The sequence below is a fragment of the Rhopalosiphum maidis genome, chromosome 4 (genome assembly GCF_003676215.2).
Source record: "Rhopalosiphum maidis isolate BTI-1 chromosome 4, ASM367621v3, whole genome shotgun sequence".
Taxonomy (NCBI): Eukaryota; Metazoa; Arthropoda; class Insecta; order Hemiptera; family Aphididae; genus Rhopalosiphum; species Rhopalosiphum maidis.
In genome coordinates, this window is record NC_040880.1 from 55299361 (window position 1) to 55417727 (window position 118367).

Genomic DNA, 118367 nt, shown 5'->3' on the forward strand with positions numbered 1-118367 from the left:
TCATATACCTATTCTAATAGGTTTAACACATCAATAGTTTATGTAATCAGATGTATGCATAATCTAAAATGTATGTACCTATATTATAGTCGTGTATTCAAATTTTTTTTGGGTAACTCTACGTACATCAATGAATAAACAACATTATGTCATATGTTCATATTTCGTATTGTTTATCACCTTAACACGTATAATATGAACAACTAATAAGTACGTATGTAAATATCTTAATATATATATTTGTATTAATTAATGAAGACTAAAATAGGTATAGGTATTAATAGTGGCATAGTCAAAATAACGAAAAGGGGAAAGCTCATAAAAAAGTTTATACACTAGAGATAACTTTTGTACTTATTATATGAACAAATATATATTATTAAATATATCATACTGAAATAAAATAAATAATATTTTTAACAAATTTTTATTTAAATTAATTTATTACAAAAGAATTACATCTTTATAAAGTACCTACTTATAATAAGTCCAATGTAAAACTTTCATCTTTCTACACAATTTTTTTTATAAAAGCAGTCAATATTTATTTACTACATTGTCATAATCAAAAAAAATACGTCCGGTATGGGAGGCATGGTCCATATCCCCCCCCGACTATGAAACTAGTTGCCATACAATATCATATTGTCAGACATTTCGCTTTGATTCGAGTTTGTGATACGTAGTTATCGATGCCTACAATACAGCAAAGCGAGCTTTTTTTTGTTCAGCTATTGAAATTCTTAGAAAAATATTCTATTGTATTTCTATTGTTAGACATAGTTTGACATTTAAGTATAATGGCCAAATATTTAATCCTACAGGAAATAAGCTATGTATACGCCAATGTTCTCAAATAGAAATAAAAGTAAAATTCGTTCAGAAAAAGTTGTCTTCTTCTGAGTTATTATGATATAATACTAATGAAACGAACCAATATAAACTATAAAGTATGTTATAATTGTTGTAAGAGATAATTTTATTAAAAAATAATTAATGTAAAATTATAATTGGTTCGCATTGTAGGTACCATAAATTAAATTTATTATTAGTATTCATCACGTACTTTGCTGAGTATCAAACTATGTTTTGTTATAGATACTTTTCAGACAATTAATTTTATTAGTTATAAAATATTTTTTCTTTTGAGAAACCATAATAGTGTCTATTGTAGCAATAATTGATATTTATATTGTATGAATTCAATTTAATTTTAAAGTGTCTTTTCTGTGAGACTGTTATTAGATAGATACAAAGTTTGGTTTTTTTTTCTTTCACTAAACGAAAAAATAATATGTCAACAATTGATAGAATTCAATTATTGACAAATTTTGAAGTCATAAGCTAGTTTTAGGGTGAAATACGCTTTTCATTTATATTCAAGCTTTTCAAATATTATACTATATAATTTTATATAGTAATGAAATTATGCAATGCTATGTGAACAAATCAACAATGTCAATCAAAAATGTTAATTATCGACTTGTATGTTAATCTAATAAAATTAAATTACTAAAAATAAAATACAGTGTTAAATATGTAAAAAAAGTAATACATTCAAATATTTTTTTAATATCGTTTATATTATACTATTTAGTTTAAATTTATAATCAATGTTTGGTGCAACAAAAATATGTAGGTAACTTTATTCTTTTTTGGCTTGAAAAATCTATTGTGCACAATTGTGTGTACGAAGTTATTAACATAATAATAATTGAGCACTGATCCATTTTTACCCAATGAGATCATAATTTATAGCTTGATTTTGCACCAAAATATATAGTATACACTATACATATATATATATATATATATACAATATTACAAATTAATATATTATACTAAACGCATTGTATAATACATACGTGATGATCATAATATATCCAATATAATAAATTAATTGCATTCATAATATTTTTAATACAATATGCATTTAAGAACTAACCATTTATTATTACTATTTTAATTCTCAATTATTCACTTAGAACTTAAATAAAATAAAAATTGTTGATTTGATTAAAATCTTTTTGTTAACATAATTTTTTTTTTTTTTTTTTGAAATTTAAATATATAGGGTAATTATTTTATCATCAAACACTTATTACCAAGGTATTTCTTGAAATTTTTTTTTTCAATTTTTTTTGTTTCTTGTTTTTCTTAACTGTATAAAATTTGTATTCTCTTCATCCTTCTATTTAATAGTGAAACGATTATCAACTTTTGATTTTCAAATGATAATCTATATTAAAAATGTACCCAATTAATATGGCTATTTTTCTATGAATTTTAACGTTCAAATTATTATTTTTCGTCAATTTGTTTATTGTTAGCGATATATAGCTTTTTAAATTTAGATGCTTATCGGTTTTTATAATACTTCATGTTTTTGAAGACCAGTAGTCACATAGGGAATAAATAATAACAATAGATACATATTTATTGTTTTCACATCTAATAAACTCATTATCAACTATTATTCGACGCAGTAATGAACTTTATCCCTTTAGTTACTACGTCCGACCTGTAATAACGTATTATGATACCTATCTAATTTAGATAATAACCCCCCTGGTTATCCCAGTAGTTTTGATAAGAAATTTAAACTTTGTAAATAATAATTGTGTTTTTATTACTTGTGAAACGAATACCTGTAGACCTCAAACCACCCAGCTTTGAGCGGGCGCGTCTCTTTTCGTCCAAAAATGACCTTTGGCTTTTTGCCCACGTCTCTTTTCACCCAAATATTTTAAAATGTCTTTACTTTTTCACCCGAGAATATTAAAACATTTTAACCACATCCTTATAATACACATTTAGTGGTTTGCTTTATTATTTATTTGTGTAAATTAGTTGTATAAAGACATTAAGTATTACCCAGAGAGTATTACGAGGAGGTGGCTTTTATTATTCTCCAAAAATATATTGTGTATTTGTACATTTGTGACTATTTATCATTTATTAATTATTTGTTTATACAGATTTGTGTTAAAAATAATATAAATTAAAAAAAAAATATAAAAATGTTGTCAGAAAGTAGTATAATATTCTTGGGCGAAAAGGTAAAATAGTTTTAAAATATTCGGACGAAAAGAGACGTGGGTGAAAGCGAAAGATAATTTATTTGGGTGAACAACAGAGTTTTGCCCTTTTGAGTAGCTTTAACTCGTTAACAGTTAAATGAAAAATAATAATTTTAATGTTGAAATTTATAAAAAAATAGTCCTATTATTTTATAACATTTTTAACATAGATTGCCATTTGAAAATCAAAAGTTAATAGTAATTTCATTATTAAATATAATAGTGAAAAAAATAAAAATGTTATAATATAGTTTTTGAAAAGCATAAAACTAAAAATGTAAAAAAAGTCAACACTTTTCTAAATAAGGAGTGTTTAATGATAGTGTGTATAATAATATTTTTTTTCTATAATAATTTTTAGTAGACTTCGTGTCATAATAATTGTACTTATATTGTTATTATGTAAGTACCTCTAGGTACTATATTTAATACTATCAGTGCTCCCCCCCCCCCGAAATTATCTTCTATATACGCCACTGAATACTATGTAATATAAATAATTATGATTAAAAATAATAAATGTAAACATTCAATATTTAGCTAAACCTTTAACTATAGCATATTTGTTCACCAGTTTTAAATTTGTAATTAGAAAAAGGAATGATTGTGAATTAATAATTAGTTCTTGAATACTCATAGAATTTAATATAAAAAAAATATATTATGAATATGAATAGTTTTTAAATTTTTAAATTGTATAACTTGGGTATATAATATTATTATAATGTTTATATAATTTTGTACTTTATGCATAATAATATATATGTAATTTGATGCACAATCATATTATTATGATTTTATCAAGTTAAAAAGGAAAAGTACACAATCATACAGTAGGTACCTTCAATTTTTTTGATTAGAAAATTAAATTGGATATTCCTATTTTTTTCACATTTTACTTTTTTTTTTTTTAAAAACTTGAAAAATAATATTACATTCATGTGTACCTACATATCAATAAAATTCATGATTTATATTTTATGTTATTTATGTCTATTATATTTCTGAGGATTATTTTTTTTATTACTTTGGTGTTTTATTATTTAATATTTCAATATATAAAGTCAATCACATTTTCAAAACACATTCCTTACGTGTTCTGCACAATCTAAGATAGTGAATAGTGAATATCGGTTATGTACTCCTATATGGCTATATTCTATATTTCACGATTTACATAAAATGAACGAGTTAAACTGAAAATACTTGTATAAAAGTGTATAAGCAGTATTATATATTTGTGTGACAATCATTTGCACCATACATAGTGTATATTCCTATTTATTAGCTCACAGCTTGGGACACCACCTTGACCGTATTTTTATCATATATATATATATTTTTTTTTTTGATACATTTAACTGACATTGTTAAATTATCACCTATACATTTTTTATTCTAAAAATAAGTAAAATTTATTTTTGACATTGGACTGTCAAGAACAATGAGGTGACAAGTTACATGATGAGTATATCTTGACAGTTTATAGAAATTTATTATCAAGCGCTTATAAAATACAAATATTATAAAAATACAATTATTAAAATTGTATGATCTAAATCAAAAGTTTTATAGTTATTTGATAAGATTTTGTTTTTTTGGTATAAATTAAAAAAAAAATAGGTGGTTATTATAGCGGTTTTTTTACAAAAATTGCTTGTTTAAATAAAACGTAATCATTGTTCATTATTATAACAATTCTCATCTTATTTATTTGAATTTTTTTTGTTTATATTATCCAAATTAAGAAACAAATTATACTTAGAATGTACTTAAAAAATATTTTCTGATTCGTTTGGTTTATAACTTTTTTTTTTACTGTCCATTTATTTTTCTTATTTATTTCTCTTTTATTCTTTAATTTTATTAGTATTCTAAAAATGTCGTCACATTAAAATTATATCATTACATGGATAATCTATTGATGTATTGCATTATAATATTATTTTTAATATTTTACGTTATTTTCTGAATTATATGTTTATCGATAAATACTATATATATTATATATTATCTATTTATACTCATAATGTAATAATTTTAGGATAATTTTAGAATAATATTAATAATTTATAATTGATTCGTAATACAATTGTATAATTATTATGTACCAGTTATAAATTAATAGTTGCTACTATTATTGTAACATATTTTTCAGTATTGTGTTCCTACATAAATATTGCAATTTTATGGTACCGCTCAAAGCATAGTATAAAACAATAATAACCATAAATATCTATTATAAGACTATAGTAGTATACAAAATATTGTTTATGATATGGTAATGATTTGTTTTCACTATAAGTTTGTCCTGGAAAATACTTATAAGACAAAATCGCTCAAAAGTTTCTTATAGAATAACTTCTTTCGTCAATGGAAAAGTAACACAGATGGTATAATTTAGACGGATATTTTTTTTAAATTATTAGTAGTTTTCTGAAAAATTTCGAATAACTTTTTTTTTCTATAGATTAGCATTTACAATATACATAAATATATAATTCAGAATCTGGAAACAGTAAATTGTGATGACATAATAACTGAAAAAACATATAATAATGTGATTTGTTGAAAAAGTTTCAAAAGGAGAACTTCAGTGACAACACACTTCAACAATTTTAAGAAAATTAAAAAAAAATATTATATATGTACTATCAGAAAAAGTTTTATTAAACCGTCACTACTATTTAGGTTAAAACTAAATACAGTTTATTATGCACTATATTATATAATATACAATGGGTACATATAGTACATTTTTAATAAAAATGATATACTTAGTAAAACTTGATAGGTAAATTACCTTATAGCAAATAAAATAGACTAGTCATAGGAATTTTGCAGATGGCTCCACCATGTAACTGACATATTCGGTTATGTACTCGAAATTCGAATGAATTGCGATGATTGTTAATATTAACAATAATAAAAAATATTTAAAGAAAGATATATTTCTACGCGGAACGTGTACCTATGTTTATTCGTAATATAATATATGATTTATTTTATCTATATTTATAAGTTAAAATAGCTAAATTATATAGAACAAAATTATATTTGCAAAATATGTATATAACTTTAATTAAAAAATAAATAAATATAGTAAAATTATTAGAATTATTATTAGTCAGTTTATTAAACTTTCTAACGATGTTATGGTTATTTTGTAACAATTTAAGAAATATTAATGGTTGAAAGTCGAAACTTGAAATATTTCATATACGTACGAATATTATTTTTGTGTACAATGCAATTTTCAAAATACATAAAATAGTTTAAGTTATTTATACCGTAAACCTATTTTATGCCATATTGCCATTATACAGTACGCTGATATTAATGTATAACCTATAGGCTATACATTATAATTTAATCATACTATTATATAATGTTTATTGATATAGTGTAATAATAAATAATAATAAAGTTTATACGATAACTGTGTCAAAAATAAATTCAAATTGAACCTCGTCATATTACCTAATAATAAGGTAGTATATATTATAATAAATTATAATGTATTTTTATAATAAACTATAGTTTATTTGTTTATTATAAAATATCATTAGAAATAATGAATATCATAGAATTGTCTCCAATCAGATCATTATTATGTACTATAATTGATCAGGAAACCAAGTACATAGGAAATAGACTATATCGCAAAGCGAGTTTTCCGTTAATCGAAAATGTTATTATCACCCATCCAAGCAGCTAGCATTTCTTGGACGTATCTATTGACTCGTTAAACATGACCTTGACTTTAACTTGGCTTTCTGTAAACGATTTTGACTTCATTCCACATTATATGAAGTTCATTAATCACCGAATTTACGAATTTTTTTTCGTTGTTGGTTTGAAATATCGCAGATGCCCCGAATAACGCTTATAGATATCGATATGATAAAAGCGAATTTTTCAGCGTATTTTGATTTCAATGATGGTTTCAATGTTACATCTTACATACTCGTACTTAGTTATGTGGTTTTGGAGAAGCAGTGGCCATAATAATTTTTGGACTTAATGTTTATAAGATCAACTTGTAACTATAAGTTGGAAGTGACTCAAAAATTGGTTTAGATACTAATCCTATTCTTGGATGCACTGTTTTTTTCTGGAATTATACACATAATTTTAAGTAAGCCATATATATTTTTTTTAATTAACTTATACAATTTGTTTTTTTTAAGGAATAAAATTAAGTTCTTAGTTTCTTAAAGGTTCGGTTTTAGAGCTTGGCTGATTTTTTCTAATACATCTCCACATAATATATGTAAGATATATTGCGGTAATATTGGAATTTTTAACAATCGATGATGATGATTTAATAACGTATTGACATTTAAATATAAAAGTAATTTCCTTCAATCGATTAAATTAAATTCCACGAATGGTTTCTATTATTAAACATTAATATTACTAGAATGACGTATTAAATAGTGAATTATTGTAAAATATTGATAAATACTAAATATGTATCTGTAACTTTTTCCGGAAAGTGTTAAAAGAATTTTGATTTTAAGTCTTAATCAATATAATATTTGGTTTATTTTACAAAAATAATAATAAATATTTCGATAATAATGCTATAATATTAAATAAATATAATGGCTTGCCGAAATAAAGTATTGATTTTATATTTTATTAAGTCTTTATCGCAAATTTGAAATTGATGTACAAAAGGATAATATTTGTATATTAACATTCGTACGCTAGGTGTCAATTTGCATTTTTAAGCAGCTTATGCGCGTTTGTATTTTATTCGAACCATGACTGTAGGCAATGACCCGTTAAGTATTATGCTGTATCTATTAATGTACTATCAACATAACAAGTAGCACATAATGTAAAGCTTATAAAATATAAAAGTAAAATATATATATAAAATAATTAATATGTTATAACCATAAATTAATATAATGTATTTTCATCTACTAATAATTATACTGTACTTAATAATTTTGAGATTTATGGATATTTTAGATAAAATATTTTTTTATAGTGACCTACAAACCATGTATCTATAACTTTTTAATCTTTTGAAGTCCGATTGATGTAAAATATATTATTTTCTTAAATGTTGTTATTTCTTCGGGTTTCCAAATACAAACATTTGGTAATGAGTAGGTTTATTTGATTCATTTGAGTTTTGGTGTATTTAAAAAACATCTTAAAATATCTAATAATATCTATAGATATATGCAATTATATAGTACCTTAATATAATACACTTATATATATTTTTGATGTGAAACATCTAATGGCGTGGTACGGTATAGTGAGACCGACTGTGGCGTGGCGACACCCCACTCGTGGCTCGTCGGCTCAATTCGCCGAAGCTCGGCAAAAATTAATAATAATAATTAAAAAAAATAATAATAATAATTATAATAATAATTTTCAACATTATTATAAAAAGAAAATTGTTGATGTTTCACATCTGCCAGGCGTCCCGCGACGGCTTAGGTTTTTTATTATTCCCTTATTTACATTTTTACAGGTTTATGAGTATTTTAAAGATGCATATTTTTTTGTAAACTTACAAAATAATCTTAACTTGTTTTGTAATTAAAATATCAATAAATGACTTCTAGATTCCCTTAAGTCTAGGGTCTAGACAATAATCTTACCTTTGCATTTTACAATAAGTCATGTAATTGAAATTTCTTGTTTAATAATAATAGCAAATAACGTTTAAACGCATATGGTTGAATATTCAATTATAATACAATAGTATTAAATGGTTACATAATAAATACGTGATAAATTTACTAGTATTACTAAATATATATTATTTAATAGTTTTTAAAAATACATTAAATTATATTTTCTAATATTAAATTACCAAAATCAATATAATGATATCGGACAATATTTACTTTTTGGCACCTAAATGTTTTCTTACCTACAACATTGGCTTAATAAAATTTATATTATATTTGACTTTAGTATATTAAATAATAGAAAATTCAATTCAATTTTACTTTATAGCACAATAATATATTATGTGCGTAATTTTATGTTTAATACAATTTATTACACATAATAGTACTACAATACATATACTAACAAAATATATTATAGACTATAGACAGGTACAGAATGTCAAGGTGATTTCTTAAACATACTTAAAATGTAATTAATAGTAAGGTGTTATAGAATAATTTATTGCTTCTTCATAAATAATGAACAAATTTAGGAATCACCCATCTCGTGTAATTATATTATGCTATACTACATTAATAATTATAACATGGATATTTTAATATAATAATATTTAAATATTTATGTAAAATCAAATAAGTTACCTGATGATTTTTTTAAAGATGATTAATGTCAGTACAAATTTAAAATAACATAATAATGTTAAAAGTACAATTTAAAGTAAAACTTTTAAATTTTAATTATTTAAATTGAAAGAGTATAATTAAAGTTTCAAATAATATGAACTTTATATTTTATATACTTTATTCACTTTTGCCAACGCTTTACAACAAAAGAAAATCATCCATAGATAATATTATATATTATGTTATAATATTATAATTTATATTATCATTGTAATTACCAGTTTTACTAAAATTTTCAAATTAGATATTATTAAAAATTGCTGTATTTAATAGGTTAAAATTATTTTATATTTTTATGTGCATTTAGAAACAAACTTTTTTTTTAGTTTATGTTTTACTTTGACATCTTGTTCAAATTTACATGTACTCATTTTTATAGCATATACCTAATTCACAATTTAACACGTTTTAATAATTTTGTATTGATATATGTTATAGCTAGGTATATAAAATAGTTAAAAATGTATTAAAAATAAAAATACTGAATTTAATAATTAAATATATATATAGTATCAAACTAATTTATGTTTTGTGAAGACATTTAACAGGTTATTATTTATTTGTTGACTGCAATATTCTCCTAACATAATTTAAAACAATTTAATCAAAACTTCAGTTCAATATTTCGAAGTGAATAATGTCAGACATGGATAACTTCTTTTATATTTTTTATATTATATCATCAGTCATCAGCCTTTATACATTATTCAAATGTCTTGCATTCCTTATAATTATTGTATACCATAGGAATATAGAATAATTACAATATACAGATTATAAGATTTACGCCATAGAAAAATCAACTAACTACAATATCTTAAACTATTTTATGTTATTATTCTTCGTATAATATAAAATGTATAAATCCGAAGTTGTAACATAATTTAAAACAGCAACGTAAAATAGCTAAACGCTAGATAACTTACAGTAAATTCAATAATTCTTATTTATATTAAAATAATTTTCATTAGTAAGCATTCTATGAATGTAGATATTAAAAGCATATTAAACTGATTGGACATTTTTCAGAAAATACATTGTTTAACATTTAACATTTAAAATATTTAAAACATGGAATAATATTTAGCTTTAAGAAAACTTAACGAACAATTTACATTTGAATAAGATTATAAATGTTAGGTAAGTAAAAGACTACCTTTTAATTTTGCCACGTGAATATATTTTATTTAGTCAAAAATAAAAAGTTTTGTGCTCAATATAGTTATTTTTTGTGTATAAGATACACTAAACAATATTTTAACCTAACCTTAAAACCTTTTTAACTTTTAACTTTTTTTTTTAAATAAAGTAATCAAAAACAAAAAATGTCAAAACGTCATTATAAATAATTATTTATTTAAGAAATGTAATCTTGTATTGCTGAATTATCTTAAGTCTCTTATAAATGTCCTGATGTATGTAATATCGAAATGGCGAATTTATTCATAGAAGACACATTTTTTTATAAAACAAATAACAATACGACAAAGGCTTACTTAAATAAAAATATATAAATATGATAACTGAAGAATCCTAATAGGTAAATTAAATTGCTATAATGCTACATCATATTTATGATTTACGCAGTGTTAAAATTCTAACAGAATGAAAATAAAAATCTGTTTCAAAATATTATAAAATAGTTGTGTATCTTATAAGCTAAAAAACTATATAAGTATTTGTAACTTGTAAGTCGTAAGCAATAAGCATATATTATTTAATGAATATTTTTTTTTTTAAATTCTCTTTTTTACTAATATATATATTTATATAATTTAGTTCCTATCACAATTTAATACGCAATTTTATATGTATATATTTTTATCTAGGGTGATTGGTAAATGGTAATACCAAACTGCGGTATGAAATATTAAAGTAATATTAAACGAAAAAAAGGATTGGGTAGTAATTATGGTATGATCATTACCCGTTAGACGTGTTATATCGTAGTTTTCTCCCAAACAACAAAACAGTGCAAGAATACCTTTATTGTACTCAAGACATAGTATTAAATAGTAAATACACGACATTATTGATTAAAATGTCAATGTGTCATTGTTATAGTGTATAGTCAATAGTGTTTATAATATTATTGAATATTTATTAAATGTATTACACCCCATAGAAATGAAAATAATTGTTTCTCTGTGTCTTTGATTTTGTACGTAAATTACTTAAATATCTTAAATATACTTACAACTGCATTTGCGTTTTATTGTTTCAAATTATAATCTTAGATAAGTTATTTACGATTGAATCGTAGGTGATGTATAATTAAGTATAGGTAGTTAAATAGTAAAAACAGTAGTATGCTTACAAACTTATTACTTATGTAAGTAATAATTAAGTTGGAGAGTTGACGAGTAAAATACATAACAAAGTAAAATACCTAGTTAAAAAAATATATAGTTTAATTTCCACCACGGTATAACAAATTATACATATTTAAGTTATTTTCACACTTAACGTTATGATGATATATATAATATTATTAATATTTATATTAATGTATATAACCTACATAAACAGAATAGCGTTGGAGCGTCAACATTTTAATTGGGGTTGCATACGCATACAAAATATTATCATTCGCACTGTATATTTTACTGATCGTGGGCTGTGGCCTATAAACTTTATACAAATATTTTGAGTATGATATGTTTGTACGACGCAGTAAAATTCAAACTAAAAATCTCTTCTCTTTAGCCCTCGCCCCCACGCACCGTCCATTCGACCGACTTTTATGATTTTAAATTTTCAGCTTTCGCCTTCGGGCTGGATAAAACTCAAACTACGTTTAACGGCAAGACTAACGGTTTGTTTGGATTCAGAAAGTATAAGTGTAATAATATAAAATGACAGTCAATGCCGTAGATTTGTTATGATCCAACGTATATATAATAATATAGTCTGTGTGGCTGAGAAAAATGAAGTCTTATAATTGCGACACGCTTTATAATGTTGTTTACATTGTATATAAAAGCGAGGAAGAAGGTGATGACACAATAATAAATATTTCCTGGAAAACATTATAATTTTTTTCAATTATATTTGCATAATTAAAATTATTGCTAAAGTGTTATAAATTTATAGTTCAAATAAATGAAAAGGGTTTTTTAATTGTTAAACACTTATTTTCTCAAATAAATTTTCCAAAACCTTCAAAACTTATGAAATTACAGTACCGTTACAGTACCTTCAATATTATCACCCTGTTTATTTACTTGGAAATATTAAATAATCTATATCTTATTTAAAGTCTAAAAATAAAAAATACGTATGATAAAAATATAAATTATTTTTGAAAAACTAGTTGTACAAAATATATTCTAGATTTATAATTCATATATTTCAATATATTTCAAAAATAAAAGTAATATAAATTATATATATTTTTAATAAAAACCAGACTTATAAATAATTATTTAAAAAACTATTTCAAATTTTTAAGTCACAAAATAAAAAAAAAATATTAATACGGGTGATGAATATGATTTAAATAAAATTAATTAGTAAAATTTGACTTGAATAATAATACTATAAACTATACCTTGTATAAAAATATTTTAGATTTGTTATTTACCTACATTACAAAAATGTGTATTATTAATATGTAATATATTTATATTATGTCGTAAAAAATCTAGATATTTTGATAACTTAATATTAATTGATGACTGAAATTGTATGATTTTATATATTATTTTATGGTTAACGTTCAAATTGCATTTATGTAAAGTATGTTAGCTGCGTAAAATTAAAATCGAAAAAAGGCTAAAATATTTTTAATTCATTATTTCATTATACATTTATGTAATTATGCTTAAAATTTAAATAATAATTATAAGAACTTAATTTCATGTAAAAGTATAAAACTGTCATTTTTTTGTGAATTTAAAATGATATTACAAATATACAATACATAAATACTACACAGGTACATAAAATCTAATTATGCATATTACATTATAAATATTAGATCAGAAAAACACTTTTTATCATATTAATTAATTATTGAACCAATGAAATAATACATTCATAAATTATACAGTGTGTTATCACTGTTATTAACCAAGAATTATTTTAATTTTTGACTGTTTATTTTTTAAAAATATTAAAAGTTTGTTAAACTCAGAATATAATTTATGGTTGCTATGTATAACAAATTGTAATGATTGTTGAAGAAATTATTGAAAAGTTACAAGCAGTCAAGTTAGGTATATATATTTATTTAAATTATGTAGTGAATGTTTGAATGTTGACAAGTCATATTTTATGTAATGACGACATGACGTTGTACTTCAATTGTTTTGTCTCAAACTATACCTAGCAAAACAGCTGCCAAATAACCTTCAGTTACAGGGACGTGAATTTTATAATTATTAGTTTGTTTGCCAAATACATAATAATGTGTGACTTTTGAAAAAATGCTTTGATCGTCAATACTAAGGGAGGTTACTGGTAGAAAATTCACGATAATCGTTACTTCAGGGTATAAAATCAAATAATTCACCATACTGTAGTATAATATTATTAATAATTGAGAAAAACTAAAAATAAATTTCGAAAAAGCTGGTTAATATTTTAAAACAACACAATTTTTGACAAAATCGATTATTTTTATTTTTTTTTTTCAATTCAAAATGAACGTCTACGTCTATAGATACCAAAATTATATAAACATTTTCTAAGCATCTAGTATCGTTTTTAAAATATACTGACTCTTTTCACTTTTGAGCTATTTATAGATATTTAAAATCATTTACTTTTTTTAGTGTTATTCTATAAATATTGATTAAAACATTTATGCTTGGTCAATTAGCTGGACAATTTAATATAAGGTTTCTCAATGGTCGTTTATACTAGAATTTAAAAAAAATAGTTGACTGTAACTCCCGTATTCGTTTTTTGAGTGTTTGAAATTAAAATTATGAAGAAATTCGATATTTACATGTAAAATAACGATTTATGTTCAGACCATTTTTGTTATTTTTTGAAGAACAAAAATAATAACCGTAGAAACTTGAAACATTCCATTACTATTTGAATCATGATTTTATATATAGGTAAACATAAAATACCGATTTTAGTTATTTTATTGTAATTAAAAATAAATTATTCATTGGGACTTGAAAATGTTTTCCATTTCAAATATTAATATTTATTATACATGATTTTAAAAATATTTTAATTTATTTTAAGTTGTTCATACCACGAACGCTATTCAGCATTCATACCTTTCACAGTTGTAATAAGATGTTAAATTTCTTTAAACGTTAATAAAATAATAACAAATAGTAGTATTATATGAAATAATAAAATAATAGGATATACACGATTTATATTTGTAACAAATTAGTTCAACCTATTAATTGTATTATATTTAATAGTAATATAAATGATATAAATAACATATACAATTTCCTTAAAAATAAAGACTGAAACAGTAACACATCATCTATAACTCTATAGAAAATTTACTTATTATTAAATTAAAATTCAATATCAACATAACAGTGGTCTATTCAAAACCTAGGTACACTCGATAATTATTATACAGCAGAACAACTTCTCGACTTTTTTATTATTATTATTATTGGTATTTAATATTCAATACATTTTAATAACTTGGACTAATGCTTAACATACCAGTTAAAAAAGTATATTTTGATAGTGAGCATGTTTGTTAAAATAATTTTATTTTCATGTACTTACACATGAGACGTCTTCATTATGAACACTTACCTATTGTGTATTTTGTGGTTTAAGTGTATCAATATGGCTATATCTTAAACATTTGCTACGTCTCATTGTTTCATTAATACATATACTATGGCTTACAGCTAAAACTACAAATATCATACCTACTCTGTATTGTACATATTAAAAATAAAATATTATTTTAATCGGCTTAGGTTTGATTCTTGTGGTTTACTGACATAACTACAGTATCATCAGTTCAGTTTTGACATAACAATTTATAACATTTTAGATCAATATACTACATGCATATCCATAAAGATAATTTTTATCATAAAACTATTACCATTGTATGCGGACATTGTAAATAATGTGCACTAACATACAGTTATAATTAGTGATTTTAATCAATAATAACAGTTTTGTGTTATTGTGGTTTTGTTGATCAAATTCGTACGTTATTTGACTTTTATACACAAAATAATAATACACAATAGATTACAATATATATACTATAAAAATTGTTTATTGGATTTTGGGAGAATAAAACCTAAAAGGTAAAGTGAGGAACTTTGACCTTCATTTTGAAAAGTTAAGTATTAAATGACTATATACTTCAGCAAATAAATTAAATTTATGGTGACCATTTTATTTCACTAAAACAATTTTTGAAATCTAAAATTCGTAGTTAAAATTATGTTTGGATAGTTAATTAAGCTTATATTTTTGTAACTGTTTTTATTTAATTATTCCATAAAAAAAATGAATAAGTTTACAATATTTATTCTGGAAAAATATATAAGACATGGCTATTTCTTAATGGGTTAAATGACTAAAAATTTAAAATTTGAATTAAAATATTATGTCTAGAGAATAAATATATTCTAAATATTCCATACTCTTAAAATGGTGACGATTACTTACTTATTCATTTAGTTTTTAGCACTTTTAAATCAAGTATAAAATATTCAATTAGTATTTTAGAACTAAAAACACTATACATATTTTTAATATTTGTAATATTAGTTAATTCGAGTAATAAACAATTAAAACATACCTTCCTTATTTCTTGAGATCTAGGGGCCAAACCAATCCAGTTAAAGAGTAATTAGTTAGCTAATGCCCATTTTCCATTAAACAAATTATGATTTTCATACCAGGTTGTCAGACTAATATGAATAAAAGTTTTTAAGTTATAATTTACATGCCCTATGAATAACCGACTTATGGATAACCTAATACAATCGAATAACATATAGCTTATGGCTAGGTTAGGTTAGGTTAGGTTATATTACATACATTTATTCAATGTATAAAATAGCTCACTATATCACCGGCTCTTGAGGGTGGTTCCTACTGAAGATCACATGATTTCACACGGAGTACGAGTTGTGCAATTAAATTTATTAGTATATGATTGTGAAAATAATCTATTATGTTATTATAACTTATTACAAATATAGTAAATCGATTTAAAATTATATGTTAAAAATTTAGAATTGGCTGTCATCTACTTTACAATCTAATCCTGACTATTTTAGATATCTAAGATCGTTGTTATAGTATTCACCGTTCCGTTAACATAAAATTCACCGAGTGTGACATAAATGGCGACAATAAACACAGTAACTTATTTTACTCCCCATTTTATTGTTATTTATGTTAATTATATTCTGATATTTTTAAGGAAACCAATTTATCAATCAATCGTTTACATTTTGTATTAGATAATATATTCACCATAAGCGGGAAATACTAGTATAATATGATTGATTTAGCAGTTTATTGATTTTTTTTTTTTTTTTTTGTGTGTGAAATTATTGCACTTTATTATCCTGATATCATTATTATTGGTTTACAGAATAATAAATACCTTTATCAATACTCATCTCTAAATAAATGTAATATGTATACTAATATTAGTGGTTAGTGATCAAATTGTACCTAAAAAAAATGCTCACTTTAAAAAATTTAATTTCACATTGAAGCTTGGTTAGTTGGGTCTCATTAAAATATGTAATTGTAACCACGTGGCTGATGTCACTTTATTTAATTTGGTTAAAAATACATTTATTTAATTATAAAACGAGTAAGTAATGCTTGTAACTATACAATAATACTTAATTTATTAATACAAAATAATAATATATTTAAAGTTATTGAGTTAATTGTTTATTATATGGATAGACATACACTTATATAATATATATATATATGTGTGTGTGTGTAGATTTAAAATCTTTATTAATTAAATAAATAGTTTGCTCGATAGAAAAAAATAATTTAGATACACTGTTACGCACAAATAGGTAGTCTCCCAAATCTAAATAGTTCAATTTATGTTTTCTATGTAGTGGGTGTATTCTAGTTGATTTTACTAAATTAATATAATATACATTTATATTTCAATATATTATACCATATTATTATCATATATGAATATTGTTTTCTAAGTACTAGAAGTAACCTTAAAAAGCATTTTATTATTTGATATATTAGGTATAATTTAAATGAAAAAATAATAAAAGAAATACCCATACAAAAGAGAATACAATTTCATTTTATAAATTAAATCGATCACTTTATATTCTTTAGTAATATTTAAATCTAAAGAAGAAGTTTAAATAATAAAATATCATATTATTCATATTATTTTTAATTAGGTAACGTATACTATTAATTCGTCTATTGATTTTAGTATCAGTCTTAAAATAGGATTATTAAAACGAATAAGATAAATGTTAATGGTAAGATAAAATGTAATAAGTAATTACTAAATAATAACAGTAAAACTATAAACAAATATGTATTCAAAAGAATATTATTACCGTATATCTTACATCGTAGATAATTATTACAAGTTACAGGTTGAAAGCACATTTTAATATAAATATATAATTCTCAACATTGCATATAACATTATATAGATACATTAATAAAATCATCGAATGTTTTAATATCCAAAAACAATATTCGAAAAATTTAAAAAAAAAAGAGTAAAAATGAGTTGATCTTTATTTTGATGTATTATTCCATAAAAAAAAATACGATGTGTGAATACCAAAATAAAAAAAAAATAGCTTAAACAAATATATTACCGATCGGATATTTTGAAGGTTACTACAGATAAAGAGATTAATCTTGATGAGAAATGCAGGACAAAAACTGTATCAACCTTTTTAGTTACACAGTTTAAAGAACCCTATGAAAAAAAGATAAATGGAAACCATAGTATTACAAGTTCACGAAAAAACTTTGTACTACAACATGAAAAATATATGTCAAATTATAACACTTTACCTACTATAAGGATAAAGTATATGGACATAATATGATTTGAATTGTAATTTAAGTTAAATAGTACAAGTGAATATTAAAAATGAACTTACAATTTGTAACAAATTTATTTTTGGTATTAAAATGAAAATAACAAGGTACCATTAATTTGAGACAAGAACTTTTATATCACAGTAGTGAAGGAGTATCCATTCAATTACATACTAATTTAAGACTGAGAACACCACAAACAAATCATATTTGAAGAAGACACTGTCTATAAATATTGTAACTAAGCGGTATACAATATAGTGTAGATATTAGAATATGTAAATATTACGTACCTACTTTTTAACATTTTACGCAGCACATTACTAATATTAAAATTAGATTATTTACAATCAACAAACTACATTCAATTTATTTCAATCGATATACTCATGTAAAGGCTATGTACTTGAAACTTTTGAAGCTTTTTATTTGCTACTAGGAAAAAAGTTGACACAATAAGAAAACGTCAATGTAAAACCAATACGCTTATTGTCTATTGATTGTCTTAAAAACTTATAGGTACATAAATAAATAAAACGTAATCTTAAGTAGTAAATGTGAAATTGAAGAACATCGAATTTTAGGATAGCTATATAGTAGTATAACTGAGCCACTGAGGTTTGCCATTCGATTTATCTAGTATACATGTACACGGTTTTATAGATATTTTGAATTATAAAATTCTAATTAAAAAATAATCTGCGTTTCAAGAAACATTAAAAATAATTAATGTTGACTTTCAATTTCAAGAAATAAACCAAAAAAATGTATGTTTGTTAGCTATCGTTAGTAGTATTTAGAAACTTTTAAAATTAGGTGTGTACACTAAATATAAAAGTTAAATATTACTAATAATACATAATTTAAAATGAATATATGTTATAAAAATTACTAACAAATAATTTAGGTTCAATATTTGTTTGTAAATGTTAAAGTCATAGACATATAATATTATTTGTCTATGGTTAAAATATAAAAATATATTACTGATAGAGTGATAGCCTTTTTTAATAGTTTTTTTTTGTTATAAATTAGGAAATAATGTGAACTATAGTAATTTATTGAATTCTTAAATATTCATTTTTTGAGATGTGATTAAATTACGTCATGTTGTTTGCATTATTCATTTTATGTTGATTTATACTATACTCGAAAACCCAAGATTGAAACTAGTAGTATTTATTAAATTAATACTTTAGGCATTATTGAAGTTTCATTTAAATTATTTATGGATATATTGTTTATTTCATGTACATAGTATTGTATTAATTATAATTAAAAATACTGTCAAAATAAATTAATGTGCATTGACAATTTTTATTTATTTTTAGGTGTACAAACTATATAAACTATACCTAATGGCTAATTATAATTTTATTATGTTTAATGTTTAAGTTATGTGAGTACTTAGAATATATCTGGCTATTCTAAGCCTTATTATTATTTCAATGAAATTGAAAATTTGTATAAAGTTGATATTCTGGGAACGTGTATAAGTACTTTATAAATAATTGGGTTAGGTCAATTAATGTCAATTTTGTGGTATGGTTCATATTGCGATATTAATAAGTTATCGTCAATTCGAGATTTATAAGATTCTAAAAATAATTTTTAAACTTAATGAAGCGAATTTTTTTTTATGAAAACAAAAAGTATGATTTATTATTAACCATGTAAAATATTATACTTATTTATGGACATACTATTTTATTGATTTTTACGGACAATGATCATTCGAGTTGGTAATTTATAAAATACCTATCAAATATATAAATATTTATACACGTCTAATCTAAATTATACTTGTAGTGATTTCTCTGAAGTTTTTTATGAGAAGTTTTATATATATATATAACAAGTATTGAAAATAAGTCAATCAAAATAATCGAACTGTACAAATAAATATCAAGAAATTTATCAAACTATCAAAGTGTTAAACAAAACGCAAGTCCATTGTCCATTCATTGTGTATTATTTTTTTCCAAATATTATAGATAATACATATCATTATATATTATTTCAAAATTTCCTGTTTTTTAAATTGAAGATCTACGAGATAGTGCAAGATAAATTGGTTTTTATTTTTTGACAAAGCCATTAGTTTTATAATAACATTATTTTATTTTGTAATGGAATAAATAACTGATCTTATAATTTATAAAGAGTAATGAGTATGATGTTTAGTAAAAACTAAATTCAATGAAATCTGTAATTTTTTACCACACTATTTTTACTTACCTATATTTTTTTTTAGTTTGTAAATTGTTATTGGCAGTAACTTCCATCTTCTATAAAATAAGCAATGCGTCTAAATTTAATTTTTAATTGCCATTCATGTGTACGTAAATTATGAATCAGTATTCGTTGCTTCTTTATAATAATAAAAAATAATTTTTTGTTAATTTAATAATATATGAATATACCTAATACCTAAATGTTTTATACACACGCTAACTTGTTTAATCAAGTTAGTTTGCTGTATAGTACTTAGTTAATATATTTTAATATTACCTACATTGAAGTTAATTACATTGCGAACATATGTTTAAAAAAAGGTAGAGTAGTTTATTTTGTTTTTTGGCAAACATTTTTCCAATACCAATAAAGTAATAAAACATAAATAGGTTGTAGCCATAGTAGCGTACACACACTGTACATATTGACATAAAATAATTTTTATATATTAATATAGATAAAATAAAATAATAATATGCAGATTTCATAAATTCATACGATCTATTACATATTTGCTCCAATGTAAGACCTTAGCCCTTCAATCGTCATTGTAAACCCATTATTACGTATACCTACCAATTGTAAAGGAGATAGCATATGTTATTATAATGGTATTTTATCGTTAAAAAATTTCAAACTAGTATTTCTTTGACTGAAAAAATTGTATAAAATAATTGTATACACGATAAATTTTCTATTATATATATATATATATAGGGGTTCAAACGATTCTTTACTATATCGTAAGTACACCTATGCGTCTCCGTGGCTATCACATAATAATATATACCAGGGATGGCGAACATACAGCACGCGTGCCAAAGGTGCACGTTGATCAAGTTCCAATGGCGCATGAAAAAATTTAAATTATTAAAAATTATGCTATTTATAAAATTTTGATCATAACTGTTATAAGAAGTTTAAAGAAACAAATTATTTACGTTTTAAAAATTATAATTACAAAAAAAATGTGTGCTTACTTAATAAAATAATATATTATAAATCAGTAACTTTATTTTTATCCTTAGAAAATTTAATTTCCTTTGGACACGTGAAAAATGTTCAAAACCTTGATTTGGGAAATTTGGCACTTGGACCCAAAAAGATTCGCCACCCCGGATATATACATTTAAAAATCATTCAGAATAAATGTTTGTGTATTATGTCGTCAGCCGTCGCATGACGGAAATATAGAGGTGTAAGTGTGTAACAATTGGTTTCGTTTCGATTAGCATTCACAAAAGTTAGGAAACCTGGTCGTAGCTCAATGCTCAATATTGACCCTATTCGTGCACAACGTTCTCGTACATTACTGATGTATAACGTGTATCTATACTGCACGGGAAACAACCCACATTTTTCGTTCGTATTATTTTGTTTTGGTCTTTGGTACAAACTATAAATTACGATTGGTGTAGTATTGCAATAATATAGGTTTATATATATATAAATGTGTATGTACATAGTATTTATACACTACGGACAATTTTCACAAATAACAATTGGACAATGTCGATAATATGAACCAATAAGTATTTGACAATTTCATTTTTAAAATAACTGCTGCAGTATATTATGTATATGCGTTTTACATGTGTTGAAATTATATAGAATTAAAAATAAATGTTTTCATTTTTTTCAAAAATTATTGTGGTTATAATCAGTAATAATATTCAAAATTTAAATACCGTTTTCGAGTCTTGGCATTAAATATCAAATTACATAATATAAAATATAACAACTATGATTTATAGCATAATTGAATATAATATGGTTACTATATTTTTTTTATTTTATAAAGAAAAGCTTGACATTAAGATCATTAGGAAATGCGATAGGTTATATTAATTTAATATCCGTTATATTATTTTATATTTTAGAGGTAATTATATAAATATTTACCAGAATCTATGGATTGTTATTTTCATGTGTTAAATTTAATATTTAAATTATAAATTAATAATGTAATAACAATTTGATTGATTTGTGACCCATTTTTACTCAAATTTGTTTCAAAACCGTAAATTATTCATTTACATAAAACAATTGATAAATGGTCTTAATGACGTTTGGTCAATAATTTTGTGCACAAGTTTATCCTGTGTTCGATACGACGCAAATATTATGTCATATTTCTATCCGGTTATAGCACATCGTTAACATCGTCTAAATGTTAACACATTGTTCTGTATTCATGATATGTACGATGTACGATATACCTCGGTATCTATATATTATACTATCTGATCCTGCACGGCGTAGCCTGTTACAAATTAAATAATGTCAGTGGATTTACCCTGTCTTAAACTCCGTTAAATGTACCTAAACTACACATGTGTGTATTTTTAACACATCCTTTTAGGTGGTTTTAATCTGCAAGCATAAAATACAACTAAAATCTTAGTCAATTATGATAAATGTTTTGTTTTATGTAAGCAATAGCAACCGGTGTGGACCAAAAAAAATATTCGTTTTTCATGAACCATTGACATATTCCCGTGTAAGCCCCTCTTTAAAATGTAAAATTAAAAAAGAAATTAGCTTCGAGTACACATTTTCGGGTATAAACGTATAGTATTACTTATTATGATACTTACGAGTGTGTACCGAATTTCAAAACCACTAGTGCGAAAGACTCGGCTATGAATCATTTACACGCACAAACATTGCCTTTTAATAATTTTTTAAATAGTATTGTATTGTATGCTTATATAAATCAGTATTCGGTGTAACGGTATAGCAGTTAAAGCGTTAAAGCGTTAAAGTGTATATTATATTATATAAAATATATAAGATTATACCTATATCACTCATATTATATTAACGATATTAACCTTAGTTAGCTACCATTATCATCTTCGTGACAAATATTTAAAATATTCGTCGTAACTATTGTATATACAAATAATTGTATAATAGCACTCGATGTGCCGAAACATTTCGAAACTACTAATAAATAATTAATATATAGTATATATATATATATAAAAAAAAATTATAACATATTATGCAAAACAACAGCTGCGTTTTTTATCTTTCAATATACTCACCCCGTACACTGGGAGACAGTGGTGCGAGTATTATAGTAGTGAGTAGTAGTCTCCTGCGGGTAGTGGCGGTTTATATTTGTTGCGTGGTGGGGGTAGGGGGTGAATGTGACGCGGTGTGGCAATAATAATTTTGAATAAGAGGACGAACGAACGAGCGAGCGACGGAACGCGCGCGAAACAAATGCGATACAGGGGGCTAGCGCGCGAACACGGGCGGCTGCGGCCAATTTACTGGAAATCCGAGGGGAGCAGCAGCGGCGGCGGCGGCGGCGGCAAAAAGCTCCACCACCACTCTGTAGCCGCCGCAATGGCACAGCTGGCTCAACAACCGTTACGTTGTGCCGGCCCGCCACCTCCGTCGCCGATGACGATCATTGCGCGTTCCTTTTCGCCATTGTAGGTATTGTATATGTATACGTATACAGTGTGTTCAACGATAAAGGTAACACTAAGTATATAAAAAACGCGTGGCCATGCATTTCATTGGGATTTTTCCCCACTGCATACAAAAAAGACTTGATATTGTTATACACTTATTTTTTTCGCACGTTTTTTCTTGCGCGATGCCCAGCAAAATAACAATTTTTTTCGCACGTTTTGAGTTGAATTAATTTTATCGAACGACTGACTTATAAAGATTTTTAAACATTTCCACATTGAGAGCAACGAATCGAGATTCCGATTTGGTATCTGTAACCATGTAACACGCGTGTTGTATTTATAGTGATTTTTTTTTTTAACAGTCCGTTTTGATACGGTATTACAAAGTAGGTGCCATATTGTATGTGATTTTGAACGATTGTTTTAAAGAAAACTCATACGCGGTGTTATAATTATTAGTAATAGAGCGAAACCTAACCTAACTAAGGAACTTTATTTCGTGGAAAAAAATTGCCTGAAACGAGTGCAATGTCCTTAGTTGATTCTGCAGTAAACAAACCTCGAACGAAATTTACGGTCACAAACGTTATTTACCTATATTATATGTATACGTTTGAACACACTATATTATTATCATAATATTATTGGCGCCGCCGTGTCTGCGTACGCGCTCGTCGTAATCGCATATATCGTACAACGTAAGCGACTCGTAATTTCGTAGTATCCACCGCACTACCACTGTGCAGGGCGAAGACACCTAAAACGCCGCCGAGTGGTGGTGCGGTTTGGTAAACAGAGGTGGCGGTCAGCGACTGCGCGCCCGACGACGGCGCGATGCATTGGTTTACGGCGGCGGCGGCGGGGTGGTGTAACAGCTTATAGTGCTTATACGTCGTCGCCGTCTGGCGTAGGTACAAATACTATGTTTTATGTATTATTATTATTATTATTATCATTATTTATAATATAACAATGTATATAGAGCTATACAGTAAGTGATGTATTTTGAGATATACGTACGTAATTGAATTATATACATTGTTTTTTTTTTAACTTGTATATTTCGTATTTTTTAAATTTTTTCAATATAACTCGTATTATTTTTAGTTTAAGTTTTTTCGGGAATGAATTGTTTAATAATTATTAATAGATGATACAAGCCATATAAATATTTATTTATTTTTTTAATTTAAACATAATTTAGTCGTATCTACAGTCCTATATTATAATATACTCGTATAATAATAATTATTGAGGAAAATGTACACTACATTATTAATATTGACAATATTGTTAATTATCTGTTAAAGACGCGAACAAATATAAACATAAAAATAGATAAGTAAATATATAAGCTATTATAGGCACTATAGCTGACATGATATTATTTCATAGTAAATATATAGACCTGCTAAGTGTGAAAGTGTAATCTAAACTTTAATTTTAATTTTAGCGTATGATCTAATAAACTTTCATGATTTACTATAATAAAGATGAAATAAACTTTTAACTAGGTATTAAATATATGATGTATCATGCGTGTTTATAAATAGCCGAATATTTTTTGATGCAATGCCAACATTATTTAATATTTTTTAAGCTATTATTTCAAGGTTAGGAGAATCGAGACGATCCATTTGTTTTTATGTTAAATATATTGTTTAGATATCTCCAAAATGCGTTCAATGGTTGAAAATACGTGAAAAAGGTATTGTCAGTTCACGGTGATTGATATGTTTGGTACATCTTATTCTTATTGTATCTAATTTGTTTATATATTCACGTCTCATGTGTGTACATATGTGATTTGAATTCCAATTTTGGCTGTTGTTATTTTCTAACAATTTCTTTTAATATATTCTCTGAAAACTATATCGTCTTTTTAAGTCCAGCGTTTTATATGAATTTTTCTGTTAATAACGATTTACGTTTTAAACAATAGTCATGTGTTCAATCAAATTATTTAAATCACTTTTAAAATATTTATCTATATCCTAGAGTAAAATTAATACATTTATAACGGTTGACGTGATTAAAACGATGACAAATTAGGTTTCGTACCTAGAAATACATACAAATTCACGCATAATATTTACACATATCGACTGTCACTTATAAGTAATAATCTTATCTAAGAAAATATCAAAATACGAAAATATTTATAATAATATGTTAGGTATTTGTAGTATCACAACCACACACCTGCTTTATAATAAATTTAAAAATACGAAAAACAAAAATATCGGTACTTAGTTAATAAATATTTTGTAACATTTGTAATATAGTCAAGTATAGGTACTGATTGTATGTTGATCAATATTATTATAAAATTATTAATTATTAATATCGATATTGCATGTTATTATACTAATACGCTTAGTAATAAGTTTATTTTTATATAATATAATGGTATGTTGAATTGCATTATACCTACATATTATAATCAAAATTTGAACGGCGTTTAATTAGTATTGTATAGAATACGCACGAATGTATAATAAATATTATAGTAGTGACCTATTCCCCAATGATAAACATTGAGCCTCTTTAATGTGTTATTCAGTAATCTATATCATAATTATTTCCAATAAGGTAACTCATATATTTTATATTACTCTAAACTAGAATTGATAATTTCAATACATTTTTAATAAGCTCGACGGTTGGATTCAATTCGGTTAACGTTGCGCATACAAAACAAAGGAAGTTTAAACAGCGGAGTTTGCCAACAGCGTTGGTAAATTCAAAATTGTATTCATTCTCAAACACCATCTGTTACCCGTATCAACTGCGATACATCGTTACAGTCTTGTAAAGCGCATTTCAGTTGTACGCGATTAAAATATTTTGTGTTTTTATAGATGGTGAAACTTCAGTTACAACATGCCTTTTATTGTCACCAAATATACGGTCAATATACTCTTTTTGGAACAGAATACGTAAACATATTGCTTATACTATAGAAAATATAATTATCAATAGTTGGCGTATAACAATAATTATTGTCTATAGGCTAAAAGTTTAATGAAAGTAAAACGAAATCATGTCAGTGATGTACTTATAATAGCCTACCCGAAACGCCGTGTGTAATTGTTTTAACATCAAAATTGAAAGAAAATAATATATTATATAATATTATGTATTGCAGTATTGGATATTATATTCAATAGAATTTCTTGTAACAAAAAGTTAAAATTTTTAAAAACATAATTAATTATTATTAACAAAAGATCCAAATCAATTATATTATGACAAACTTTTTCATTATCTTTATAAAAAAAACTTTAATTTTTCAACTTTAATCCTTAATTTATAACCAACTATTATTATATATTTTTATTATATTTGTTTAAGTAACATCAATTTCTTTGTTTGTTTATAATATGAAATACTATTGAAATATTTTCCATATCATTCACTATTCAGTAAATATTATGTATATTTGCTTGTAATTTATTTGAATTTGGGCTGTTAAAATAATGGTATTGTCGTATTGATCTTTTTTATGAATAAATTATGTTTTTAATTAGTGTTAAAATATTAATTAAATAAGTTTAAAATAAATAAGTAGATTGTATTTTTTTCATTTTATCGAATCTGTAAAAATTTACATTAATCTTATTAAAGATGCTTTAATTTTACTAAAACTTCAGTACTTCTTTATTTTTTTAATGTGCTATTTATTATGTAACTTTTTATTTATAATATGTGATGCAATTCAATATTTAACAACAAATACTATTTTAACTTTCTTAAATTATACAAACTATCTTAAAATATATTTTAAATAATGGAAACATTGTGTTTAATTTTTATTTAAATAATCCATTGATTTTAACATTAAGTCTTAACTTAATGTATTTTAACATTTTACTGATTGATTTTACATATATACTATGTACATCATTTTTTTTTTATAAATTATGGATTGGAAGATTTTTTTTTATCAAACAAGAGATTTAAAAATCAAGATGTTTATAAACAATCTTATTACCATACAATATGTATACATTTAAAGAGGTACTTAATATGTTGTATTTCATAATTAATATTTAGTACACAAACAACAATACCTACTAATACAATATTAATACAAATCATTATATAAATCAATTCATATCCTAGTTTTTTTTTTATACGAAGTTTTAATGCATTTTTCATAATATTTGTATTTTTACATTTAACGTATCAAAATCAAACAATAAATATATATTTTGGTACCTAAGTGAATAAAAAGTATAAGAGGTATAAACTGATGAAAGGTGCATCCATTGGTTATTGATGAAACTTTATTTTATATTTTCATAATTCTAATTTAAAGAATTATTTAGTGGTTTATTTATCTAAATAATTGTTAATTAAAATACTTATTTCGAGTAAATTATAATCAGTTAGAAATACTTGAAATAACCTTATATCTTATAATTGATTAAACTACTTTTATACTACATTCAATTAACATGCTGTTATATTTAATGAAATATATATGTTTTAAAATTAAACTATATAATATATTGAACTATTACTAAAATTTCACTTAAATTTGGTTGTATAGTGATCATCCTAGGTAATAAATAAATTTGAAGCTTCATTTTTTCACATAAAACTTGTTTAATTATTTACTATAAATGTTTTTATATATTTAATTGAACTTTGAAAATATACAAGCTAAGAATACATAATTTTTAAATTAAATCATAAACATATATGATTTTAGTAGAAGAAAATATATTTATTTATTTATTTGTTTGGTTATAAAGTTATTTCAATAGGCACAGTTAATCTGAGATATTATAAACTAATAATAATGATAAAAAAAAAACAAGGATTTAAAATAATAAAAAATACCAATATACACTGTCGTAAACAAAATAATTATAATAAAATAAAAATGTAAGTGTTAAGTGTATGATTTTTGCAAAACTCGAGACAAAAAAAAAAAGAAAAAATATTATAAAGATGTTTATTTACAATTATATTATATAATTGAATCATATTATCGATCTATTTTGCTTTGATTTCTTTCTTCTTTGCAACTTCATCTTTTTTTTCCTCTGGTTCCCTTAATTGTTTCTTTTCATCATCACTGTTAGCAATCTTATTGTTGATTAAATTGTGCAATGCAATAATGGTCCTAATAGTAGTTGCTAAATACACAGCAAGCATATGATCATTTACTTTAACGTGCATTGCAGCAACCAAAGTATCTTTTTCTACGTCTGGTAAGAGATTAAATATTTCTTGTAGTTGATAAATAATTTGATGATTAACCGGTAATTTTCCATCAACAACTTGTTGTAAATAATCTCTAATATCAACCATTTGTTTATACAGACCTCGAGCACCAAATATTATGTTGGCAACACGTTGGCTTAAGGAACCACTAGTCGAGTCTTTAATATCTCTAAGTAGATGTTCAACACCAACCTCTTCAGCTTCTTCTGCTCCAATTTCACTAGCAATGTGTTCCAACGTCTTTGATGGCGGTGATCCATCGTCATGAATTTGCTCCACAACACGATAGGCTTCAGTAGGTATACCAACATCCTTGGGTTTAACATCAACAATTACCATGACAGATGTATTGTTTACACAGTACTGGTGTACTAACTCATTGACAGCAATGTCATTTTGGTGGAGTTTAGGACCAGTGTGATACCAACCAACTACTTTTTCACGAGCATTTACTTTCTTGAACATACCATACATATTTTCAAGATAGTCATGATCGAGGAACCACACAGACTTGTCTTTATCATCTTCATCAAATGGAAGTGCAAAACTATTAGAAATATCAAGCACTTTGTTTTGCTGCCAAGAACCAAGTAATACACCTACTACTCGTTTTTGATTGCCGATTTTTCCAAGTCGAGTAAAATGATCAACAACACTCAGCAATACCAATGGGTGAACTACCACTTTGGATATAGGCGATTCATTAGTCGACATTGTTCTAAAAAAAAAAAATAATAAATGTACAAATGCTTACAAAAATAACAATAATGAATTCAACATTATATTATCATTATTATTTAACATAACAATATCAATACTTATATCCAAAACATAATGAAACTAACAACACATTTAAAATAATGTAGATACAATGAATAAAATATTATTATTTATATTTATCAATACATTAAAACATAACAAAATATTTATTAACAAATAACTAAAGAATAAAATGATAAATAGTGATTTTTGAAATTGAACTTACTTTTAGTGTATCCAATGTATACGCTTTTCAGAATTTATTTTCACAAAGGTAATAGATGATTATTATTAATTTAATTATATTTTATAAAAATCTCATAATAATAATCACTAAAAAGTAGAACTATAGAAATTATAAGTTCCTTTTGATAAAATGACAAGCATAATACTTTGTAAAATAACAATAACCTCAAAAATTGAAGTTGTATACGCTATCTAGTGTTTGGGATAAGATGACGTCCGAATTATGAAACCGGGTAACTCCAACAGGAGGACAAAAACTATTACAGTCACGGCTATAGATATCTTTAATCATGATGATAACACAGTCAAAAATTAAAGGTATAAAAAAATTAAGAAAAAAATATATACATAAGATAGTATTTTTTTGTACCCGACTGCTGAGAATTAAGATTTCAAATTTAATATGTTTATAATAAATTTTCATAACCACACTACAAATAATTTAGAGATATAAACTCAATTATGAAAACAAATACCCAGTTTTCACCGTAAGTACAAAATTTTATTATTATCCAGTCGGTAATTTAAGCCGTTATCACCGGTCGGAGGTTTTTACACATCATTTTTACAGCAAAATGTATAGGCAATTACAAATAGCACCTGTAGGCTGTAAGTCTTATGTAAATACAATAAGAAGTGTGCAAATTATATTATATAATAATTATGAAATATAGTATTTATAGTGAGTTATTTGTATGTATATTATATTATAATTTAATATGTATTATATACGTAATATTTTATCAAACAATATTAAATAGAAAAAATCTAAAATTAAAAATACATTTTATATTAGCAGTTAAGGGGACGCAAGTACGCTACCCCGTCATCTATCCATGTAAATGGCGTTGCACGGGATAAACTCAAGCAGACAGTATTGAGTATTCACTATTCACAGTGAGTGGTGTGCTATATCAGGATGGCTGTAAATGTATATCTCAACCTTACCAATTTTTTATCACACATTTAGAAAAATTAATTTATCTCCAAATTTTTTTTTTTTTTTTGATAATTTAATAAATATCAAAATTATTCATTCATACAGATTAATTTTTTTTGTTGTTTTTTCATTTGTTTAACATTATTTTATTAGTTATCAAAAAAATAAAAATGCTAAGGTACAGATTAAGTTTCATTTTATGTAGTGCAAACGTTTGGTAAATGCACTGCAAATAATGTACTCTTAAGTTTATCCCAAGCAAAACCGTTTTAGTTTATAATCTCATTATTACGCTAGAACCATTGTTAGTACTAACCCAGGTCTACTTTCAAAACATTAAATACTATGAATTAGTATTTAAATATATTTAAGATTAAAACATTTTAATTATTCTGTAAGTTTTAAAATTGCCTATATTAAACCCCTTAAATAGCGGTTATCTGACGTTTTCTTAACAATACCTACACAAAGAGAAAACATTTAATATTATTATTATTATTATTCTTTTAATAATGGAAAAGACTAGAGAGTATAATTTGGTTATGGTATAATGGAAACTATTACATTTTAAAACATCTAATTTTTGTACTTATTTAGACCAAATTAGATTTTTGTTTTGTTAAAAATGTGTATGATTAAGTACACGTATGTAAATTATTAATTTTGAGCTTAAAAAAAACTAATTGTCTAGATAGTTTATTAATATCTTTAAAAGTATTTAAAATATAGTTAAAATTGTATGTACTGTCATAATTTTGTCCTATGAAGTTTATATATGTAGGTAGGTATTATAAATAACGATAATATCTCGTCGGATATATTACTGTTACACATATCACTATATTTATATTCAGGAGCGAGGCACGGAACTCAAACCATTTACAAGTCGGGTAAACTCGTGTTCACGCATAAATTGTACAATTTAATATAATATTGTACGAGTGTAAAATATATTTCCGATGCCGAGCAATGTTTTTCCCTGCAGTTTTCAGAACTTTATGAGTAGGTACACATGCCAACCGTGACCAAAAACCACATACATACCATACGTCAGACCGTTATTTGTTCTTAAGAGGTACATTTTATTTTTAAATAATTTCCCAAAAATTAAATTTACACCTAATATTATATAATATATATTATGAAAAGCAAAATTATTCATCACCTCTTATAAAAAATGTTAATTTTTAATACTTTTAAAAATTAATTGTTTACATATTCATACATCTTAATGTTATATAATTCAATAAAAAAACAAATTAATCAAATAAATTTTATTATCAAGGAATATAATCGCTCATAGACACTGCAGTGATTTGTATTCCTTGTCACCGGTGATCAAAATACACGTGCATAAGAACAATATAAGTTTTAAAAAAACAAGATTACAATTTTTGTTACAACTTACAAAGAACTATAAAGAAAACATGACATTATGTTCATTACAAAAAATAATACTCTAGCTATGATCCATTGTTCTTTTATAAAAATGTCTCCACGGCTCCACCGATTACCACAATAGTGTTGCATATCAGTTATAATATCATACAATTTTGTATCTGATTTTTAGTTTTACCTACTGTGTTTACTGTGTTAGTAATTAGTAATTAGTAATTTATGCTTATTGTCAAAACTTTATTCAGTTATAATTAAAAAACGTAAATTTTTATAAAAAATACCCATTGACCACTCCCGTGGTTTACGATATTATTTTTATTTGCACGAAGTAGAGACTTAAGCTCTATATAATAAACTGCTAAAACAATTTTTTTTTTATTTAATTTTTTATATATTTAATTTTTTTATATACATTTATACTTAGTCAATTTTATGTAATCGCTTATCGAAAGGTACTGCATATTATATAAACACATTTAAAACCCAATAACACCTTTTAGGTGCATGTGTGTTAATTTCGGAGTACTATAGGATATATTTTGATGAAATAAGTATAAATAATAATATAGCTATAAATACCTTGTACAAAAATGTCGTATAGAACACAATCCTTTTTATATCTCTTGTAGGGAAAACAAAAAATAATTAAATAGAGTAGACTGAGTAGAGTAAAGTGAAGTTTTATAAATTCAAGTGTGTTAAATTCCCATTAAAAGCCTGTTATTTGCTATTTGCATTAACATATTAATCCTTTAGCTGTTTAGCTAATTTTAAATCACAAATGTTATGAGAAGAAACTTAAAAGAAATAAACCTTTGAAAAATGATTATATTTTACCGTAGTTAAACTTTAATGCTTTTCCAGTAGCTTTCGTAAATATTTTGCAAGATAATGACAGTTTTGTAGGTTAAGTTCGGGTTAAGTGTATTACCTACTTTCAACTGTTCATTTTAACGACTAAACAGTATATTTATTGAAACGTCTAATAACAAATTTTTCTTTTCCGTGATATGTATAATTTACATTTACATGTTATTCGTATTATAATTATTATGTTATATCATATGTATGTACCTACCGATATTGCTTTAAAATTCCCTACTATAGTGAAGATGTATTTTAAACTGTACGTATACATTTCACTAATATACAATAAATCGATAAATCCTCATTACCTTCAATAAGATAACGGTTTATTATAACATACAAACATGTACTTAATTTGGCATGGAGGGAGACAACATATATTTTAATAATAGTCAGGTTTTTTACAGGCGCCTCTAGGTGGTATTATGTGTGGAATCCTAACCGTTACGCGTGTACACGTAACAAACTATACACCCAGCGGCTGTTGTTGTTGTTGTTATAGTGTCGTAAAAAGTAGTGCTGACTGATGTTTGTATATATCAGTACTGTATTACTTCATTACTATATTTATAGACAATATTATCATTTTATTAGGTATTTAGGTTAGCGGGTTTTTTCTCACAAATATTTACACGGACATTTTCTTTTTATCAAATGGCTGGTCATGTGTTTGAATTACAAATATAGGTAATTGAGTGATGCGTGTTATAACGTAGTTGTTGTACACCGATATTATAATCTAATATATATTATGTACTAATACTATACATATTGTGCATCTATAATGTATAAAATTATAATATAATGTCACATATTACATCACAATACAATTATTTACCAATTATGACCGAATACTGAATTGACGAATCTGATCATCCACAGATCATCGACGTAAAGTATATCCTGTACCATAGCCTATAGGTATCTATAATCTATCTAATTTCAATAGTCATAAATATCAATACTAATGAAGTAAAGACCATTGATTAATATTTATAGTATATACATATATTTTTTTAGATTCTGAGTGGAGGGATATAAATGTAGTGGTTTTACATAAAATTATATGTGTGCGTGGGTTTTTAGTGCCTGTTATCAACTTTAAGTAATAAAAATGGTTCAATCTTAAACTTTGAGTTTGGAAATTGGATCGAATTGATACTTTTTTTTGAAGAATAAAAAGCAAAATTGTTCACTCTGAATTTAATTATATTTATGTATGTTTGCATCCCTTTATTTAATATTTATTTAAAAATATATTGTAAAAATATTTAAAAATAATTATATCAATAAAATTTAAGACATAAAATAATATTATAATTTAATTTAACCTAGCGCATGTTTTTTTTTTTTTGTATATATTTATTCTTAATGAATTAAAAAATTACCTCCTTTATATAACGGACACTACCAAATAGCAGTACGAATTTGTTTTGACTGAGAGTGTCCGCTAATCAGAGGTTTAACTATATGTTTTATAAAACTTTAATGAGAAAAATAAATGTACTTCACGTTTCACGTTCTGTTTTAAATAATAATAAGTAATGAGTAATAACTATAATATAGTTCTACAAATTTTTTCCTCGAAGTTATTTCACGAATGAACATTGTTTTAATAACAATATATTACCTACATTGATTTTTTTCATATTACACATAAAATGTTTTCAAACAAAATTATACAAATATAATTTATTAAAGTATCTTCTGAATTTATATTACTATTTTGTTTATAAATATTTATATGTCTACTTTGTTTTACATGTGTTTACATAGTTACATCAAAGGTTAAAATAGGTTTTATGTACCTATTATGTTTAAACCAGTGCCTGAGGCCTTACATTTTCAACTGGGCTGTTCGATGATTTAATAATAGTTATTGAAGCGTATCGTAGTTAAGATTCATGTCGTGCTATTATGTGTATATTATTATACAGGTATATATGTTTACTGTATACACAATATAATTATTATTTGTTACTAAAGCTTCTACAATATATATATATATTATATATGAATGCACTGCGCGGCCATCCGGTACTCTGTAGTTATGTTATGCACAACTCTCCATGCTGGAGCCAAAACCGTAATGATACGGTGAGCGGTGTCAAAAAAATATACTTATATATATGTATAATGTATATACCTACCTAGTGGTTATAAAATAATACTATAGTAATAATGTTACGGGTAAGCACGAAGAATTTTCCGCATTGTGAGGTAACATGAAAAATATATATATATTATGTCATTTATGATGATCGCAGTAGGAAAAGGCGTATTTAAATATATAGGATATGAATTGAATTGTTTTACAGACATTATATCACATACCTACGTTGGAAATAATTGATCGTCGATAGGAATAATTTCGATTGTTTCGTTGAAAGACTAGACACAGGTATGGTATGACGTATGTTTTATATTGTTATAAATTATTGGCATTAACAGAACGTAGTAAAGCGTATGACCCTATTCAGATAAGTATTATAAGATAATAGATATTATATATATATATTATATTATATATTCCCTTAATATAGTGGTATTATTGATACTTGTTCTTACCATAATATCAAGTATAAATATACATATTGTAGGTGGTACTATATAGTTTAATAAATAACTAATTAAAAATATTAATTAAATGGATATTCATAAAAATAAACCATTAAATTAATAAAAAAATATGAAAATATAATGAGATGTCAAACCTATCATAATATTTTATTGAAAAATAAGAACTGACTTAAACGATTTAACAAAAATTTAAATTATGTAATTATTAAAAATGTCACGTATAATAAATAAAATTCGGGTGTATTTTATAGTATAGATACCAAAATAATAAATTTATTGATATCATTAGTACCTACTTTTAGCTGTAGATAATAAAACAATAAATATAGTCTTATATATAATTGAATCATTTATTAAAACATTGGTGCGTTGTATAATTTGTATTATTTTTAGTCGTCTATAGGGAAAAGTGATGAATTGATTTTTATTTATTCCATATGAAAATATAATAACGCATTATTTTTGTATTTAAAACCCAAGGGAGTATCATCTTATATAGTTATAGAATAATACTTGTTGTGAGGCAACTGTCTATTGACATTATTATTGAGAAAAATAGTAAACATTGCGTATTTTACTTCTGGTCTCTGCCCTTTCTATTTTAGCTCCACCTGATGGCTGGCTTACATTAAAAAATAAATATGCAAACCGTAAGATGGCTAATACAAGCTATATAGCTTGTACTTATATACCTGACCTAGCAAAATGTTTGTTTGTGTTGTCCCAGATTGCATTAAGGCTGGTAGGAGAAGGAAAGGGTTCCATTACATTTTATAGTAGGTCATTATATCCGTATGGAAATACATGAAAAGAAGTTGTGTTATCGGTATGGTTATATAAAATATCGAAATCTTAAGTTTTGTTTCCTCGAAAAACTTAAAATGTTTCTTTAAGATAAATACGCTTTAAAAATATAAAATATGTTTTAAGAATTTTAAAACGTTTAAATATTCAAAAACATACAAAACTTTCATATTTTGATTCATAGTGTCACGAAACTGATTTTATATTTATGTATAACATATATACAACTAATCATAAAAAAAAAAAAAATGCTAATACATGAAAGACCTAAAAATGGACATTGAGGCTTATGAACGATGTGTATTTGTAATAATTAGCTTCATTGTTAATATAATTAAACTTTACATATTATTTTGTAAGTAAAGATTATGATAAATTATCTATTCCTGCCAGATAGGTACATAATTTCGACTCGTTACAATGAAATTTACAAACACAAAAAATAATTAATGAATAGTTAAACCATTTAAGTAAAATGTTAAGAAAAAAATGTCCGTTAATGTTCATAAAACATACAATTCAGGAGTTAATTGAATAATGTAATGTGCTTTACTTTATATACACTTTCAAGTTTTTCTTAACATTTCTTATAATTATATTTGGCTTCAATTAATTAATTAACTTATTATTTTTCTGTCGACAAAACGTGTTTTTTTTTCTATGTAACTGGGTCGTAAATATAAAATCGAAAATACAGCGTCGTATTCCAGGCTTTCAATACCTACACTATTTCATTTAGTTCAATATTATATAATGTTGTTGATTATTGTAGCATTGTAGGTAACCTAGATTGGCATATATGCGTATCATATAATATATGGTTACTTTATGAACCACTCATTTCATGTTTATACGTTTAAATTTCGAAAAATGGCAAGTGGCAAGTGGCAACTATATATTTTATTTAATACAGTGATAGTTGAAGATAGAACACAAGAAAACCTAGCATTTTACGTCTTATTTTTCATAAATTTATATGATAATTGTTATATTAAATTACATCATAATGTAATGTTTTATGGGCAGTTTTTTTTTATTATAATTTTGTTAGTTGATGTTTATTTATATTACAAAATATAATATAATAATATATTAATGTATCTAATATATCTATCTAGAAAATACAAAACTATAGAATAATATTTTAGTATATTATTTCCCTTGCATTTATTTAATTTGTTTTTCATTTAGTAATGAATTAAACATGAATTATGATACAACTCTTCTTTTATCATAAATAAATTATTAATTATCAAAATTATTTGTCTGTATAATCAATTTCCACCAATAAGTATGAACAATGAACATAACTTTAATCTTCTAAGCATTAGTAATTTTAAGGTATTTATGGTGGATATTATCCGATTTTGTTTTTAAATTTATGATTTGAAACAATCACAATATGCCTATATATTAATCGAGCAATTTTAAATTCATACCTAACTTTTTTTTTTAAATAAAGGATCAATTTTTGGGGGTTAAAAATTCTTATTTTCATTTTTAAAATTGTTTTCCAAACGTAAATAGTGATTAAGTATTACTTGTAGTAAGGTGGATTCCTAAATTTTAAATGTTCAAGTGTGGGTGATTTAGTTATAGTTAAACCCAAGTGCGTAGCTAGGAGGGATGTTACAGATGTAGTAACATCCCCCCCTCAGCCGTGATATACTCATAGATTTAGATTTAGATTTTTTTATTAATAATAATAATATTTAAATTTTTTCTCATAAACCATTTAAAATATTTCAACATAATATCTATTCACTTGTAATGCGTTTATACTATAAAGTAAACGTAAAATTATTAATTTTATGTGTATAATTTTGTCAATTATTTTGAATAACACCCCCTCCCCCTTTGAAATTCCTGGTTATGTGTCTGGCTTAACCTATGTGTAATAACTAATTAATATAATGGTAATTTTACAAGTATATTTGTAGTCTTATAGATTCAGTGATCAATGAATTATTATTTAACAATATTTTGTTAAGTATATTCATAATTTTTTTTTTTTTGCTATTGCACAATTGTAGATTTTTTTTGCATTGTCGCATTGGTTTAATTTCCATCAAATCGTCTTATTATCAAACTACTCAATATTGAAGAAAATTACTTAGTTTTAAATGTAATAAAGTATTGTAAAATAAAAATAGTATTATTAAAGTACCTAATATTATAATTTCTTTGTCCATGTTTCTTTGTTGTATCTACTCACAAATAATTATGCAATACATAAGCCATAATATAAAATATATAATTTGTAAATACTATGTCCTATAGGTATGATGATATTAAAATAAAAAATAATTGAAATTAACTTGGACGTGTTTAACACCAATTACACAAGTATTTTGAAATGATAATATTGTATTGGAATTATAATTTGTGATTATTGCTATTTTCATGAAGTAACCTTACTATTTAAATTTATGTTTTAGTTAATACATTTTCTAGTATTTCCTCGAAATTTAATTTTTTCCTATAGGTGTCATAAATAATAATATATCACATTTAATACGGTATTTTCCTAAAATAAAGAGAATAAAAACATTAAATAGATGACCAACTCATAACACGTTCACCTGACCCAACCCAACCGGTCCTCGACATTCGAGTCACGGTACTCCTGCACAGACGTAATCTAAACGTATGAATGCCATATAGTGGGGCAGCTGAAATGGAAAGCGATTCCGTCGTGACGCTTCAGTATCCGAATAGACATAATGTTTGATGGACAAAAGCAAATTAGATAATAATAATAAGGTACTCGTCGTAATCAGTTAACTATCCGCGTGGTTTGTTAGTTTCGTTAAATAAATTGAAACTTTTGTATGTTTGTACATTTTATAAACATAAACTTTAAACTTTTACTAAAAATTATTTATTTATCATAGCGGCGGATAAAAAAAAACGGATTATCTATGCTTAATAAATAGCTGCTTATGGTTTGTTATTGTACTAGGATGACAACGAGCCGAAAAATAAAATACTTCAAACTGTCTCAAAATATGAAATTTGGTCCTCACAATATCAGGTAAATACATTTTTAACAATATACGTTTATAAATGAATGTATATCAATAATATAGATATCTAATATAATAGTTATAAAAACACAGACTTTTGAAAAAATACTTTTTTTATTTCATTTTTTAATTTCTAAAACTATTTACATTCTATTTTTTATAATAAGTAATATCATTAAAAAAAAAAATGATATGAGGTAGTATATCCTATACGAATTACAATAAGGCAATTCAATAATACATTTTTAAAATTAATTAATTTAAAAAGAACTATTCTATGTGTGTGAAATATTTAAGTCTTTTGGATTCGAATATAATTTATATATTATGTTATTTAAATTGAATGTATTTTAAAATAAAAAGTTGAAGATATAATTTAAGAATATATAGATATGTTAAGGGTTTGTTTAGATTTTTTTATCACAGCGTTAGACTGAAAAAAAATATTCTACTGTTAAACCTATTAAAATAACGTAGATAGATATAATAAAATTTAAATTAGGTATGTATAATTTATATTATTTGGTTACATTATAAATAAATTAAATGTGATATTAGATGTATCAGTATCTATTAATACGAATATTGGGTATAGTATATCGGCTAAGTATAAATAATATATATTATTATATAATGTAAATTACAAAATGATAATTCAAAAACTAAAATTTAAAAACAAATATGAGGTAAGATTTTGCGCTAATAGAGTGAGTTTCTTTAAATTCAGTTGCAGTGATGAATCATAAATACACTTGAAAATCGAGTTTTAGCATATAACTTAGTTTACTATGTAAACATCATGGTCAACATTTTGTTAAAAATAGGCGATTGTTTATATGTATTCACCTTTATTTTTCTGATTTATTTACAACAAATTTAAAAATTCCTCCCTAAAAAGATAAGTACCAAAATATTATAATAATATATTTTTCATTTATGTAAGTATATAATTTTAACTCCGATTACAACGTAAAAACTATATCTTTTATTTTATTAATTTGTTTAATTAAGTGAATACAAATTCATGTTTTAATATGTGTAATTATTTATTTGAAGAAATAAATTTCAAAAATATAATAATATATTATACTAATATCACAGTTAAATATAAGTAACGAAAACTTCATTAATATCTGTGAGAATGATTGTTTAGAAAATATAATGAACTTGGTAGATAGCATAATTTAAGCAATAATAAATTGTAAATGAACATAGTTTGGTGGCTTTAAGTAAACATAATAAAATAGTACCTACCTACTTAAGAGTTTACTGTAAATGTTTTTTTATTAAGAAAAAAAGTTTATTTATTAGGTATTTAATATTAAATGAGTATTTATTATCTTTTTAGATAACAAAACGTATTCGAATAAATTGTTGAGTATTGGCCCATAGAAAAGAAGGTCGGACATTATGATGTAAACCATCTAAGATAAACACTAAATCTGGTTACTGATCCCCGACAACTTTTATTTCGCATATTTTCCCCTCTTCAAATACAACTGTTATATGGGTAGACACAAATGTACTCTCACTCTATGTCACCAGTTGCAGTAGCTATTGCGTAACTTAATTTTATAGAATCAAATTGAATGTCTTGCAAATTATATCCGGGCAAGAAAATCATGCACAATTTGTCTATGCATAGTTATACCATAGTACTAACTTGATTTTTGATAATCGTGTTTGTAAGAACATAGGTCATGGGCTCAAATTACAAATGTTAATTTCGATGACCCATTCGGCAATTCATAATACATTTTTGTGATGTTATAATTATTTCCATATCAATGAAAACCTTTGATAGTTTTGTTTTTATTGAAATTACCCATGCTTTGAATTTTGGTGAATACGAGTTTATACTTATAGTTAAGTTTATTTTGTTAAATCTAGAACATATATTACTATGGAAAAAGATTTAGTTACATTTTCATGATCTAACATATCATATCTTGTTAAGGGTATTAATGTTTATCATTAAAGTATTTTATAGTAGTAAATTAGTTAATCTTTAAACTACAGATACGTAAATTTTCATAAATTCATAATTTGATCATTAGCGTTGGTTGTTGGTATAATATGAACACAATCAAACTTTTAGTGATAATAGTAATAGTTTTGATACATATTTTTTATGTTTATACATAACGATAACATAATATATCATCATAAAATAATAAATTTAAAATTAAATATATTATATTTAAATGACAACATATGAGCAGTCGTAAACTTTATATGTTAATTTAATTTTAAATCATAGTTTTTTTTAAGATAAAAAAACATCATTATAATAGGCATTCTTTAAATAGACACTATAGAAATATGGCTATTTGTAGAATTTACGTATAACGTCGTCGCCTTTACACTACGATTTATAAATAATGAAACGTACACAAAATTGTATTAATATTGAGATTGACTTCATATAATTATGTAACTCCATTCATAAAATTTAAATACAACGATCAGTATCCCTGTATTAACGGGTGTTTTCACTTTCAAAAACAATTTCGTGGTCGAAGGTCGATTGCCTGCGGAAGTTCATTAACGTGATTCGTATAATTGCTCTTTATCATTGACGGAAATATATTCTTCTACATGATACACAGGATTCATTTGTGTTTACTTTCTCTATGCGATGCTTAAAAAAAAAAAAAAGGACGAGGACAATTATGACTAAATTAAAAATAATTAACTGTTTAATATTTTAACGTTTTAGTAATTTCCGAGTACATGAAAATAAGTAATAATAAACAACTTAACATTTTAATAAACCTATATTTTTTTAGTTCTAAAGGACAAATTGTTGTTTACAGTTTTTTTTTTAATTTGTCATATTTTTAATGAATACATTTATGCTATGCTATTAACTGAAATCCACGCACAGTCTTTAATAAAATGCGATGATATTTTATTTTGCCATGGCTTTGATAGTAATTAATTAGTTTTTTTGTCATATTCTGTGTAAATGTATATCATGTAGTTGTAACTTGTATCTGAGAATTGTTAAATGCTTGTATTAATGAAAAAAGATTATTTAAAAAGTTAGATACTTGCAGCAGAAACACTTTCAACAATGCTTTATATTGTATTTATTCCACTCTTTTACTCGTACATACCAAAATTATAATATACATATTATATGGAATTTTTTTAATTCTATGTAATGAAAACGGGTTTTACTTTTTACTGTATAGTGTTTAATATATTAAGATTCAAATGTAGTTCTACCACATTTTGTAATATAAAATTTAAAGAACGTTATGTTATAATATAACGCATCTGTACTGTAATAATATACCTACTATATTTCATATTTTACACAAATACATGTAGATATACCACCACATACCTAATATCTCTCATTTTTATTATTTTAAAAGAATATAATTTATAAAATTAATTTCTTATTTAATAATTTCTGAGAATATGAATAGGTGTATTTTATTAAATATAAGTCCCATACAATATTATTAATTATTATGCAAACTCATTACACTATAAATCACATCATACATGATGTATACAATTATAAAATAATATATATTTATAATAATATTATTTCGAATAGCTATACATTAGTTGCTATCATAGTTACCTAAATATTAATATATCATATATTAAACTATTTTATTTAATGGCATCGTCATAGTGATACATCATACCAATCGTTAAATACCCTTTGTTATAATCATAACCTTTGAATTTTGATGGTTAAAAATAAGATTTAAACTTTTAAACCCTATTTGTATGTCAATTTAGTATGAGATAATTGTATGTTAACTTATAAATAATTAATAACGTGATGAATATAAATATTTAGTTACTACACTGTCTACACTATATGGTGTTCTTGACCGAATTTTATTTTGTTTCATCAATCTGTTTATATAAAACGAACACATATTTTAATAAATATTCACAGTAAACTATTATTTATGTTGAAAGAAGGCTTGAAATAGAATTAGGAGTATACATTTATGAGAAATTCTCATAGGTAATTTTAGTATTATGGATATTAATTAGATAAACGATCTAGTTAAAATAAAACATTATAACAGTATAATGCATACCAATATAAGAGTTAAATGTCATTTAAATCTTATAAATCGCATATCATATGTAAATACTGATTTGTTTTTTGACTTATTTATAATTATTTTTATTTTTATTTTATTTATAATAATAAACGGGTTAGAAACCCTTTTGAAAATAAAACAATAATACATGCCGGGGATATTTAAATTAAACCAGTCAAAAACTATTAATTGTTATTATCTTGGAGCTTAGAGCAAATCAAGAGATGAAGTGCTTGGTCTTAAAATTAAGTTTTTATTCTGAATAATGAATAAAATGTCCCAATATTTTCTTGTATTCCAATGTCAGATTATCTATTGATTTGAAATTGAGTTTCTTAACCCCATTAGTTCAGGGGATTTTTTTTCTGATTTATTTTTCAACCTAGGTAAAGGAAAGCTTATGATTACCATTGTATGTACTTCAGTACAAAAGAAATTTTATCCTAACTATTATTGCCTTACAATTCAAATCTAATCGTATGGTTCGCTTGCTACTACACTAAAATCTATACATAACTACAGGCAGCAGCATCACTTAAATATCACATAAAACGAGGACATATTAAAATAGTTTGTCATTATAATATGAATTATAATAGATAAACAGTGAACATATAAGTATGTTGCTTTATCATTTAACCTTACACGTAGATAACAAAGAGCTATAGAAAATGATTAAATACAAAATTAAAATAATGTATAATAGATAATACACCTGGTCAAAATATCCGTTCGTTATTTAATTTTAAGTTATATAAATGACACGTGTGTACATATACGCACAATATAATATTAATAAAAGTACATAATATATATGATGGCATAATGCCAATCTACAAGTGTAAGTTCAGGAAAGATAAATACTTTGTTGAGAAAAGCTGTTTATCTATAGTACAATAGGGTTTTAAGAATTTATAGCTATAGCTACTTCCTTTTTAAGTATTACTAAAGTAATAATAAACTTTGTGATACTACTTAAAAATATTAGATTTTCTTTTCAAGGCCCTTTTTGTTGTAATTTAATAAAATTATATTTTTATATTGATTACATAATAATAATAAAACAATATATTATTTTCAAATTTATTACATATTATTTAATATGGATTAACAAGATCGTGGATAGACATTGTTGCTGAGTGCATCAAATATTATTTTCTGATATTAATACATTTAACTAGAACTATTGTTAGATATTCAGAAAGGTTGAATATAATATTGAAATGATTTCCAAACATTATTGGGTGATTTATATTTTAATTATGATTATACAATTTTTTTATTGAATTGTATTTTTCTATCGAAAAATTATGTGATGTTATTTCCTATAATTGCAATTTTATTACCTACTAGCTGAATTACCCGTCGTTTGCGGGTTTAAGTATATAAATGTATGTAACCTAGCAAGATTAAATTTTGTTTAATCTATTGAAATTTAAATTAATTAAGATTGTTGAAATAATATTTTATACATATTAATTTAGTTTTTAATATAATAATTATTATCATAACCTATTCTATAAGTTATAGCTTTTGGCGGCCGTAGCTTTGTTCACGATAAATTTTAGCAGTGCAGGTTCAAAATAAATGTTTTACTAATAGTTTTTCAAAAAGTCATCTACAAAACTTCTTTGTAGACAATGTTCTTCACTGATCGTATATAGTAGGCGACAAAATCACTAAGCTACTGGGTGAGCCTACGCGTGAGCAAGCTACGTAGAACTGCCCATGTAAAAAACAGTTTTCTCGCAAATCTATTCCTGCAAATTTGAGAGTTTGGCCTTAGGACTTGTTTAAAGTCATTGCAAAACAGACTTTGAGGGGAAACTGTAATCGTTTAAATTCGAACGGAAGATCATTCGGGATTAAAGGGATTCGTGGTACAAACACAGTTTCCCCTTTCGCACATCCACTTAAAATTGTGGCTTCTACTATATTGTGATGTAAAGCTTTGACTTTAAGCCTGGTCCCATTGCACAGTTAAGGTGGTTTCAAATTTTGCAACAACATAGTTGTTTCAATGAATTTAAAAATTCAACTGGATAATTAGTGGTATCGTCATGTTGGCCGCCGTATCTATCTATATCGCTGTAAAGTAAGATTAATATACGCAATTAGTATAATTGAGCTAGTCAGTGTTTTCTATATTTTCTATACAACTCATAATAATAATATAGCCACGGATCGATTCATATCTACACGCTGATAAAATATACACACAAAAAAGGTTAGATTACAGGTAGATGGAAACCCTCTGGCCACCGTGTCGTACCGTATTTCCCGTAATCGGTTGACTGCTATTGTTATTATTATATGAATATAGATATACAAATTACATGTAAAAAATTATTTTTACCGATTTCAACCATTTAAAATCAAAATTTCGAAAAATCCGTCCAATGGTTTGAGTTGTGCGTTGATAGATCAGTCAATCAGTTTATTGTTTTATATATACAGATAATATATTTAATATTTGAAAGCTTTATAAAAAAAAAACCATTCATTTATCGTTACCATATAGTTTTTTAAAATAAAATAATACTTATGAATTTACTTTAAAGTATATTATAGAAGATGTTTATATAATATAAATTAACTATTGTAATGATAAGTTATTAATTATGTACCTACATATCTTTTTAAATTATATTTTAATTTAATAAAGGTTAAATTTCACATTTCAAAAAAAGAACATGATGGTTTTTAATTTTACAATCATGCAATTTTTGTTGTTATGATTCTGTAGGATTTAGTACAGTGAAGTACCAATTAGTAATTATAAATAGTGTTAAAAAAACTAATAATGTTTTTGTATCCTATCATAAATTGATAATTTTATTTTTAAATAATATGTAATAATTAATTTTCATCAAGATTTTAATTTCATAATTATTTATGCGTTGTTTAGAGATTTAAAAATATTATAATTTGGTACTACAAATATCTAGGTAGCAAAAAAAAAACTAAAATAACTCACAATTATTTCAAAAAAAATTAATGTAAATTTTAAATGAAAATAATAAAAATATAAAATTATTAAGTTATTGAATAATCTTGTATTTTTTCTGAATGGCTTAGTACTGTTTTATTTTTGGTATAAAATACAATGTGCATTACGCAACAATATTATGCGACCAGAGCAATTCAGTCTTAAACCATCACTTCTTAGTGATTTATTCATATCGATACGATTGTCATCTCGATAAGTATTTGATGTACTTTTAGAATGACAATTTATTTTTTATCGTTTTTAATGACCTGCATTTTTTGTTTTGATTAATCCCCCTCTCTTTGATGACCCACAACACGTTTACATATAATTCTGTGTTTTACCGTGTGGTGTGTGCATATGCAGTTTTAGTCATCATGCAACTCTTTTAGGAGTTTTGCATTCAGATGAGACTACATAATTGACATTTCGCTCTATAACCGGTACACTTATAATGTTGTCTTGAGCGTGAAATAAAGAAAGAAAATATCAATACGTTAAGTACTTTCAAACAAAATTTTAGCTGTATTATAGGGTTCTACAGATATCCAAACGAATAGTTAGTGGCAAGGTTCAATATATTAACCATAATCACTTTCTTTAAAAAATATCCATCATTTTAATATTTTATGAAACGTCTTTGGAGTTTGGAATCTTGGTAAAATCAGTTAATAAAAAAAAATCATATGAAGGTTAATAACATGGTTAATATTATATACCTACCTATTAGCTATAACACGTTATTATACACATTAATAATATTAGTTGATTATCATTTTCAGAACGAAGCATTGAATATTTAGAAACATAATGTAATATTGACTTAACTGCCTTTTATAATTTGTAAGTATACATTCTATGATACCGTGAAGTTGTTTTATTCTCTCTGAAATAACTGAAAATAAAGAAATTTGATATTGATTTACATTGGTAATCAATAATAACGATATTTATGTATGGCATTGAAATATATAATTTCTTACACGCGGGACTTGTTTAATGTTTGCATACTATTTTAAAATGTATCAGAAGTATAAAACTATTAAGTGTTTTCAACTTAATAAACGTATTCAATGTCGCTGAAATAATTATTATGATTAGTTTATATGTTGTACACTTAACTATATTTTACTTAATATTTAATACACACTGTTTCTAATAATTATATGAAAAACGAATATTATGTTGCATTCAATGGAAGCGTAGTAAAGATGTATAGTAATAATTGTAAAATAAACACATAATTGAATAAGTTTAATTGGGTTCATTGAAATATAATACGTCATATTCACTTAGTATAATTACATAATAAACGTACATAATATATCTATTTGCTTATTATTTACAAATAGTCTTACTGATTTCTGTGGCATAAAAATGACACTATTTAAATAAAAAAAGTTATGGCAGTATCTATTATGTATTTATATACTGTTTATTTTAATATTATATATAGAGATAGAAAATTAACTATTCATAATATGTATAATGTTGCTTTTATTTCTAGTAAGCAATAAAAAGTAATATACTTAAAATATTAAAACTACTCGTGCGAGCAATAAACATATTATAATGTATAAGTGTATCATCTAGATTTATTCATGTCTAGGAATCGGGAAGCGAAAGTGAAAACTGCTCGCCCCCGGTGTTCCATCATTTTGAAATGCCTCATGGTGGCTGACCGAAGGTATATAAAATATAAGCATGCGTTACTTTCTAACCGCTGCTACTGTTATTTTAGTATACCCGTATAATACCCCTCAGGTCTACACAGAGGCGTATAAGGAATATCATGTCGGAGAAAGTCATTTGACTACGAAATAGACTCAGAAGAACTTGTCATTTCAATCAGAACATTTATATGACAAAAAAAAAATGATTAGATGTAAATGATAAAGATAATCGAAAAATTGGATCCAACATTGAATAATGTGTATAGAAAAAAGATCGTTTAGTAATATCAAGTCATCAAGATGATCGTTAAAATAGTTATGTAGGTAAAATTAATGTTTGTACATACATATGGATTATCACTATCAGCCGTGTGTGGTAACCAACAGTTATGTGACATATTTTTGAAATTAATCGACAATATAAAAGATGATTTTCAGGAAGTAATCAAAATATAGTGAAATTAAATTTAAATTTTTTATAATAAATTTAATCCTTCTTTTTTATTAATGTCGTGGTCCTAGAGAATTCTAAACGTATACGAATATAATAATGTAATAAATACTTACAACGCAAATATATTGTGAGTTTTTAGATTTTAAACTAAAAATTGGTAAAAAAAAACAAATTTATTCTATTATGTTTATACGCATAATGATATTTTTTAATAATTTGTTGAAAATCTTGAATGTTATTCAACTCCTCATTTTATGATGGCGATATGGTTATAATATATTTTTTGGCTGGTGTAACAACAATATATGCATTTAGAGGTAAAATATTCTAGCCTGCCACCCATATATTAATTTATATATTATGTATATACATATACATATATTTTATTATAATATTATAAAACTATAACGCGCGGTGAAATACGAATGGCCTACAAACCACCATATACATATCTACCTCCTTATAAGTAGGAATTTCGATGAACGATATTGTGTTACGTAGTTCTAGAATGTATTGAGACGTAAAAAATGTACACAATTTTGTATTTATGATTTATTTTTTTTAAGACTTGCGTGAATGTGAGAAAAAATATAATAATAGTGTCGACGAGAGAGAAGCATAAAAAATGACGTATAGAAGAAATTCCAAACGCGTTCCAGACACGGTGAGGTATGTCTGTGTATGACCACTGCAGTGTTTACATCGGTTACGCGCGCGCTGTTATAAAAATCGGTTACCGAAACAATACCATAACGTCATTAGCCGTCTGTCGCGTGCGGACCACAACAAAACAACGTTGACCTTCTGTAACTAAAATACTGCAGCAGTATCCGAATGCTGTTGCACTTCTTATCATGTAAGGTTATGAACCTTTTACGGGTGAAACTACTTTCTCGCAAGGTAAAATCAGAAATATTCAATCATTACAAGCACGTGCGTATTTTGATATACCTACCTAAAATGTAAGGGGAAAATAGTTCACTTAACTGTTCCAACGCTACGGATAGAAAAAAAAAATTTAAATCGGACTAAATATTTGTACCTGCCTATGCCTACTCTTATACGTGTCGTGCAATAACGATGTAGTATATGTATGTACGTATACCTACATAATTAATGGCATGTATAAATTATTACTACATGTACCTAAATATGGATGTACCTATTTTAGATTTAATTACTTATAAGTACTTTGAAGATGAAATTATTTTATGAATTTTTAAAATTACGCACAATAGTTTGTACAGTTATCCTATACGGTTTTAAATAAAAAAATGATACTTTAATGACTTCAATTTGACTGTAGACGCGAGAAAACTGTTTGCTCTAATTTTTAATTAACGTTTATTAACGAAAAAACATGAACATGCGACATAACGATAAATATATACAACTATGCTTAAATAGGTTATAGGTACTTACCTAGAATCCATCAACTCAAATTATTATTAGCGATGCTATATATTATATTGATAACATTTTCTTTTAAATTGAATTGAATGGAAACTAACGGAATTTCCATTCGTATTAAATATGTAACACGTACGATAATATTATTATTAAAAAATACGTACACCACAATATTTTTTTAATATTTTGTCACATATTTACTGACTGTAATGCAGCTAAGTAGAATTTTAGATGACACTTTTTAATGTAAATATTTCACATTTTTATTTTCACAAAACATTTTGCATCTTGCCATATTGTTTTTGTTTTCACATAAAATACCAGAGTTATTCAACTGATATTAAATAAATATTGTTATACGTTCCACATTCTGTTTTAATTTAAGTATTTTGTAAAATATATTTTTTATGAACCATATTAGTTTAATATATTTAAAACTGATGAAACCTAATCATAGATCAATATTTAGTTAGTGGTTACTTGACTTCTATTTTTCATATCATATAATGTATTATTTTAATTTTTTTTTAAATATATCAAATATAACATCAACATATTATAAATACAAATAGTTTTACAAATATAGGATTTTATAAAATGATTTACTAGGTATACCACTGTGTATTTTCCTTTAATTACGTATATTTATTCAAATTTCGATTTTTGAACTTTAAATATAGTTAAGGACCATATTTTTCAATTAACAAAGTACTTATACTATTTAAAGATTCTCTGTGCAAAATCAGTTTTTTTTATGAGGATTACCAATATTTTTAAGCTTTCAGTATGATGAATAATGATGAATTATTACATTATTCATTCTTAAAAATATAGTTTAAAATATGTAAATATATAATAAGTTATTCGTATTTATAGTTTTTGAATATAATTTATTACGGATTTGTACGTTATTACTTATTGATCTTAAATTTAAAATTGAAAAGAAAGTTGTAAAATACTAAAATAGTTATCATAAATTACTAGTTCTAGAAGTTTTTATTAAGAAAAAATTAGGGTTTCGTAATAGATTCACAGTTATATAAACTTGAATTTTTAGTAATAACTATTATACCTACAATTCACAATTAAACGTTGGCACGATTTGTATACTTAGTGATAATGAATAATAAAATATTTACATTTGGTTTAAGCAAAAAAGGCGTTTTACACTTTTCTCACATTAGTGTGCTCTGATATAATATGTTGTAGTTGTTTTATTATTATAAATATAAGAAGTATAAATGCAAATAAATATAATTGAAAGTTATTATGTTTGAAATATTTAGGATGATTGATTTAGAATATAATTTAATAAAGATATTTTAATTACACGTATAACGTTCAAAAGTATCAATACTATAATATATTACTTTGGTTATAGGTGGTTAGGTGTTTTAAAAATGAAATTATAGTGAAATACAACAACAGTTGATTATAACTTAAATTGTAAGCAGTTATAATATACATGTTATATAAGTATTATAGGTAACCACATATATATAACATTATATAAAATATTACTGTGTTGTTCTATGTTACTATATGGTAATATTTATTCAGTCTAATTATTTCAGAATTTAAGAATGGTATATGATTTTAAATTTTAAATTTGTTTAATAGTCTATAAATCTTTAAAATGTAAATATGTAAGAAATTAATATTAAAATATAAATTATTTTTAATTTGTTTACTTAATATTTTTTTTCTAGATTTTTATCTGAATGACGCTCAGTAAGGATCAGGTTTTGTTTGGACGGTGAGTTTAATTATTAAGCACTAAATTTGTTATTAAAATATAAAGTACTTAACTGGTATAATATTATTATATTTGATACATTATAGTAATAATATTAATTCATATTATTGTCAATAGTTGTTTTAATTTACGTATATTTTGATTTTTGTTGGTAATATATACTTTTGAAACCAATAATTTTCAATTATTAAATTACAATAAAATTGAACTATTTGTTTTCTGTTATCTAAAACTAAAAGTGAAACTCATAATATTGTATACGATGCATAATATTAGAATGTATTTAATAATATACACTTTATTTTATCTGTATTAACTTAAATATTTAGTTTACTTACCCAGCCTTGCATTTTTGAGTAACGATTTTTCAAAATTTTAGTTATACTTATAAAAAAAATAAATATATAACTAGTTTTTTATTAAATATTTAAATATCTGCTACCTCTTCGAAATACAAAATACAAATTGTACAACAGTAAAAATTAATGAAAACAAATAGTTTTAAAAATTATACATTTAAATCAAGTTATAAAAAATAGTATTATTATATTTAATTTGTTGAGATGTTCAATAAAAGTTATTTTACCTTAAAAATTGATAATAAATGAATTGTTTTTTATTTAATATATTTCAATAATTCTGAGAACTAAATAAAATACAATTAAATTTTTTTTTTCATCATATGCATCTATTGACTTCACATAATATTAGCTATTGTACTTAAAATAATGATATTCGTGGTGCAGAGTTCCTAATAATTAATAATACTTTTATTAACAAAAACTAAAGTAGTAAAATATAAAAAAAAATTAAAATTGTATTGTATAAATAATTATAAAAGAGAATTGAATGGTTCTGGGAAATACGAATTAGATATAATTAATATGCATGTATAAAATCCAAAAATGCAAGAATTCATCCTTAGGTACACACTAGTTTTAAAATATTTTTATTATAAAACAAATATTGACTGTGAATAACCTAAAAAATTATTTAAATTTATTTAAAAAAAGCAGGCAACGATATAGTTTTAGATACAATAATAATATATTAAATAATTTAATTATTTTATTTTTTGTAAGCTTTTATTTGTAGAATTACGATCCATAAAGTATCGACAAATATTTTGTTTGTTCATATTTTTATTTTTCACAGTAAATTTAAATTAAATTAACGTAGATATTGTATACTTTATAAATAAATGTGTTTAATAATAAAGATATATTGAAAAATGTTAGTTTTTACATTTATCAATAATGGTATTTCCGAATTTAGTAGATTTATGTAATCGGTAACTTATTAATGTCATAACAATTTACTAAAATAACAGTGATTTGCGTGTATGATAGGTATATGATTAAATTATAGTAAAATAATTCAACATTGATCCACTACACACCATAGCAGTACAATTATTATTGTTGGCTCATATAATCATATCAGTTTAGTTTAGAGAAATAACTTAATTTTTTATAGTTTTATTTAACTTTAAATCATTTTTATAAAGTATGAATATTTTTAAAAACGATGGCTTTAATTAATCGCTATTAAACGTACATAAATACATTATTTATTTATATATTAATTATAAAGTATCTATGTTATTGTTTGTGACCTGTAATTCGTTTTTTTATTTATACGATCTTATTTTTTTTTTGAAATTTTAGTCAAATTAGTATGGTCTATTGGTCGAAATTTAACCAGAAAAACCGTTTTAATTGTAAAATTAATATGCTTTAAAATGTAGTTTATATAAGTTCACATACAGTTCGGTATCGGTGTTTGTGATTTTTATCCTTTTATATTCATATGGACGTTTTATATTATTGGAATATAAGGTATTTTGTATTTTAGTTTTCAAAACTTTAAGGTATGCTGATAGATGCCATACAGATATGTTGACCAATATCCTTTTGATGTACACTCGAATAATAAACAATAATTCACTATTTTTTCTTTTATTATATAACTTGGATAAGTTATTGCTTTTATTCGTATTATAATTCGTATTACCAGTTTTCGATTAGGAATCTTTTATATTTTAAAATGTGAAGTTATTGGAAAGAATAAATTGCTTGCGTATTATTTTATATATATATATATATAAATTTAATATTTTATGGAAATAGAATATTTAATATATGTATACAAGATAAAATGTATTTAATACAAAAATTGAATTAAAATAATATCGATACATAATATTTAGAGTAATTTAAAGCTGTTTTTGTGGTATGAAAATATAACTGGTTTTAATATCAACGACACGATTAAATTCATACAATATTGAACTTTCGATTTTTTAATAAATATATGATAATATTTCAAATGTATTTATTAAAATATAATAAATAGAGAAACACTATTATTTAAAATTAAACATTTGAGTGTGTAAATTATTAACCTATACAAATATTTTAAGTCTTACTTTATTATAAAATCAATAAAGAATTTTGTGTTAATTTTATTTATAAAAGCATTTTTTTAAAGTAATGTTAAATTATATTAACATAGAGGAAAAATTATTAAGTACCTACAAATTAATTAATTTTAATAATTTAAAACAATATAACGATATTCACGTTTGATAATATTTTTATAATTCATTTATTTTTATTTAGGTAAATAGGGAGAAAATGGTTTATACTTTATAGATAAATATACATAACACATCAATATGCTAGAAATTCATTTTGAGATATTAATATAATTTCTAAAATTAAATTTGTTACAAAGAAATTACCTATTTAATTATATACCTATGTAATTCAATCATTTTTTATACTGTGGTGATCATACTTTTAAACTGTTTGAATGATCTTGTTTTTTTATAATGTACTATTATATTTTGTAAGTTTATGTATTAACCAAAGTAAATATTTAAAATAAATAAAAATAATAACATATCAAAAGTATATTAAATGCCGTGTTTTTGTTAATAATTTATGAATACTTATATAACTTCTCAAATATATGCTTATTTTAAGATAATATGAGTAATTTTTAATGTACGTAGTCTAAGTCTAAAGTTATTACTTAAAGTTAAAACTGTATACTGAATAGAATAAGAGGAATACAGAAAATATTTTACTAAACTAAACATAAACCATTTGAAAAATGTTTGGGTATACGTATACATATTTTTATGTACATCTAACCATGTAAGGGGACAATTATTTTAAGATATTTACAAACAATCTAAATTTAAGAAAAAAAAGTAAAGAGTAATACTTAATATATTTTGAATAAATCACATATATATCCAAAAAGAATACATCTACAATACTTATATACATAAACAAAGGTAATTAAACTTAATAATTTATTCATGTGTATGTGAATTAAATTTAACAAAAATTTTTTTTATTTGGTGTCTACATAAGATAATATTATAACAACTAGTGATATATTCATATTTTCTTTTATTTAAAGGAACGATACATTATGGTTATATTTAAGTATAAAATAATTTTTGTCTTATAAAAATGTATGTGAGATGTATTAAACCAATAAGTAAGAAAATGTCAGATTCTTTTGATTAAATAGATAGTGTTTCCAAAAGTTAAATTTTTATAAACTTAAGTAACCAAAATAATATTTCTTGAATAATTTTCTAAAAATCGATGTCTTTTTATGATTTTGTGACAACAATAGTTACTTAGTACTCATCAGGATACCTAATGCGTTTTGCGTGTACTTAATAAGAAATCAGCATGCTTATAAATTTTTTTTTATCTACAGGAGGTATGGTCCGAGGTCATGTGGCTTTGTGCATTGCGACGCTCGCGACGTTTGTGCGGTCAGGCACAGCGGGCATTCTCGAATGGGGACGATCCAACCACATAGAGGTCAACATACCCTGGCTACCATGTAAGTTTTTCGGCTATCTTTAATTATCATTTATCATATTATGCAAAGTTACATAAATTATAAAGGAACATATGAGCCAATGGTTCCGTAAATACAATTTAGTAGTTAATGATTTTGTTATTGTACATTAAATTTTAGTGTCCCATTAAATTAGTTTATTTTTCTTATAGAATTCAGTAGGTAATAGACCCAATAATAGATTTTTAATAGGTAGTAAATGTAGAAAATGTATCTAATAGTTGTAACGTTTTGAGTAATTTTTGTCAAATTTAAGAAAAATGGTTATGATTGCTACGAAATATGATAAGAAATTATTACGATAAGATATTAGTTCAATACAATCATCAAACATCAAACTAATGATATTTGCTTTTATTTTTTAATTAAAACAAGTATAAAAAATTATTTTTTTTTCAAAATGTTCAAAAAATCATATAGTATATTATTTTAATTGATATTAAAACATATATAAGTATTTTAATCATATTAATATTGATTGTGTATTTATATTTAATTATACGTATATATTCAGTGTTGTAAATGTCAGTGGCAGATTAACCTTCACAGCGCCCTAAGGCACGCTCAGTGTTTACAGCCCCCCTTTTTTTCCGCAATACTATCCAAGGATCTTAGTTTAAATGGGATAACATCGAAGAGTGGTGGGTAATTACTAATTAGGTATAGCCGAATCGGTTTGCTAAAAATAGTAATGGTTCAATTTTTTTTTTTGTTCATTTTTTTGAGAATAAAAATAAAATAACATAACAAATTTAGCGCCCCCTTCAAGTTGCCTCCCTAGGCTCAAGCCTAGTAGTTAATCCGCCACTGGTAAATGTTGGGTAGGTATCTATTTTAAATGTTACTTATATTGATACAGTTCTATGATAAATTCAAACAATTTGAAAATTAATTAATAGTAGATCTTAGATTAACGACCATAGATTTATAGTATCCATGTAATTTTTTAATAATAGTTAGTCACATAAACATTTCCATCATATAGTATTTAATAATATTATATAGCATACCTACATTATAATAATCTTTTGATCTAAATTATATTATATAGCTTGTACCAGATAATCGGTACATGGTATTTCACATAATATTATATAATTTATACAGTAGATGCATTCTATTTCAAAACAATATTACATACTTGTTATATATACATTTAAATGATATAATATTTGATTAATTTGGTATTAAGTAGAGAATAATTCAACTTCGTTTTATTAAACAAAATATATGGATAAAAGATTAAGATATAAAGACAATGATCATTACTATAGTGTTTATTGACGTCTAGTTCATTTTAAAACAGTAGTGCTATTAAATTTTAAATTAATACTTAATTAATACATTCAAAAAATAACGCTGAACTCAAATAAAATTGTGTTTTCTAATATTTTAATAGTAAGTTGGCAAATAGTTGTTTTTTTATGCTTAGAGAAACTATAATAAAAATAAAATACATTTTCAAAATACTTACCACCGAAATTCGATTTCCGATATTAAAATATACTATATGAAACTTTTTAAGTAAACTTCTGCACAAAAGAACTTTTACAAAAAAAAAAAATGTAAAAAAAAACATTGTTAAAATATCACTATGTACAATAAATAATTTACTCGAAATTTAAAACATTATTTGTAAGTTGTTACTTATATCTTTGAGTTGTATATCTGTCAAAATACTATAGTAAGACTTGTAAATATATATAATATTATTATAAAATTAGTTATTTAAAAAAAATATATATGTTTTGAGGTCAGTAACATATATAAATAATTAATATGTATTGTCTAAATATCTATACGTTGACATTTTTTTTTGTGCCGAAAGTACTAAAAACAATAAATTGTAAGTGTACTTACTGTTATAATATTATTTTATCAGCAATGTGTGATAAAACGTGACTCTGTTTCAATTGTATTATTAGAAAAAAATATTAGTATTATTTATTCATGTAAAAAACGATTCCTAAAAATGTATAATAATTATACAATATTTATTATACGATTAATGTCAGTATTAAATATTTTAAGATAAACTATTTAAAAAAAACATAATACTAAACAATATTTCCAACATTTTAAAATAAAAAATAACTTACACTTTATTTTCCAATATTTGAGAAATTGTGTATGTAATATATAGAAACGGATAAAAAAGTAGTTAACTATTCATTCTGTATTGCAATATTGCCTTAAATTTTTAATTATTTTTCACAATTAAAAATATTATCATAGTTTAAAATGGATATAAATAACATTTTGTGAAACATACCCCAATAGTTAACATACATAACAAAATACTCAAATAATTTGCATACAGCATCATCCTTTATTCTATACTATTCTATACTACTATTGTCCCTAAATAGTACACTGAAATACAGGTTTATATAAACATTTTTTTGAATTAATTAATGTTAATTTATTAACAGTAACAACAAATATTTTTTTTTTAATTATTATTATTGAAACACATTTTCTATAATGCCTTCAACCTTTATCCTGCACACATAATAATATTGGTTATTCCATATGTTATAATATTTGGTCATACATGAGTGAAAATATAGAATTTTATACATTTGGAATTGTAATTGTTTGATTGTATACGTTATCGTTATTTCATAAAAATAAATTTTTTAAAGAGTATTTTTTTTTTTAATCTAACATAATATAACTGCAATACATTAATAAAAAATATATATTTAATTAGTTAACAAGATTCAATAGAAAAAATGATAAATTATATTTGTGTAATAAATGTTTGAATTTAGCGGTTGTATAATATTTAATTTCAAATTCACAATTAACATATAATTTTGATTCAACTAACTTACTTTGCAATATTGAATAAATAGAAAAAAAATCTCCATTTTAAACTTTTAATTAACATTTGACATTGGATTTATAAATTTAAAAAACATTAACTTGCTATGTGGGATATTTATACAATATTATATAATAATATGCACCAATTATTTGTACTTCACAGTTAAGTTTTTCATTAAAATATTTACATAGTTATTTAAAAAATATATATATATTTTTCTATACAAGCAAAAATAAAATTTTATTATTTTTGATAGCTCTTTGCAGTAAACTAGATATTACATTTTATGTCTATTTAATAAATTAAGATAATTTAATTTTCAGTTGAAAACGAAACAAGATGTTACGACGAACTTGGATGTTTAAATATAACCCGAGATTGGTATCATCTTATTTATCGGCCATTCAATGTGTTTCCATTAGCGAGACAAGTCATCGACACAAGATTTATATTGTACACACGGAAAAATCCATTACAGGTAATCATATGAATTTTCTGTTTAATTTTTGAGAAAATTATTGGTTTTGACGAATTAAACATTTTTTAAATCTAACAAAAAATATATTGATAGATCCTATTCTTTTAAAATTTAGACAACAATTACTTTTATAAAAGACTTCGTGGAATTGTTCCTATATTTTTAATTACTACATTAAAATAAACTCGATCGGTGAGTGTCATTAGTGGATGACTTCTCATTTCAAGTTTCGCCTCTAAATATTTAATTATATTATTAATTTGGGCGCATGATTAATAATATTAATTTATATGTATTCTACTCTTACCACATAAACCTACTGTGCCCAAGGTATAGATGGCTTATTATAAATAAAGAAAAAATAATTAAGAAATTAATTCCTGCGTATTTATTATTTTTCCAATTAATTAAAATAATATTCTATACAACACGAATAAAGACATTTATTTTACTTATTTTTGTTTGATTACTAACAAAAAATAGGTATTCTACAAATATTTCACATGAAAATAACAAAATTAGGAAATATATAATAGGCGTAAAAGTAAAAAGTTCATATAATATTTCATTTTTCAATATTAATTTAAGAAATTAAGAAATTAAAAGTTACATTACTTTCCTTCAATTTAAACATTTAGATATAAAAAGGAAATACGTTAAAATATTTAAATAATAAAATATGTAGTCTATTATAAGAATTAATATTTTATCTCCTTTCACCAGTTATAGTAAGACCATTGCACAAGTATCATACCTACAATCCATTTCATACTAGTTTTTAATTATAATGATACCTAAAAATCAATAATTATAAATTATAATACATCTTTATTATAAAATAGCTTACCATAAAGTTAGTATTTTAGTTAAAATGTGTATTTATATATTTAAATTCCTTACATTTATAATTAGTACTCATTAGGTAGGGATTTTAAATTAAGAATAATAATTTGTGTTAATATTGACATGTAAAAAGTGCAATTTGATTATGGTTATTTACCTACAATTGTTGTACACGAATCGTATAATTAAATGATAAATTAATTTTTGAATTGTTTTATTATTTGATATTTCCTAAACCTAAATTAGAGATTTTACTATTTTAGTATCGTTAGTTTTAATATAATGAATTATTTTATAGTAATTATTAAAAAATGATTAGTATTGGAAACGGAACCGGAAACTTTGAAATTTATGTTAGTTTTTTTTTTCTAGGGCCAAATGCTGAAAGTGCAATCGGAGAAAACAATACAGAAGTCCAATTTTGATCCTAAAAAACCTACAAAATTTATTATACATGGTTTTATAGACACGCCTTTGAGCAATTGGGTCAAGGTAATATAATATAATAATAGTGATAATAAAATCACTTTTAATTATTCGTAATACAATTAATTCATATTTATTTTTGAAGACGAGGCCGTTTTTGTAATCGGATTTTATATCGTTAATATATAAAATTATTTCCGATTCCTATTTAAGGAAATTGGGTACTTACGAAATGAAACTAATAGCAACAATTATTCGTCCTTGAGATGATTTAAAAGCAATATATTATTTCAAATTAATAATTTATTAATAAATTCAGTTCTTTGAAAAAATGATTTAGCTTTCTTTTTGATGTTTATTAACTTTTTTTTATAATAATATTATACTAACATAATCCAAAAAATATACAACAATTATTGTACGATCTACAAAATTCAAAATTAAATTGTTACTTAAAAAATCATTCAAATTTATTGTTATTTAATTTAACTATTAACCTCTGTTTAATCATCCATAGGAAATGAGAAGAGAACTCCTAAAGCATTCTGATTGGAATGTAATTGTAGTGGACTGGGCTGGCGGATCTTTACCTTTATACACGCAGGCGACAGCCAATACGCGGCTTGTGGGATTAGAAATCGCCTATTTCATCAACTATTTAAAAGTAATGTAATAAGTTGAATTAGCATTAAGCACAGATTATTGGATCGATTGAACAAAAATAAAAGATATCCCATTTTAGTACGAATTCATATGAATTAATACAATATTAATAAAATTTAATGTGCATATAGACTATTGTTGGGAGTCATACTATTCATAATAATAATATATAACACGTGACTGACATAGACAGATAATTAAAACAATGAAATAAGAAAGTACCATTACCATTGTCTAATGCAGGGGTGGCCACAACGAGGCTTGCGAGCCGCATGCGGCTCTTAAATCAATTTCACGCGGCTCTTGAACCAAACTTAGACTAAAATTAAATGTAAATAAATGTTCCTTCATTTGATTTAAAATGAAAAATGTATCTCCATTTTATAAACATTGCTTTACAATATGGCTCACCTCGAATCAACTTTATAAATTTGTGGCTCCCAAAGTTAAGGTTAGTTGGCCACCCCTGGTCTAATGGTATTAAACAGATCCAAAATACGTATGAATTTATTTTTTCAATATAAAATGTCCATGAAACAATCATTCAGAACTTAAGAAATTTCATATTTAACTATATTTTTATTTTTACCATGGTTATATAAAATATCACGGTAATAGCTGTTATTTATGTTTTCAGTTATATAACATGCATTAAGTTAAATCAGGTTTTAAATGATTTTTTTTTTAAGTGTGCTATAATATTTTATCTTTTCGACTCATCGCCAGCTTCATTAATATCGGATTATTTCTAAATGTCTGCGACCTCTATGTTTTGACCAAAAATATTCATAAATTGTTGCAAATATATTAATATTTTATATAGTAATAATAACAGTAAAAAAATTGTTTTTAATCAAAAATATTTACCACTCACTGTTGGTTCGTTACTTGTGTTATTATTATTTTTTTCTATTTGTAACGTATTAGGATAACGTGGGCTTAAATCCGAAACATGTTCATCTGATAGGACACAGTTTGGGCGCTCATACTGCTGGTTACGCTGGTGAACGGATCGAAGGGCTAGGCCGAATCACGGGATTAGATCCGGCTGAACCATATTTCCAAGGAATGCCTTCACACTCCAGATTGGATCCTACTGATGCGCAACTCGTGGATGTTATACATACTGACGGGTCATCCATATTTTTATTAGGTAAGTTTGGAACACTTAAGAATCCAGTTTGCGCGAACGTTTGTAATACAATGTCAATACCTGCAGAACTTTTTGGAAAATGTGTTGGTATATATTCTGCTACTGTTCATTTGATTGCCAGACCGATATGAATAACATGCATTTTTTGGTATTTCGGTTATTCTAAGCTTGTTTTAAATCGATATTGATTTGATGAAGTATTTAAATTATGAATTTATGTGGTTCAACTAATATTTGGTGTAGCGCTGTGGTCAACCATAAACCACATTGTTTTATAGGTACATTAATACACACTTATATTAAACAATTATTTCAGGACGATATAACATAATTACAAACAAAAGTAACAGTTAAAAGTAGTGTTGGTACAAGCATTTCCGGATAAAAAGTGTATAAAAAAAATTGAGTAGATATATAATAAAAATTAACTTAGAATGTTAATTAATAACATTAAATGAATATTTTGTTAAGTAAAGGTTCTCTTTAGATTATATCATTAAAATACGGTTATCTACTTTGTTTTGGATAGTTAAGTATTCATTATTCTACAATAATAATACACAATATACATTTTATAATATGAATTATCATTTTATTTTTTAATAATTTTATATTTTAAAGAATAAAATTAGAGTAACTTAGTAATAATTAATTCAATATTTATTTGTATGAATCAAACTTTTTCTTTCCCTAATTCCAATATATTCGATTCCGGTTACTTATGATTATGTTATAAAATAGAATAATTATACTTTGTTGATAAATGATGTTTTATGTTTATTACAGCACTAGGAAAAAATATCCAATAGATAAAAAATTTAGAATTAAAAATTTAATAAATAAGACTAAAATTTGAAAATTGAAAATATTTAGTTTTAAAAAAAATAATAACAATATCATTATTATTGTAAATATTGTAAAATTATAAAAAACTAATTAAATTATTTAAGTTAAAATACATTAAAAAAAATATGTAATAATAGGGAATAGTTTTTCATAAAATAATAATAAATACCTACTTTGAACATTAAAATCATACCCTTATAGTCTAATTGTTATTATTATATTTTTTTTCAAACGTGCATTTCACAATTTATTTTTTAAACCTGGATTTTTTATCCAGTGGATATTTTGAAATAAATTCGTTACTATTATATACCTTTGAAAATTAATCAGTAATACATATACGATTTAATAGATAAATTTATTAACCGAAAGTAAAATATACTCACATTTCCATAAACTCAAGTGAAACGCACTTAATAATATACGTTTATATATATATATATATATATTTACCTAGGATATGGGATGAGTGAACCTTGTGGCCACATAGACTTTTATCCAAACAATGGTAAGGAACAGCCTGGCTGTGATCTAACGGAAACTCCATTACCTCTCACTCTCATCAAAGAGGGAATTGAAGAAGCAAGTCGCGTTTTAGTTGCTTGTAATCACGTAAGAGCCATAAAACTGTTCATTGAGTCTATAAACTCTAAGTGTCCATACATCGCACACAAATGCAACTCGTATCAAAACTTCTTACAGGTAATTAAATAAAAATTACGTTTTTATAATTTTTAGAACACAAATGCTTATTTTATTTTTTTTATTTGTACATTTTTAGTATTTATTAAATTGTAAAAATACGCAATTACGCAACAAGTAAAGTCTGAATACTGAGTGTTTTGCATTGCGTTACAGCGAAAATAAAATAAAATTAATGTAAAGAATTTAAAAAAAAAATTATTACATAATCTGAGGTGTAATTTAGTAATTCGCATATTTCTAAGATTGTTTTGTACATAATATGTCAAGTTATAAAATATACTTAAAATTTGAAATTAATATAATTTTACATATTATAATAAGTATATACGTTAAGATATTTATGCTCTAACAATATTAATATTAAACAATTATGTATACAATTATTTAAACTATTTGGATTAAATAACTAAAAAATGTTTTGGCAATAAGAAATTATGAATTCTGAAATAAATTAACAATTAATGTGTATTTCATGTTATGATTAGAATTTAATTTCTATTATGTTTAAGGGTAAATGTTTTTCGTGTAAGGAGAACGATTCAGGATGTGCCATAATGGGCTTAAATACTGTAAGACCAAACCATGCACCCGGTTCCAAGTATTTCATATCTACTGGGAAAGATACGCCATATTGTAGTAAGTATACTCACAAAAACAATATTTGATTTTTATCGAACTTGATGTTTACATTAAATTTCTATAACTATAGTTAATTAAGACAATATTGTAATCGTAATTTTAATCTTATTTTCTTAATTTATTTTCTTTAAGCTAATTTATTTATAAGTATATAAGAACCGAATATAACAGCTCACTGCTATGATTTTATGAAATCTACCTAAAATATTATTATGATTTATTTTTTTTAATCTTAGTTTGATAATTTATCTTCAATAAAGAATACATATATCGCTTGACTCAGAATCCAAAATTGTTTTAAAAGAATATGCTAGTTTATTTTAGTAAGAATCAAATAATAATGAATTGGTTTAGGTATAGATCAGCTGATCGGTATTATATGTTATGATGTTATAGTGATACTTTATTATAAATTAAATAATTTTATACCTAATTAAAATATTGAATAGCTATTAATTTTAATTATAATATTATTTATCTAGTAATATGTTTTACTATATCGTCATATTACAAACATGCACATAATAAATATAAAAGTTAGTAGTTTGAGTGCATGAGAATTAATTAGTGATTATTATAAATTAATATTTACGTGGATAATATAGTTTTAAAATACAAAAGTACTTATTACTTACTAGTACTTACTAAAAGTATATATAGTTTTTTTTTTAACTATAATAATTAATTATTTAAGTTACAATAACTAATTAATTAAAAGTGTTTTTCGTAAAAGAATATATGTTGTTACAATTAATACTATTATTACAATGAAATGTTTGAAAATCATTATCATTGTTAGTGTATATATATTATATATGTTACGGTTAGTGTACATATTACCTGGGTAATGTGAACACTACCTGTACCTATTGGATAAAGTAAAATACTATTTATAAAACGTTTATTTCGTATATTACTCAGGTATTTTATACATTATCTACGACTGAATGGTTAAAGTACTTTGATAAAATGTAGACGACAAAATAAGGATTGTAGATAATTGTTTTTGATAAAACACATAATATTTAGTACAGTGCTTAATTCAGTTTATTTATCGGCAGTTAAGTATAATGAAATAGTTTCGGAAATTAAAAATATGAGATCAAGTGGAATAAAAAGTAACAAGGCATATCGAATTTTGAAAAGGTACGACCTTATTACTATTGGAGAAGAAAATAAATTAATATTGCCGTTGTTGGAAGGTACTACAAACATTTTGTACTATATTACAAGTTCAGATCTATTAACTAATTCCCACCATGCAATGTTGGAGACACAGTTCGAGTCAAACTACCAGAAGTAGACAGAAGTAAAGGTGATCCGCAGAATTTACTCTCTACAGTTGTGTCTGTTAGAAATCGGTAATAAGAATGGCACTCTTCATCAACTTTATTCCAGAAATCAATTTTCTGCATGTTCTGAACCATTAATAGATAGTTTAGACGTTTTATTCACAAAAAAACCTTTACGTGAAATAGCTAATGTACAATCTTTTTCCGGTGGTCAAGGTTTTAAAAAATATCTGTGTAAAACTAAATGCTTAACAAATAAATGTAAATGCAAATCCGGGGGAATATTTTGTAATTCTAAATGTCATCCGAACTCAAAATTGTTCTAATAAATAATTGTATTTCATTTTTAAATTTTAATTAAATAGTAAAATTGTTCAAATATATAATTAATATTTCAATTGTAATAATATTAAATAACTTTTTTTGGATTAGTATAATTTGGTTTTTGGTATTAGAAAGACTGTATAATTGAACCATTTTAAGTGTTTGATGCGTTGGTCATATTGTACCGACGTTATCAGTTTACGATTATAGTAATACAAATACTTTATCTACAGCACACCGGATAATGTATAAATTGATTGGATAATACATATTTAGGGTGGATAATGTATACATAACACTGTTTATATGGATAAGTTTCCCATTACCCGGGTAATATGTACACTAACCGTTTTTGGACCTTACCCGTTACATATACACATTTATGTATTTATTTTTATTTATATTTACGTATTTATAAATAAGTATATCGGTTAATATTTAAATGATTTACGGCATTTATGAAATAACAAGACATTATAAAATACATAATTTATTATGAATTAGGTTTCATTATTTATACGCAATTATTATTTATTTAAGATATATTTTCTATTTTTAGGACGACAATACAAGGTTATGTTGGATTTGGCGAAGCCACCTAGAGCTGAATCCTGGGTTCAAGGTTTTATGAAAGTGTCGTTACATAGTGACAACGGAGTTATAAGAAACCTAGATTTGACTCCTAAGTAAGGGAACAATATCATTATAATAGTAGTGTTATTCACATTTATAAATTAATACATTTCTTTATGTCATAGTGGTTATGAGCGTATGGAGCACGGGACCAGCCGAAGCTTTGTGGTCACTCATCCGGACGACATAGGACAAGTGAAACGAGTAGAGTTTTACTGGGAGTATGATATGGACGTGCTACAACCCAGGTCCATATGCTTTTTTTGGTGTAACGACCATCTATACGTGTCTAGTATTGGTGTTACTGAGGCGGAAGAGGATGGGAACAGAGGGTATGACGATCATATTATTCATAAATCATAATGCTAACTTATAAATACATTTTTGGATATATGTAAAATGACATAGCTGCCATTTAAGAACAAAAATAAAAACAATAATGACATTTGTAAAAATAATTTCAATACAATTAAATCTAAAAATAAATTATAAATGGATATGTTTACTACACTAAACTATAGGTTAAGATTCCTGTAGATATCTTAGTAATGTATTATTTATAGATAACTACTGCATTAATAAATAATATGTATTGTATTTAAGCAAAAACCACATTTTAAATTAATTGACCTTAAAGATTTAGTTTGTGGGTGATTTACTTCTATTGTTACGTATTAATATATTTTATTTTAACTTCATAGCTTATAGTATAAGTACTTATACTATATTATTATACGTAATATACTTACACGTGTCGCGATCTATTGAATCAGCTGAGTAACATTTGTTCAAGATTATAACTTATCCAAACAGATAAACTTAAACAATAATTGAGGTTGCTATAATGCTATATATAAATACTATATTGGAAACATTACAAATACATTATTAACTACAATATTAAGACTTGAATTGTAAATATCTGGTTTATAAGTGAAAAAAGATATTAAATAACTTTAATTACAGTAAAATTATTGTTCTTACATATATTATTGTGATATCTAAAATAAAAATCACGTTCATAATTTTTGAGTAGTAATGTATAATTATTGTTTTATTTTTAGTAAACGAGGTATCCAAGTGGATACTAAACTGTGCAGTCAGGGTCCAAGAGAGTATGCTGATATTGCTTCTAGGACTTCAGCTGTATTCATCGACAAATGTGATGACCAAGAGCTTTTAAACTAATAAAATAGTTTATATATAAAGCTCAAGTATTATATTATTAAAATTGGTTAAATGTACATAAGTTATATACATATATAATGCATTTCAGTATGCACTTTTGAAAATATAAATGTACATAAATGTGTGATAGATATTCCTTACCTACCTTCAAAATGTTATTCATTTTATATCAAAAATATAATGTTATAAGATATTTTGTAATATAATATTAATGTTTTCTTATTTAGATATAGTGTTGTTATTTTTTAAGTGAAATACCTACCTTGTTATTTTAAATATGCACTGTGTGTCTGTTTAAGGGGAGTTTTTGCGAAACATTCCTTCATATGGATATAATATTATTCACAATTAATTAATTATGTTCTCACTCAAAATATTTATAATTTCTATGCCTCAAAAAGTATAACTTGTATTAATAAATAACAACAATAATACAATAATAATAAATTAAATACTTGTAAGTTGTAGTTGATTTTCTCCTATAAAGTGTTATAATTATTGTTATTGGATATATTTTTAATGAGCAAACATAGTGAAAAATTATGTAATACTATAATAACCAGTCATTAAATTGTATATTGATTTATAGAGATGTTAGTTTTCATTTCCTGTTTAAAAGCTTACGTTTGCAGCAGAAGTTATTCAATTTTATTGTTTCAATTTAGTATTATCCAGTTATAATATTGTTCAAGATTTCTACTATAAAAATGATTATGAATGTTTATCGAAATATTTATGATAACAACTTATATTATCCTCTAGTAGTCCAGTATCTACTTATAAGTAGTAATACTACTTATATAGGTATTATTATTTATTTATAAATTATTTTATTTTAGATTTTGTGTGTTGCAAGAAAGACATAATATTATCGATTTTAAAAAAAGTTGCTTTTATTATATTTTGGTTTAATGAATAATAATGAAGTAGGTATAGTTTTTGGTTAATTAGTATTGCATACAATAACGTACCTACATAAATTTAGATGTCATTTTTTTATATTTATCAAAAGTATCGTGGTCCATGGATAGCAGAAATATCAGGACTCATAGGGGTTGGAGTCATGCGAAAATAATCCGTCTTCGAACTTTATGAGATTATTAGAATTTGAACCTCAGCGAAATATTTATTTAAATTTTTAATAAATTGAAATCGAAACCGATATTTTCAAAGTATTTGAGACATTTTTTCAAATTGTTTTGATTGTTTATATTTTTTTATTTATATAACACATTATAAATTATATTGGAATTGACCATTGTTTAAATTTAATATTAAAAGAAATAAACGTTTGTAGTTTAAAGAAATGGAACCTAAGTTTACTAAAAACCGAAACTGGAACTGATAAATTTATCAGAACTCAACAAAGATTTGAGTTAAGCGCTCAGATTAGTTATTTTAATTATTTGTATTCTTATATCTCATTAATTATCATTAGGGAACGGATTCGAATGCAAATTCCATTTTTTTTCTGAAAAATTTCTTTCCAAGTACAAAGTTCACTTTATACGTCAAGGAATTAAAAAATGTAACTTTTAATTATCATTTTTTTTACATTTTTAAGATTTTTTTTACTATTTAGAGCATTTATTAAAGTTTTTATATTTTAAGCCATTTCTATAAAGGAATGAATAAAATTCGATAATAATTTAGTTGGCATTTATTCTAAAAGTATAAAATTAAATATTATTCATGATATTTTTACTCAGGTACTTTCTAAAAAAAAATTAATCTTTATCCGTATATTAGATGCAAATACAATATACAAAAAAAGTATCTATGTACTAATGTACTGCTTTGTGCACATAGTACTCGTATCTAATTTTGTATCTTTGATAGAAAATATTATTGTGTATTATGTGTATGTTAGTTGAAGTATATAAAATAAAATTATAACAATAATAATTTAACAAAAATATACTTTCTGAGAATGTGAATATTTTCCAGGAGGCCAGGTGAATAATACTCATTACCTATTTTATCTAAATTTTTATTTTATTCTGTTTTACTATGATAATTATTTACTAATTATATTTGAATTATTATTTACAACTATCTATATATGATTATATTGTTTCGTATAAAATTATATTTAAAGACTGGCATAATTAAGATTGTATTTTAAGTGAAATATTATTTGTTTTACTAAATTTTATAGTAACTCTATTTTTTTGATATATTAAATCTTTAGGAAGATAATAGTTTATAATGTTAAATTTATCTTAATATCTTATGATACTTGTAACTGTATCTAAATAATAATTGAAAGTATCTTAATATAGCATTGCATAAGTACATACGTAATAATGTTTTATTTTAACGGTCACTATTTCTGAAGAAAAAAATATTTAAATAGTAATTATAAAAGAAATATAATAATGTTTGTGTTTTTAAAAATGTTACGAACCGTTTATGTTGAATAAAAACAAACGTTCGTGGCGTGGGCGTGGTTCCGGTCTATAAATGATTTGGCGGAGAGAAGTGGTGGCTAGAAGTATAAATACCGTATGTTCAGCTTTGGATACATTTTCTTTAACACTTCAACAGTTTAGTGACCGTTATTTTTTTTTTTTTAGCTCGTTTCAATCGAGTGATAACAACTTGTTTTGCTATTACATTTTCGTTTATTAACATTTTGAAAAATGAGCAAAATACCAGCCGTGGGTATAGATTTGGGTACCACTTACTCGTGTGTGGGTGTGTGGCAGCATGGAAAAGTGGAAATTATCGCCAATGACCAGGGAAATCGGACGACACCTAGCTACGTGGCGTTTACAGACTCAGAAAGGCTGATCGGAGATGCCGCTAAGAGTCAGGTACACAAAGCAGAGACATTATACGTTTTTACATATTAGTTATCGCTAACCTATAACGATATCGATATAAATCATAAAATGTAACTCTCAAAAATACAATGGTTTCTCAACAAACCAATCATGTGTTACGTGTTACACTATACATATCCAGAATCCAAATTAATATTTTAAAACTAGCCGAAATCGTAGCAAATTTTTAATTAAGGACTGAAACCATTAATAATTTTAAAGTATTGTGATGTTAAACAATGATTTGAATCAAACTATATACGTTTATTAATAAATAAATTATTAATTCATTTATAATTATCATTAATATTTTATTATTTTTAAATAGTATCATCAAAATGTACAGATTTATTTCTACGTATAGTAACTCATATTCTTATAAATCAATTATTCTTGAACACTAACTATAATTTCATAAAACGTATATAATACCATTAGTATTTAGTACCTTTTATGCATAATATTATATTCTTGTAAGTTGTAATACATTTTCTATTGAAAATTCAAACTACTCTTAATGATTCGAGTATTTTACTTGATACTAAAGTAAACACTTTCAATACTAAAAATAAATTGTATAATTAGATAGTCCATTTGTTTCATAATAAACAAAAATATGTATAGGCACTTACTAACCTTATATACGTACCATATCTATACTCTTATACAGTGCTTATTATTTGTTTTAAACATAAATCGAAATAATACATACTTCTTATTGATTAAATAATTGGTTTTTAAAATTGTTTATTATATATAATTTTTTTTTAGTAATCAACGTAACATATTTTCTTATTTTATTAAATATTTCTAAAATGTCGATACTTCAACTTCGAATTTTATTTTTTTTATCGATCCACATACTTTATTTTCGCCCGGAATTTCTATAGTAATTTCAATTTTTGTAGTATAACTATATATCATTGTATTAGCTTTAATTATTTTACAAATACATGTATTCGAGATATTTACACTTAGTCGTTTTAAACGTCTTCGAATTTGGCAAACGCGAACGCAAACCCACGTACCTAATTATTCTCACCCACAACGATATTATACAACTGGGCAGATACAAAAATATCCTGATGACACATATGCACTATGCTCCCAGTTTGATTTTATCTGGAAAGTGTTATTTCTAGAATTGCGCGATGTGTAACGGCGTATTTTTGGACTGACTATAAATTATAATGATTATTCATAAAACAAAATCAAAACCATTAGAACGGAATCCTTGGATGGTATTTCCCATTTAGGCCTGTTTACAACCATTCAATTACCAAATCGGGCGTTTGGTGAACATACGCACACACGCTAATAATTGTAGGCACGTCTCTTGTGTGCAATGTGTGTGCCCATAGATGGAGGCGGGCGTTCTGATGATGATGAATCATCCGGATCCATATCTTACTGCGCACGGTCCAATATTTCTCTTTATGATAAATTAAAATAATAATAATAATAATAATAATAATTTCGATTTTAAACATCACTTTAACATGGATATAACACGAATTAATAAATACAGACGGAAACATCTAGAATTGTATACAACACGAAAAAATAAACATAATTATATTATATTCATATCAAATAAACAAAATTATTTTCCTTACTAATATTCTAAATAGAAATTTGCCTAAACAAAACTATATAGTATGAAGGAATTAATATACTAAAAGTCTAAAAATTAAAATATAACTAAATTAAATAAGAAACTTAGATACAAGTAGAAATAACGAGTGTTTGATAATATATTTTATTTTAATTGTCGTTGAGTTATTCAATCCTTATAATATATAAAAATGTTAATGATACTTTTTTCATATGAAAGACACTGTATTATACGAATATATATCGTAGTTACTACATTGTAGTGCATATTCGTGTTGTTTAATATGTTATTAACTATGACATTGTTTATTATTTTAGGTGGCCATGAATCCACGGAATACAGTTTTCGATGCCAAACGTTTAGTAGGTCGTAAATTCGACGATCCAAAAATACAAGAGGATATAAAACATTGGTCGTTCGAAGTGGTTAATGAGGGTAGTTTACCTAAAATAGCCGTTGAATATAAAGGTGAGAGGAAAATATTTGCTCCTGAAGAAATAAGTTCAATGGTGCTTACAAAAATGAAAGAAATCGCTGAAGTTTACCTGGGCGGGAAGGTAAATAGTGTGTTTTTAATTAATTTAATAGTAATAAAAGTTGGTGACGTTTTTCATGTAATATTCAGTTATATGTCTTAGTTATTATACTTAAATGAGTTAGGTACTACAGTACTACACAAAAGTTTGGTTTATTTTAATTTTTAAAAAATTATCAGTCTTCCAATAAAATAATTAACAAAATAATTGAAATTTATTTTTAGAATTATAATAATAGTAATAATAAAAATAATAATAATAACTATGTCTGATATATAAAAAATATTGACTATAATCTTGTATCATTAGTCTTATAAATATTTATTTTATTATTACCTTATTTAGTACATAATATTAATACTTGATTAGTATTATTATGTGTTATAAATGCATAATACATCTAAGTCCGTTATAAGTTATTAATAAAGATGCATGTTTAAAAAAAAAAAATGTCCCCAGATACGTATATAGAGAAGCTAGAAAAATAAACGTTAATTTTACCAAATGCATTGTTTTACACTTCTCTTTAATCATAAACCAGACCACTAATATCGCCATATCGGTTGTATTAAATAATATAATATTCTTTGTAATGGCTAATAACTACATGTATGTACCTTGGTAATTTATTGTACTAGGTCACTGACGCTGTAGTCACTGTACCGGCGTACTTCAACGATTCCCAAAGACAAGCCACTAAAGACGCTGGAGCCATTGCTGGACTTAACGTGTTACGGATAATCAATGAACCCACGGCTGCAGCCTTGGCGTATGGTCTCGACAAGAACCTTAAGGGAGAGAAGAACGTGCTGATATTCGATTTGGGCGGTGGTACGTTCGACGTGTCGATTTTAGCCATCGACGAGGGTTCGTTGTTCGAAGTAAAGTCGACGGCCGGCGACACGCATTTGGGCGGCGAAGACTTTGACAACAGATTGGTGACGCATTTCGTCGAGGAGTTCAAGAGGAAATGCAAAAAAGACATCAGCGGCAACACAAGAGCTCTCCGACGACTGCGAACGGCCTGCGAAAGGGCCAAACGGACGTTGTCGTCGAGCACCGAAGCGTCTCTCGAGATCGACGCCTTGCACGACGGTGTTGATTTTTATTCGAAAATCACCCGGGCTCGATTCGAAGAAATGTGCATGGATTTGTTCCGGTCCACACTTTCTCCTGTTGAAAAAGCACTGGCTGACGCGAAAATGGACAAGAGCAGTATACACGATGTAGTACTCGTTGGGGGTTCGACTAGGATACCAAAAATACAGAAAATGTTACAGGTGATTTTTATCTTTTTTTTTAAACAAACCCCTTTGCGGTAGCGGCAGGACAATATACTGAATCGAAAACATTGAAACACAAATAGTGAAATGATATAATGCTATATATTATACTTAATGTGATCAAGTAAATTATAGTGATTTTTATTGTAGGAAGTAGAAACTAGAAATAATAGTATACATATATTAAAATAATAAAATGTATGATATTTATAACCTATTTATAATTATAATATATACTACATAGAGGTAGGTATTTATTAATGAAATGTGTATATTTGAGCAACATATTTTCACTGAGCCACCGAGGGCTTTTGAGACTGTTAAGAACCACTTATGTAGTTGCCGTATTAATAAATACCTATATATTATCGTTTAAATAATGATAATATTTATTTTAGTTTTGCATTATAACATTTTTAAATTCTGTACAACATATTACCGATTCGAACGAGTAGTATACGTCATATATAGGTACCATAATTATATGACGACAATCAAATTCAACTTTGGTTATATACTGATTATACATATCAAGCCGGTTATTTTAATAATACAATATTTTTTCAAATTATTGATTAACATTTATATCCACAATAATTGTATTCACTATTATGTATACTCGATATACCTATTATATAAAATGTTTATTCACAATTTTTAATTTCGTTGTTTTGTCGTATACAGTCCTGTCATACTGGTTAAGTTGGTAATTATCTCGAAATAATACATATAATCTATTTGCGTTATACTTACAAGTTGTATCATTGCAGGACTTCTTTTGTGGTAAATCTCTAAACCTGTCCATCAATCCTGACGAGGCAGTGGCTTACGGAGCTGCTGTTCAAGCTGCTATTCTCAGCGGCGATACCAGTTCAGCCATTCAAGATGTACTCTTAGTCGATGTCACTCCCCTGTCACTCGGTATTGAGACAGCAGGTGGCGTAATGACCAAACTTGTGGAACGCAATTCTCGCATACCGTGTAAACAACAACAGACATTTACTACATATTCCGACAATCAAGCGGCTGTCACGATCCAGGTGTGCATTTATAATTTATTATACACTTTCTAATTTAAGACTTAGTTGTTGTTCCTTTTTTTTTTTTTTTTTTTGGTCGAGTTAAGTTTTATTATTGTTTTAGGTATTTGAAGGTGAACGAGCAATGACTAAGGACAACAATTTGTTGGGTACATTTAACTTGACAGGAATCCCTCCTGCACCACGTGGTGTCCCAAAAATCGAAGTAACGTTCGATTTGGACGCCAATGGTATTCTCAATGTATCTGCAAAAGAAATCAGCACGGGTAAATCCGAAAGGATTACTATAAAGAACGATAAAGGACGGTTGTCCAAAGAAGATATTGACAAAATGTTGAAGGAAGCGGAGATGTATAGGCAAGAGGACGAAAAACAGAAGGAACGCGTTAGTGCCAGAAACCAATTAGAGAGCTATGCGTTTAGTGTAAAACAAGCGATCGAAGAAGCTGGCTCAAAACTATCAGAGACGGACAAGAAATCGGCATTAGAAAGGTAATAAATTAATTTGATAAATATTATATAATAATATTGTAAAATTATACTAAAATCAAATTTTTATATATTTATGACTGATTTTATAGTTGTAAAGCGGTAATCGCGTGGTTGGAAACAAATACATTAGCCGATAAAGACGAGTTTGAAGATAAATTGAAAACCCTGCAAAAAGAGTGTTCGCCAATCATGACCAAACTACATCAAGCTGGTGCAAAAGGACCAAATGTCGAAGAAGTTGATTAAATCATTTAAATTCTACCTACTTGAAGTGTATTTAATCTTTAATGTGAATTATATGCAATATTGAAACATTTAATGCAATTAATTATTTGTTCACCAAAGATATGTGCTATGCGTAGGTAGTAGGTATTGGGCTATTGAATATTGCAGTTAATATATAATATTATACATTATACATGTATTATTATGTTTTATTTAAACATTGTGTAGAGTAATTTATTTAATACACTGTTTTATTAAAAATACAGATATATACACATATTACAATTTAATATAACATTCAAGTTCAAATTCCACAAAATCAAGAAAGTCTGTTAGTTGTTTCGTAGATGTTGAAAATTTATGAAAAATAAACTTTTATGGCTTAAATTTGAAAATGTATCTAAAGCGGTCCCTCATAAGTAATTTGTACTCGAACTAAAAAGTAATTTTTTCTATAAATATTTTTAGCCCAAATTTGGACAAAATAAGATATTTTTAAAAGAAGAATAACAATTCTAATTATTTTCTTTTTAATTCAAAAATATTTTTGGATTATGGTACTAAATCTATGTACTTATAATATTATATTTTAAATTCACTATAACATTTTTAAAACATTTAGATTAATTTTATTCTATTGCTTATTTGTATCATGTACCTATAATAGGTTACCTATTCACACCATTTCTACGGTAACTTGGTATTGATTCAAAAAATATTAATAACAAATGTCAAATAAATATATTATATATACTAGTATAGTATAATAAATGCATTGTTTTCGGAAAAATCTGACTTAACCAATTATATTACAAATAATAGCAACATAAATATATGAAATAAAATAGTTTTAGAACTTTTAATAAAGTCTGACATACGATTATAGGGCTCAGAATTATTTTTGTATGTAATGATTTAACACATGTATTACAATGACAGAGTACAATCAACTTCAGTGCATCTGAATTGCATGCCAAAAAATAAACATAAATTTTAATGTAAAAATTGCATGTCATCTCTTAGAGGGGTCTGGCCGAATTGTAGGCCATGTACCTCAGGCCACAAATTTATGTATCATGATAAATAAATAAAACAATACTTTTCCGAATTTCTAATATAATAATATGACTTTAATATTACAATATACATATACAATATTATTATTAAATATTTATTATTATGTATTGAAATTATGAAATTTTATGCCCGAAATGTCAAAAAAATCACCAAGTTTTATAATATTATTATTATTATTTTATTTACATATTTTTATATGGTATATTTCAAATAAATAATAATATTATAAATTTTGTTGTTTATTTTTCTAACATTTCGGGCATAAAATATCATAATTTCAATATATAATAATAATAATAAATAACAATAATACATATATAATAATAATATAGACTCTATATTGTCATATTCAAGATCAACGTCGTTTATTAAAATGTTGGAAAAATATTATTTTATTTATTTGCCATGATAAATAAACTTGTGGATGCACGGCATATAATTCGAACAGATCCTTTTAAGAAATGGCATGCGATTTGGACTTTTTTGGCATACAATTCAGATACAGTCAATCAACCATAGGTTCAATCGAAACCTAATAAATAGCAGAGCGTTTACCTGCAGTTTATTTGCCCAAATTCTTTTAATATAAGATCGAAATTTATTCCTAAATCTATACATTATACATAGCATACCCGTCTCGACTCCGCCCAAGATTTTAATAAATAATAACTAATTATTTACTAACTTTATCGGACTAAATTAATGCTAAAACCCTTTCTATGATGTCCTCTTTAATTTAAAAACTGCACGACGAGTGAATAAGTAGTTTCGGAGTTTATCTCGAACATATAGGGTTTTAAAATTTCATGAAATTATTTTCTTGAAATATTTCATTGCAATGAAAAATAAAATACAAATTATTATATCCTTAAGTCTATAATCACGTCAACTTGCAAGTGAACATTTTCAAAAGTTGGTTTATTGGATGAAACAAAGAAAATATGTATAATAAATAATAATAATAATAACCAATAAGGACCCAATTAATAATACAAGTGATGAATATCAAAAATGTATATTGTATATTTTTGCATATTTACGATCAATATTTTCTGTATATAATCATTAATTAATATATTATTTCTAATCAACTATAACCGAACACATTTAAAAAAAGAAAAAATATTTTTCAATATTTCAAAAAGAGTGAAATTTTTAATTTTGAAATATTTCAAATTTAGAACCCTATGAACACACATACAAACGCTAACATTTTGTATATTAGTATAGATTAATTAAATAACTAATTCCATACTAACATTTTAGTATAAACGACCGCCCGGTTCGCCCGCGCCTTGGGCCGCCACTGACATTATGTACTAATGGACTAGTATCTTCGAGTAGTTTTTGATAACTAAACAACATGGTACGGAAAGTATTTTACTTATCGGAACAATTATTTATATCTACTCCCCGATAAAACACACACAAAAGAAAAAAGGTCAGGTTACAGGTAGCTGGAAACCCGCGTGCCGCCGTAATAATATATATAGGTATACAATTTATACGTTTATTTTAATTAATAATAACTAATTATTTATTAATTTTATCGGACTAGATTTTTGCCTATGTCATTCTCTGTGATGTCCTCTTTAATTTAAAAAAAAATGCACGACGATTGAATAAGTAGTTTCGGAGTTTATTCCGAACATACAAACAAATGCTATCATTTTATATATTAGTATAGATAGATGATAATAATAATAAGTGTTTTTTGTTACAAATCTGTAACATGACTAAAATCATTCTTCTAATCGTGATGTAGTTTGTTTTTTTTATTTTAGAGCGAACATCACAAGGCATATTTACGTTTTTTTTTTTAGTACTAAAAAAGCGTCCATACATTTTCCTAAAGACATTTAGCAATTGAATTATAAAAAACGTGTCAAGTCCTCCGTAATGTTATGCATTCATATTTTATGGGAACTATTATTATTTGTAATAAAAACACATCGTATAAGTTCCCTATGTATATATATATATATATTTTTAATTAATTTTATCATTGTTATTATAATTTACTGCATAATGCCTATTAAAAGAAAATATAATCCAGGCCGTTCAACAACGGCTGCTAAATAAAAATGTTCTTATTTAAAACAATAAATAATAATGTGACTATTGATATTACCAATGGAAAAAGGATTAACCGGAAAACCATAGAGGCGCTGAGAAATGTCTGTTTTTCATTATGATACGTTTATTGAACAATTGAACGATTCCATAAATGAAAAATTATCCGAAATTGCAATTATTACTAAGCACTAAAATGGTGAATGTAAAGAATTAATTGCCAGTACTTAGCTTTAAGATTCGACGTATTATTGGAAGAAATTGTTGATACAACTGAACCATTAAAAAGTCTGTTAACACATGAGTGGAGCTGAACCCATTCAGTTAGAGATATATATTTACAAGATACCTGGAACTACACACGTTAAAATGATCGAAGCTGCTTTGATACAATACAATTTATACAATACGAGTATACATACGTGCGTAAATAGGACAAGAAACTAATGATATGTATATATAGTAGTATAAACATGCTTATTTGGTTTTTATGTTGACTCATTGTCAAGAAGTACAATACAAAATAAATGTACTATATACCTATTATGTATTTATGTTACCGTCCAACGATGTAGACAAATCGGCTAGACTTTGTGCTCTGGACAAAGCGGAAGCTTAGTTGGCCACCTTAATCCTTAAACGATTCTCGGATGTGAAAAAAAAAACAATGTATTATGGAAATAATTATTTGTGAACTTTTGGTGTACTAATAATTTAAAAGTGTCTTATATATAACGTTTAATGAAAAAAAAAAATTATCACTTTGTTTCTTTTTAATCGAACAGTAGTGGTTATGCGACGGCGTAAATTTTTAACGCACACCATTGAAGTGAGGGGATGATGAAAAAATGAATACCATACACAGTTTCAACCCGCGTTTAAAATTATTTGACTTTTTTTATTCCGCAAAAAATAACATCTTGTAGCTCGTTTTAAATATTTTTTAGTATTATTACACCGATCAACGCAAGTGGGTTTAAAATTATTTTACTAATAAACAACCACCGCTTTAAGCTCGTAAATTGTTTGCTTGTTTATCGACTGTGAATGAATTAAATCGCGCGCGATCATCGTATGACACATCATCAATTTTTAAGTAAATTATGCCATTGATATTAGAATGTATGATATACTTTTATTTTACGCGTTATTATATTTTATGAATATTAATTATTGACTATTAGTAATTACGACGACATATTGTACATTTTTCATCGGCTCATCTCTAATGATATTTTTATTTAAACAGTAAAACGTGCAAGATTATATTTAAATACAAAAAGGGACAAGATTTCTCTTCTGCATACATGCGTGCGCTGGTGTTCAGAAAGTTGGCTAAGTCGAGTGAACGATTTATTGCACTCATCACGTGGGTACGGGTGTTTTTTCCGTCGTGGATTGTACCGATATCTTGTCAATCTGGCGTTTTCGATGAACGATTTATTACGCCTATCAAGTGGGTAGCGTTTCTCTTCAGTGCGAGTGTGTCGATATCTTGTCAAGCTGTTGTTTTCAGCGAACGATTTGTCCCACACATAGTACTACTGGTAGGATTTTCGATCAGACTCGTTATCCAGTTACCATCGAGTATACTCGTTTTATTATAACAAATAACGTTCATAAAGCCCAAAACGTTTTTTTCGTATTTTCTCAGTTATATATAATAATGCATGTGTTTTTTTACAATCCGTGCCTCTATGTCTGTATACGTATAGATACACAAATATTGAAATATATTTGTACAATTGACACAATTCAAACTTAATAAACATAAAACAATATATACATATATCTAACTAAATGTATGTACGACGTATCATCTACGAATGACATATCTGAGTCTTTATTTTTCTTGTAAACTAAAAAAGAAAAAGATCCGTATAGAAAACGATAGGTTTGTAAACAAAACAGTTAAAAATAATCGTGATTCAAAAAGTAATTGAAGTTTTAACATTTATAGGTACGCATAATAACGATTTACATTAGGTATTATAATGTTGTAATTGAAAAATAATAAAAATTATAAACTATTTAAAGTTGAAACATTATTCTTCTATTGCCTACTTAAATCATTATTTTCTATACACAACGATATTTTCAAAATATTTAGACTATATTTTTATGTTATTTATATATGCATTTAAAAATTTTGATCTTTTTGAAAAGTTATAATGCTTGTCGCTATAAAGTTTAAAAATCTAATACAAAACCTACACGAATGAGAAAAATGTAGATCTAAAAAAGTATATTGTTATTATAAATTATGAGCGTTTGAAGTTAAAATGTTAACAAAATTCGTCTACATCAAGAAAATGTGTAAATTAGTTTTTAGTTATCAAAATATAATATATTATTATTAATAAGAACTTAAAAGTGTTCGTCATAACACATATAATTATTTAGTATTTATAATTATGTACAATGAAATGTTCAAAATATAAAGATTAATTTTAAACTATTTTTATAAAAAAACTTATTTATATTAAATATAATAGTTCATACAGTACACCATACGTCTTGTTAGTAGATATTTAGGTATAGATAATAATGACTGCTTATGTACGTTGTAAAAAACTTGGAATAATATTTTTATTAAAATAATAATGTAATAATTTTTATATAATCTTTGTAATTTGTTCTTATAAAAACTAAGTTCAACCTTTACCGTTATAATAACTAAAATAAAAATAAATTAAACTAAAACAATATCATTATTGTTTTATTCAAGTAGGTATTGAAACCACGCGTGACATTTTATATAGTTGACGAATTATTTGTAGGTATATATAAGCAAAAAGTAATTTTTATTTTAGATTCTGAACAAAGTGAGGAACGTATTGATTTTACAATGATGTATGTTTTTTTTTTGTGTGTCATCACGTTTTGGAGTAGAAACAAAGTTTACATTTTTGACTTCAAAAATTAAATTTTCTTGAAATTTCCTTTTCAACTAGTTAGTACTTGGAAGAGGGGGGTTAAAAGTAAAAATTTCCTATAGTTTTCGAAAGCATTAGGAAAAACCCTAAAAAAGTAACGGAAAAATGGGAATTTTTAACGTGTGTGAAGTTGACCCCCACTTTGTCTATCGACTTCAAACCTTAGTTATCAGTTTTCGACAAAATCGATTTTTTTTTTATTTTGCTATAACTCAAAAATGAATCATTTTAAATACATGAAATTTTCACTAAATGTTTATATAAGCGTTATCTATTTACGATCAAATTTTCAAAATATTTGTTTTGATTAACGTTTTTTTTGTTAATGTCGTTTTTTCTAGGAACGTAACCTCAACATTAAACGAGGACTTATTGTATTTTGTTAGCGATATTTTATTTTTGTTTATCCGAACTTTCATTTTTCTACTACTGTGAGAAAATAAAAATACATTTTTTGTTTTCAAGCGAGTGACTTCCAAAATATATATAATATATCGCTTTTTGAATCGTGCAGATTATTCAAAACAGCGAATATATTTTACGGTACACCGGCATCTGCTCGTTTCCAAACAAAACACGTATTTTTGTTTTCTCATACTAGTAAAAAAATAAAGGCTCGAATACGCCAAAAAGAAAAACATCACTAACAGAATATTCGGTACGAAACTGTAAATCTGAGTGTCGACATCGGTGTCTTCTCCTGCAGTTTTGTCATAATAACTGCAAATATAATTAAAAATATAATTGAGATATTAATAACCATGATTATATTTTGTCTATTATTCTGATAATTTTTATTTTGGTGATGACTATTATAATGTTGTTTTTTGTCTAACAATAAATATTTTTTTATTTTTTACGGTTGCTCTAATATCAAATCACTTTAAACCGTTCTGGTTACTATTATATAATAACGAAAAAATTGATTAATTTTTGACCAATTTATACAGCAATAAGTTTTGGTTTTGTGTTTAGTTGCACAAATATTACGCGAATAGCGCATTAGTAACACGACTTTTGTGAAGTTTGTGTCGCCCCGCTATAATTTCAATATTATTTTATTTTTATAAAGTTATGAAGACTTGAAGATTTTTCAGTTTTTGTGATAGACAATCTATTTTTTCCAAACAGGTACGGTTTAATTGCATTTCAACCTTATATACCTACAAACTTTTTTTTTATTTATTTTTTAAACGATCTCGACAACCTACAGTCATCTAGAATTTGTATAAGAGACATTCCATTTAGTGGGCCTATTATCATATTAATGCCACCTAGGACCCACTTCCACATTTCTTACCTCTTCAGGTGTAATTGTATAATCAGTGTACGGCCATTAATAATATAATGTAATATACAACAAGCCCGCGGAACGTCTCGTATAATGTGATGTGGTAGCAAACCTGCTGGGCGTTCGCTATAACGTCTGCCGTAACAGTCTCATCCGTCACCGGCCACGGCATACTGTACCGCACCTGTAGTTGCGGATGATGACGATGGTTCAGACAGACATCGCGTATAGCGTCGGGGACCAAACGATCGCGGTGATGTCCTTACTCTGCGGCCGACTGATGGGGCTCGGATCTGTGAGTTCGCCGTTATCTCTGACGGCCAGCCGGGGGCCATCACGACGTGTGAGCGATGTAAAACCGCTCCGTTATGAAACATCAACATCAACAATATTATGATGTTTAAAATTATCATCTAGTTATGTCAACGATTACACGACTGTATAGGAATCACGAAAATATAACAAATATAAAATATTAGTCGTTATAAATGAAAGAGGTAAAATTAAATGTAAAAATTGTAAAGTAAAATAATAGTCAATATAAATGCAATGGCTAGTAAATTACTGCTATAAATTTAAAAGTGAAAAAATTGTTTTAAAAAAACTACATTTTATGCATTATTGCGGGGTGAAGGAATACGTTTTGAACCTCAAAACTTCACAAGAATGATTAGCTGTATTGCCCAAACAATAATATACTAGCATAAAAACGTTAAAAGTCAATTTTATTTTTTTCATATGGGCCACGGTCACCTGTGGGCTGTGGTTAAAACAAAAAAACTAATTTTATGTTGCTTTAAGATTGATGCATATTCGTGAGACAGTCACAAATGGACTAAAACGTCGTACGGAACGCCACGCTACACTTTTAAACAATTATAATTTCGATTATGTGGAAGTTAACCACTAAAGGCCTCAAAAAACCGTTTTTTTTTTTTAAAAAAAAAACTACATATTATGCATTATCGGGGTGATGAAATAAGTTTTGAACTTTAAAAGTTAGCAAGATAGTCTATTTTATTTGTCTCATATGGGCCACGGCCACATGTGAACGTTTTTTTTTAAAAAAAAAAAAACAATTTCACTTCTTTTTAAGTGTGTTAGGTGTTCGCAATACTTCTACAGACAGTGTAGAATGTATAATTGTATAAAGAAACATCGCTCTCTCTTTTAAAGCAGTTTTATATTTCATTGTTTTTATTGTGGTTTGTTGTTGGAATCATTTTTGTTTGCTTTAAAATTTGGCACCCTTCGATCACTCATTATTTACTTTGTTTGTTTCGACTTAAATTATTTGTGTGTATATAAAATATTATTGAATTACAGAAATTTGAGGAGTAGAACTAATAAATATAACTTCAAATCCGTATAGATCAGTTAAAATATGTTTATAATTCATTGTAAAATGTCATTATTATTGATATGATTTATCAATATGTATTATTATTTGACAATATAAACAATCAACGTTATGAAAAACTGTTTTCTTTAATTCAAGATCAATAACTATTTTCTACTGTAATACTGTGTACTAAATCCTGCGCATCAACCAAGATTAAATTCTGCTTCATTTCAAACGTCCCAAAATAGTATATTTACCTACTGCCATGGATTCTCGATTATGTATTTACGAACTTATTTTATAAACCTATATATAATATAGTACTTAAACACAACAATATAAAAAAAAATATTGTATTTACAAAAAAAATAAATTACAAATTATAATATCAATTAATCAACAACAGCCATTTTTAACTGGTTTTTTTAATTTTTTTAATTTTTTTTTCATTGACATAAAGGCTTCAATTACAAAGATTATCAGCCTATAGTTACAAAAAATTATAGTTTTACGATATAAAAAAAGACATTATCTTATAATTGTAGGGGTACAATGTAAAAATTGTAATATTTACAGTTTTGTATCTAAATCTATTTTTTTGAAAAATTTAAAAATGTTGACGGAATTATGTTGACTGAGGGCTTTTTCAAGTGACCTTGAATTATTGAGAAGACAACGTGCGGTTGAGTATTTGGGGCAAATCATAATGATGTGTTTCATTGTAAGGGAAGTTTTACATGTGTCACACGAGGGAGGAGGACTCCTTGGCTATCAAATATGAGTGAGTGATATGGGAATGACCTAATCTGGCTCCGTTTATAATTATTTGTTTTTTCCTGGTTGCGTTCTCAGGATATGCCCATTTGGACATAGTTTTTTTGATGTTTCTGAGATTTTTGCTGACGGGAATTGAATCCCAGTGATTTCGCCATGTTTTTTTTTATAATCCGTTTTGGGCTTCATTTGTAAGATCTCTATTTGGGATTTTATTTATGAGGTTGTGGATGTAACCGCTGCATTCGCCATTTGGTCAGATTTTTCATTCCCGGGGATACCTATGTGAGAAGGGACCCACATAAACTTAATATTGTTTTTCGATGAAGAAATGAGGTCATTGGTTAATTGGATTACTTCATTTTGAGGGTGATGATCTTGTAGTGAGACCAGGGCACTGAGAGAGTCGCTTATTATGAGAGTATAATTGTAGTCTGATTGGATGGCGAATTGGACTGCCAAGTATAACGCATAGGATTTCGCTGTGAAAATGCTGGAGAATTACGGAAGACGAAAAGTTTTTTTTAATTATTAGGGTAATTATTTTAATATTATAACATACCTATTTTATGGTTGCGTATGACCAACAAAAATATAATACCAGTTTTAATCATTTATTCAATTTTAACAAGCTTGGTGAGCGTTTATAGCTTTTTTTAGATTACTTTAGTCACGTAGATACAAAACTGTCCATTGATAGTTCCATAATGTTCTCTTATAATATTTTCTAAATCCAAACTGTCGTTGAACCAAATTCAATAATTTATTGGAATATAGGAAACCTTCTTGCCTAATTGTTCAAAAAAAAAATTCTTTTAATTTATTGATAATTAGTGACATCAGTCTATTATTATTAGGTAACTATAAATAATCATGTAAAATATTATTAATTTGCATATTTAGTATTTTTATTGTTTTTTTATTTTTAATTTTCACATTATCAAATAGTAATAAGTATTAACTATCGAGAAATACTGATTTATAAGCATAGGTATAGGTATATCACATATATTATTAATCATATCAAATATGAACAATATAAAAGTATTTTGAGTGGACAATTTTTTTGTTGTTGACATGATTATAATATTAGTTATTACTATATAGTAAGTATTTACTGTACTAAAATTATAATCGGATTGGTATTAATATTATGCTTAATATGTATAATATGATTTAATAATGTATGCGATACTCGTATTATAGTAACATCAACAAACAATAATATATAGACCAAAATCGACTTTTGGAGAGAAATAAATTGGTTTCGTATATCAATAATTGTATAGCCAGGAACTGATACCAAACACATTTTAAGATATAAATTAGAAAAAAATTATGATGTATCTGTTTTGAAATAAAACTGACGTTTGCACTATTTTTCCGTAACCTTGAACGTTTCCGAAGTGCCAAAATATCTTCCGAGCCTGCCCCCTCCAAAATTTTTGAAATACCCAAAGTGTCTAATGCGGTAAAGCCCTGGTGTAGTGTTTTCAGGTATTGTCCATTTAATTTCTGCAACGCTGCTGGCCCAAAACCACGAAACTGTTTTCCATATGAATCTATGGCAAAAAAAACCGCACATATCGTTAAATAGATGCAAAACTATGAAACAAACGCGTTCATGATGGTCTTACTCGGTTTCCCAATTGGCGTCCGTAGCGACGACGTCCCATTTGAAATCGTCCGTGAGCCGTTCAACTGTCAAAAACGTCATTTCCAACATGGGGTTGTTTCGAGGATTGCCGGAAACCTGGAGACGAGAAAAAAATGTAAACGAAGATTGTGGTTTAGTTAATTGCAATTCTAAATATACCTCTCATCTAAATCAAATATTTAATTCTTTATCGGGTTCATTTTATATATAGATAATATTTTATCATTCAATATATAGTCATATTGCTACTTGTTATATTCAATGAACACTGATCCAATAATATTCAATTAATCGATAGCTAAGAGCATTTATCTGTTATAAGTGTTATATTTATTTCGTTTAAAAAAAGTTGGTCAATTTTACAATTATTTTGAATATTTAATACTACGTATTAAAAACTTAGCGTATTATTTAAATTGTATCTCCTAAAACGTCTAACCATGAATAATAATAATGATCATTATTGACGGAAAATTAAGTCTAATTTATAATTTGATGTATACTGAGACAATAATTAAAAATTACATACATTTATAGTACCTTAGTATAATATTATTAAGTATTTTCTAATTTGAATCTACAGTGAGTTATAATATATATGAATATAATAAAAGAAAACTAAAACAGATAAAAACGAAATTACAATGAGAACTCGGCAAATGATATATTGAAAAAATCAAAATCTGTTTCAGTATTTTCTATTATCCTAGAACCATTCATTTCATTGCGAATGGTTTTAAGTGATGTTTCGTTATATTAATAAAATATAATGAAAAATGTTGACCTGATTTTATTATATATTTGTTTTAAAGTTTATAAGTTCAAGTAACAGGAAAGTCAATTAAATTTTTAAATTGTTATTATTTAAATAAGAATTTGAATACATTTTTGTTTTATATTTATTTAAGTTTAGCTTGATTATAAAATCCTTTAATACCCATATAATTTAAAATGTAAAACTCTTTTTATGCTAAATTTTGACGAAAGAAACTTAAAAAAGTTATTTCGTATTTTAAATAATCTATCTAATTGATTTTAAAAATTTCAATTCCATATAAGAAATGAACGTATGAACAATTGTTCTGAAAGTCCACAAGTACATTTTAATAAACCGTTTTATTACTATTTTAAAATGCTTTATTCTTTATGAATTCTATATGGTCATAGAAAAATAATTTGGAGTCATAATGAATACCAACATTATTAATAGTATTTTATCTTTGTATTAATTAATTATTATTCGAGTAACAGCTATTTATGATGAGGAATTGCTTTTAGTGAAAATGAGACATTAATATAATTATTTTATACGTATACACTATACGCCATTTACAGTTATAATTCAAGTAAATTTTTTCGCAATAGTTTTATATTCTCTAACTTTTTTTTTACTTCCTTTGATATTTTTGCATCATTCGAGAACAGAGACATTAGGTATATTAGAACGAACAACATAATATATATATAAATGTCAACTTAACAACTATCGATGTATCAGAGTCTCGACAAAAATGTAAGCCTATTTTTGCGTCTATGAGATACCGTATTGTAGCAAACACTAAACCAATATCGTATAATTCGTAACTTACAAATTTCGCTTTAACCGTTTGACCCCACCTGGCCGAGTACGGTGGTTGTTCGATACAGTCTCCAAAGCTGTGTCGAGACGTTGGAGTGTCGTACATAGGAGACGGCAGTAGCGACCACACATCGGGTCTCAGGTCGACCGGTTCAGGCCCGGGGCCCAATTTTTTGTCACCACTCAACAACGCCTTGGCCAGTTTTGAGTATTGCTTCAGGTAAATAGGCAATGTGTAAGGCCCGAACAACGTTGACGCACCTTCATAACGCTGTAGCTGTTTAATAATAATATGTTAAATTATTAATCATAGTGAACGAGCTTGTATGTTTTATTTTCTAGCTAATCATAATATTAAATAATAAGTAAGCACTAAATACGGTTCCTAGTTTTGTGGATTAAAATTCTTAATGCATATATTTTTTTAAATTTTTAGTGCATTAGGTTTTACAATTTAATTGTAATATACTAATATTTCATCTGTTAACTACACACACTATACAATGATTTGTTATCAAACACGTATTTTTAATATTTTATGTACATATTATACATTTATAAATTGACTAGGACGTATAAAATAATCCTATTTTAAAGAAATTCAATATAATATAGGTACCTATTAACATTGTTATATACAAGTACAATGCAACTTTATTAACACAACACGCTCATTGTATTAGTACATTAGTTCATTTGTGTGTTTTTAGTGTTTGCGCAGGCGATTTTAAAATAGGACCATACTAGTTTTACTATACAAAAATCAGAGATTTATATTTTTAAATGATTTACATTAGTCACAAAACGTCTCTCTTAAACTCATAGGAAAAGACTATAATGTTTAAATTCGTTTAAACAATATTGTAATATTAATTAAACTTTTAATTAAGTTAAGTTTAATACTAGATTTCTGTGTCATGAGTATAAAAAAAAAAATATAAAATATAGTCTACAGTCCGTACCTTGTATTCTTCGGGTGTAGTTATGTAATCACTATATGTATTGCAAAGTCCCGCGATTACTACAGTACACCAAGAGTTTTTGCAAAGGACATCGCGAATAGCTTTTCTCACGCGTCTCCCCGACATAGTTGTAAACTCGCCCGGGACACAAGCTATGACCAATTGTCCGATAACTGCTAATTGAGTGGAAACTATTTTCGGTGACCAAGCCAGTGGATAATTAAACTGAAACAAAAATACATCCGAAAAACTAGTATAACAGTCCAATGGCTGTTATAATATATATATTTATAACATCGCCGTCGTATTTGGTTTCACTAACTTCTCCGGTCGATATCAAAATTGATTTTTCCGCGTGGCATTTAACTTGTTCTGGACTAGGCTTGGGCACGAAATTCGTCACTATATCCCATAGGGGATTGTTCGAAGATTTGGAGCCGGCTTCAAACGAGAACAAACCTGGTCCGTCGATGGTACCCGATGAAAACGTATGACCCATCGCAGGCTTACACCCCTTTCCTTTGATCGTCTGTCCTCCGGGCGTCGTATAATCTACTTCTTCCGTGGTCATGTCCACGAACTGGTGTATCGCATTAATCGGTCCTTTGATCTCAGTGATAGGTTCTCCGACCATCAGTTCCTGAAATAGATGTAATATAAAGTCATATACACGATTAGAGCTGAGGACTATTCTGCGAATTAATTACATGCATTTTTAATTATTACGAATAAAACGAGTTCGAAATTAGTATTTAATAATATTCAAGTAAATTAAATCAATATCCATACATATAGAAAAAAAAAATAATAAACTCACATATGCTCTGTCGAACAGTTGTTGAGCGATTATTCTAGTGCTCTCTTTCATGTCGTCGCCCGGTCCGGATGCCACGCACAGTTCGTTTGCGTCACACGAAGGCCCGGGAATATCGCAAGGTTTTCCCGATTTCTGGCATCGAGGACCTTTGATATTGGGAGTCACGTCTCCCAGGTTGGACGAAGCGAACGCCGCGACAAAACGTCCCTGTAAAACGACGCGTGTCATTTAAAAAATATATATATATATATATATATAATCGGCTCTATGCGCCCAGAACCTGCGAGTCGGCATCTCGACACTCACTTTACCGATGAAACTTTCGGGGTTCATCTTTTGCTCGAACAACACCGATGCGTATCCGACGTTGTCCGACGAAACGAGCCTGTTGGTGTTGTTCATGCTGGTCGCATGCACCGCGTACCAGTTGATCACGCCCAGCGGCATGCCCGACTCGCTCTCAAACCTCAGCTGTACCATGGTCTTGTCGACGTTATGTTCGTATCTATACATCACATTCAGTTCAAAAACGAAACGGGCCGGTTAATATCATTACAATAGGTATACTTAAATAGTACATATTATTTTATACAAAGACGGATCCGGTGCTTAATTTTTTTTTTTTTTTGGAAGGTGGGGGTGGCGGGCAGGATTGCAAAACGATTTATGACATCGTACTGCGATTAGTATGATCATTCGTATTATATATTTATATATATATATCGACATTTAATAATGACATAAAAGTTGAATAGTTTCACCGAATTAAACAGCTACCTACATTAACACTATGACAATTTATCATGTGAATGTAGTAAACTAAATTACCATATATTATATACTAATAGACATGTGAATATTTTTTAATTAACACCATTTAGCATAAACCAATATTTAAATTTTATACAAAAAATTCTAAACTACGTTTATGCTTATGTGCAAATTGGTTTATTTATTTATTTATTTTTATTCATGGTACAGCTTCAACTGCTAAGGTTATTAGCTTGCAACAGAAATGAAAGTTTTTGGTTAGAAATGTTACAATGGTTTCTTAAATTATTTTTACACATGAGTTTGTTTTTGTTAGGTATAAATTTACAATAGATCCTTAGATTAGGTTGTACATGTCAATTTGTTTAAGGAATGAAATTATTTTGTTGGTGTTGTCATGGGTTGGGTTGAGGGCTTCGAAGAGGTTATCGGGCAATTCTAGTCTTTTTCTGGTATCCGTATGGTTACGACATTGGACGAGGAGGTGCTTGACTGTGAGAGGTTCTCCGCAGGTTTGGTACATTGCAAATTCTTCTCGGCGCATAAGATGTCCATGGAACATCTTTGAGTGACCAATTAGTAGTCTGTTGATAACTACTTCATCTTTGCGATTAGAGGTATGGGGTTTGAGCCAGTATACGGTAGTATTTTTAATTTTTTTATTGGGTGTAAGCTACCATTAGGATTCCCATACATTGGTACAAAAGGTGCTGACATTCCTATGGATGTTAATGAGTGAGGAAAATTGGTTTATTATGTATATTAATAAATAATTATTGCGTTAAAATATTTAAATTTAATTCCCAGTGCACATTAAGCAAATAAGTCGAGTTTCGTCATCATGCCAGAACAGTTAATATAACTATAATAGAGAAACATAATTATCACTGGTGTAGGTACTATTGTTAGAGTGAAAAACTTCATTCTGAAAATTGTTATTTTATAAAAAAAATACGCGTATATAATGAAAATGCCCCAATCCACCTTCCGTAGTAGTTGGTAAATTAGGCGCTTATACAGAGTGATTTATTTACCATAAAACACTCATTATTTCAAAAAGTATTCATGTTTTTAATTTCCTGAATATTTTGATACATAAAAATCAAATTTAGGATGAGTAGTTTATGAATTATAAGTATTTAAAGTTTAGATGCGCGGAGTAGAGTGGTACGGGGTTACCTCGCAAAATGTCGGTCCACTACACTACTTGTCTAAACTTTAAATAAGAATAACTCATTAACTACTCGCCCTAAATTCGAATTTTATGTATCAAAATACTCAGAAAATTATTCTGCTTTGGAATAGGAAATTAAAACTCTATGTATTCAAAAAAGTAAAAAACTTAAAAAAAATATAAGGATAAAAAATATTTAAAAATATAATTTTTTTAATAAAAATGTTTTTTTTAACAACTTGAAACTATGTAAAAAAATATTTTCAAAAACATGAATACTTTTTGAAATAATGAGTGTTTTATGGTAAATGTATCACCTTGTATACTGTCCAACAGTAAACGCCTATTACCTTCAAATGTTATTTTTTACTAAAATGCTTAGTAAATAATAACTGCATACCATAAAAATACTAATAACATTTAACAGTAATATTATTATACTACGTATCTGTGTATTGGTACCTACGAGTATATGATGCCATTGCATGACGTATAGTATGAAATAAAATACTACTTACTGCGCGCGTTCGGCTTCCGGATTTAATAAATATGACTGAGGACTTCTACTCATCGATATCCCATTTAGTTCACCTTTATTAATAAATATACGTCCGTAATCTAATTTGTCGTGGGCTCGTAGAATACTCTATTTATAAAAATCATCAGTGTAAGTATACAAAATCTTTTTTTATAAAAAGACCGCTTTAAAAATTATAAATGCCGTCTTTCCATAGATTTATAATTTATATTGATGTGTATTCAATTTTTCTAGTAACAATAATCACATCAAAGCCGAATCGTGACAAAAATCTTTAATTTTTAGTACGCGCAAATCGAATACAGATATTATAATGAAAAATTCAAATTATTTTTTTTTATTCAAGGTGTATATCAAAGGGAACGATAAAAAATCAAGCAAAGTATGTTTTGTTTTTTCTTGAAATGTAAACTACTTAGAAACAAATATGGGTGTTTAACAAATACGCTTATGATAATCGAAATATTACTTGTTTTTATATCAAACTTACCAATGTAATACCTTTTACTAAACAGTTTAAGGTTTGTTGAACATAACCCATTGTGCTCAAGTCAAACAGCATATGTAACATATAACCTCCCGGCGTAGAGTGTGTGTGCGTAGACGAAAGCATAAGGTTATTCGTGTCGTACAATCCTGGTAACTTCTCGTTCAATTTTTTCAGTACCTTCAAATCGCATTCGTCGTTTGATTACATTGCAATATATTTCATCATCAAACTATTACGACAGTATCATATTTAGTAGATTCTCGAATAGAAAAGAAAAACAGTTGTTAAAATAATCGAGTTATTTTAATAAACATGACAAGAAATAATAGTAAATAGAATAATAAGGTGTACTGCAAATATAAAATGTATTTTTATTTTAAATACTTTTTGATACTAAGCGGAGCGATACATTTCTTGGTTTAACAATATTGTGTGAGTTTTAATAAATATATATAAATATTTTTTTTTCATATGTTTTAACGTAGTAAAAATTTTTCAATTTCAATTTAAAGTACCTACATGGTTTCTTGTAGGAAATTGAACATAATAGATACTTTTGTTTTCGACGGGGGTTGACAAAAATTATCAAAAAATAAAAAACAAGAGATTTTAATTCGAAATCTAAATGATCTATGATATGATATTACAAAGTATTAGATCAGGAAAGTTCGGTTTGGATGTAAACCATCATTATTGAACGAAATCCAAAACAACTAATACTATTTTAATTAAAGCGAATTTCGTACACTCCTTGAAAATTAAAAAGTATATGAACTCTTTTGTTTTAATGTATAATATTGAATAAATCATTATATTGAACAAAAATATAGGACATTTAACTTTTTTTTCGAATTTACTATAATATACAAATTGCAAATCTACTGTATTATAATGTATAATGTATTAATGTATTAATATTACATTTTTAACTCACATCTTTCTTTATATGGTCTCCCATCATCGCAGAGTCGATGCTGACAAACGCTGTCCTAGATGTTGAATCTTCAATTAAAAATGCCCTAGAAAATTGTCGCAAATGAATTCCTTCTCCAGTTTGTTCCACTTTTCCGTACCCCAACTATACATAAACATCAAAATAATAAAATAATAAATATAATATTACATATCAACATTGAGTTTAGCGTATAAGTAACGTATACATAATACATTATATAATATTAATAATATTATTATAATGTGTTATCGAAATTTGTATAAAACCTGTTCTAAAGTAAACAAATTCAAGATAATATTATACAATCAACGGTTTAAATAAATTAGGAAATATATATTATAAGTATATAATACCCAAGATATTATATTGTATAGTGATAATTTTATTACAATCTACTAATTACGAATTATTTTTTTAATTCATTTGAAGACGAACAAATCGCCGATGCCACTGTCAAACGAAGAACTACAAGGATAATTAAAAAAATTAGTATTTTCAATTATTAAAATATTTATATTTTATACTAAGGATAATATTTCTTAAATATACTTTTATAAAAATATGAAATAATTGTATAATATTGAAACTAGTATTTATTATGCTTTGAGACAATTTTTACAAAATATTATTGATGTTGATGGACAACTAACGTTTTCAAATTATACCACAGACTTCTTTTATCTTCCAAACCATAATGGATTTATGGACCTATTATTCGTAATATGCAATGTTAAAAAAAATTGAAATAATATACTCGTTCGAATTGTTATTCTGATCGTCAATAATTTCAGAAAAAATATTTACTGAATAATGTACAAATAGAAAATGGGAGTTTTCATTGGAATAACAGAAGTTTGTTTATCTATAGGATATTCCTTAAGTAGCACAAAAATTCTGAACAACTTAAAAATATGATTTTTTTTAAATTTTAGAAATAAGATTTTGAATATCTACATTATTCTTGAAAAAAGAGTGAAAATGGTTGGTGAATCACTCATTATATAATGTATGTACACAAACATATTTTTTAACGTCGAAATAATGATGAAGAATATGAAATCACTATGTAGTGCGTAATATCTATGGTATTTATAAACAAACTAAAAATTAGAAAAACAAATAAAACCAAATTTAATCACGATAAGTTTTCAATTTGTTATTTGATTATAATTTATAACATATGGGTTTTTAATTGCTTTGATACTTGATAACATGTATAAAATACACCTTTGCTAGTTATATTTTTTAGTGCAAGTACAACCTTATGCTTACTATAAGTAAATATAATTTATTTTTATTTCTGTGCTGCCTTTAAAACAATTAATTTGTCGTTGTTTTCCTTTTTATTTCCGTCTCCAATAAATAATTCTTTTAAATTGTCTATTTACTCTTTACTCGAAAAATTACTCACTTAATTGATAACGATTTACTCTTATTTATAAAATACACAATTTTTGAATTGTGTATTTGTGTATTAAGTACTACTCAGTATTTACTCCGATAAACAATTTTAACGATTTTAAATTCTTTTTAATTTTTGAGCAATTGTATCCTATAATTATTATAACATATTTTTGTTTTCTTGCGTTTAACTGACTACTATAATAATTGCAATTGTTTTCAATTTGTTTTTAAAATGACTTATTATAACAATCACTACTTGAGTTTCCGGCGAAAAAGATCATTTTTATAATTGCTTCAATTGTCGGTGTATAGATTGTAATAAAATAAATATAATTTGTTATTTAGCAATATAGTTTCTTATAGTACCTATAGTGACTATTATACCATTTTTATAAACATTAAAAATCATAATAATACTCACAAAAGTAACACCTACTGCAGGTCCAGTTACATCTGCAATTCCGATACCAATTTTGTACAATGAACAGGCTGTTGTGATCCATAACGAAAACACGAATATACATCTAAGTTCTGAAAAAAAAAACAAAATCAATAGGTGTTAAATATTCATTAAACGTATAGATATTATAAATTTAGACTTTTAAGTATAGGTCAAAGAATTAATAGTGTAGATAAATAGCTAATATTAAAATTGTATAGGTAAACTATTTATTTATTTATTTACAATTAGTATAAATAATAAATAACTGATAAACGTATATATTATATTATATTAAAAATAAATGTGATGTTATTATTTTGAAAATAATATTTTTATTGCATTACACAAAGTTTAGGTTTGAGAGAAAAGTAATAAACATAAAAGAGCTTATAAAACGCTTTATAAAATAATACTCATTAAAACTGTTAAATGTTCATTAATTGTTCGACTTGTTCTGAATACTTGAAGTTTAACCTCTATACGTTACATAATATATAATATAGATTTGAGTGAATTTACTTAAAGTTTTATTGTCTCATGTTTGAAATTTGAAGTAATTGAAAAAAATTATATTCTAAGATTTTTTTTTTAATATACAAGTATACAGTTCTAGTATTAGAAGTATAAAATAAGTTATTCTGTGTTATAGGTAATTAAATTTGATAGTATATCATATTTTTATACTGCAAAATATAAGTTAAAATTAATTAGGCACACTTATTCGGATTTTAGATAAATCTTTGACTATAAATCTTGTTTGATTGCAAATTTTTTACGTAAAGATATTTTAATAAACATAATATATCAGACTTTAAATGTTTATGAATATTAATTATTTATATTCTATACTCCATAATATATTAATAATATTTATAATTGTTTTATTAGGTGTATTATCTTTAATAAAATTAAATAACTATGATATGAATTAATTTTTTTGGTGGGGAACAATGTCTAGGTCATTTTATGCGGGATAAATATATATATATATATATATATATATATATATATAAATTAGTTTGCTTGGGTGTGTTATGTGTATGTGTATCATTGCATATTTCAATTATTTTTGCGAGATTTCAATCTTTTCGTTAAATTAATGTTTTATAATGATAGTTCAACAGGAAATATAGGTACATTATTATACTCCATACACGCAATATATTATATATTAAATTTATATATATATATTATACACAATAAACACCTAAAAAATTACACAAAAGATCGTGTGTTATATTTAGTGATAGGTGATACTTTTAAAGTGAAAACTCTAATACAGAGTGTCCCGTGCGCGAGAATTTACCCATTGCGATATCTACTGAAATAATAAAAATACCATAGTTTTGGTTTTTTAATACGATTCACTGTGACAAGAAATACAAATATTTTATATTTTAATTTATTTTAATGTTTTGTTCAAAAAGTTAGAAAACATATTTTTTTTATTTATTTATTTTAAAAATAAATTGAAGATAGCCATTTTTTAGAGTTCACTTTTCTAAAAATATTGACGTTTTAACATTTTAATTTTATTGATGCCTTATTTTTAATATTTTTTTTAGTTTCGAAAAAATTGCGAAATATTTAATACGATAGTGGTAATCATTAAACGTGTAGCCCGCAAGCTCCGTAAGGCCGACGAATGCTTTCAGTGTTTTTCTCGAAACTAAAAAAAATTAAAATGTTGAAACGTTAATATTTTCAAAAAAATTAACTCTAAAAAGTGGTTGGCTTTAATTTATTTTGAAAATATTAGATAAAAATATATCTCTTAACTTTTTTACCAAAACAATAAAATAAATTAAAAAACATTAAATATTTTTAGTTCTTGTCCTTGTGAATTTTATTATAAAACCAGAATTATGGTATTTATATTATTTCAGGAGATATCGCAATGGGTAAATCCTCGCGGGACATCCTGTATATATATATATATATATATATATCATTTAGATTAAATATTTTTTATATTAGACCTATTATACTCATTGTTAAATTATTACTTAAAATATTTTATATTTATATATAATATATCAAATAAATATTTAAAAATATATTCTATTTTAAATAATACAATTAATAATGTAGATTTTTGTTTAAAAATTAAAAGTTTAAAGTAGGTATTGTAAACCAATCACAGAAAGGTGAAAAAGACAATATGAAATTTTAGAATTGTATATTATATATCTATCTCAAATTTTCCAAAAAATATATATGTAGGTACTATAGTTTAAGTATCTATGTATTTTGTTCGATTTATGTATAGTAGTACTGAAATAACAGCTATTGTAGTACTGTTTTACGATAATTACGTTTTCCTGACGAATTATTTGTTAAAATTAAATTTTCTAGATAATAATAATATTTTTAGCATTCTTATAACACACACAAAAAATAAAACATTAATTATTATCGTATTTGATTGCATAATAAATTGGCACACGTGTACATAATATCGATGGCATATTATAATATTATGATAATTTCCTATTTAGATACATGGACATTATTTTGGCTACATCAAATGTTTTAAAGAATAGAAAATTAATAAACTTGTTTGATAGTTGACAGAAAATGATTAAAAGAATGATAGATGAATTATGTTGAAAAAACTGTAAAGTGAAAAATTATCGACTAAAAATATATTAAAAATACAATTTACAGTAATATCAATAATGCCATGGTTTATAGCGTTATTAAAATAATTTATTCAAGGTCTAAGCTTAGTTTTATACATTTTGTATTACTAAGGTCTCTCAAAGCATTTAAGCATTTATAGTTCAATTGTTAAAATATTGTCAATAGCATTAACTAGTTACTTAGTAATGGACAATGCTATGATGTAATCGACTCACTCTAGAGTATTAAACTAAATATTGTTTTACTGCTCCGAAATGACACTAGCTGCCAAGTATATTATTATTTTGTACGGTGTTTGCACTTTTCACCCTACTTAATAGTATCTATATCCGTTCTCTTTAATCTTTTAAACTTCGACCAACATCGTCCGTCTTTAGTTCTCGAACCTTTTTCTATCTAACAAAAATTTCTTTCGTCTATTCATATTATAATATTGCAATTTTCGATCTCTAAATAATTAATTTGTTATTTTTTATCAGATAATAATGCTAATGAGTAAACATTGAAATATTTTTTAAATACATTGAAAACAATTCTAAAAGTGTAATAGAAAATTAAAATCAAACGAATAATGTACTTACTATTATCTTAGAAAACTTTAGATCGATATTTTTCTATGTTAAGTTGAATATAAAAATAAATAATGGTAAATTAACTACCATTACGGTTTATACATTTTATATTGATTTATACTTGGTTTAGCTAAATAAAATTATGGGGATGTCATTAATATTGGCCTTTGCCAACATCCAATCAAAACTTAAATTAATTATACATTTTGATTCAATTAAAGTATAAAACAGTTTACAAATAATAATCACTCTGAGAAATTTAAATCAAAATAATTTCATATTAACTTTTAAAAGTACAAAGCTTATAGACACATAATCAACGTGAAATAAGATGAAAGCATTAAATCATTTTTGAATACTATGTCATTAAAAAGTTTTTATAAATAATGAAACACATTTAAGTACAATTATTTTACGTGATTAACAAATTAACGTTAACAAATTGGCGTTGAAAGAATTTTTACAAACATGTTATACTTTGTAGAATTCAGCTTTAAGTTCTAAAAAATCTAAATCATAATAAATTATAATTTACCATATTTAAATATATTCTATCTTTTATCATACTGGTTAGAAATCAAATGCTACCATAAATGTAATGACTAAATTTGAACAAATAAATGTCTACTATATAGGCACGGAATAATCACTAATTGATGTAATAATATAATTCATAATAATTCAAATACATAAAACGAGTTATATATTAATTATATTGTATTTCAAATGCCATCATGATCACTGATACCGAGGCAATGGTTATCATAATATAGCTAGTATCAATCTACTTTAAATGTTTTTTTAAAAATATATAGAATTTGATATTTCCAAATTAAAATTATATCAACTTGTAAAATATAAGCGATTTAAAACTGTATTTTGAAATAAACATAATACAATCCTACAAAGATAATTTAATTTGAGAAAAATAAATTCTAATGTCCTTGTCCTTGTGATTTAAAGTATCTGTGTGACGTTACACGTACGTATTAAATGAGTACCTATGTATGTAGGTATTTATAAAAATAAACATACGTATATTCATGGTTATTTTATATTGAATGTAAATGTGCTTGCGAACATGAACATTTTGCACGATGAATTGGGTAGAAGACGATTTCATAGACTTCTGAAATGTTATTATATCATAATAACATTATCGATCGAATTTTCGGTTACAATCGTCATTACTTATTAAATATTTCACCTTAGTTTGAACTGATTGTTTTTTTATTTAATTGCATGTATTACTGTCCATGTCGAATATTTGTCTACTTTTCATTAACTTATAGTATCGCAATTTACGGCCTTAACCTCTTCACAAAACCGGTTGTATAATATAAGAAATGTTTTCTTCGTAGGAATCGTCGGCTAAATGTAGTTTTGTTAATAACATTCCGACACACACACACATAGTTTATTATATAATATATATGTATACTATACAGTACTATATATAGGTATAACATTTGACTCGTAAAGGTATCTTTTTCAAATTTTAATAGCACGATATTTATAGGTACATCTAAGACAGATAAAAAATCGGTCTTCGGTAATTACTAATTTCCAAAATGAAGGTCGTTTGTTGATTTTACTGATGGAGATGGATTTTTTTCATTTTTTTATTTCTCAGAAATTTTATAATATTAAAAACACTAATATAAAAATTAATATGTAACATAAATTAGTAGATACTTATATTCAGAAGAAGACCTAGTACTATATTGTAAACAGTTTTCTTTGAAAAGCATTTTATAAAATAGTGTTTCAAAACTTACGCATTAATTATGTTTTGTACTTAAAAACTAAGAATATCATATTCAGTCTTTTCTGAATTTTAAATCTTTGTAGTTTGAAAAAGTTTGACCAATTTACTTAAGTTTCCATTACGTTTAATTCCCATTGAAAGAAAAAAACGTTATAATTAATATTGAGTCAAATTTAACTTACCTTATAAAGTTATTGTATATAATTAATTGTATACCTGCTGGTAACCCATTTATTAAGCAACATTCATTTTTCTGAGTTGTTTATTGTTTATAAATTTCGATAAACTTAAAGCCGAGTAATACGCAATATGACAAATGGATCACCTGGTGTAGTTATAAAGTCTTAAATAACTTTGAGAAATTAATTACGATAGAATTTAGTCAAACATCAGGTTTTATTTTTAAACATTTCAAACGCGTAAGCTTTCTACAGTGTGGGCTTAAACGTCGTATTTATTAAACCTAAATAATATTCATGGATTTAATTTCGAATTATATGATACTATAAATTTAGTTTAACGTAAATACGTTGAATATTTGTTTATTTTTTGTTTTTGTTTAACCAAGGGCATATGACTGTTATAACAGATCGGAATTTGTGGTATAATATATGACGTTATGCTGGACGTTGAGAGTCAAGTGCTATTGACGGCTAAAAGTTGGTTGTATGGAATTAACAACCAAAGAAATGTAGGTAGGTTCGTGTCCTGTTATTCTAGCTTACTCTAAAATTAGGTAACTAATAATAAAATATAAAAGAAGAAAAAGTGCTTTAATCGACTTACCCATATCTCCGATAATTATTTTCTGCGGTAGGTAGTCCAGTTAAATATTCATGATTTCAATATATTTTTTATTTATTATACAAGACAAGTATTACTATTTTTTTTTCTATTGTCGAAATAGTCGTATTTTAAACACACAGCAGCAGTAACGTGTTATAACGTCGACAGCTAGTTTTGATCTACCATAGCAGTGTCGGCCGGTGATCCGATGATCGATCGGTAGTCGAGTGTGCGAGGTCGACACCCCACTTACAAACACAACAGAACACACGTACACAAATCATGAATTAAACGGTTTGCGCCCATATCACCGATGACATGATGGTATCGTTTGATCCTTTGATACTGTTCGTAGTATACGTAGTGTATTAGTATTATGTAGTCGTATAGAAGATTTTTTAAATACAGTTGAATGGCTTATAAATCACACATATTTAACTGGAACATATTTTACTTCAGTACTTCAGACTGTATTTTATCGATATCGTTTAACTGACCTTGTGATTTTGATTTTTTAAATTCATACCTACCTAAACTAATATTGTTTTTTTTACTATTTATAAACTATTTATTATGGTTTTGTATACGAAATATTATAATATAATGTTACAAATTGTACATTTTTATACGAATGTTTACAGATCTAGTGCCCCTCCCTCAAAAAAAAAAAAAAAATGACTTATATGCATAATAAATATTACATATATATACATATCACAAGTCCATGTAGTTACAGATTGTACCTGACAAATTAAGAACTCACATTTTTCGTTCAGTACAGTATAATACATTTAAAGATGATTTTATTACATTTAGTAAAATTACTACTATCGTGAGTGAATCAATTGAATACTTATATCTATAAGCCCGCTATTTTTTTTCCTTTTGATCAGCACTATATAAACAAACTATAAATTGTATTATTATTAAATTGTATAGTTTTGTATTTCATTATAAACTATAAATATAAATTGAAAAAAAACAATATATTAAATATGAGTATATTTATTTGCATAGAAATAATAAAAATCATATAATTTTGTATTGTCGATCAAATACATACTGGTTGGTAAAATTATTTTTTTCTATTTAATAAGGAACCTACGAAATCACGGTTTATCCATCGACGTATTCATTGGATGATTCGCGTATTGTCCTTTATTTTGAGTGCCAACATGCAATGCACAGAAATCTTGCCTAAACGATTATTAATTGTATAATTTACTATGTATTAATAAAACCCAAATTTCTTAAATTAATGTACCTAAGACCTTCAAAAATCGGATAAAATTATTAATCCTGGTATAATAAACCATATAAATCAGTGATAGGCCAATTCCAGCCCGCCGAGGGTCCATCGACATGGATAGTATATGGCCTGTATAGTATAAAAGTGTCAGGTTTTATAATATTATATGATTCAAAGCTTTAACACAAAATGCATTTTTTCTATAATTCTGGCCCTCCTCTAGAATTTCTTAAACTTTGTGACCTTCCATTAAAAAAGTTTGCCCACCACTGATATAAATCGTTCAAAGCAATTAATATGTATGTACTTAATACCAAATTAACCCAACCAAATATCGCTAATACAATATTGCAAGACTAATAAATTGCCAAAAAAATTGCGTATAGTCAAAATGTAGTCTCGGCATACAAAATCTAATAATTTAAAATGTTTAATATAAATTACTCAAATTTACGTATTATTATAAATTATATTATATTATATTAATATTTAATTGTTACTATTAGAAATGTATATTTAAATTTGTTACCCCGGGGCCACTCCTATTTTAGAGTTAGTTTAGGATTGCTGTATTTGATTTTACAAACGTTTTTCGTATATTTTTATGGAAAAATCTTATCTTTTTCCATGGTCAATCAACAATTTTAATATTCTATTTTGCTGTAAATGAAATATCACACATATTTATACAACGGTCGGCACTCTACGTCTATACAACATGCTTTTATAAAGTAAAATCTAATTCAATGTTACTAATTGAAATGAGTAACATACCAAAACTATTGATTAGCGATAAGTAATAACAACTTTAATTATGGAATATTTGAACAGAAAAATAATGAATGTATTCGCCAATTTAAAACTTGTCATGAAGTTGAAGAAAGATAGATTTTGTCTATCAATCAAGTACGTAATAAACTTGATTATCTTATCATTTAAAAATTTTTATAAGACAAAATGAATAATTATTGAAATTTAACCCTGAAAAAATTGACTATCAAAATACCAAAACGCTATAAATTCAAAACCGATCAAACTTAAACTTATGGCAACCCTGTCTAGGTTAAACAAACTTAGACAGATATTTATATAATTTTTCAATGTTTTTCTATTTTGGTGAAAAAAATATTTAGTTATTACCAAAAAATGTAATCGTTACCTTAAAATTCTTTACATACAATTTTATTTTTGCATTAATAGGACAACATGTATTTAAATATTTAATTATATAGTCATACTAAAGAGCTTTTATTTATTTTATAACTCAACAAATCACGAAATACATGATAATTGTCTAAGGTTTTAAGAATATGCATATGTATATGCTCACAAGCTGTCGTAATGATAACTTTATTAAGCCCGGGGATTAACAGGGAAAAAACAATTTTAAGAAAATTTCAAAAAATGTACTAACTTGTTGAAAATAAATTTAAATTATGTTATACTATATTTGAAAACAAAATACTCATTACAATTTACTGTTCCTTCAGTTACATCTGGTTGGGAAGGGGCAATTGTCAACCATGGCCTATATCTAAATACCAGTTGGGTTACTTTCTGTATTATTTTTAATTTTACAAATAATACTTCCTTTTATTAATTTTAAAATGTCATTATACTATTGGTTATTAATTATCATATATTGTTAGTTAATTATTAAGTATTAATTATACTTGAATTCGGGCTATTTATAAATTATATTTTTATCGCTTTTATTTTTTTTTACTGACGACAAAATTCAGCCCATGCAGTGTTTAACTAGCGATATTATATATTTTTATTGTACCTATTGGTTCCACGATATTTTAAAAGTAATAATTTGGGAATATATACTTAAATTCTTAATACTGTTATCTGTTAGGTAAGTATTTATTTTAGCCATTCTAGGTATAAATATTGTTGCCGAAGCTTGATTGTTTTGCCATAAATGTATTAAATTTATAAATATTATATTATCTTGTTTTTTATTCAATTAATAATTTCATTTATCATAACATTTTATTTTTACTGAGGCATATATATATATATAACTTTAAAACTATAATGCAAATAAGTGCATATTGTAAGAGGTTACAATTTACCAATAAAACAATGGTTTTGATATTTGATGTGTATATTACAATATTATCTATTTTGCTATCAACAATGACGTTGAACATCATACGTAAACTAATTGTATTTATTTAAGTTACATACATGCATAATGCGTGTACTTTCCGTAATAAATGTATACTGTTGATCTGCTTATCTTCATTAAGCAATATTCATTTTATACATCATCAATATATATTTTAACTCAATCAGAAAATTTATCAAAGTAGCTATCTATTTTTATCAAGTATGGACATAATTACTACTAATTAATAATTAGTGATAGGTATGTACCTACCTACTTGTATTATTATTATTACAAATTCACCAAGACGGCAAGACGTGCAATATAATATAATAATAATTATAATACATCATAAAAGAATATTGTAGGTAAAAGGTATCAATCTTTAATAATATTGAAATTGGACGCCATAGAAAGATATTATCTTGTTCAACGACGCATTTAATTTAATAATTCAAATGAGAAATAATTGATGATCACAATAATTAACTTATTTATTGACAATGCTTGATTATTATAGTAACTTAATTATTATTGCCATGAAATCGATAAGAGTTAACATATGAAATATATTAACTTACTCGTCAAATGTAGGTAGGTATAAAAATACATACAATATTTTCAACCTTTTAGCAAAATTAATAAAACAGTATTTTATTTTTCTAAGTACATATTATAAAAGATTAATGCATATTAAAAATAGATCTATGTTATGGCAAGTTTTTATTTTCCTCAAATTGTTTATTTAAAAATAGTCAGGCGCCTGTTTTGCAATCAGAAACGACAAAACAAAGGTATATATCATTGAATTGAAATAATTGGAATAAACTTCTACTTAACCGTCATTTAAACGTATACAATATGAAGCTTATACGGATTTAATATTCAAGTTTTATCATAATGTATAAGATAACTAAAATTTAAAATACGTCTGAATAGGAAGAATTATCAGCTATTAATTACGTAATCTTTGAATAGATATTCTTGTACTGATAATAATTTTAACTTGATAATATCTTTAAAATTGTTTATGGTACGTCTGATACTGCAGGATAATGGTATTAATAATAAGTACAACTACATCAATACATCATTGTCATAATTACTTACAATCAAAATTAACATGACATGGTTACCAAACCATATTCGCCCAACGTTCATCTGTCAGGGATTTTTTTATTATTCTTATTATTATTATAATTATTACTGATTTAGATGGCTTATTCGTATCCCCGCATCGTCAAAATACCATAAGGGGCACTCATATTTATCGATGAGAAATCAATTTGGAGAAACCGTCATTTAAATGTTTAATTAATATAATATATCGTGTCATTTTCCGGTTCAAAATAATATGATATTATTATCAGTCATGATATGACATGAGGTTCCTGAACTCTAGCTACAAAACAGTTAATGTACTCGTTGGGAAACTTTTTTAAAAGTTATACCTAAGTCGTTCACCTCAGAATAGATATGTATACAATTATATACATATATTATATATACACGCAGAATACTTACATATACAACACGATGCATAATAAAATATACTCGTTTGTATCAATATCCCATATTATGTAATTTAAAAATTTATATAATCATCTGAAACACGTATAGTGTATAACATAATAATATATATTATTATTTTAAATCGTACTGCGTGTCCGTGTCACACACTAACGCTGTTACTGTATAGGTATTTTGTTATAACAAAAATATAACTGATATGTAGTCGGGCGTGTACATTATTGTGTTTTTTTTTTTTTTAGAAACCCCGTGTAGGTATTATAGACAGTACATAATTAACAGTAATATAAACACTAAGTATAATAATTATAATTGTGTATTATACAAACATACAGACGCGAATGATTCGAATAAGAAAAGTAAGATGCATATTATATTCACCCATTATAGTACCTCACCACTATATTTTTAGAGTTTTTGGATAATATTTTATAGTATAATTTTACTAATACAAACAAAGCTATATAAATGATCAAGGTAGTACTAAAAAAAATATTAGGCATATAAATTACAAATAATAAGTAAGAAACATCTAAATTAGAAATAGTGAAAATAGCGAAAAGTAAAATAGGTTGTTTGATTGCATTATATTATAAACTAGCTCTTTAGTTCAAATGTCGATGATCTTGACACTACTATAATGTAAACAAAGTTTTGAAGTAATTACGTTTTCCATGATCTAACTGCGTATTTACTTTTCACGAGTTTATTAAACTTTTTATAGTTTGTTTATTTTGTTTGTAGAGTTAATACTTAATAGTGAAGTCACTTAACGTCTCATTTAAAGCACGTTATCCAGATTGAACAGTATAGGTATTAATTATGATATCGTAGAACACATAACATCATTTTCAAACTATATCAGTACCTAGTACTGGATGAAAAACAATGAAACTTCATAAACAAATATAGGTACTTGTAAACAAATACAAATAATATATAGTACTTACATTAATCTTTGTATACATATTTTTTAAGACTGATTGAAATAGATTTATCATGTATACCATAAAGTTATAACATATAATAGTTATAATCAATGAAACTTTATAAATTATGGTAATCAGTATAATTAATAGTTATAAACATTGATTTTATATTTTATTTTCAGTGACCATTTTATATTTTTATACGTAAAATAATATATATATAATATTTTATTTGCCGTCTAGCAACTACCATGCATATTATTTATTTTTATAAAAACAACAACGAAAAAATCAAGAACTATAATTTTTTTTAGAAAAAATGCAATCGACACCAATAACAATTTTGCATTAATTAATTAATTTTAGATATTGTAACTTAAAAATAGGTTGAGGAGAAGAAAAAAATCGTTACAATCCTACAAGCATTATATTTTTTGTATACTAAAATTAGTGTTATAATACAACATCAATGGTGAAGAGAATGGCTACCTTAATCTTTTCAGGAATATAATGCCCTCTTGGTAGAATTTCAGTGAAAAGATTGTTGATGAGAGGATTTGAAAGATTATGCAATAGTTTATGGACATTTTTAGCAAGTTTATAGCCTTTTGTTTTACTTTGGGAATACGGAGGATCAATAGGTACTTATTGATTTGTTTGAGATATAAAAAGTGTATTAAGAATATCGCATAAGGTTTTAATTTAGATTTGTATTTAATTAATAATTAATCGAGATTTTTATGACAAGAACATTAAATTAATTCATATAAGTGTTTTAATTTTGTTAGAGTAACTCGGAATGGATGTTTTTTTTAAAGTAAAACAAAAAAAAAAAACAAACAGAAAAGTTATTCTGCTGTAAAGCCTTATTGAACGTTACTGACATAGATTCCAAATCAAACTATTAATATACATTTGATTCTGTTAGAATATATACAATTATCAATTTGTTTGTTGAACAATTTCAAATATCACTATTAAATACTTTTAAATGTTTATAATTTAGATATTGTAAGCTATATACGAGTATACAAATCTATAATTAATTCGTATAAAACGTTTTTACACAGTCTATAAAATATTTAAAAAAATGTATCATTAAACGGAATATTCAATTTGATGGTAAGTTTATGTACAATTGATCCCACTTAAAAAAAACTCAGTTTATGAATAGGACTAATTAACTATCGTAAATGAAGTTTCGTGAATATTTAGTCTCATGAGCGATTACATTTTAAACTGATATCAACGTTTGGCAAATTATACTGACCCTACATATTGCGGAGAAATGAATATTCTTGACTAATGACCCGCCAATTAAAATTCATGGTTTTTTATGTTAAACAACATTTTAAAGGATTTTTTTTTGTTTCGTATGTTATTTTATTAAATTATAACGGTTTTGATTTAGTAGCTTAAAAATTATGTACATTATTATATCAATTGGTACAAATTTAAATAATATAAGTAAATAAGATACAATATATAATTTCAAATAAAATAATAATAAATTAATAAGGTTTACAATTCTGAGTTATTTTCATCTACATTATAAACTAGTATGATGTTAGTATATTGTAGACATGTTAAGCATAATTTGCTGTCGATAATTGTTAATAAAATAATATGTTATAAATGTTATATTCATAACTTTCAATTAGTATATAATACATTTTTTTTTTTTTAGAAAACTCGCAACTTTATTTACTACAGAATAAAACACGATTTATATAATATAATATGATGAACTAAATATAATGATAAATTAAATAAATACAATAACGGCGAGACTAAAACAAATTTACAATTGATGAAGAAAATATTTGATATCACATCAGGACCAGGATTAGTTTTGTTTTTATATAATAAAAATAACAGAAAACATAACGTTAAGGGGAGGCTGTTCATTCATATATAATCATCATTCATGTATAATTTCATAGACTCAACGATGATGTATCTTTCATATTGGTTTTAATTACCATTTTGTTAAAACTAATATTAATTATAGTACAATTTGTAGTGAGATATTTGTTCCAAAGAAAATAAATATATATATATATATGCAATATCTATCACTATTAACTCATAGATTATTATTTATAGATACTCGTATATGCTTTAGGTTGATCGTAGGAACATGTTAATTTTAACTGATTTCTAGTTACCATTTATGATCACGGGAATATGTTTTCTAAAGTATTGTTCTAGAGTTTCGTCACCTATTTTTCCATTTTAAAAGATATTTTTTTAAATAAATTTATTAGAACTTCGGTTGTAGTTTCTGAGTTTATATCCGACGTAACTGATGATACTGCTGTTGTGGAAAATTAAATAAAATCTTATGTCGTTGTAATATAATAAAAACTAAAAAGCAATTAGAAAAACTAAAAAAATGTGCTTTCAACATTTCTATTATGTGTTTATAATGGTTTTAGATGAAGATTACACAATATTTTATCATGAAAAGAATGTTAAGAAGACTCGTCTTAAAGGAAGACATAATAATGAAAAGCGTAACATTTAGAAATGTTTTAAATTCGTGATATTTCCCTATTTTGTATAATTGTAAATCGTTATTGTTTATCAATGTTAATTATTACTAAGTATTCCCCAATCTTAAAGTCGATTATTCATATTTAATTAGTAGCTTTTCAAATTGTAAAGTTGCGTCTTTATTGTTATGAGATATCTTTTATTTCTTGTTTAAAGATGGCACGCAATACTGGAAACAATAAAAATTATTCTTATTATTTTCTTAATATAAAACAGTTTTAAACATATTTCAATGGTAGCTATTCACTTTTCTTTCTTCATTGAAAATTATAACGTGTGACATTTTTATTTTTAGGGCTCAAAATACATTAGTTTTCTTTTTAAATGTATTCTTTTTGTTTGGTTATAATAATTTAAATCAAACATTTTTTCGTTGTATTTGTACATCAAAACTATAAATCTTATATTAAAAGTTTATAAATAATTACATAAAAAAAAAATGTTTTGGCTTATAATTAACAAAAGTTTACACTATACAGTATACACTATAGAGTATCCACATTCCACAATCTTGAATATTTTATTAAAAGAAGTTGACATCTCCAGGCAAAATTTAAAACGGCGATGTAAAATGTTTAGTTTTTAATATCTATGTAACTCTTTGCAAATTATTTATTCCATTTTAATCTTTTAAAATTATGAGGCTATTGCGTGTAATAGCTATTATAGTTTTATAGTTTTAGTCTTAAGTTCAACTCTATGATTTTTATTCATTTTTATTTTATTTATTTATTAATTTAAATTCTAAATATATCTATACATAATTTTTTCATAGCTTTAGCTTAAAACTATAAGCTTCTATTTTGTAGCTATATAAATATTTTTTTAAATACATTATTTTCGTTAATTTAAATAAAAGATATCATTAATCTGATTATTAGATTCTATAGATATAAACAAACTTTTTTTTTCGATGTACCTAAAGATATTTCAAAAAGTTATATAATTATGAGCTAAATTTAAGTTTAAATAGATTAATATTTCTTTCTAGTTGTAATTGATTGAAAATAAATAATACAAACAAATTGTATAGCAAACATATACTTACATATTTTAAAAATAAAACACAATTTAATATATTTTATTTATTACTTTTGATTTTTTAAATTATTGTTTGTACAATGAACAAAAATTTTAAGTTTTTTGTATTTCAAGTATACTAATTTAATAATATAATTATATGATATATTTATCGTCAATCTGAAATTCATACTCTACTTATTCATAATTAACATAATACAAATTTATATTATACATAATATAAAAATTAATTATAATTTACAATGTATATATAATATGTACTTGTTGAGTATCATTATTATTTGATTTTATTTTTTAAGAAATATTATTGGTTTGGATAATATTCGACGGCGTTTTAGCTAGGCAATTTATGTACTTTCTAAACTAAAAATAAAAATAAATTGGTACGTTTTCTTAATAAATTATTAAACACTGCACACTCCAAACTTTAGATTTCGAATTTTTATAATTTGTGAAATAATTTACTTTTCAATTGAACTTTCAAATAAAAAGTAATAATTGTATTGCTTAATTTCTTTAAGCAGCAATTATTTTAATAAGTATTAACTAATTTGAAAGTAAATGTTACTTAGAACATATCATTAGACAATATATGACAAGCGTTATATAAAAAAAATAATACATTATACAGTTCTATACGGCTTTCTAGTAAAAATATTTAAGCTTGAAAGTTTAAAATTTTAATTACGGTAAAATATATGTCATGAATATCAAAGATATTTTATATTTATATTACTATAATACAAATTATTTCATACATACATCATAATACACACAAACACATAATATACACTGACTCAAACAAATAAAGTTACTCGTATATTTTTTACTATTTTACATTTTAATATATTAAAAAAATATTGACTAATTTTTTTCTTTTTATGAGCACTTAAAATTTTAAAAGCATTCTGTAAATACTATTCTTATCTGAGTTCATGGAACCGCAAAATTACTTTTCAGGTCACTTTGAACCAAATCTGTTAAATCTTAAACAGTTTTGTGTATAAAATGAATTTGGATGTATACTGTATGATTAATCTCGGTGATACTAATTATACATGAAATTAATTTCATTATTTCTTATGTCTCTTACAAATAATAAATGTTTATTCATATATTCATTTTAAATAATATAAAAAAAGTGTAATTTTATTTTATATTATATTAGTTATTACCAACAAGCATTAATATTTTGTGTTGAACAACAAACAAAAACACTCTTCAACAAATATTTATTTTTTTGAATATTTATTACAAACTATAAACAAACTATAATTTGAAAAACAATAATAACATTTTATTATTAAAATTATTACGTTTATTGTTATTGAAATTACTATATTAGTTATTAAAATTTAAAAATATATTATAATTATTATTACAATTTAAAATATTTTTATATTATCTATTATACATAGATCATATAGATCTATTATGTGCATAAATATGTGTATTTATAAATTTATTATAGTATTTTTATATTGCTCTTTATTTTTTCAATTTGTATATATATAATAAATTAATGAAACATCTTTGATGATTTTTTTCAGAATCAAAACACCGAATTTTCTTTTATTGTTAAATAATAATTTATTATTAAAATAAAATCTGGTTTATATTTAAAAAAAAAATATTTTGAACCCATACAATACAAAGGTACATTATGTGCATCTTTCAATTTATTATTTAATCTGTGGTAGATAATAAATTATTAATTAAATATGTTTTTTAATTAATTAATGGTACTTTTTACCTATTATAATACAATCGTGTTTTATATAATTTATTATTGTAATTCAAAACCATTCATAGACATTGGCGTAACTAGGGGGATCTTATAGGGGCATAGCCCCTAATTTTTTTTTATTCTTTAAAATGTAATAATAATATATGTACAAGATAGTGAGATTCACCCTATGCAATATAAATAATATGATGTAGAGAATTTTATTATTGTAACAGAATTACTAATACATTATATTACATTAAATTTTGGTGATTAAAAATGTACAAAAAAAACTTATTCATTATTTTTAATATACCAAGTATCCAGTCTCACTCGTAAAGTTGCTACCTATTGAAAATCAAAATAACCCGACAATCCTCCTATAGTATTTTGGAAAGCATGAAAGTAAGTAAATTAAATTAGGTACTGAAACCCCACCCCAATATTTTAGACCTAATTCCGCCAATGTTCATAGGTCAACAGGTTTAATGCACTAACTTTTCAACATAATACTAACGTGACTATAACGCTGCCCTGAGATGAGGACGTCCTCATGACATAACTGTTTGATAATCACCACTACAACTTAATTACTTTCTAATCACATCATTATTTATGATTAATATTAAATGAATTAAATCTGCTAAAATATTGTTTCTTATAATTTAAAATAATTATTGCTATAATAAATAATTTAATGATATAATGTGTCGATGTAGTATAATTTTTAATTTATTATAAAAGTTATAATGAGAACCATTTTTTAGTATTGAAAATTTTGAGAGGAAACCAAAAAGTCTTGTTGCGTGTATAATATAATATTTGTAGACTACCTATTTCTTTTAATTCAAATAATATTTTCAATTAATAAATGAACAAATAATGTATGTTCAAAAATAAATGTTTATTAATTTAAATTGGGAGTTTCGTCCTTATTATATTATTTCTATAAGTTATTTCTATGCATTTCTGTTAAATAATATATCTTAAAATGTACCCTTAATTAATGAAAATATTAAATCACCCAAATTCAAACATGCCACCGGGAACATTGATGTTTTGGTCTTTTAGGAGTTTACTCCAAAATGCGCCTACGTTAAGTTAAAATTCAACTTAAGTAATTACTCATATAGCATATACTACATATATAGATCTATTTATTCTATATTTTTATAAATATTTCATTAGCTTATAACCACTTCTATAGTTACTTCGGTCCGTTGCCTGAACTTATCATAAGTGTGTATATAGTTTTATATATTATGTTTATTTTGTAATAATTCACTATTTATTGAATAATTTAGATATGAATAAATATGCATTGGGACAAATGTTGAAACGTATTTTATCTCAATATACACAACATACAGCTACCAATCGTACGTAATGAGCGTCTGTAAATATCTGAACTAAAAACCAAATTAATTATCTAAAGGTCGGACGGATCTAATATCGAAACAATTATAAAAAATTGAACACGATGACAAATGTATTATTTTAGTTTTCAACTTATTAGTACAGTAAACGTCTGCAATAATAAATCTACGAAATAGTTTATCCCTTTGTTCGTCTAATTTGACTGGATTGTAATGAAATACTTTTAACGTAATGAATATAATCCAAGTAAGCTAATTTTTAAGTACATTATTATGTTTTATATGAAAAGTTACACGAAGAATAAATTGACTTAATTCTTATTTATTTAGTTAATATAAAATTATTTAAATTAGCGTCGATATTATGTCGTATAATGACTTAAGTTTTAGTTAAGGCCGTGGAAAAACTTCTGCAGATGTTCGTAGATCAAAACCTCTCTTAAATTTCGATTTACTTCCTGGATGAAAAACCACCGGCTATTATTATTTGCAACCTTTCGCATTTAAACCACCAATAAGTTAACCTTGCTAGAAATACGTAAATAACGTTTGTTATATAGAAACTCAAAAAATCAATAGCAAATATTTAATTGAAAATTATCCACAATAGCTTAGAGCGCAATAATGTACATTGTTAAATTATGTAATTGTAATTAAGTTTATGTTGAGTGATCATGGTTATAGATTGCATTTAAATAAAATTTAAGTTAAAATAGTTGTAGGTATACGGGTAATAATTTGTTCATACTATTATGTATAACACAATATTACTATACACAGCAATTCCGTATTGAGAAAATTTGTATTAGGAAACAATAAATTAGATATTACAATAGATTAAAATATAGTAATATTATAGCGGCAGGTACAAATTATTTAGATAAAAATATTTATTTTGTTGTAGGTATATTGAATTAAAGGTAGTAAGTAATAACAAAATGTTTAAAAACACTTATCAATTCAATGTTTTTGTTTAAATGTGTTTAAATATTTCACGATTATGAACAAATTTTAAGAATTTAATTTTAAGACTTTTCTCAGTGATATATTGATAGTTTAAAACATTAACTGTAAAAATACAATGTATGATAAAAATATTTACAATACATAAATTGAAATTTTAATTTTAATTTATTTTGAGAACAAACGGTTTTTGTATTATATATTTTAGTAAGGGCTTGTTTCAATGTTTAAATACATAAACACTCGTATCCATTTCATTTCACATTCGTTATTTGTTTAATTTAACATCAAAGGACTATAATTAGTAAAATATCGGTAAAGGTAAATTTACAAAAATAAACAAAATTAAATACGTATTAATTTTACAAGCTCGATCAACACAATTAATTTTAGTTACATTGTATGATATTATAATACATTGACAAACCATTTTCAAAGATGAATTTAATTAAAAACGAAACGCAGGTAATTAAATCTAGATGATATTGTGTTAATTGTGTTCAGTGGTTCAACGCATGGTTGCCATTGAATAGGTACCTATACTCTGTGTGAAATTATAATTAATAGCACGTAGGTAGAAGTTTAATACCAATGTCACTGAGGGATGTTGAATTTCACATTAGAGTTCAACTCTGGTTTTTATCTTGTCAAAATCATATATATATATATATATATATATAACTATTATTAACAATATAATATACACAGTCATTGGAATTGTTTGATGTAAAATAATCTTAGAAAATACTGTGCTATTATTAATAATAATTTATTTCATGCACAATTATATAACACTCATCAACGCTATATAGATATACGGTTTCTTAAAAGTATTGTTTATACTTTTCTATTTTATATTCATCGTATATTATAAGCTGTCAGATGCATGTGTAGTACGTATAGCTTGGTATACGCGTTTAACAAAACTTTCCTTTACACAAGATCAAACTAGTATAGATATATAATCGTCATTCAATACTGAATGCATTGGTAAGATTCACTTTGATTCTATTTGGGTAAACATAGATAATTGTGGCAAACATTCTATGCTTTTCGCGTTAACAATGACATGGTAAACCATCGGTTTAATTACTACTCACACTGCATGTAACGCGGAGCGTGGATTTTCGATTATTATTCTAACTCATTAATCAGCTAAGTTATAAACTTATACGAATAATCTATAAAGAATTTTTGAAGAGTAATAAATTAGTATAATAATGTTCCAGGCGTCAATACATTATGATATTATTTTATAAATATGGGCATCGATTTTATTTATATCGAGGTAAGCTTGTACAACTCGAACAGCGAACAAATTTGTGAATTATTACAATGCAAAACATGTAATGGCATTATGTTGAAATATGTATGGAATTTAAATCAAATACGTCGTCGTATACGGTTGAAAGTCATTACACTTTCAAGATGTTTTTATCGATCATCAAATATGTTATTAAGGTAATTTTAAGCTTAAGTGAATCAGACAGTGCTGCGAAAACCGGGTGTGCAGAGTGTGCCGCGCACACGGACCTCAAGGTTTACGTACATCTGGGGGCCCCCTGGCCCAACCTGGACCAAACACTACAAATACATAACTAGATTACTCGTAAAAACTTTTTAATATTATTGTTTTTTTTTTTTGTTTCAAAGGATGGTATTAGTGATCTTAAAAAATTACTATGAAAGATCTATCATTATTTATTCTGAATGGAAATCTATCAAATATTTTTCATGATGTATTTACAGATAAAATGATACTTTTCACTATTTACTATGCCAGTCACTTCTGCTTATGCTAAAAGGTCGTTTTCAAAACTACAATTAATAAAAAATTATTTACGTAATACCATGTCACAAAATAGATTATCAAACTTGGCTATATTAAATATTGAAACTGCTTCAAACTGCTGAAATAGATGTAGGCAATAAAATAAAGATTTTTGCAAACGCAAAAGCCAGAAAAATGAATTTTTTACATTAAGAGAATGTTATACCGCATGTGTTGTCTCTGTCTTATTAATGTAGATCATAGCAAATTTGCGTTCAGCAGAATACATTTCATATTTTGTGATGTTAGCTTTAATATTAGAGTAAATTTAGCTAGTATCAAATTTAAAGGTAAGAATATTATCTAGAAAATGTTATATGCTTTTATTGATACTATCATTTACTATCATTATACTATCAAAATTAGTTATAAATATTTTAAAGTTGTAATATTTTACATAGCTATTACTCACTGTAAAATGATAATATCAATAAAAGCATATGACATTTTCTAGTTAATATTCTTACCTTTAAATTTGATAATAACTAAATTTACTCTAATATTAAAGCTAACATCACAAAATGTGTTCTGCTGAACGCAAATTTGCTATAATCTACATTAGTAAGACAAAGACAACACATGCGGGTATAACGACCTCTTAAAACTTATATTTTGTATGATATTGTAATTTTTTAAAATTCAATTAAGGTTATAATATATTGGAGTTATAAAATATTTGTTTAAACAATGACTCCATTGAGTATTTGAGTATGTATACAATATAAACTAAATACTT

General features: G+C 25.2%; 4 protein-coding genes and 1 pseudogene across 9 annotated transcripts; 2 read left to right on the forward strand and 3 right to left on the reverse strand.

The window, feature by feature from the left end:
* Positions 1-5948, reverse strand: part of LOC113558853 — a 28719-nt pseudogene extending 22771 nt beyond the window's left edge.
* Positions 5949-28976: 23028 nt separating this feature from the next.
* On the reverse strand, positions 28977-30505 carry LOC113556065 (26S proteasome non-ATPase regulatory subunit 7). Its single transcript, XM_026960791.1, has 2 exons — positions 30344-30505; positions 28977-30076 (listed from the first exon to the last, which is right to left on the reverse strand). The coding sequence occupies exon 2, from the start codon at positions 30070-30072 to the stop codon at positions 29128-29130; it is 945 nt and encodes a 314-aa protein (XP_026816592.1). The 5' UTR covers positions 30073-30076; positions 30344-30505; the 3' UTR covers positions 28977-29127.
* A 9167-nt stretch (positions 30506-39672) lies between these two features.
* On the forward strand, positions 39673-68473 carry LOC113556999 (pancreatic triacylglycerol lipase-like). 4 transcript variants are annotated; one of them, XM_026962259.1, is made up of 13 exons: positions 39673-39781; positions 39847-39986; positions 52293-52339; positions 56081-56209; positions 59381-59535; positions 60751-60870; positions 61322-61468; positions 62395-62620; positions 63924-64168; positions 64681-64807; positions 66986-67112; positions 67185-67391; positions 68124-68473. In XM_026962259.1, the coding sequence occupies exons 4-13, from the start codon at positions 56086-56088 to the stop codon at positions 68245-68247; spliced, it is 1602 nt and encodes a 533-aa protein (XP_026818060.1). In that variant the 5' UTR covers positions 39673-39781; positions 39847-39986; positions 52293-52339; positions 56081-56085; the 3' UTR covers positions 68248-68473. The 4 variants fall into 4 exon arrangements, with proteins under 4 accessions (XP_026818060.1, XP_026818062.1, XP_026818059.1 ...); XM_026962261.1 differs by adding an exon at positions 47829-47889 and having other exon boundaries at positions 39677-39986; XM_026962260.1 differs by having other exon boundaries at positions 39698-39715.
* Positions 68474-70793: 2320 nt separating this feature from the next.
* On the forward strand, positions 70794-76357 carry LOC113558623 (heat shock protein 70 B2-like). Its single transcript, XM_026964118.2, has 6 exons — positions 70794-71063; positions 73005-73244; positions 73862-74503; positions 75277-75546; positions 75650-76038; positions 76128-76357. Exons 1-6 carry the CDS (start codon positions 70890-70892, stop codon positions 76282-76284), a joined length of 1872 nt encoding a protein of 623 aa, XP_026819919.1. The 5' UTR covers positions 70794-70889; the 3' UTR covers positions 76285-76357.
* A 9147-nt stretch (positions 76358-85504) lies between these two features.
* On the reverse strand, positions 85505-102476 carry LOC113558557 (neutral ceramidase). 3 transcript variants are annotated; one of them, XR_003405655.1, is made up of 14 exons: positions 102315-102476; positions 96525-96634; positions 94679-94822; positions 93745-93921; positions 93235-93362; positions 91078-91276; positions 90772-90978; positions 90277-90594; positions 89955-90179; positions 89003-89269; positions 87394-87509; positions 87125-87318; positions 86319-86546; positions 85505-86238 (listed from the first exon to the last, which is right to left on the reverse strand). XR_003405655.1 is itself a non-coding variant. In XM_026964048.1 (13 exons), exons 1-12 carry the CDS (start codon positions 102316-102318, stop codon positions 87132-87134), a joined length of 2082 nt encoding a protein of 693 aa, XP_026819849.1. In that variant the 5' UTR covers positions 102319-102476; the 3' UTR covers positions 85505-86546; positions 87125-87131. The 3 variants fall into 3 exon arrangements, 1 of the variants encoding a protein (XP_026819849.1); XR_003405656.1 differs by having other exon boundaries at positions 85505-86037; positions 86114-86546; XM_026964048.1 differs by having other exon boundaries at positions 85505-86546.
* Between the last annotated feature and the right edge of the window lie 15891 nt (positions 102477-118367).

Excerpts from the sequence above, each read along its gene's own strand:
- LOC113556065 (XM_026960791.1), bottom strand. The coding sequence starts at position 30,072 with ATGTCGACTAATGAATCGCCTATATCCAAAGTGGTAGTTCACCCATTG.
- LOC113558623 (XM_026964118.2), top strand. The coding sequence starts at position 70,890 with ATGAGCAAAATACCAGCCGTGGGTATAGATTTGGGTACCACTTACTCG. Across the intron at positions 74,504-75,276 it reads AAATACAGAAAATGTTACAG|GACTTCTTTTGTGGTAAATC; the intron begins GTGATTTTTATC and ends GTATCATTGCAG. Across the intron at positions 76,039-76,127 it reads AAGAAATCGGCATTAGAAAG|TTGTAAAGCGGTAATCGCGT; the intron begins GTAATAAATTAA and ends CTGATTTTATAG.
- LOC113556999 (XM_026962259.1), top strand. The coding sequence starts at position 56,086 with ATGGTCCGAGGTCATGTGGCTTTGTGCATTGCGACGCTCGCGACGTTT. Across the intron at positions 62,621-63,923 it reads GTCATCCATATTTTTATTAG|GATATGGGATGAGTGAACCT; the intron begins GTAAGTTTGGAA and ends ATATTTACCTAG. Across the intron at positions 67,392-68,123 it reads GAAGAGGATGGGAACAGAGG|TAAACGAGGTATCCAAGTGG; the intron begins GTATGACGATCA and ends TTTTATTTTTAG.
- LOC113558557 (XM_026964048.1), bottom strand. Across the intron at positions 90,979-91,077 it reads CCGAAAGTTTCATCGGTAAA|GGACGTTTTGTCGCGGCGTT; the intron begins GTGAGTGTCGAG and ends GTCGTTTTACAG. Across the intron at positions 89,270-89,954 it reads CTACACCCGAAGAATACAAG|CTACAGCGTTATGAAGGTGC; the intron begins GTACGGACTGTA and ends ATTATTAAACAG.